This window comes from Ceratotherium simum, chromosome 16 (assembly GCF_057802395.1).
Source record: "Ceratotherium simum simum isolate JZ-2026a chromosome 16, ASM5780239v1, whole genome shotgun sequence".
Taxonomy (NCBI): domain Eukaryota; kingdom Metazoa; phylum Chordata; class Mammalia; order Perissodactyla; family Rhinocerotidae; genus Ceratotherium; species Ceratotherium simum.
This window is the reverse complement of record NC_141915.1, coordinates 3,526,402-3,670,580: the sequence shown is the minus strand read 5'-3', so window position 1 is coordinate 3,670,580 and position 144,179 is coordinate 3,526,402. Positions and strand designations below refer to the sequence as shown.

At 42.1% G+C, this 144,179-nt stretch overlaps 2 protein-coding genes and 1 pseudogene across 2 annotated transcripts; all 3 read left to right on the top strand.

Moving 5' to 3' along the window:
• The first annotated feature begins 17,438 nt into the window (after nt 1–17,438).
• Nucleotides 17,439–52,436, top strand: LOC101405956 (multidrug and toxin extrusion protein 1). Its single transcript, XM_014789485.2, has 17 exons — nt 17,439–17,567; nt 23,744–23,845; nt 25,981–26,049; nt 27,019–27,167; nt 28,043–28,085; nt 29,425–29,469; nt 32,655–32,752; nt 33,043–33,140; nt 33,247–33,360; nt 33,446–33,513; nt 36,405–36,513; nt 36,619–36,694; nt 39,230–39,299; nt 39,546–39,678; nt 49,285–49,379; nt 49,867–49,945; nt 51,842–52,436. The coding sequence occupies exons 1-17, from the start codon at nt 17,439–17,441 to the stop codon at nt 52,066–52,068; spliced, it is 1,704 nt and encodes a 567-aa protein (XP_014644971.2). The 3' UTR covers nt 52,069–52,436.
• Nucleotides 52,437–53,712: 1,276 nt separating this feature from the next.
• Nucleotides 53,713–122,690, top strand: LOC106800029 (multidrug and toxin extrusion protein 2-like). Its single transcript, XM_087440395.1, has 17 exons — nt 53,713–53,807; nt 54,577–54,678; nt 60,510–60,578; nt 63,802–63,950; nt 64,717–64,759; nt 65,564–65,608; nt 67,598–67,695; nt 69,411–69,508; nt 84,130–84,243; nt 85,172–85,239; nt 103,103–103,211; nt 103,982–104,057; nt 112,159–112,228; nt 113,198–113,330; nt 119,434–119,528; nt 120,581–120,635; nt 120,932–122,690. Exons 2-17 carry the CDS (start codon nt 54,592–54,594, stop codon nt 121,168–121,170), a joined length of 1,548 nt encoding a protein of 515 aa, XP_087296521.1. The 5' UTR covers nt 53,713–53,807; nt 54,577–54,591; the 3' UTR covers nt 121,171–122,690.
• Nucleotides 122,691–132,446: 9,756 nt separating this feature from the next.
• Nucleotides 132,447–132,758, top strand: LOC101401600 (alpha-ketoglutarate dehydrogenase component 4 pseudogene; annotated as a pseudogene).
• The last annotated feature ends 11,421 nt before the right edge of the window (nt 132,759–144,179 follow it).

Sequence of the window (144,179 nt, the reverse complement as noted above, 5' to 3'; positions counted from 1 at the left end):
CACTAGTAGTGATTATCTCTGGGTGCCGAGGTGACAGAATTTTTTTTTTTTAATTTTTTTGCCTGCATTTTCTCATTTTTCTGCAGTGAACAGTCAAGAATAGTGGTAAGTGTGCCAGCTTGGAGTGGGAGGGCCTGAATCCAAATCCTGCTCCTGCTGTGATCAGTTGTGTGGCCTTGGACAATTCCTTTCACCTCTCAGTGCCCAGTGTCCTTCTCTGTGAAGCGGGAACCAACTCTTCATAGGGCCAATGCGAGAGCTCAGAGAGCGAGCTACGGCGAGTGCTCATACAGCGCCTGGCACACTGCAGACACTGGTGGTGTGATTACTATGACCTTGCTAAAATTATCACTATTTCCAAGGCTAGAAACTCCCGGTTAGACCAATCAGCAAAGGAGGATTGTGTAAGGTCTACACACAATCTCTTGGAGTAGAGAGTGTTCTGCTGCCTCTGACCAGGCGATTCCGTGCTCTGTGTGTTGTGAGTGGATCATTCAAATCCGTGGCAGTTTCAGCAACTGAGGCAACCACAGGCAACCTGGCTTCTGTCAGTGCCCTCCCCACTGCGCCCCGCCCGCCCCGCCCTGCCCCCCGCCAAGCGGGATTTGGGCCACAGCTGGGAATGCAGAGAACCAAGAGACAGTGTTGCCTCCTTAGAAGCAGAAACACAGCTCACCTGCAGAGGGCGCACGTGGCAAACCCAGGAGAAAGGGGACCGTTAACGTGGAACACATTTTTCCTCTAACAGAGAGTGAGCGCTAAACTTTGTTTTGAGTCCTCTTAAAAGAAAATGATGTAACCTTTGCACATGTTCAAGTGGGCATCTAACACTTTTACTATAATTTGAAATCGTTGCAAGGGCTGGCAGATTGTAAATAGTGACAGGTTAAAATGAAATGGTTACATCATTCGTTTAAATATATCCCATGAAGTATAAACACCACCATGATTTGATACTATGATGCATTTAAAAAATACAGAACAGGCTCTTCTTTCACAGTCGGAAATTTTTCACGTTTCCTTTTTCTCCTTGTATTTCCATTCCTCCCCCCCCCAATGAGTTTATGATAACATGATATACTTTTGTGCTGAAAGTCTTTTATTTACCACCCTATCACACTTCCCTCCACAAAAATACAAACATAAATTGTAAATATAAATTTAACAAAATTAAAATGTCTTATTTCTTGAGACCTTAAAGGTCTAAAGTGTTAACAATTTTTCTTTGGGATCGAATTATCACCATAATTAATATTAGTACAGCTTCGATACAAACAACACAAACCTATTAAGAGTTTTGATAATAAAGTTTGAAATTGTCAAATTGCATCTTTATTTGGCACTTGAGAAGTTGTTACAGCCTGGGCAATGCACTCCAGCGAGAACAGAGTGGGGGAGAAGGTGGCTTTTTTGATGACATACTGTGCGAAGAGAAAGGGGAAGGAGAAAAACCAAAAGGAAGACACCCCGCAGGCGCTGTCTCGGGCAGGCAGTTTAACAAGGAAGTTGAGGGACTGGGAAATCAGTTCCTTAAAACTATCCTTGTCACAAGGTCCCTTGGTCAGTCTTCCCACGTTCTGGGGTATGCCTTCTCCAGTTTGAAGACGCTGTCAAAACCAAATGTGGTGGAGAGAGGGGAGAAGCTGAACAAGCCCATTGGCCACAGGACTGGGGGCCCCTGTGGTGACCCCGCAGAGTGAAGCAAGTAGTTAATTCGGAAGGTGGGGGCGGAGCGCGCCCTCAAGGTCCTCTCATTAATGTGCCTGGCCCAGGAGGGCTGGGCTGGAAATCGCTGATCAAAGACAAGCCAAAGGAGGCTTCAAGATGGAGTCACAGATGGCATCTCTGCAGAGATGAAAAGAAATTTTTAAAAAAGATAGAAAATTGCAATTTTCCCAAATGACTTCATTGTTTTACAACTAGGAAAAACAGAGCACAGTGAGCAGGTGCTGTTTCTGTCTTAAGTGTTTTATATTATTTTTAAGCGGTTATATTACATATTATAAGTATTACATATGTCGATATTCTATTTAATTGCCTTACTTCCCTCAGTGAAATAATTTACAGCTGTTTAAACTCCATTTTTAGCAAGACACATAATAGAATTTAAATGTGAGAAAATTAAAATATTTGAAAATCATAATTATTTTTAATTTTGAAAAATAGGGATAGTTTGTAATTGAATACGGCTTGAGTCTCCTGCTTTTTGAAGATCATACATGCTGTCTGGTCTTAGATGTTTTGAAATAGGATGCAATGTGTATATCCTGAAGTTAAATATATTTACATTCAAAGCCTGCTTTGGTCAGTTGCTTTTATGTAAGCTTCAGTTTTCTTATCTGTAAATAATAATAGCAAGGAATAATAATACCTATATTGCTTTTTTTTTTTTGGTAGGAATCAAATGGGATAATGGCACTTGGAGATGTTAAAAAATGGTGGCCGTTCTTGGGGGCAGGCCCCGTGGCATAGCGGTTAAGTGCGCACGCTCCTCTGCTGGCAGCCTGGGTTCGGATCCCGATGTGCACACCAACACACCGCTTGTCAGGCCATGCTATGATGGCATCCCATATAAAGTAGAGGAAGATGGGCACAGACATTAGCCCAGGGCCAGTCTTCCTCAGCAGAAAGAGGAGGATTGGCATGGATGTTAGCTCAGGGCTGATCTTCCTCACAAAAAAAAAAATGGTGGTCATTCTTCTGGTGATGTTGGACGGTGTTGTTTTTATATTATGATTGGTCTGAGGGTCCAACTCTTTCCCTAAATTCCCGTATGACCTTGAACAAGTCCCTTCACCCTAGGCCTAGTTACCCAACGTGCCAAGTGCCAGGATTATACTGGATTCTCTTTACAGCCCATCCAGCATTGAAACTCTCAAATCCTAACTCTCTCCAATCTTGCTGCTCAGAACGTGGTTCTCAGACGCACAGCAGAGGCAGGGAGTAGAAAGCAGACTCAGCCCCCAGCCCAGTCCCGCTAGCTCCTAACCTGCATTTCAAAAGAGCTCCAGGTGATCCGCTGGGCATCTGCTCTACTGTTCTAGATTAAATAAATTCGAGGCACCTTAGAGAAAGAACCAAGCAACCAGAATGATTATAAATATAGAAATTTCATAGACTCTAGGGGCTAGGCTGCTCCTGACAATGTAGAGACGATGGTCTTCATTTCTGACCTCTCACATCTGAGAACATGGGATTTGTACGTTTTTAATATTTTGTGCCCGAGGCCAGCAGGCACTGACGATGCATTTGCTGGGTGACTGGTGAGCAAATGGGCAGAGCTGGATGTTCCTGTCTCTTAAATATCTATATTAAATTATGACCTTTCGTTCCCCGTGCTATCTCTGGAGTCAGGCAGAAGTAATTTCCAGTCACCTCTCTGCCACTTATTAATTGCTTAGCCTTGGGCAAGTTATTTTAGCCATTTGAACCTAAACTATCCCGTCTGAAGAAAGAAACTCAGAACCCCCTCTAGGATTGTTGCAAGGACTATGAGATGATGGATGGGAGCACTTAGCATAGCCCTGGAATATGCCAGCAATTAATGATATTACAAAAAGGAAATGTTATTATATAAAATCACAGGTAAAGATATGACATTTTTTTGGGTCGCTGGCTTGGTGGTATGGTGGTTAAGTTCACATGCTTTGCTTTGGCGACCTGGGGTTCACAGGCTCAGATCCTGGGTGTGGACATTCGCACCGTTTATCAGGCCATGCTGCACCCGGCGTCCCACGTATAAAGTGGAGGAAGATGGGCACGGGTGTTAGCCCAGGGCCAATCTTCCTCAGCAAAAAGAGGAGGATTGAAGCAGATGATAGCTCAGGGCTAATCTTCCTTACACACACACACAAAAAGATATGACATTTTTATGGTTGTTGTATTAGGCAGCTTGGGCTTCCATAACAAAATACCTTAGACTGTGTGTCTTAAACAACAGAAATTTCTTTTCTTACAGTTCCAGAGGCTGGAAGTCCCAGATCAAGGTGCGGGCCAACTAAATTCCTAGTGAGTGCCCTCTTCATGCCTTGTAGATGGCCACCATCTTGCTGTGTCCTCACATGGATTTTCCTCTGATGCATATGGAGAGAGAGATCTCTCTCCTCCTCTTCCTATAGGGCCACCAGTCCTATTAGATTGGGACCCTATCCTTATGATGTCATTTAACCTTAATCATCTCCTAAAAGTCCTACCTCCAAATATGGTCACAGTGGGGGTTAGAGCTTCAACATATGAATTTGGGGGGGGGGGGGAGGTGAGTGTGATATTGTGAGTTATAATAAGAAATATATATTTGATCTTCATCCATTTCTAGCACAGAGCTTCTAAAACTCTTGGAATTTCCTAAGTGAGGAGAATGATCAAGGTGTCTTTTGTTATATTAATGAGGTGACTTTTGGACCCCACTTAAGGATGGGGTCTGATTGCCAAGGGAACCAACTACGTGATTAGAAAGTTGGAACTCTCAGTCCCACCCCTCTGACCTCCAGGGAGGGGAGAGGAACTGCAGGTTGAATCAGTCATTGATGGCCCATGATTAAACAGTCATGCTTATAAAATGGAGCCTCCATAAAAATCCAAAAGGATGGAGTTCAAAGAGCTTCCAGCTTGGTGAACACATGGAGATGTGGGGAGAGTGGCGCGCCCAGAGAGCATGGAAGCTCTGCGCCCCTTTCCCCATACCTTGCCCTATGTATCTCTCCCATGTAGCTGTGCCTAAGTTATATCCTTTTATAATGAACTGGTAATCTGGTAAGTAAAATGTTTCTCTGAGTTCTGTGAGCCACTCTAGCAAGTTAATTGAACACCAGGAGGAGGTTGTTGGAACTTTCAGTCTATAGCGAGTCAGTCAGAAGCACAGGTAACAACTTGCAGGACTGAGCCCTTAACCTATGGGATCTGACTCTACCTCTGGGTAGATAGTGTCAGAACGAGCTGAATTGTAGGACATCCAGCTGGTGTTGGAGAATTGTTTATTGGTGGGGAAAACCCACTCCCACCCTCACATTGAAATTGGGATTAGAATCTTAGGTGGGGATACAAGTCAGTCCATTAGCCGTTGTCATTGTTATTAATATTCCTGGGGACAGATTCAAATGGAGCTACTGGACTAAAAATGCTTCCAGGTACTCTCTCTCAGTGATTAAATAATACCCAGATCCCTAAAAGGTTCCTGTCCCCTGGTCTCTGATATTATTTCTGGTCTGGTGTAACCCTGCGTCCATACTAACACCTCACAGGTACAGACAAGCAAACACTCTTCTCCAAAGACGCCTTAAAATTTGAAGGTCTTTGTGATTCTTACAAACACAGTCCCTTAGGTGACTCCAAGCTGCCATTCTTATCTGCACAGAACTTTCTGGACTGGAGGGATGGAAGACAGGATGTTCACCTATCTTTGATGGTTGACGCCATGTTTTAATTCTCTTTCAATCTTCTCCTGAGCCAGTGCAAAAGCCTGCTGCCCTTGGTTCTCTTTAACCAAGGGCTAAAAATCCAAAGGGTGTGGAATTGTATGTTATATGGGAAAGTATCATCTTCCTTCTTTTGCAGAATTTTAGTTCCCTTAAGCTATGAATTCTTGGCCTTTTAAGTCATAAATTCACTGAAGGAAATTAAGAGAGCAAGAAGCAACTCAGAGAAGAGTAGTACTTGCTCATAATACGTATATTCCACAAACGATTCATATTCAAAATATATAAGGACCTCCTACAATCCATGGGAAAAATGGGCAACATTTAGCAGATCTAATAGAAAAATGCACAAAAGACTTGCATATACACTTCAGAAAGAAGATATTAAAATAGCCAAAAAATATATGAAAAGATGACCAACCTTATTAGTCCTCAGGGAAATGCAAATTAAAAGCACGTTACCATGCTGCTATACACAGACCAGGTTGGATAAAATGAGAAATTCCAAACATTGATGAGGAAGTGGAGAGAATGGAGATTTCCTGCTGTGCTGGCGGGCATATTCATGCAGTGGATTACTGTACAGCCATGAGAATTAACAGACTACAACTGCGCGTGTCTACGTGGGTGACTCTCACAGCTGAGGTAATGTTGGGTGAAAGAAGTCAGACACAAAATATGTGTCCTGCATAATTCCGTTTACGTACGTAGAAAACACCATAATGAATCTATGCTTATATTAGTTTCCTAGTGCTGCCAAAACAAATTACCACAAACTTGATGGCTTTAAACAAAAGAAATTTATTCTCTCACAGTTTATTCTCTCATAGTCTGGAAGCCAGAAATCCAAAATCAAGGTGCTGGTAGGGGGGCTCCTTCCAAAGACTCTAGGGAAGAATCTATCATCGCCTGCTCCAGCTTCTGGGGGCTCCAGGCGTTCCTTGGCTTGTGGCCACATCACTCCAGTCTCTGCCTCTGTCTTCACATGGCATTCTCCTCTGTGTCTGTGTCTTCTCCTCTAAGGACCCTTGTCATTGGATTTAGGACCCACCCAGGTAATCCAGGATGATCTCATCTCAAGATGCTTAACTTAATTACATCTGCAAAGATCTTGTTTCCAAATGAGCTTACATCCACAGGTTCTAGAGATTAGGACATGGACGTATCTTTTGGGGGCCATGATTCAACCGACTACAATGCAGCTAAAAGCCAAGAAAGTGGTTTCTTTTGGGGAGATTAGTGACTAGAAGGCCACAAGGAGGCTTTTAGGGGGATGCTAATGTTCTGGTTTTTAATCTGGGTACTGGTTACATAGGTGTGTTCACTCTGTGAAAATTAATCAAACTGTACACCTATGATACACTTTTATTTACGGATATCAAGATACAACGATTTTTTTCTTTTTTAAGAATTCATCAAAAGGATTGGTAAAAATTGCCCACATTTTGCCATCTTCCCACCCTCCTAATGAAGGGAGTTTTGGGTTCTGTGACCAGACTACACGCAGGGAAACATCATTGGTTCTGGACACTTTAACTTTTGCAGGATGTGGGGGCTTCGGTATACAAGGGGTCATTGACGGATTGGACACCTCAGAAGAAGCTCCAGAAATTTCTCTTTGGACAAAAAAGGTAGGAGAGAAAGAGCATACCTGCCTCAGGTCATTCTAGAGCCATCACCTGGGAAACAGAAAAGACATATTACATGTGACTTCTGAAAGCAGAACTAGGACCAGCAGGTGGGGATGTCATATTATGCCTCAGCATTACGAAGAGCTTCCTGCCTTCACAGCTGCGTAGGATTGGTGTGAAGGAGTATGTGAAGCCCCCAAAGATGTCCACGCCTTAATCCCTGGATCCTGTGACTGTGCTACGTTACAGGGAAAGGGGAATTGAGGACGCAGATGGCATTAAGCTGCTAATCAGTAGACAGGAAGATTATACTAGATCATGTGGCTGGGCCTGATGTAAACACAAGGCAGCTTAAAAGTGGAAGAGGGAGGCAGAAGAGGAAAGAGATGGAGAGATGCGATAGAGAAGGACTGGACTTGTGTTGCTGGCTTTGAAGATGCGGGAAGGGGCCAGAAGCCAGGGAACGTGGGCAGCCTCTAGAAGCTGGAAAGGATGAGGAAGTGGATTCTCCCCTAGAACCTCCAGAAGGAATGCAGCCTTGCTGACACCTTGATTTTAGGTCCGCTTTGGACCTCTGACCTCCAGCACTGCAAGATAATACATTTGTATTGTTTAAGCTGCTAAGTTTACGGCAATTTGTTACAGCAGCCACAGAAAACTCATACAAATAGTGAGGTCCCCATCACTGAAGACGTTGGAGGAGAGAGAGGACAATCCGCCGCGAGAGTTGTAAAGGGTGCACTGAGCAATCTAGATCACGCTAAGATCCCTTATAACTTGCAGAGGCTGATGATGCTAATGATGATGGCTTGTATTTGCATCCCTCACTAGAGCTCACAGTGCACTTTCACACACATTTTACCCTTTGATCCTCCCAATAAGTTTAGGGAAGTAGACCAGATAGGAATTATTATCATCATTTTGTGGCAAGAACATTAAAATTCAGGGTGAGGTGCCCAGTCATGGTTACACAGCCAGGAAATGGCAGAGGCAGGGCTGGAACCCAGGTCTCCTGATTTACTGGTCAGTGGCTCTTTCCACCCCGTGACACTGCCTCCTTCAGAGCCAAGGGGTCTCTTCTGGTGGGGAACTGAATTAGCTCAGTTTAGGATGCCCCTTTAAGGACCTGGAGGATGTCCTTTTAGCCTCCAAATCCAGCTCCCATCTGGCTCTGCCCTGCACCCCATGGCAGGCCTGTATCAATTAGGCTCCTGGCCAATTCAGAGCTTGAGTTCCTTCCTGACTGAGCAAGGCCAAGCCCTAGGAGTGATCAACACCCTCAGCTCTCGGCTGCTCCACCCGTCCTGCGCTCAGCTGTGGCAGCAGTTTGCCCAGGCATTAACATCTGGCCTTTCTTGGAGGCTGCTGGTCTCAGTCAGAGCAGATTGTGGCCCCACATTTGTGCGATGCCCAACGGGGCCTCAATTCTCAGGGTCCTGCATCGGGTCATGGCTAGGAGTGAGCTGGGTAGGGCAGGAAGGCATTCTCAGTCTAGGTGTAGGTGGGTGCACCTGAGCGGGCAGCGCTCCAAGCCCACGGGGACTAGAGAACAGATCTCCCACGTCTTGGGCAAGGACATGGACTTCTGCTGAGCGCATGTGTCAGACACTCACTGCTAGTTGCCTGCTCTGCACCCACTCTCTCCCATTCTGTGCTAACAGAACCACAACGCTTTTTATGGATTCATTCCCCACCCTCTTCCCCTGCCACAGCTTGTCCTCCTCCCGTTCAAGGGGTGGATCTTGGTTAGCCTAAATCAATCGCCAAACCCTGTTCTCCACCTGCCCCACCGACCTTTTTGGGGACATTGGGAAGGATGTTGGCTTTCCCACTGTAGGGGAGGTGGGGTTCAATCATTTTAATTTTAATTTTATGATTATAGGGTGATCTCAGCAGGTTGGACAATTTGAGGATGTCCAGGTTGCTAGGGTTCATGTACACATGAAATCTAACATTGTGTTATTGTATATTGTGTTATACATGGACTGGAATTATCTTGATTTTGCCATTTTGCAGAGTTTATGCTTCCCTTGGGAGGCAACCGTGTGTTCAGGAATGTTTTTCATGTGCTTATTAAGCTCCAAAGAGAAAGAATGAGCTAAGACTAAAATCCACCTTCCCTTCTTCTGAAGCCCTAACGCATAAGAGCACGACGATGGCATGAAACACATTCCATAAAGCCACTTCAATGCATCATGGATGCTTTAAATTCAGTTTATTCAAATTACAAAAGAGCACCCAAATTAGCTAAAGAGTTTTTTCACCTTTACAAAGCCCAAGGGAAGTTCTTACTGTGATATTGTGAAAAATATAGGAGATGTGGATTCAGAGGCACCAGAGTTTGTGAGAACTTTGGGCAAGTTAGTAACTGTATCGGTGGTTGTGTCCTGGTCAGTGAAGACAGAATTGCTGAGCTGAGGCGGCACATGAATCTCCAGATAAAGGGCCCAGCAGAGTCAGGGGAGACTGAAGGCAGGCCTACTCTCAGACAAATCCAGGGAAATATCTAAATTCCAAGGACTAAGAGAAAATCAATTATATACCCACGAAGAAGAAGATAAAAGATTTTGTATCATGATCAGTTAGGACGCTTTCCTCAGCTAACGATAGGGCTCTGTAATTCAAACTGGACCAGAGAGAGTAAGAAGCCCAGAGGGAAGGAGGGCTCGAGGTGTGACCTGTCAGGGCTTATGGCTTCACGTTCTTTTGGAGAAGCAAAATTGACACTTTGGACAGCTACCACGGTGAGTAAGTGTGCACATCGCATCCTACAGGCAGGAGAAAATTACAAACCAAACACTTTGGACCCTGAGCTAAACCAAACCAAACACTCTGTGGAGTCCTGGTACCCAAATCAATGCAACTTGAGTCTTTCCTGTAAGTTGTTGACTTCCTGACCTAAAAGCCTTCTCATGACTTGTAGTGCCGACATCTGAAGATGTGTCATGACCTTTATGGGTATGAGTTTCATGTGAAAATTTTGCTGGTTGTTTTTTGCATCACGAGCAGACTGACTTGGTCACCTTGATAATCTTGATTTTTTTTTTCCTTCGAATACCTGTGTGTTTCCTTATTTGGCAATTCATTCTCTGAAGTCTGACCTTGGGACTGTTTTGCAAGTAATGTTCTTATTTCGTCTAAGATGCATTTGCCTCTGGGTTTTCCTTCCACACTGAAAGGTCCACCGGACAGCCTGGAAGCACGTACCCACCAGAGCCAAGAACCTGCACTTCAAGAGCGGTTTGCTCCGCACCAGCACGAATTTCATGAAGCAATAAAGCTTGACTCTCACTGACCCTGTGTTTTCTGGCTCTGGTTCTGTTCTGCATTGTGTCTGGTTGTGGTTCTGACTCGTCCCCGTGGAGGTGGTTTATGGTCTGAGCATTTGGTGAGCGCTATCAGGCGGCAGACAACAGGAATTCTGGTTGGTAGCTTATGTCTTCGTTTCTCTTGGGACTTCTGAGATCTCTTGGGATGCCCAGTTTTATTTTCGTGGTTTGTAGACCGGTACGAGCTCAAAGCATGTACTAGGAGAAGTGGTTTTCCTCTCGCTGGAATGGACAGCAGCCTTTGATAGCCGCAGCTCAGCCAACTTGTTAGTTTTGAGTTCTGTGTTTTACTTGTTGACCTGTGGGTGAAGTGAATAAAACTGAAGCAGTTAGTTCTCTTTCTGTGTGTGTAAATTTATAAGAAGCGTTCTTCATCTAATTCCAACGTGTGTGTGTGTGTGTTTGGGTGGTTCCTCACATTACCAAACAATTCCTGGACACCAGCAGCAGCCCTTACCATTCAACTCAATTCTAACACTATCTACCCAGAGATAGCATCAGACCCCATAAGCTAGGGGTTTAGTCTTATAAGACTGTTCCCCTCTGCCTTCCCTTCAGATGCCAGTTGCAAGTTCAGGTTGTCCCTTGTGCTTCTGATTGATCAGCTATAGATTGGAGGTTCCCATGACCCCTTTCTTGGGTTCAATTAATTTGCTAGAGCAGCTCACAGAACTCAGGGAAACATTTTACTTACTAGATTACCAGTTTATTATAAAAGAATATAACTCAGGAAGAGCCACATGGAAGAGGTACACAGGGAAAAGTATGCGGAAAGGGCGACGAGCTTGCACGCCCTCTCTAAGTGCTCCACTCTCCCCAAATCTCCCTCTGCTCACCAACCTTGAAGCTCTCTGAACCCGGCCCTTTTGAGTTTTTGTGGAGGCTTCATTACATAGGCACAGTTGATTAGATCATTGGTCACTGGTGATCTATTCAACATCTAGCCCCTCTCCCCTTCCTAGAGGTAAGGAAGTGGGACTGAAAATTCCAACCCTCTAATCATCCTTAGGTTACCTAGGAGCTTTCCAAAAGTCACACCTTAATCACTCACCACTTGGGAAATTCCAAGGGTTTTAGGAGCTCTGTGCCAGAAACAGGACAAAGACCAAATATATATGTCTTATTATGTCACAATATCCCTGTATTTTTTTTTTAGTATTTTTTTTTTTTTTTGGTGTGGAAGATTAGCCCTGAGCTAACGTCCATTGCCAATCCTCTTTCCTGCTGAAGAAGACTGGCCCTGAGCTAACATCTGTGCCCATCTTCCTCTAATTTATATGTGGGATGCCTGCCACAGCATGGCTTGATAAGAGGTACACAGATCCATGCCCGGGATCTGAACCTGTGAACCCCAGGCCACCAAAGCAGAGCACACAAACTTAACCACTACACTACTGGGCTGGCCCCACAACATCCCACTCTTTTTTTTTTTATAATTTTTATTTATTTATTTTTTCCCCCAAAGCCCCAGTAGATAGTTGTATGTCATAGCTGCACATCCTTCTAGTTGCTGTATGTGGGACGCAGCCTCAGCATGGCCGGAGAAGCGGTACAGCGGTGCGCGCCTGGGATCCGAACCCGGGCCGCCAGCAGCAGAGCGCGCGCACTTAACCGCCAAGCCACGGGGCCAGCCCAGCATCCCACTCTTAAAAAAGCTTTTCCCTTTCTTGTAAACAATAGTGATTTGCCTTTTACAATGGTCTATTTATCCTCTCTCTGCAGGTCCCTCTCTCTGAGTCTTCCTTTCATATCTGTGATTCTCTCTGCTTTGCCCTTTTCTGGTATTGGCATCCTCCTTAGGCTGTACGAGAGCTGGACTTCTAGGCATCACATCTAGACACAGTAACATCTGAAGGGGAAAATAAAGGCCTTTTCCTTCTATGACTCTTTCTTAAAAACAAAGATATCTTTCCTAGAAAGTCCATCAGACTTTCTCTCATATTTCATGGCTAGAATTGGGGCACATGTGTCCATTCCTACACAGAGCCCTGACAAGAAAAATGTGATGATCATGACTGGCTAAGACGAATCATTTAGGGTGAAGAGAATATTAGGAAATTAACCCCAGTGACCACCATAGTTCCCTACAATAAAAAGAATCAGAGCAGCACTGGACTTTTCACTGGTAACACTTAATGCCAGAAGCAACGGAGTATCGCTAAAGTGAGAACAAAAGAAAAATATGATGACACGCAAGGATTCATAAAGTATACACTGCATATCCTTTCCGAAAACTGGCTACTTGAGAAAATACTCACTATACAATGAAAAATTAGTCAGAATAAAGAATACAGGAAAGCCAGAGACATGTTGAGAACATGGTGAGTGTGGTATACCAAATAATGGCCCCCCAAAGACATAAAGTTCACAAGTGTTCTTATAAAAGGAGGGCAAGGGGGTCAGCATCAGAAAAAGGAGATGAGATGACAGAGCAGAGGTGGAGTGACAAACCCTGAAGGTGGAGGAAGGGGCCACGAGCCAAGGATTGCAGGCGACCTCTAGAAGCTGGAAAAGGCAAGGAAACAGATTCTTCCCCAGAGCCTCCAGAAGGAGTGCAGCCTGTTGACACCTTGATTTTAGCCCCGTAAAACTCATTTCAGACTCCTGACCTCTGTAAGATAATAATTTTGCATTGTTTTAAGCCTCTAAGTTTGTGGTCATTTGTTACAGCTGCAGTCTACAAACATTTATCCTGACTAGCCAAAATCAATTCAAGAAGAGCTAGAAAATCTGAAGAGGCCACAACCTCAGAAGAAATAGAAACCTTTTTCTCTTTTCTTTTTTTCTTATTTTTAAACAAAATATACCACCTGAAAAAAGGCATCGGATGGTCTTCTAGGTGACTGCCTTTAAACTTTCAAGGAACAGATAATTCTTATGCTATTTGAAAAATTATAGAGCATAAAAATAGACAGAAATCTTCAGAGCTGGTTCTACAAGGTTGTGAACGACCTTGATAACCTAAGTTAGACATAGATACCTACATCTATGCTTATAGGTAAGACTCTTTTTTATATGTCTTCACTTAGTACTGAAAAAAATCTGAGAAAATTCAACTTCAATACATGAATTTTAAAAATCTCTTAGCAAGTTAAGAGCCACACAGGAACATAAAAATGACTATTTATCAAACATCATCAGCAAAGTCAATCAATTACTCATCTAGGAGAACTGGAAACTGATTGGACTAGGGGTATGATTAAACTAAAAGGCTCAGTATTTTAATGAGGTGCATTCTTTATGAATAAATCTGCAGATATAATGCAATGTCAATCAAAATCCCAACACTTTCCAAGTCAAGCAGGTTTTTTCACAACCACTGGTAAAGTATTCCTTTCCTTCTCCATCAGTTCCCATGGCCCTTCACATATGTAACATTCTAATGTCAGACAAGGCCTATGGACGAGGTCTATTTTTCCCTTGACCTAGTGGTCTAGTCTTGTGCTGTGTATTGTTTTAAAAACTATTTATCAGCTAACAGAGCTATGTCTCTCCCCATTACTTTCCTTTTTTCAGAAAAAATTTTTTCTTATGTTACCTCTTTATACTCTCAAATGCTTTTAGACTCACTATTAAATTTTAAAAGTATGAAATGTATTGGAGTAGACTGAAACCTGATATATTAATTGAAAAAGACGGGTATTCTTCAAGAACATTCTTCTAACTAATTTAAATCTGTTCTAAAATTAATAAATGTCACATATATTTCATATTAAAATTATTCTTAGGCATTGTTTTGAGGATCTGCCACAGCACAGAAGTTTAGCTTTGATTCTTTTAATCCCAATTGGATGAATATTGGAAAACACCAAAACATAGAGACAGGTCAGTTTCATATGCATGTTGTTCCTTATTAAACGTAGCCTCTAGATGACACTTGAAAGCTACAAGTGTTGTTTTCAGTTCTCTCTGCAAGTGGACAGCTTCAAAGTGTTCCCCAAATCCCCAATTCCATGTTGGTTTTTCCTGCCGTCAAGAGTTGAATCTCTGCACGGAATTTTCTAGCTATTTGCTCCAGCAATCGGAAGAGACGCTCTGGTTCTATTTAAACAATAACTTTCAGGAGCTGAATTGATATTGATACATTATTACTAACTAAAGTCCATACCTTATTCAGAGTTCCTTAGTTCTTACCTAATATCATTTTTCTGTTCCAGGATTCCATCCAAGATACCACCTTACATTTCATTGTCATATCTCCTTTGGCTCCTCTTGGCTGTAACAGTTTTTCAGAATGTCCTTGTTTCTACTGGCCTTGGCAGTCTTGAGGAGTGCTGGTCAGGTATTTTGTAAAATGTCCCTCAGTTGGGATTTGTCTGATGTTTTTCTAATTATTAGACTGGTGAGTTACGGGTTTTCTGGAGGAGGTAAAGTGTCATTTTCATTACATCATATCAAGGGTATGATATTCTGTTGAACAGTGTCCCCTCCCCGCCCCCCCCCCAATTCATCTCTACCCGGAACCTCAGAATGTGATGTTATTTGGAAATAGTCTTTGTACATGTGATGAAGTTAAGGTGAAGTCATATGGATTAGGGTGGGCCCTGATTCAATGACTGGTGTTCTTTTAATTTTATTTATTTATTTATTTTTTCCCCCAAAGCCCCAGTAGTTAGTTGTATGTCATAGCTGCACATCCTTCTAGTTGCTGTATGTGGGACGCGGCCTCGGCATGGCCGGAGAAGTGGTGCATCGGTGCGCGCCCGGGATCCGAACCCCGGCCGCCAACAGCGGAGCGCGCGCTCTTAACCGCTAAGCCACGGGGCCGGCCCAATGACTGGTGTTCTTATGAGAAGACAAAACAGAGACACAGAGGCAGACACACAGGGAGAATGCCATGTGACGGCAGAGGCAGAGATTGAAATTATGCCACCAACCAAGGAATGTCAAGGTTTGCAGGCAACTCCCAGAAGCTGGGAGAGAAGCCTGGAGCAGATTCTTCCTCTGAGCCCGCAAGAGGGAACTAACCCTGCCAACTACTGGATTTCAGACTTCTGGCCTCCAGAGCTGTGAGAGAATAAGCTTCTGTTGTTTTAAACCATCAAGTTTGTGGTAATTTGTTATGGTAGCCCTAGGAAACTAAGTCAGATATATACTATTGGCATGACTTACCACCATTGATGTTAACCTTGATCATCTGGTGGAGATATTGTTTGCCAGGTTTCTCCACTGTAAAGTTACTATATTTCCCCCTTTCCATACTGTCCTCTTTGGAAGGAAGTCATTGTACACAGCCCACTTTTAAGGGGTGGGTGTTGTGCTCCACATCACAAGTGTCTATTTATGGCTATTGTGAAAGAAATTTCTTCTTCCAATGTTTTCATATATGTTATCACCAATATAAAAGACTGACATTATCTGTCGAAGAGCTTGTATGTACCAACTTTATTAAACCCCTTTATTAATTCTATTAGCTTTTTTTTCCAACTTGATTTCTTTGAATTGTCTGGAATTATAAGTGCAAGTAATGCTTTTGTCTCTTCTTTCCCAATGTTTATATATTATTTTTCTGTTTCATGTCTTATTACATTGGTCAGGATTCCAGAAGACTATTAAAGAATAGCAGTGATTGATGATCTAGTGTATGTCCCAGGATTTTTGTCTGGTGGGACCCCCATTTATCTTGGGAAACTCCTCCTCCTCCACTCCCTACATGTAATTCTGGTGGGACTATTGCCAGTCACAGATAGCACCTAACCCTTTTGGTACAGAGCTGAGCACATAGTCCAGGTCCAGCCAAACATAAGACCCTATTTTCCTGGCCAGGGTGATTGTTCTAAAGGTGGGCAAGAAACTGATGCAGGGCCAACCAATTTCTCCGTTGTTTGTTTGTTTGTTTGGAGCTAGAAGAGAAGGAGATAGGTCTTATTTTCCAGCTTACAGGGTGGGAAAGGGAGGAATGAGGATTGTTGTAGGCTCCCCTCCCCTGCCCAGAAAAAGAGAGGTTGTTTGCAGAAAAAGAATGAAACCAAAGACAGAATCAAAAACAGTGGGAGAAGAGGGAGGGGAAGAGAGATGGAGAGAGGAATAATAATGATCTTAAATTTTAAAATTCCTAAATCCCATCTTCCTGGTTATATGAGCCCCAAATTTCCGTTTTCCGTTTTCTTTGCTTAAATTGGGTCACTTACAACAGAAGGAACTTTGACTACTACAGAAATCATCCCGGTCCCGGTAACTAACATTTGTTAGGCAATTATTGTGTACCAGGCTGAGAGCATGTGGTCCATCTGTACAATCTCATTTATTCCTCACAACAACCGGCAATGTGGATATTATTTCGAGTTTACAGATGAGGAAACAGGCTCTAGGAGGCAAGCAAGTTGCCCATGCTCTCCCAGGTAGAACTCGGCAGGTGTCTCTTGAATCCACGTTTGCTGACGCTCACAGCCTCTTGTTCCCAACCGGCGGAAGGATAAATATCCAAGAAGACAAGGGAACATGAACTGTCCTACTTGGAAAATGTGGTCTTATTGCCCTATCCTAGTGGATTCTAAGTTCTTTAATGGAACTTAGTGGTGAGAGAAAAGCAGTATGCAAAATCCAAACCCGGTCTCAAAGCACGTGCTGAGTGCAATCTGTTGAGCGAGTACCATAAAGCCAGGAGGGACGTGTCCGCGATGCAGGCGTGCGCCCAACCCGCGCCCCTGGCTGGCCGCTACCCAGGTCACGGAGCGAGAACGCTAGCTTCTTCCACGCCACACATTTTAGACCCTGAGACCCCCAGAGGAGGCGCAGAGCCGGGTGAGACGCGCAGAGTTCGAGGTTCGGAGGACCCGGCGCCCGCAACGCTTTCCGTCTGTTTCTAGGGCTCTTCCAAACTTTGCTTTTCAAGTCCAGGAGTTCGTGGGCCTTTGCAAGAACTGCGGGCGTCCATAGCGGTGCAGAGGTGCACGGGGCGCGCCCAAGGTCGCAGACTGGCAGGCGGCGCGCTCAGCCGGGTCCGGGACTGCGGGCGGCTCCGGGCGCGCGGCGGGCGGCCCGGGGCGGGGACTGGAGTGGGGCCGGCCCTGCGCCCTCGCGGCGGCCACCCGCGCGCTCCCCCGCCGCACGGCGCCAGGCGCATGGAGGCTCCCGAGGAGCCCGGGCCCGGCGGCCGGGGGCCCACCGCCGAGCGCCACGGGCCGCGCTGCCTGCCGCTGTCCGGCTTCCGAGAGGAGCTGCGGGCGCTCCTGGTCCTGGCGGGCCCTGCGGTGAGTAAGGTGGCCTCAGTCGGAGACCGGTCCCGGAGGGTTGGGAGCCCGGTGACCGAGTCGCCCCGCGAGACTTGGGAGGGGGTGAAGCCTAGGAGCTGGTGGCGGGCGGGCTGGCGGGCGCCGGGGGACACAGTGCCCAGAGCCCGGCGCGCGCGTCCTCCTGCCTCCGCGTGCGTCCCAGCCCTCTCTGCACCGCCCCGCGGGGGACCGCCCGCACAGCTGGCGCAGCTGGCCAGCACTGAGGAGCGGGGACCTGCTCACCTAAAGGGGCTCGACGCGGGGGCCTTCTCTGGGTGCAGATTCCAGCGAAGCAAGCAAAAGTTACCAGAACTGCAGAACACTCCGGAACTTGGTTTGTTTGAAAACTAGGAGTAGAGTCCGGAAGCTCAAGTTTCTAAACAATAATCTTTAAGCGGAGGAGGAGGGTGAATTGTCTGTCTTGGATTTAAATGTCCAAAACCACGTCTTCGGAATGATCTAATGTCAACCTCTGCACGAGGAAACCAGAGGCGTCCTGTCCCACACTGTCCTCCCCCCCCGTTATTGTGTTCAAAAGTTTTTAATGTGGTTCTCTTTTGGGTTGTGGTTTTTTCCTTATCTTTATTTCTAGGGCTCTTTCTGCATTGTCTATTTAAAAGTAATGTGGGTTTTAAAAACCACAAGAACCACAGACAATGTAATCCCATCCATGTTCTTCTACCAGTTTGGGTGGTTTTCAAGCCAACGAGGTAGGAGAGCCATTTCATGGGTCAAGAAGAACCCAGTGTGTTTTTAAGGCAGAAGTGAGCCTTTGGCATGGTGTAGACATTTTGCACCTGCAAGGCTAAGGCGGGCAGCTGTGATCTCCGGGCATGGTGACACAGTTGTTTGTGGAATCTTGTGATACCTGCTGTGGGGTGCACCGTGGCAAGAATAATGCCAGGGACAAAGCTGTGAAAGGACAATGCACGTAGTGGGAAGGAGTTTGTAAAGCTCTCTCGCAGAACAAAGAGCACGCAGTATGGAATGTCAATACCTAGGGCTCAGTTCCCTGCTTTGATCTAGGAAGGCGGGTTAGGAAACAGCCATGTGAACTCCAGTAGTCTTGTCGCCCCTTGCAGCCTCTGCTTATTCACCCGTGAAATGAAGATAATCTGTGCTTTGCCCCAACACTCCCTCGCAGAGTTGCTGTGAGAAAGGTCTCTGTAAGGCTGTTATGGCTCTAACAGTATAAAAAATAGACAAGGCAGCCTTCTGGGACCTTGCCCCTCTCGGCCACAGGTCCTTTGTCTCTGCTGGCCCCCTCAGTGATCTGGTCCCCTTGACATAGGGGACCTTCCCGGGCTCCAGGGATGAGCACTAGACTGACATGCCGGGCCCCTCGCCCTTTCTGTTTGTGTGTACACTGTGTATACACGTATATGACTGTGTTATTACAAATGTAATGCAGATTCCTTGTAGAAAAAATAGAAAAGCAAAACAAACAAAAGAAGAAAAACCTCTGAAATCTTGCCACCGAGAGAGAATTTGGGGATTTCCCTTCCAGTAGTCTGTGTCTATGTGACTGCTTTACCCGGTGAGGTCACATAGTTCTGGCACCTCTTTAGTCTCTCAGGAATTGTACATGGAGCCCCTCTTGGTCTCTCTCCATCTCTGTTCCCATCTGCTCTGAGTTTTCTATTTCCCGAGGGGCATGGGTGGGGGAGGACATCACCCCTTCTTTTACCTGCTCAGTGTCCAATACTCCACTCTTCTCTCCAGGCTCCCTCATAAAATAGGTAGGATGCCTGACCTGGCTCTGCTCTCTGTGATGTTCTCCCTCCCATTCACCGTCTCTCTTCCAGGCCTCTCGTATTAACCCTGACCTGTGAGGATCCAAGATAGGATTCAGGCTAAGGTGTTAGAACTTACCACTCTCCCGCTGAGCTTGAAGTGAGGCCTGTAAGAGAGAATAACGCAGAACACAAAGGAAAGAGTGTGAGATGGATACTGCACATCTGAAAAGATGCTCTCGTTACAGTGTCCGTTTGTCCTGCAGGAAGCTTTAGAAAAACATGCATTTGTGAGGGAGGGAAGGCAGTAGTTGAATCTTGGGCATTTGAACCATGCTTTCTTTTTGTCATTAGCATCTCATTGCCGGGCCGAATTATCAGAGTCCTGAAAAATAATCCCAGTGAGGGATTGCCTGCTCCCCACGGGCATGGGCTGTGCACAGCATGTAAAAGAGCTGGCATAGCCTGGGCCCAAACTGAGGGAGCTTGTTTCCATCTGTGTGGAGAGAGGAATCCCTGGGAGAGAGCTAGAGAACCTTCTAGGGCTGCAGGGCAGAAAGACCAGGGAAGGCCCCACAGGGGTGAGGGGCATCTGGAGAGACTGGTTGACTGCAGTCAGAGGCACACAAAACGTGCAGGCTCACAGTTGACTTTGCTCCTGTAGGCTCTGGGGAAACAATTAGCAGGGAATGTTTAGTGACAGATGTAAGATTCGGCAGGAGCAAGTTGGTAGAGTCAGGAGATAAGCTAGGCTAAGGTGATGAAGGCCTAAAAGGGGAAGACTGTCAATCTGGGAGACATTTCAAAGGGTGATATGGGTGGGTGGGCAGAGGAAACCTCAGAGTGGCCTGGGACCCTCCTCTCTCTTCCCCATCCTAACCAAGGCCCAACTGTCTCTCAGCTGGATCCACGCCTTCAGCTCTCCATCAAGCCTGGACCGCTGCAGCCTCCAACTTGTTTCTCCCTCTTCAGCTCATGCTGCCCCAAATGCTCCACATGGAGCCACCTAACTCCTCTTGAAATGCACCTCTGAGCTTGTCACCCCCTTTCCTTGGTCTTGTAAGGTCCTCCGGGGTTTGGCCCCCTGCCAAGCCCGCCAACCTTTATCTTGTTTTGCTGTCTCCCTCTTGCCCTCCACCCAGCCTCCTTTCAGTACCCCAGCCATGTCTCAGACCCCACACTCGCCTGCTACTCTCTGTTCCCTCTGCCTGGAATGTTCTCCCGGAACAGAGAGGCCAACTTCACCTGCCTATTTACCATTCAGGTTTCAGCTGAACTTCATTTCCTCCAGAACCTTCCCTGACACCTATGCTGTGCTCTCATAGCCCCTGTCTTCTTCGTAGTGCACGTCACACCTGCGATTAGCTGTGTTATTCCGTGTTGAACATCTTTCCCTGCTATACTGTCGGTTCCATGGAGTAGGAATGGAGCAGTGGTGTTCATCTTACTCATTTCCACACCCCTAGTGCTTGGCATGTATTTTGTGCTCCAAAGATATTGACCCGAGCTGACCATCTGTGAGTCAGGTGACTCGGGTCCTGGTTGCCCCTCTGCTACTAGCTAGTTGTGTGACCTGGTGCTGGTTGCTCAGCCTGCCTGCCTGTGCTTCCTCATGTGTCAAAGAAGAGGCTGCACCCGCTGGCCTCGCAGGCTCCTTCCAAGTGCAGCTCAGAGTGAACTTCTGGGCGTCCGTGGGAGAGGGGTAAGAATGGGGCCCTTCCTGAAGTGTGCTGGCATAGCACGCTGGGCGGGTTTATGCCTGTGCTCCTCTGGCATCTGGCCGTGGAGAGCGCCCTTCCGAAGCTGCCAGGTGGTAAGAGTTTTGTTTATTGCTGCCTGGCGAAAGCTGAGCAGGGTCTCTGTGACAAGAAGGAGAGACAGGCACAATCAGTCTGGCCTTGTCTGTTGTCTGTTTGGCTACATCTGAGCCACTGCCGGTTCAGGCTGGGGTTGCGACGGCAGTCCTCAAGACGCCTGGGGGAGCAAGCCTGTGTCCAGGTTGGCTAATTCCCCAGCATGGTAACATGCCCTGTGATGGGACAGTTCTGAAGGATCTGGTCCTTGACCACCACATCTTGAATTAGGTGTGTATAGGGTGGGGGATATATTGAAAGGCAGATCCCTCAGCCCCACGGACGTCTGGGATTGGTCTCTTGAGATGGGGCTGGGCATTGGCATTCTGAACAACATCCACAGGTAATCCTTAGGTACATGCATCACACGCTGTGGCCAAGAGCTCACGCAAAGGGCTTGAAACCAGGATCTGAGAACCAGTACGAGGTTAGCAAAGGTGAACTCTGGAGCCAGATCCTCCTGGGACTGAAGCTCAGGAGGGGCTGCTGTGTTGGGCAACCTCAGCGCCATGTGACTGCCATGACCCTGGCAAGGCTGCGGTGGCCCCAACAAAGAAACAGCTGTAGCATCTCACGTGGATGAGCTTAACTCAGCTAGAGTTCCTGGCCTTGCATCTAAGAGACTTCACTATTCCACCCTTGGACTGGGCACTCACCCTGAGAAAATGCCCGTCCCCACCCAAGTGAAAAGAGGTTCCATGCAGTACCATTTGTGATAGCAAAGTCTGGGCAGTGGCCCAAAGGCCTGACCATAGAGGAGATTGAACATGTTTTCATGTGAAGCCATGAAAAACAGCTTATGTGTGGCCTGTGGGGAGACAGGGCGCTGTATGGTGGAAATACATTTCATGGAAAAGAGGACAATAGGTTCTGTGACACAACCGTTTGCAATAGTTTATGCACATAAAGGCTTGTAGGACAATGACCTGAAAAGATTTGAAAGTGATGCTGAGTTTATCAAAAAAAGGACCTCATGACCTTTAAAGTCATAAATGTAAATTCACAAAGAGACACCAAGCTCCACTGAATGAACCCGCAGAGAATGTCTGTGAGGGTGGAGACAAGGCCTAAACCATGGTTCATCCTCTGGTGCAGGCCTACGGGGGTCCCCTGGCTCTAGCTTTAGGCTCTACAGGATTGGGTTTTTCATACTAACCTTTTTGATTTACACTCCTGCCCCGCGGCTTTTTGCTGCCCCCTGTCTTCTGTATTATTTGGCTTACTTTTGCAATACATTCTGAAAGCATCCCTTCTGCTGTGTAGCAGAAGGCCCTGTTGGAGATGAAAGTCACACTTGTTTTCTGTGGTGGTGAGAGAGGTACCTGGTCATGGTTGGAAGTTGATACAGGAAGGGTATGTGTGCCCCCCCCCCCCCCCCCCCCGCCCATGGCCAGGAGCAGGCCTGTCTTGTTTTGAAGATCTGGGCCCATCAGCGGAGTTGGAAGCTGTCTCCTCCCCAGATGTGGATTCTGGGAAGAAAAGAGGGCATCATCTGAACTGTCATAGGTGGGGCCTGGTCAGGTGCCCACGTGGCTGCAGTGTTGGCAGACAGACTGTATGTGGGCCGATGGAGGTGATGACAGGAAGCTGTGTCCTGGGGAGCCTAAAGAGACAAGACTTGTCTGAGCTCGGAACAGAGGAGTCTGTTTCCCTTGAAGGACTGTGAGAGGCGGCTTTGCCGACTGGACCAACACAAGCATCTCCATTTCCTGGGGCATCAGCTTTGAAAGGGGCACGTGGGACAGGCGGGCAGCAGCGGCAGTGAATCTTTAGGCACCTGTTCTCTCTCCTGGGCAGTGGGAGTCAGATGAATCCCCCTTTTGGACCACATAAGCCTCAGGAGAGAGGGCCTTTCCCAAGAGGTACTGGACCGCCTGGGTCTGGCAGGTGGGGGATGGGAGGTGGTTTTAAATCAACCTAAGGAAATAAGGTAAGTGTCCAGTCCTGCAGCTAAAGCATTGTGGAGCAATTCATAGTAGGTCCTGGAATCGTAAGGAAGAATGGCTCCATGTTTCAGAAGCTGAATTTGTTCTCAGATCTGAGGCTTCATAGAATTCAACAATTAAAGGTGCTTGGCAGACTGGTAGCATTTCACCCCAACATTCCAGATCCCACTGGCCTTCCGGTTGGATGGTCTCATTTCTGCCTCATGTGCTCCTGTCTGGAATTTCTTGCTGGCTGTTGAAGGCTGTATTCTCTCCAGTCCTCACTAGGAATCTGGGATAAGAAGGGGGTTATCCCAGAGGGCAGCCTCTGAAAATTTCAGAGAAAATATACACATGATCTATGGCCTGAGCAGCTAAAGCAAAAAATAAATTTAAAAAGCTGGGAAGTTCTCAAAAAAGTGATTCTGATGGCAGTTGCAAATGAACTTTAATATTTTTCAAGAAGCCCACCAGAAATCGCACATTTGCCTGTGCAAGCTGGCAGAGCTCACCACAAGCCATGTTTCTTTACTTCTGACTGGAGTTGATTACGGGGTGGGGGCGCCCCCAGGAACTGCACTCTTCTCCTTCAACTGTGATGACTGACACTCGTCTGCAACTGCTCGTTTTCTGTCTCTTCCCAGTTCTTGGCCCAGCTGATGGTGTTTCTGATCAGCTTCATCAGCTCGGTGTTCTGCGGCCACCTGGGGAAGCTGGAACTGGATGCTGTCACACTCGCAATCGCAGTATGTATGGGACACTCTACACGGATCGATGAAAACCGTCTGTATTAGGTTCCTCTTGCTGCTCTTATGAATTACCACAATTTAGTGGCTTAAAACAACACAAATGTATTATCTGACTGTGCTGGAGGTCAGAAGTCTGAAATGGGTCTCATTGGGCTAAAGTCAAGGTGTAGGCAGGGCTGCAACCTTATTTCCATCTGCAACTTTAATTCTCCCTTGCCTTGTAACCTCACATGTTCCCTTGTGTTCTTCAAGTGTAACCTCACAGGTCCCCTCCTGTTCCTCACGCGTAACCTCACAGGTCCCCTCGTGTTCCTCACGCGTAACCTCACAGGTCCCCTCCTGTTCCTCACGCGTAACCTCACAGGTCCCCTCGTGTTCCTCACGCGTAACCTCACAGGTCCCCTCGTGTTCCTCACGCGTAACCTCACAGGTCCCCTCGTGTTCCTCACGCGTAACCTCACAGGTCCCCTCGTGTTCCTCACGCGTAACCTCACAGGTCCCCTCGTGTTCCTCACGCGTAACCTCACAGGTCCCCTCGTGTTCCTCACGCGTAACCTCACAGGTCCCCTCCTGTTCCTCACGCGTAACCTCACAGGTCCCCTCGTGTTCCTCACGCGTAACCTCACAGGTCCCCTCCTGTTCCTCATGCGTAACCTCACAGGTCCCCTCGTGTTCCTCACGCCTAACCTCACAGGTCCCCTTCTGTTCCTCACGTGTAACCTGACAGGTTCCCTCATGTTCCTCACATGTAACCTTATAGATTCTGGGGGTTAGGATGGGACATCTTTGGAGGGCCATTATTCTGTCTTCCACATCAGCTAATTTGTAACCCATGGAGCTCTAGCTCCTGCTCTTGGTTCCACATCTGGGAGAAGGAATTGTAAAAGGAGAGTTGAAGTCTGCCTTCGTTGGGAGAAACTGTAACCCCCCCTCGCCCCCCATGATTTGTCTGCCTTACTGAGACTCCTAATCTGGAAATAGAACTGGAAGATGAAATCCTGGATCCTGAAACCTGAAATCGAGAGGAACCCCACATCCTCTCTGTATCCTAGATGTGAACCCCCAAAACCAAAAAGAGGTCTCATTGACCTCTGCCAGGGGCTAATGGGCTATGCATGGCTGAAGGGCCCTGCCAACTTGTTTGGTTCGGCCAGCTGGGTGCTTCTAGGAAAATGGACTCAAGGGCCTTCAGCAGGTGTGTGTCCCAGTCCTCCTCAGCCTCCTCGATTCCCCTTTGCTCCGGCCCTGCCGGGGCGCACATTCACCTGAGCTGCCTGCTCCCTGCGGGCATTTGAGTCTGCCGTCTCTGAACCGTGCAAGACCACTCTGAACTAGTCCCCAGGTCTACATGGATAGTTTTCCTTTCAGAGGCAACATGGACAATCCCAAGCTTAATTATCCTTTTTTAACTTTAATGTTTGGAAATTTGGGGGAAGACAGAAATGCACTCAGCAAGCCTCCAGCAGCTTCTCTTTGGTCAAGGAAGCGTACGAAAGCTGTTGCTTGTAGGCTGGGCCCAGTTTCGGCCGTCGTCTCTGGGTACCTCCCTGCAGACTCAGGTGGAGGTGGCAGGTTCCAGAGAGGGAGAGCATCAGACATCCTGTGATGCCACTCCTTGGTTTTGGGGGTGCTACCTTGGGTTCCCCAAAGCTATGGGGACCCCAGAGTTTTGTTGATAACGCTGGTCAAGACAAATCCACCTGGAAGGCCCCTAGCACTCGCCTTGACTTGAGAGACTTGCTTCTGTGCTCCCAGAGTCCTTCGGAATATTGCAACAGGCCGTGCTTGGTTGAGCAAGTGGACTTATCCAAAACTGCCACTGTGCCGTGCTGCATTCACCTTCAGAAGGATCCACATTCCTCTGAGACTGGAGAGCAAAACGCCTAAGACTTAAAAAAGAAAAAGGCTGGGTAATAACCTCTGGCTTAGATTTTTCTTCCCTCTCTAAACTTGTGCGGGTCCTTTAATTTAGCTGGCCCAACGGATTTGGGCAGGGGCTCCAGGCAAATAACAGAGTGGATTCACTTGACTTGCTGGGTTGACAGGTGCTCTGCAGGCTCTGATCAGTGCAGACAGAATGTGCCTTCCCGTCTTCCTTTAACTCTGCATGGCCTTCTTGCATTTATTTCCAGGTTATCAATGTCACTGGTGTCTCGGTGGGATTTGGCTTATCTTCTGCTTGCGACACCCTTATCTCCCAGGTAAATGGAAGCCCGAGGTCAGTCTCACGGTGACCCTGGACATCTTCTCATGAGTGTAGCTGGTAGAACCCCAGCGGCACAAAGAGAGAGTCGTGCGCACAGAGGGAGGAGATCCTGGGCAGCACTTTGTCAGCCATCAGCCGGTCCTCCGTGCCTGCTTTCTTTGAAAAATGTGGCTGGGTGTCTCTCAGGCTTGTGAAGTAGTATTGATCTGCACGACTGCCTTACATTACATTTTGACCACTAGGGGACATTTTGTGAAAGTCCCTTTTATCACTTTCCTCGTTGTTGAGTTTGGTATAGTCCTGTGGTTCTCAAACTTCACTGTGCACCAGGGGCATCTGGGGGGGCTTGATAAAACACAGGTTGCTGGGCCCGCCCAGTGGTGTGCTGGCAGATGTTGAAGAACCGGGTCTCGAGTGGGGGAGGGAAACGTTCTGACGATGCTGTTTGCAATTCCAGTGTGTCAGTAACTCCCTCGCTGGCCAACTTCAGGCCACTATCTGTGACAGATGTCACTGACACAGAGCTGGGGAGAGACATGCACAGTCTGGCTTCTGTGAGCCCACAGGAGCTGCTTCTGCATGTCACCGGCCTCCTCCCAGGGTTCTGCTTTAGTAGGTCTGGGGTGGCACCCAAGATACTGATTTCTAACAGGTTTCCAGGAGATGCAACCCTGACTGTCCATTAGAATCACACGGGGAGCTTTTAAAAATTATTGCTACCTGGGTCCTGCCCTGGACCAGTTAAATCTGACTATCTTTAGTGAGACCCTGGCATCAGTGTTTTAAAAATGTTTCCCAGGTGATTCTAATGGGCAGCCAAGTTGGAGAGCCACTAATACCCAAAGAGTGGGGCAAAGTCTCTAGGGCCATCTGTCTCTTTATGAGGCATGATTGAAGGCCTTTGGGGGGACAATGGGGCTGCCATTTCTGTGCTAATGGGTTCATTTTGGCTGTGTGCACCCAGACATATGGGAGCCGGAACTTGAAGCACGTGGGGGTCATCCTGCAGAGGGGCATGCTGGTGCTGCTTCTCTGCTGCTTCCCCTGCTGGGCGCTCTTCCTCAACACCCAGCAGATCCTGCTGCTCTTCAGGCAGGACCCGGATGTGTCCAGGTAAGATGGGCCATGCCATGGCAGGATTGGGGTCCATCCAGGCAGAAGGATGGTCCAATCCAAGGTCAGCCTCTGGGAATTATGAAGGCAAGGATCAAGGCCACACACTAGCTGGCTTCTACCAGGCCTTAGTGCTTTCCACACCTGGCACCTAAGATCTAGACCCCTCATCGTCTGGCTGACTTCTAGGGTCAATAGTTTTGAGTGAAATAAGATCTGCAAACATCCTCCATGTAGGATGGTAGTTTGTGGTGTTTTGTGTGTGTGTGTGTGGTTTTGTGATTCTTGACCCTGCTTGATATTAAAATTACCTGGGTGCTTTTAAAACCCACCCATACCTGGTCCCCCTCCCCTCCCAGCATTCTGTTTCAATTTATCCAGGGTGCAGCCTGGGTATCCATGTCTTTCGAACCTCTAATGAGCTGCCAAGTTTGAGACCCACTGGTTTAGTTGATAAAGACCTTTAAAAGTCCTTGTTCAGGCCAGTGGCTCTGACCCCAGGGGATGTTTGGCAATGTCAGGAGACATTTCTGGTTGTCAGATCTGGTATTGGGTGTTGCTACTGGTAGAAGCCAAGGATGCTTTAAAACAGCCTACAATGCACAGGACAGCTCCTTGTAGCAGAGAATTATCTGGCTGTAGTGCCAAGGTGGAAAAACCCTGTCCTAGACCTAAAGACTTGGAGGAACCAAGAGAGGTAATTTGGGTTTAAGATGACAAGTTCTGTGTGTAAATTCTCACATTTGCTCCAGCATCCTAGGCCCACTGATTCAGAAAGAGCCAGAATACAATAGGCATCTCAGTTGGTGTGTTCTGCTTGCCTTTCCCTTGACGTGGAGACCTCCATCACCTTTTTCTTCCCTTTCATTCTATAGGCTTACCCAGACCTATGTCATGATCTTCATTCCGGCTCTACCTGTAAGTTTTCAAGGGCCAAGAGGCTCCCTTCCTGAGGTAAAAAGAAGCTGAGATAGCCCTGAGCTCAATGAATCAGCTCAATCTTATCCGATGCTCACATGTGGTGTTGGGCCTTCAAGGAAGTGCAGTTTTAATTATGCCCGTGAGAGTCACGAACATTTGTCCCTCGAGGAACACCAGGGTCAAGGCGACTCCAGTAGGCAACTGTCCTGAACTCCTAGAGCTGGAGGGACCTCGAGATCATCCGGGGAGGGGAATTCTGACCTTTTTTTGAAGAGGGGTAAATTCTTCCCCATCTCAGAACCCTGAAGGCCTCACTCTGAACTTTCAGACCTTTTTTGCTTGCTGAGTATGATCACACGGAACCCTGTGTGTGTTAATGTTTGACACAGTCGTGTGTGGTCAGCGGACAATCAGAGCTCGTTTACTGCGTTGGATAGTGTAGCTGTGTGCGTCTGCTCAGGCTGCCACAACGAAACACCACAGACTGGGTGGCTTAAACGACAGAGATTTATGTTCTCACAGTTCTAGAAGCTGGCAAGTCTGAGATCAAGGTGTCACAGAGTTGGGTTCCTCTGAGGCCTCTCTCCTGGGCTTGTAGATGGCCTTCTTCTTGCTGCCTCTTCACGTGGTACCCTCCCCTGTGCGAGTGCACCCCTGGTGTCTCTTGTCTTCTTCTAAGGACACCAGTCCCATTGGATTAGGGCCACACCCTAATGGCTCCATTTTAACTTAGTCACCTCTTTAAAGACCTCTCCAGTCACATTTGGGGGTCAAGGCTGCAACATATAAATTTTAGGGGACACAGTTCAGCCCTTAACAATAGCCGTCTACAGAAATAGAAGTATAATGATGTATACCTGAAATTTATACAGTGTTATAAACCCATGTTACTGCAATAAACAAAAAATTATAAAAAAACAGCAGCAAAAGCAATAGCCATCTGCCCTCATACTTGGCATTGTGATCTTAATTTATCCTGCAACCTTTTAAATTTAATATTTTTTAGTTATTCCACCAAATAGAGTTATAGCCTTGTCTACAAGGGAGGTGCCCCCTAGAGTTTGCCCAGGGGCCTGCCTTTCAGCCCAGAAGACTCCTTGCCGTGCTCCCAAGGAAACTGTACTTCCAGACCCCGAGGTCGCTTGGATCATGTTCGTCCGTAAAAGAGATGATTGGAACACCTCGGCCCTAGACACCTGGCTCCCACCACCTGTCCCCTGAGGGTGGCACGCCTCTGGGCTCACACAGGAGCACGGGGCAGCCAAGCCGATGCTCCCAACTCATGGCTGATGGCAAGGCCAAAACATTAATGCTCACCTCTCTTGTTCTCTTCTAGGCAACCTTTCTTTATGCATTACAAGTTAAATATTTGCTCAACCAGGTAAAGCAGACTCTCTTTTTTTGGGGGGGGTGCTAATGGGAGTTCACAGCTTTCTGGGATTGGAGCCCCTAAAAATACTCCGGGAGACCAGGGTGGAGGAGCTCGCCTGCTGGGAGCCCTGAAATGCACCTCCCCGTGTTGTGCACGCAGGACTTAGTGTGGAGAGATTTGTTAAGTGATATCAAGGAAAGGACAGATTGTTCTTGGCTCTGGAAAATTCTTATTCGATTTCTCTTGGAAATATTACCCTTGGCAGGATAGGGTTAGAGCCATAGCGTTCTTTGGCTCTGTGCCGTCACCCGGCGCCCAGGAAGTCAGGGTGCATCCTGTCTGCTCCCCAGAGAGGGGAAGCAGAAGAAGGAAGAAGTTTTCCACCTATTTAATGTTCTTAAAATTAAGAACCGTCAGCTCTGGGGAGCCAACCGCTGTGCTCAGGTCTGTCTTCCTCAGTGAGGATGTGAAAGCCCAAATTGTAACAATCCCTCACGTCCCTCAGAACTCTTCATACGTGACTAACAGCAATGGCCAGAGGCCCAGGATGGCTGCCCTGGTTCAGTGGGTATGGATTCATGATGCAAGTGTATGTGGGACCATCGACTTCCTTCCAGATCAATCCAGGTGAATGAGAGTACCAGGCCACCGGTCATGGCCACACAGGCAGGCTCTCCAGGGCATATGTGATAGAGGGGGCAAGGGGTGGAGAGAAGGGAAGAAGTTTTTCACCTATTTAATGTTCTTAAAGTTAAGAAATTATTAACAAAACAATATTTCAAATCTTTATTGGTATCAGAATTATATACTTGAAATGTCTGTAAAGAGGCAGAAATCAGCATGTCTGAGCTCTGGGCTGCCCCCTCACAGTCTGTAACCTCGTTTGAAGCCTTAGCACGCTGCGGGGCCTTCTCCCCATGAGTATCCCAACAAGTGTGGGGGCTCCTAACCGCGGGTTGTCTCTTAATCTACCGAGAAGACTGGATGTGAAAACCCTCTATCTAATACCCTGAGGCAGAAGGAAAGACCTAGAAGTAGGAGCCCTGAGCTCAGAGGGGTCGGGAAATGTGAACTGGGTTATGGAGGACACAGAGGGTTCCCAAGGCTGGAAGGAGGATTTTTAACTGTCAGGAGAAGAGATGAGAGTGATGGACATGATCCAAACAAAAATGATGGAGGTCTATGACAAAGAAAGAATTGCCCTGTGGGAGCAACGGGAGACCTGACGATAGGGCGGATCTGGTAGAATGAAATGACCTGTTGGCTCTCGGGACCACAGGAGAGGAAGGAGTTGCATTTAACCCAGTTTCCATCTTGGGGGCCTAGCCCATTTGTGAGTGTGGGACAAAAGAGAAGGAGCTGGTTTGGGGAGAAAGTTCATACACTTGAAGAGGGTACAGGGTTGAAGAGAACCAGATGAAACCCGGGCGAATGCTTAGACTTTTAGGGGGAGAGTGAGAGGACTTTGCAAAAGAAGGTGACCCCGTTGGCCTCTTCTTCCCTTACTCTGAGGGGAGCAGTCTCCTTGCGTGTTCTTGGTTTCCATCTGTATGCCCACGTCTCCCACACTGGTATCTCTAACCTCCACACGTTCTTTCCTGCTGCCTGTAGGGCCCATGCGTGTTTCACACTTGACCTCCTCGTCTTCCCCCACAAGCCCGCTCCTCCGCTTTCCTTCATTTTTTTTCAATTAGTGGCCTCGAACATTTTCTCTCCCGGTAACCTGTCCTTCATACATCCTATCATCTGTGACTCCGTCTTTTCCTTCACTTCCACATCTGATCAGTCACTGGGTCCTGTACATCCCCCTGCTCCTCTCCATCCTCCGTGCCACTGCCTTAACTCGTCTCTCGTGCTTTCTCTTCTGAACCACTTCAGTGGGGTCTTACTTGCTGCCAGGGTTTCCCTGGGTCAAGCCCACACCACACTACTTCTTTTACCTTCTACCTGAAATGCAAATCTGATCACCTGACTCCCTCGCTAAAAGCTAACCAGGGTCTCCTATAAATAGGTGACCCACATAAGTGGCTAGCTGAGATCCTTGTCCTGGCCCCTGAGCTCAAAACCACCACGACCACTGGAGACACACTGCAGTTCGGCAGAGTCGGGTCTATCGACCTGCAGCATTGAGAGATCAGAGGCGCTGTGGGTTCTCGCCAGACAGGGGCAGCATTACCCTGAGATTTGGAAGGATGGAGGTCAGGGGAAATCTAACTGAAGCCGTGTCTGGTAGGCTTGGAGCAAAGCAAGCTGTGAGGAAAGGGATCAACGCCGGGTCTGTGCTGCAGAGTGGACCCAAGGCCTCTCTCCTTGGGAACTGCAAAGCTTAGAGAGAGGTGGAAGATGGATAGATGTAGATTGCTGTGTCCAGACGTTCATGGGAAGCTCTGCCCCTGGGTTGGAAATCGAGGCTGCTTTTTTTGTGAAAGTGAAGTTAATCCCCCAGGCAAGAGTGAGATGCTTTATTTTTATGGATGTGATTTCAAACTGCAAAATTTCACCCAGTCTGTGATTTTAGAGCACCAGGTTTCTCAGAGAGTAAGAAAGCAATAGTCATTCAAAGAAGGGGTGAGGCGACCTTTACCCTGGTTAAGAGGGGAAGTGGTGTTTCCTGTTAACTGCACAGCTGGCTTTGTCCGTGTCAGTTATCCTTTCCTGAAGCATGGCAGGGCAGATTTTTACTTCCTTAGTCCCATGTCATTTTACTGTCACGCCTCAGGTCTTAATTTGAGATGCCAAATAGACTAGACTTTTCTGCCCCAGAGCCAGATATGATGGAGTCCATTCCACACTCCAGTTTCATAAGCTCTCCTTAGGCCAATTTTCTGAACTTCCATTTTGGTCGAGAAAGTGTTGTACCTTCACCCACTGTCCAGTGTGGAAGGTGACTTGTTTATCCTTTTTAATCCCTGCTGGTCCTTGCACTCTTATAGATGAGCCATTTCTCTTCTTCCCTCTCTGCTGCCTTCTCACCTCCTGCCCGTGACTCTCTGTGGCCAGAACTATGCACTTCATGCCTCAGAGAGAGGAGGAGGAAGGTGGGGTGTGGGAAGGCAGGAGCAGCAAGGACAGGGCATCCACAGTCAGGTCCTTCTGCTACACCTGTGACAGCCTGCCACGCAGCCACTTAGAGCCTCCTGCGTGTTTGAGTTCCGTGGATCTCCAGCACAGTGTGTGGTCTCTCCTTGTTGCAGGGCATCGTCCTGCCCCAGATCGTCACTGGAGTTGCAGCCAACCTTGTCAATGCCCTCACCAACTATCTGTTTCTTCATCAGTTGCATCTTGGGGTGATGTAAGTCCAACTGATTCTTGGGACGGGGGAAGGAATGACCTGCATGTGGCTTTTCCAGGCAGTGGGGAGAGTAGGACTTTGACCTGGTCATTGTGTCCCCATGTGGTCTCCTCCTTGGGCTACTCTGGAAAACACTGTCGGGGCTGGAGAGTAATGCTGCTCTGGAAAGAAGATGATCTCGGGGCTGGCGCAGTCATCTCGGCAAGGGATGGGTGCTCACCTTGGCACCGAGCGAGGCGGAGAGAGGATGGAGGACAGGCACCTCCCCTCACTGGGACCGTTCTTCCCAGGGGCTCAGCACTGGCAAACATGATTTCCCAGTTCACCTTGGCTCTGCTCCTCTTTCTCTACATCCTCGGGAGGAAACTGCATCAAGCTACCTGGGGAGGTAAAGACTGCCTTTTGTCTTCCAACTTGGATGTGGGTTTTGTCTCGGGTTGAGCTCCAGCCCCAAGGCAAGATGTGTTGGAAGTGTGTCTGTGTCCCACCTGCAGGATGGTCCCTTGAGTGTCTGCAGGACTGGGGCTCCTTTTTCCGCCTGGCCATCCCCAGCATGCTCATGCTCTGCATTGAGTGGTGGGCCTACGAGATCGGGAGCTTCCTCAGCGGTCAGTGTGGGGACAGAGGGTGACGACTGGTGGAGATGCAGGGGCCCTGTCTGGAAGCACAGCGTCAGCTGTCTCTCTCCACCAGGTATCCTGGGCATGGTGGAGTTGGGAGCCCAGTCCGTCGTGTATGAACTGGCCATGATCGTGTACATGGTGAGTGTCTGAGAGCTGGTGTGGAGGTGCTAGGTGTTTCCCTTGAAAGAGTCCTAAGAATGAGCGTAGGTCTTCATACCACGAAGTGATAGTTTATGAAGTGATTCACGAAAGTAAAATTCCATCCTAGAGCCAGGGAGGGTCCTTTTGGTGTGGTAAGCTCTTCCCTGTGAGGGAAGGGAGTTGAAGGGGGTTGGTGAGAAACTCCAGATGACTTGTTCATTGTGGTTCTCCGTCTCCTAACACAGTTCATATCTGAAAGATGGGATTTGATTGCCATGCTTGCCAAACATGAAGACTCTTTTTCAGTTGTCACAACACAAAGGCCTTGGGGCAGGTGGGGGCATAAAGGGTGATGGTGCTGGCTGTAGGGCAGTAAGGGCCATGCTCCTGCCGAGCTCTGCTCCTGCCTGGGTCTGATGCTCTTAAAACTCAGTGGGACCACTCCTGCATCAGACCCAAAAGAATCTAAAGCAGGGTCTCGAGCAGGTATTTGTCTACTTATGTTCACAGCAGCATTACTCACAATTGCCAAAAGGTGGAAGCAACCCAAGTCTCCACTGAGGGAAGAATAGATATACAAAATGTGGTCTATCCATACAATGGACTATTATTCAGCTGTGAAAAGGAAGGATATTTTGATATGCTAGAGAAGAACCCCAGTCATTAGAGGCTTTCCTTTGACTTGTTTTACTGAAAACATCAACTAGAAATTTTGAAGGGCTTTCTTCTCTAGCAAGTGTCACTTTAGACGTAGATTGAAAGATGGGGACAGAAAGGGAGCGTGTACTATGGAAAAGGACTAAAGCCAGAACATGTGCTTTGGTTATTTGTACTGCGAACACTTAGATTCCGCCCCCGCAAGATTGGTTATATTTAAAAAGTACATGGAAAACATTTCCTGTTCTCTTTAAGAATCATTTTCTGAGGACTTATGGTTTTTGTTTTCGCTTTTTTCTATCCTCAGCAGAATTTTTTAGCTGAAATTTGTCACTTCAACACTTTTTAAATTTTATATATATTTTGTATTTAAGTAAGTTCAGTAACTACATCTAAATCAAGTGGTTAATGGTACATAGTATTCCACCATATGTAGTGTAATTTTTAAACCAATCTCCTGCTGTTGAATATTTAGTTTATTTCCAATGTTTCAATGTTATTAACAACACTGCAATGAACATCTTAGGACAAATATCTTTGTATGAGCTAAATTTCTAAAAGTGAAACTTATTTACAGTTTTGTCTTTTGCATATATTGCCATATGCTTTCCAACAGTCTTATAAGAATTTACATTTATATTTTTCCCTAATCAAAAGAAGGATTTATACCCTTTACTTGTATTCACTAATTATTTACATTTTGCTCCATTTGTTGACTCACTCTATCCATCTATCTATCTATCTATCTATCTATCCATCCATCCATCCATCCATCCATCCATCCATCCATCCATCTATCCATATATCTATCTATCTACTTATCTGTCTGTCTGTCTATCTAATCTCCACAGCCCATATTGGAATACCACTCATTGTTTTGATGATGTCCTTCGTAACTATTTTTCTCCCAAGTTAAGGTGTCATGCCTCTTTAGTGTCCTTTAATCAGAACAGATCCTCAGCCTTTGTCTTTCTCGACTTTGACATTTTTGAAGAATAGAGACTACTCTATATACAGACTTTCCCTCAATTTGTTGTAGATGGTACTTCCTCATGAACAGATTCTGATCTGCACTTTTGGTGGGAATACTACAGAAGTGATGCTATGTCCTTCTTGTGCATGGTATCAGGAGGCACATGATGTGGATTTGTCCCATTATTGGTGATATTAACTGATTGCTTGGTTAAGATGCTGTCTGCCAGTTTCTCCACCATCAAGTTACTCTCTTTCCCTTTATAATTTATAACTAATTTCTGGGGAGATCTATATGTTTTCTCCTACTAGTGAGTTTCTGGTCAGGGACTGTCTTCCAGTTCTTTTATGTTCCTCAGTCTGTGTGTCAGACCTTCTTTGGTCCTGTTCTTAGTCATCCTGATCATAAGGCAAAATTCATGTTTAAACAAGTGTTAAATCTTTTTTTCTTTATTAATGCTAATTTCTCAAGTGGTAAATTTTTAGATAATAGAAATGGCTGATCTTTATTGAACAATTACTACATGTGAGGCACTCTTCTAAGCAGTTAGCATGTTTGTAATCATTAAATCCCTACAATAACCCTACAAGGTAGGTTCTGTTACAAGATCCCTTTTATAGATAAAACAGCTGAGGTCTAGAGAGGGTAAGTGACGTGCTCAGGGTCACACAGCTGATGGTGGCTGAGCCAGGACTTGGACGCAGGCAGTCTGGCTTCAGCATTCCCATTCTTAACCACACACTGTGCTGCTTCTCTGTCTCCTTTGGCACCACCCTCCCCTCACAAAAAGGGTAGCATTGCTGTCAGCATTGTATGTGTCTTTCTGTTTTCTTAAGTTCTTTTTATCCAACATTTTTTGGGGAAAAAAAGTCACTATTTTATGTCTTCTAACCTTGATACCTGGATGGGCTTTCAGCATAGACCTAGCTTGGCTCCTGGCAGCCCATCCTCCACACCCGGGGGGACTGTGACTGTGCATCCCTCCCATTGCACAGGTTGGAAGCTCTGCAGAAAAGCCCAGTGTGATGTGGGTACAGCCTGGGGTTCCAGGTTCCACGGTAGCCTGCAGACTCCAGGGGATGCTGCAAATTAGTCTTCTCAGAACTCTTAGGACCACGTGTTACCAATGAGGTGTGAAGCACAGTCTACAGGTCCCTCTTCCCTGGGGAAGGCGCGTGGTTAGCTCAGAACTGAGCTGAGAGGCCAGGCTGCTCTCACTCTCCTAGTGTCATTATTGTGAGTTTCCTTTTCATTTCAGATACCTACAGGCTTCAGTGTGGCTGCCAGCGTCCGGGTAGGGAACGCACTGGGTGCCAGAAATATCGAGCAGGCCAAGAGGTCCTCAGCTGTCGCCCTGCTGATCACAGGTGCTTAGACCCTTAGTCAGTGACTTGCACATGCAGTCTGTGCCCGTGAGTCCCCTGCAGACCTCCTTTTTCACCTTGCCGTTTCTTCTGCCGTTTTACTTCCAGAAGTCTTTGCTGTCACCTTTTGTGTCCTGCTGTTAAGCTGTAAGGATCTTGTGGGGTACATTTTCACTACTGACCGGTGAGTGCTGAGATTTTCTTGAAATGTGGAATCTGTGGTCAAGAAATGGTTGGGTAAATGCTTTCACACTGGGATTGTTGCATCTTGGAGGTGCCTGAGTCATCTGCAAGATCAGAACTCGCTGGTGTTACCTGGGAAGAACTGATTAGAGACAGAAACTAATTTGTGATCTAGAATGCTGAGTTAGTGGGCATTGGTGGTGATCCATTCTTCCGGTGCTCACGATGCTCATGTATTTTAAAGAAGGAAACTCCTTTTTGGTACCATTGATTACATTTTCAGTTAATTATTTCACTCCCGATGACAACCATCTTGGTATCTCAGGATCTGCCCAAGTGACTGGTTTGTACTGGTCGCCTAATATATTTGTTAATCCAAATTGAAGTTAAAATCTCACTAATGAGCTGTCTCAAAAAAGCACATTATCGGCTTGATTACTGAAGAAGAATTCTTGTACAGGTTGGTTTGGTTGCTTTTGTCAATGAGGCTCGCTGGTCATCTGACCATGTAGATGCGTTGTGTGGATACCTCTTATATGGGATTCTTTTATCAGCAATTACAAAACGCAAATTGACGTTTCCTTCATGGATTCAAAAAGTGAGTGGAGTGGACAGAACTTGCACGGTCTAGTCTTCAGGTATTTGCCTTTTGATTTTGATATTGTTGTCTTTCAGCCTCAGCCACTTTGCTGGGGGGAGATAAGCAGTTTGAATGTCACTCACTTCAGACTGAGTGAGAGGGCAGCCAGAAATCATTCTCATTTTCTTCAAAGGGAATCAGAATTCACTTTATCAGAGGTACATGCTGCACTGATGGCTTCAGTAGGAATGTGGTGGGAGTTTGATTCTGAATCTGTCCACTTCTAGAAACCACACAGCACAGGAACAAGAAAGAAGAACAAAAGGCCCACAAACTAACTATATCTCTGATGAAATTAGGAGACATAGAAAACTCACAAAATCAAATTATTTGTAAGCTGGCCAGGATCAACCGAAACTGGCAGAATCAATGACATAGATTCTAATGATGACATAGATACCTAACCTAATGAGAGAGGAAAAAAGGAGAGAGCACCTCTATACAAACTAAGAAAGGGGAAAATTACTAAAAACAATTTTTTTAAAGTGTAAGAGACTAGTTTGCACAACTTTTGTAAGTAGATTAAAAAATCTGGAAGGATAATAAATAATTTTCTAGGACAATAATTTATCAAAACTTACATTAGAAAACATAGAAGTCTAAATAGACCGATTTCCTTAGAAGAAATAAGAAAAAATTATTTTAAAATTTCAAAAAGCACCAATCCCAGAGGGTTCCAAAGGAGAATTTTATAAAACCTTTAAAGTATAGATAATTCCATTGCTGTTTTAACTGTTCCAGGGCACAGGAAAACTCCCTCATTCTGTTTACGAAGCAAATATAATGTTGGTACCAAGATCTGACAAAGTTTGCACATAAAAAAGAAAGAAAGCCACAGACCAATCTCACTTATTAATATCCAAAATAAAATATTGTAGACAGAATTCAGCAGCACATTAAAAATAATACATTTCGATGGAATATAAAAGTGAATATAATATATTAAGTGGAAAAATCAAGGTGTATAACATCATATAGAGAATATTATAACATGAACTAATAGAGTCTAGAAGGGGAAAATAATAATATATATATGTATTTCCTTATGTTTTCATAAGCACTGGACAAATACAGACAGTCCTAAGAATTGTTACCTTATTGGGGGGGTGGTAATGGGAGGACTGGGAAAGGAGTGGAAGGAAGATTTTCTCCATATCCTTATCATATTGTTTGATTTCTTTTAACCATTTGCATATGTTACCTATTCAAAAAATAAAATAAAATTTGAATAAAAGCACTGTACTTCTGTCCTCTTTTTGGAGGGGGGAGGGAGTGACCATCCTGTTCTGTGCTGGATTTCTTATTTATTTATTCATTCAACAAATATTTATTGCCAGACAATGTTCTAGGTTTATTTGTTAATCACTCAAGGGTATTATGAATTTCTTGCCTCCCCACGTCAGTGGCCGCATTCAAGTTTAGTCATTAAAATCCGAGTCTCTAGCTTTAGAGATTAGGGCCTATTTCTAGGAACCAAGAATAATTCTGTAAACTGTATCTATGACTTTTATAACTTGCCAACCTTGGTTCCATAGAGGGAACCGTAGCTCTTATCTGTTGTGCTTCGTTCAGACACACGGACAGACACACGTGGAATCACGTTAAAAGAAGAATTGCACTGTAATCCAGATTTTATTTTGGGGGAGGCAGAGAGGAGTACAGAATCATTTGATTTACCCGTCTACATTGGTCAAGTGGACTATATATTTTTTCTAAAAGTCGTGAGTTACAGCGTACAGTTGGTTTCCTCTACAGGTTGTCCCTGGACAGGATGTTGGCTGGAATGCCTGAGCCTCACAGTTACACACAGAAGCGGAGCCATCACTGGGAACTGCCAAGTTCCACGCTTTCCACACGTTTGTCTCCTAATCACCATGTGCTTTATTTTCCTAACAGAGAAATCGTTGCTTTAGTGGCTCAGGTGGTTCCAATTTATGCTGTTTCCCATCTCTTCGAAGGTCTTGCTGTAAGTATTTTGCAGTGTTCCCTTAAGCGCTTTTATGATCTATGTGTTTCCTCTGATGATGGTAAATTTAAACGGAGAGGAGGGGCTCGGGGAAGTAGAATACTTCTATCATATTCACTTTACAAGAATACTGTCACATGAGCATGGATTTTAAGTGAGAGTCTCACACAATGGGAAGTGCTCGGGGATGGGAGTCTTTCAGAAGCATCAGCAATGTTCACACTGACGGGTGTTATCTGCCTACAGTGTACAAGTGGTGGCATTCTGAGGGGAAGTGGCAATCAGAAGGTTGGAGCCATCGTTAATGCTGTTGGGTATTATGTGGTTGGTCTCCCTATCGGGATTTCGCTGATGTTTGCAACCAGACTTGGAGTGATCGGTAAGCTTTACCTGTGGGCGGGCAGAGCGGAGTTATCGCGGTCCCAAGAAATGACTGTCAGAACATGCGGACTTTTTTGAGACTTGGCTCTGGAACTGTGGAGCTGTCCCACATTCATTCTGTACCCTGTCCAAGGTAGCAGGGTGGGGAAAGGAGGTAGCCAGGGGCCCAAGGCTGCATGATTGTACCCCTCTTGCCCAGGTGGGCCATCTTCCTCACTGTTGAGCAGAGCAAGATGCCCTTTCTACTCATCTCCCCATCCTGTGTTGTCAAGTTCTCACCTCTTCAAAGTTGGTGACAGCAGGGACTGCTGAAGAAGCATTCAGAAATGTACCTTTTGTGGCCTGAGGTCTGTCCTTTGGTGACAGCCCTGCTATGGGGAGACCTGAGAGTGAGTCCGCAGGACTGACTGAAGCCATCATAACTGGCTCCACTGAAGTGTTTGGGTTAAGGCAGGGAAGCCACGGTCAGCCTTGATGTGATTCTTACGGAATGTGTGGTAGCCTCCGTGGTGGCTGTATACATCCCAGAGCAACACCCGCTGTGTCTTAGCCCACTCAGCTGGCAGGATTCACGGAGGGCAATGCACAGGGACTGACCCCAGAGCTGTGCTCTTGATGTTGCCTTCATCACCATTCTACAGCCTCCACCTCCCGCCTGGTACAACCTTTTAAGCCATGTGTCTTGTGCGTCTCCCCACAAGGGCATGGGTGTGATGTGTGTGAACAGCACACAGGAAGGCAGGGGTGGAGGGGACCTCTTGATCACCTCACTACATTTGGATCCACAGGATCTTAAATTACCAGAGCTAATCTTTAAAAAAGTAGGGAAACAAATGACTGCCCAGCTTAGATTTCTAAAAAAATAAATTGGAATACATTGGCAGTTAAGAAATGATTATATTAAAACTCGAACACATTGTCTTTGGGTGACTTAAGCATGGTTCATTTTTATCCGTCAGTACTTGGCGGGCTCAGAGGCAAAGAGAATTCACCTGATACCTAGAGTGGACTTCCAGTTCAAGGTGTCCCATTGTGTTGCATATTTTTCTCAAGTTCAATAATATTTTAATGAAAAATACAGGAGATGTTCAAAAGAATGGAGTTGCCAATGCAAAGTTCACTGGGCTTACATCATGGTGTAGAAAATTATTTAGCTGTGTTTCTGGCATTATTCATATTTTGGATTTGCCAGTGGCATAGCTAAGGGAAATATTGGAGGAATCCACTTAAAAATACAGATCCATCTATGTCCCAAGTGCTGTACAAGGCCCACTCATTTATTTAAGCAAAGCATACCTACTATGTGCAAAGTAGAAGGAGTTAAGAATCACTTAAAAGAAATGTTGGAGTACAAACTTCCAGTTATAAAATAACAAAGTCCTGGGGATATAATGTGCAATGTAATGAATATAGTTAATAATACTATATTGTATATTTGAAAGTTACTAAGAGAGTAGATCTTAAAAGTTCTCATCATAAGAAAAAAAAATTTGTAACTATGTGTAGTGATGGATGTTAACTAGACTTAGTGTGGTGATCATTTCACAATGTATACAAATATCAAGTCATTATGTTGTACACTTGAAACTAATATAATATTATATGTCAGTTATATCTCAATAAAAAAATGTTGGGGACTCTGGGGAGGTGAGGGCTCTGTGAGAAGACTGCAGTCAATCCCTGCCACCTACCTCTTAGAAAAAAGCATAGTACTAACTGGATTTGAATGTTGTGTCACCTCTGGTAGGGGATGCAGTATACCTATACAAGGTGTCCAGAGGAGTGTCAGAATGCTACAGGTTCTCATGGGCGACTTCAGCAGATCATAATAGCCATCATCAGTCCTTGGCAGGCTTTTCAAATGCACAAGTTGCTGGGCCCAGCCCAGGGGATTCTGATAATCATCCTGTTTTAGGGTTTCTAGGTTGAGTCAAATAGAAATCTTTTAAAGGGTCTATAGTGAAATTCCTGGAAATCTGATTCATAACTTTCAAATTACAGCTGGAGATAGCTAGTTATATTCTGTTTAAGATGGTTAGGGTGAGCTCGTAGTTTCTATGGGTTGGGAACACTGGATTGAAAGAGGAAGCCTATGTAAATATACATATTTGCTTTTACTAGTCCATTATTTTAGGAATGGCAGGTAGTTACCAACTCTACTATTCTAAATATCAGGCTGATCACATCTGAAAAATGTGATATGAGGGTGATTGGTACCAAGGAGCAGAGTTGTAAATTGTACACCGAATCTGGCCACCTCAACCCAAGCCCATGAGCCCAGTGTAGCCACCTTACCCTTGCCCAGATCTAGACTGCTGCAGAAATAAATAAAGACTAACCAAATGGGAAACGCCAAGGCTCTTTATTCTGAGCTTGCTCTAGTGAGGGAGTCAGCCACCATTACTTACGTTTTGGCAGAGACTCAAAGGTGGGTGGAGGAGTGGGAATGATTTACAGAGGAACAAAGGGAAGGCTCACGTGTGCCCTGACGGAGGCTGTTGGTCTGGGGAAGCTGGAGATGGGCTGACTAGAAGCAGGGCATCCTGTGTGATTGGTCAGGGGCGCATGATTTGCTTTCTGTGGTTGGTCCTAAGTTGGAAGCAGGCCCCAAAATTAGGGAAGCTGTAAGTTATTAATCAAGGCCTGGCCATTTGGGGCCGATTATGGCAGAAGTTATTATTTAGCTTCCTGGATTGTCTGTAGAGATAGCAGTCTGGCTTCCTGAAAGTCTGACTTACAGCAGCTGGCTTCATGGGTTGTTTATTGTGAATAAGGGGTTGGTTTCCTGGGCAGGTTGTAGATCAACGTTCTTTTTTTATATGTGGTCTGGCCATTGTCCACTTGTATGTTTAGTCTCTCAGTCTCTCCTTCTGGTCATTCTCTCACTTGAAAGAGGTTGACCAATTCAGGGAAAACTAGAGACTTCACCATTTGGAGATCGTCCAGTCGTCTTCATAGTCAACTGTACTGCAAGATCTTCTTGGGCTTCTTGTTGCTGTATCATCATGGCAATCATCTGATGAGACAGTGGCTGCACAGAAGCATTTAAGACTCTGGATAAAATGCAATGAACCAGCACCATGACCACTGCTCGGGTCCCTTCCAACAAAGTTCAAGAGCAGTTCTTCTCTGATGTCTCTTCCAATAGATGAAATCTCTTGGTTGAAGATCATGAAGAGGCTGTTTAGGAAGATGTGGAAAGGTGGCCTTAACCTGTTGGTGGTGGGACCCTTGCAATATTTTGCCATGTCTGCATGCAGCAGGGCAGAGTCTAGAATTGGAGGTGAAATCCCTTGATACAATGGGCCTTCCAGTTACTGATTCATAGGGGGATAACCAATGTGTCCCCAAGGGAGTGGACCATAAGACTACAAAGACTAGAGAGCTCAAAGGTTTCTGAAAGTTTTGCTAATTTTAATGTAAGGATAACACTGGTCCTTTCAACTTTTCCAGAAGATTGTGGGTGGTAAGGACAGTGTAGTTTTTGAATAAGGGGTAACACTTTACAGAGTTCTTTCATATGGTTCCCTTAAAGTGTGTGCCTCAGGCACTTGATATAAAAGTTGAGGTGCCCCAGGTTGGAAACACAAAATCAAGCAACTTTACAGTGACTGTAACGGCTGCAGCTTTTCAGCAAGGAAATGCTTCAATCCATCCTGAAAACAGACATATGATAACTAAACTGTATGTAAATCCCATGGAGGGTGGAAACTGGACAAAACCCATCTGAAGGTATTCAAAGGGCCCTGGAAGCTTGGTTCCTGGCTATGTCCTACCTTCACAGTTTTTCCAGGATTATGTTGTTAACAGGTGACACATGATCCAAAAACTAACCTCAGCTATTTTTTTGAGGTTTCCCCACCAATGTTGATTTAAGATACTAAGCAACCTGTCTATTCCATGATGAGTAGTTTCATGGAGAAATTTAGCTAATATTAATTTGAAATCATCTCATGCTACCAAGTGGCCATCTTGATAGTGCCAGAGATTACCTGAGTGAAGGGTACAGCCAGATTTTTTCCATTCTTCCTTTTCAAAACCAGGGACTAAATGTTGATATTTTATAATGGCTTCTTTGAATCCCTCCAGAGATTTATTCTTTGTGAGTTTAGATAGGATCATAAACTAGTTAAAGAGGCTTGTTTGGCATAATGATCTGCTAGAGCATTTCCTTTAACTTCCATATTATCTTTTTTTACATGGGCCTCAACCTTTATAATAGCCAGCTCTCTAGGATGTAGGTGCGGATCTAAGAGTTCCTTAACTTGCTGTCCATTTTTGATGGGATTCCAGCAGAAGTGAGAAACCTTCTTTGTTTCCAAAGCATCCCAAAGTCATGTACTCCTCCAAGAGCATGTCTGCTCTCTGTATAGATGTATACTCCCCGGTCTTTGCCTGGTTGACATGCTCTAGGAAGCACAATAAGTTCTGCCAGGGGGGCTGATTTTACCTCAGATGGAGGACTGTATTCTAAAGCTTACACTCGAGATAGCATCTCTTGTTTGATAGCCTCCAGTTTCAGTGTTGAGATGTGATCCAGCAACAAATAATATTAGGTCAGAGTTCTCAAGAGGAGTCTCTAATTTACCTGAAGTGAGGTACAGAGAGTTCCCTAACCGAGAGCAATCACCAGGCTCCCCTTCCTTTGGGAGGAGCAAGAGAGCAGCAGGATTCCAGGTGTTGCAGTGGTGAATGGTAATGGAAGAGGAAGATACCAACAGAATCTCATAAGAGGTTAGTCGCTGGCTGAAGAGTGCTATGTATTGTCAGTAGCAATGTCTATGCTTCATGAGGAACCGTGAGGTCTATCGGGGAGCAGCTCGGCAGAAGCATCAACAGATTTTGCAGCATAGCAGCTATTGTCTGAAGGCAAGAGGGATCAGCCTTTGCAATGGGGTCAAGGGTAAGGCTATGGTACACAATGGGTTTTTGATGGTTCCCATAAAGTTGAGTTAAAATCCCAAGGGCTTGTCCAGATTGCTTATGCATGAACAGACAAAATGGCCTTCTGTAGTTAGGGATGCCTAGAAAGGGAGGCTGTTGAAGAGCTTTCTTCACGTTCCAGAAGGCCTGTTCCTATTTGGGTGCCCTGAGCAGACAGTCTCTCACTGAGGACTTAGTCACTTCATAAAGAGGTGTTGCAATCTCAGGAAACTTTGGCCCCACTGTCTGCAATATCCAGCTAAACCTAGACATCCTCCCAACTGTTGTTTTGTGAGAAGTCTAGGATCATTTCAGGTAGCTGTTGGCTATCAGGAGAGAGTGTTTTCCCTCGTTAGATAGGTCATGCACTAAACGAACTGTGTTCTGGCAAAATTGGAATATATCTTTTGAAACTATGTCCCTTTTCTGCTAAGGCTGAGAGCAAGAAAACGGAATTCTTTTTATAGGCTTCCTCATTCTCTGAACAAAGTGGGAGCTCATCTGCATAGTGTATCCGAACTGAATCACAGGGAAATGTAGATCTTTTACGTCTTGATGGAGGAAGTGAGACAAATGGGAGGGAGCCCCAGTGAAGCCCTGGGATGACTGGGCAGGTATCCTGCTGTCCTCCCCTGGTGGATCCTAAAAAGGTAGAGCCTAGATCAACGACAGTGGAGCAAGTGTCTTCAGGAGGAATTGACGGCAGGATGGTAGTTAGGTGCTACTGGGGACCAAGGGATAACAGTTTTGTTGATGGCCCTGAGGTCTTGAACAAATTGATATCCTCATCCATTTGGTTTCTTTACTAGCAGGACAGTAGTGTTACAAGGGCTAGTTCAGCGTATGAGAAGAACTCTGGATATGTCTTTCAACTATAGGTTTGATCCCTTCATTGCTTCTGCCTTCAAGGGATGCTGGGGAAGTTTAGGTAACCTTTGGTAGGAGCTATCTGAACTTTTATGGGTCCTACTCCAATTATTTGGTGATGTCAGCAGAATATTTAGCCCATGGAGTGTCAAGATCTTTGTCTGGGGTCTGCATCAAATAGAATGGAAGAGGCAAGGCATATCTAGAGCTTGACTATGAATAGCAGAGCCCCCTGGGACCTCGAGAAATAGTCCCTGTGTGTGCACTGAATATCATAATTCCATTTGCACAGTAAAGCTCTGTCTATTAAATTTGCAGGGGTAGTATCACAGAGCAGGAAGGAATGTTTTTTAGTCAAGGGGCCACGGGTTATAGTTAAGGACTGGGAGATTGGGAGAACCTGTGGGTTATTTGGAATACCTACCACCTGTGTGGTGTGTTTACTCTGAGGAAGAGATTGAGCAAAGGTGGTGGGGTTTAATGTAGAAAGAGGGGCACCGTATCCCCCAGAAATTGAGGAAGGTGACCATCTACATTTGTAGTTACTTCACCCTGAGTGTTTAAGGGTGTGGCAGGATGTTGGGTGCTTCTTCCTTCCTCAGAGCACCCTCATTGATCTGAGTTGAGAGATTTTTCTTTGTCTTGGTTTTTCTTTCGTAGTGTCCCTTCTGTTGACAATATCTACAAGCGTCCTTGTCCGTAACTGGTTGGTTGGGGAGTGGGCCACCCAGCTGTTCCATTTGCAGGGCCCCGCGTTTACTTTGGGTCTTGCCTCATTTTTGTTTTAAAGCCCTTTCAAAATGTTCTGCCAGGTGTTGGAGTTCAGCCAAAAGGGCTATTTCCCATCCTAATTTCTGCTTTCAAATTAGGTCTCCGATTTCTTTTTCTCGTTGATGAGATGCAAGGGCTGCTGTTCCATCAGCACCTTCTTTAACTCCGGAATGTTGTGGGAAGGTATTTTCTGTTCTATCTTGAAAATCTCCTATTGTTTCATCTTTTTATTTGTTTGTTGGCATGATTTTTGTTTGAATTATGGCCCAATCAATTTTTTTTGGAAAGGTTTCAGGTATGGATTTTAAGAGACTTTGACTTACTTTTTTGGCCTTTTTATTGGACCCTCGAGTTTGCCATGGAGAGAGGGTCCCTTTCCAGTCAGTCCAATCAGCTTCTGCCATCCAGGTCTGGGGTTCTAACCAACATGTATACAAGCTGATAAAGGTCAGGTAACTCTGGGTTACATGCACCCAAAAGAATTCTAAATTCTTCCATGAATATTTGTTGATCTTATTTGGGTTTAGGGAACTCTTTATAGCTCTTAATTCAGTTCAGGTCTGAGGTTTAAATTCTACAGTTGCCTGCATACCTGGCTTACGGGAGGGATGGATCCTTAGAGGCAACTGGCATTTTGGGGTTTTGGGGAGAGATGTGGGGTACAGGTAGAGAATTTGGACAAGGGGAAGAGAAGGGAGATGCGGAAGGAGTGAGATCAGAAGGACGAGACGGAAAGGGGAGCTGGATATATGGAGGCAACTGGAGGACAAGGAGGGCAGAATTTCTAGAGAAATGAGTCTAGTTTGTTCTTGCTTAATTTTTCAAATTGCTCATTAACTTTGGCCAAAGAATCTTTTTTTTGGAGGCAATTTTTTATTCAGAATTTCATTTGGAGTCCTCTGCATACCAATCAAAAAATGCTGCCCATTGGGCTTGTGAAAGTTTATTCACTTTCTTTCTTAAGGCACCTCTCAAATGAACAATTTTGTTTAAATCAAATGTTTCCCAGAGTGGCCACTGAAGGCCGAAATCATCCTTGGTGAAGTTAAGCCATTTAGAAAGATACGCACAGGAATTCGGATTGTGAAGAGAGTACCTATAAGAAGCAGGAGTTTTTGCAGGCAGAGGAGAGGATGTAGGCCTGGGCGACCATGAGAGGTGGTAACAGTCAGTAGGAATCCAATGCTTGGGCCCCAAACCTGACAGTTGGCCACCTCCAAATGCAGACCTGCCAATCTGCACCCCCTGGCAGGCAGAAAACCAGAGGGAATGCTCTCTGGATCAAAGCTGAGCTCTCAGGACATAAAATTGAGAAAGAAGGAGAACTCCATCTGGTTTTAGTGATAACCCATGGCAGTTTGTCCAAATGGATGCCAGTCAGGTGAGAACCACAAATTCATGGGTCTGTGAGATCAGCTCCCACAACAGGTTTCTAGGGCCTATGTCTGTATTCTGCCCTCTAATTCTCCCTCTTATGACAAACAACACTTTTACACAGCACAACACAAAACAAAACAAAAGGGATGAAAAGGAATGGCCTGATTCCACCAAGGTTATGCCAAACAAATAGGAACTAATGACGAAACCCAGGTACCAAACCAAAGAAGAAAGAGCTGAGGAACTTAGTGCAAAGAGATTGGGATGCAGACCTGATCCTGACTTACCATGTCGTCATGGACCAGACAGGCCACAAACAGGAAAGCACAAGGGGCCTCTGTGGGTACCACACCTGGTCGAAGGCTAGGGTGTTCGGTGACAGGTAGTGCAGACCAGGTCTCACAGAGCCTCCATGGTTAACTATAGAAATAAGTGGAGATCAACCAGATGAGAAAAGCAAAGGCCATTTATTCTGAGCTTGCTCTAGGGAGGGAGTCAGTCAACTATCACTTGAGTTTTGGCAGAGACACAAAGCCGGCTGGAGGAGCAGGAAGGATTTACAGAGGAACAAAGGGAAGGCTCAGGTGTGCCCTGACGAGGCTGTTGGCCTGGGGCAGCTAGAGGCGGCTGACTAGAAGTGAGGCGTCCTGTGCGATTGGTCTGGGGCGCACGTCTGGTGTTCTCTGGGTGATCCTAAGTTGGAAGCAGGGACAAAAATTAGGGAAGCTGTCAGTTATTGATCAAGGCCTGGCCATTTGGGGTCAGTTATTTCAGAAGTTATTATTTAGCTTCCTGGATTGTCCCTAGAGATAGCAATCTGGCCTTCTGCAAGTCTGACGAATGGAGGCTGCCTTCCTTGTTGGTTTATAGTAGATAAATGGTTAGTTTTCTAGGCGGGTTGCTTTAGGTTGTGGGTCAAAGTTCTATATGTGGTCTGGCCACTGTCCATTGGTATATTCAATCTTTCATGGCTATTAGAATTTCTGGTTCTGCCATTAGTTCACTGTTGACAAAAAAAAAAAAAAAAACCCTCATCACTTTGGGTCTCCCAGTGTGTCCCATGTGGGTTCATTAAGCAGAGTTTACATGGTACTCGGAGATCTACAAGGCTTTTCCCAACCACTGTTCCCACTCAGCCTCTCCTGTTGTGTAACCATCTCTTTGCGGATAACCCTGCCCTGGGAGCTCCTGAAGTCTGTGCCAGAGCAAGTAAGGTCCTGCAAGAAGCTCTGAGGGAGGGAGCATTAGTACTTTAGATGGTGGGTGATTTCTGCATTTTTAAAACGTTAGTCACCTTTTTTGAAGAAAATAAGGCATAGTAGTTTGGAAGTACTATTAGAAATAAGAAGTAGTTTGCCCTGGAAATTTTATTTCCTTATAACTGGCACTTTTCTTAATAGCCAAGCATCATGATCGCAAAGGCCAAAAACAACCATGAATGGTTGTTCTGAGCTCCAGAACCCCCGGGAGGTGGCCTCAGGGAGCACTGGGCCTCCCAGAACCTTCTGGTAACCAAAAGAGAGAGCAGGATAGAACTCTCTGGCCCACCGTAGGCCCCACCTCAGCCATGAAAGCAGATTCTCAGAAGTGAGATATGAGAAACATACTTCCCAGGGGCGGCTGGTTTTCCACTGAATTAACCTCTATTAAATATTTCCACTTTTAGGTCTGTGGTCAGGGATCATCATCTGTGCGGTCTCTCAAGCTGTGTGTTTTCTAGCCTTTATTGCTCGGCTAAATTGGGAAAAAGCCTGTCAACAGGTAACTAATGTTCATTGCTGTCCCATTAAAGTTTCCTCTCCTAGAAAACAAACGGTATCAGCTTTGGCTCTCTCTCTCTCATTTTGGAAGGCTCTTTTCTCTTTTATCATGAATGCTACTTTTTTGTTGTTGTTCTAACTGGATTTAATTCAGATGTGTGCATCTTTTTCTCCGACTTTCTAGGGTCAGTGTGGAGTCTGAAAATAGATGAGAGATAAAAGAGCTGAAGGCAAAAGAAAGGAGAATTCTAAATGACCTCGGTCCCTGTCTTCTCCCTCATCTTGTGCTTTTTCCGTCCAACCTTACCCCATCCACTGACCCCATGTCAATCTTTATGAAAGATGATTCCAGGCTTGTGAACTAGAGAAGCTCCAATGTTACATGTCAATTAAAGAAAATGGATTGGCCTTTCCTAAACTGGGTAGTCAAGTGTTTTATTAACACTGGGGTAAAGGCTTGTGGATTTACTTTGAGTTTCATCTTCTAGGCTCAGATACATGCCAATCTGAAACTAAATATGGCCCAGGATGAGACTTCTGCTTTCTCTCAGGACCCACTCGACCCAGGTATGAAAGAACAGCCTCTGCTCTTGGAACAGGCCTGTCTAGGTGGTCCTGGAGGGGCCATTTGTGGAACACAATGAGATTTGCTGCTGAGAGCTCCCATTGAAAGAGGGCAATAATGTTTCAGAAACAAATGATAGTCAAGTAACACCCAATTCGAGGTAAACACACTTAGACTGCTATAGATGATGAAAGGCTACAGGTAGCCAATTCCTTGGCTAATTGACGATACTTACGCAAGCATTCTACAGACATTTCTAATGCCTGGTAATCCGTGCTTTGACCATATCTGACATTTGCATATTTGTTTCAGTTGGGTCCCTGCTGTTCATCAGGCAAACATATGTGGTTTTAAACGGGTCCTTGTTTTGACCACTGGTTCTGGTGAACATCATGCAATGTGTTGATCTTTTTCCTTCTGTCAATCTAGTAATCCCCCCACATTCCCAAGTCCTTAGGCTCTTAGTCATCCACTCACACTAGTTACTTGCTCCTCAAAACTGAAACCCTTTTGAGTTCATGGATTGGCTGAACTGCAGCCCGTGGTCAATTCTGTTGTTTCTGCCAGTTCTCATTCATGTTTTCTAGTCTCCTGTGTGTCTGGTTATCTTTGTATTCCAGACTTTGTATTTGAAAATTGTGGGTAGAACTAATTTGAGGCCTAAGATGACATTGTCTGTCTTCAGAGAGGATCTTCCTTTGCTTCTGTCAAACACTTAGGGTTACCAGCAGTCTAGGGCGATTTCAGAAATCAAGGTTTCTCGACCACCCAGCTGACCCAAAGGCGATCAGCGTGAGGGCTGGTTTACTTCTGGTTTAATTCTTGAGGCAGCCCCTCAGAGTTCCAGCCTGAAGTACAGAAGGGTTTACTTTGGTAGATACTGGACTCCCAAAAGCACTGCTCAGCTTCTTCCTGCCTGGTCCAGAAGGAGAACTCTCAGGGCAAAAGCTGCCCCAAAGGCCCACACACTCCTCTAGGTTTCCGGCTTCCCCTAAATCTTGCCCTGATGACTTTTCATTATATTGTTAGCTCTCTGACCGCTTCAAGATGATATTTTTCATTTGTTTCATCCAGCTTTTATAATTATCTTCAGAGGAAGGGTTGATCCAAGTTTCCTACCATCTACCATTTGAAAAACCGGGATAGTAATAGTACTTACCTCACACTGCTGTTGCCCGAGTTAAGTGAGCTCACAGGAGTAAGTGCTGAAAACTGTGCCTGACGTGGGATGTCCGTGTGAGCTGGTATTATTCTGTTCAAAATTATTTTCTCTCAGAACTCCGAGGGCTTTGTATCATTCCTAATCTTCGCTTATGCTTATTAAGAAGTCGAATGCCAATCTTATGCTTGTTCCATTAGGTAATCTTCCCCTATTTCTCTCTTGGGAAGCCTTCAGGCTGTTTCCTTATTCTTACTATTCTGAAGTGTCGTGAGACTAACCTAAGTCTGAGTCACCATCCTGCCTGGTACTTTGTAGGCCCTTTGATGTGAAGATTCACATCTCTCTTCAGTTCTCTGAATGGCCTTGAATTATTTCTTCAGTTATTTTTCTCCTCCATTGGCCCTGTTCTCTTTCTGAAATGCTAATTAGATGGGTGGTGGCCCCTTAAAAATTTCCCCTATGAATCATAACTTAGGGAGCTACTGTATTTCTCTAGTTCTTGCCCTGGGGCAGAGCTCCCTGGAGGACCCAGGCCAACAGTAGGATCCAGTCAGTGCTTGTGAAAGAGCAAATGCAGAGGCACTCCAGATAGGCTTTCTTTATCCACTGTAGCAACTGCTTCCTGAATTAACTTCATCCTAGCTAGTAGCACATATACGCATCACCTTGTATACATCTTTTATACAGATGAAAAGAATCCTTTTAAGCTGCTAACCAAGTTCCTTTTTCCTCCCAGTGGGCCCTGAAAACCGTGGAGGCATTTTAACAAGAGATGTTGAAAAAACAGATGAGACTCAGCTGGATCAGCAGATGCACCAAGAAGAATGTCCTCGGGTCCATCCAAGGGACACAACTAAGTTGTCCGGGAGACAGCTGCTGCTGCGGCGAGGGCTCCTGCTTCTGGGGGTCGTCTCAGTCCTGCTGGTGGGGATCTTAGTGAGAGTTTATGTCAGAATTCAGTGATGTGGCGAGAGAGAGGCAGGTCAAGAGAGACTTTTGAACTTACAAATAAATAATTCAGAGGCCCAACGGTGGCAGCTCATTTCAGTTAACGTGATTCACCTGTGCCCATGGATTCCAAGACTTGAGAGTTCGGATATATTTTCTAATGAAGAAGAGGAACTAAGGTAAAAACTATGTTCTAGTCCGAGACAAATGTCTGAAAGATTACATCCACCACTGTCTCAACCAAGGACCACCATGTACTGACTGCATCCATCTATATAGCTTTGATATTTCTTTTGCTTACTGTTTTTTTAGACACGAATCCATGTACCGCGTGCTTAAGGATTCTTACTATCTGAATTATTTAAAATATATTTTACAATATATCTTTCCTTGTGCCTTAGATTATTATTCAATGGGAAATGGCATTTGTTAATATTCATTTGGGGTCCAGATCTCAGGCACCATGGGCACTGGAGATGCGTAGCAAGGTAAAAGGGGAGAAGACAGATTATTAAGAAAGGAGTCAGATGGCCTGAATTAGTGTAAGGACCTGTCTTACTATCTGTTTGGACTGACATGGATGGGCAGAGGCAAGGAGAGATGAAGCGGTAGGCTAAGGCCCCACTGGGAACCAGCACTTCATTTTTCTAGAGTGGTGGGCATCCCAAAGAGAGAAATAAAGGGTTTGAAGAGCTAATCCAGGCAAACTGGAGGAAGAAGTCAGACCCTTTCCTATTTTGATAGAAGGAAGGGGTGATAAAAGTTGGAAGGCCAGCCCCATGGTGTGGCGGTTGGGTGCGTTAGCTCCGCTGCTGGCAGCCTGGGTTCAGATCCCTGGTGCGCACCAACGCACTGCTTGTCGGGCCATGTTGTGGCAGCGTCCCACGTAGAGTGGAGGAAGATGGGCGCGGATGTTGGCTCAGGGCCTGTCTTCCTCAGTGAAGGGAGAAGGACTGGCGTGGATGTTGGCTCAGGGCTGATCTTCCTCACAAAAATAAAATAAAATAAAGTTGGAAGGCAGCAGAAATGAAAAGAAGTTGCTAGGGGAGGGGAGGCTGGGGTCCTGGGCAGGTCCTATTTATCTTCTGTTTGGGTCTGTCTTGGTCTTTGCAAAGGCGTGGGCTTTTGGTGGCTTACATGGTATATATCCAGGAGGTTTTATATGGTTGTGTCTCACAGAGAGGAGGTTTTAATGAATGCTCCTTTCTCCCCGGCCTCAGAAAATAGTTGGGAAACTCTCTGGAGCTGTGAAAATCCAAACGGCCATTGCCAGTTCCTCCCAGGGAGGTCAGAGGATAACGTTTCAGTAGCGGCCTTGAGTTAAGTACTAACGGAGCTTGGATTCAGCCTCTCCGCCGCTAGGCCCAGGCAGTTAACTCGGCAAGCTCAGTACAAGTAGTACGCAGGGTGCTGGGATGGATACAAAGAGCTGGACATGGCCTGTGCCCCGAGAGAACAGATAATGGACCAAATCAGAAAAGATAGCTGCTGTGAGTAAAAAACACCCAGGGGCAGCACTTGGCAGGGGCACCCTCAGTGCTTCATTCTTCTTGGGTCCATGTAAATGCAAGGTCGTTTTCCAGGGACCAAGATAAAGGCTTGCACTTACGTGGCCCTCATCACGGTTGGGCGCCAGCAAAGCTCCTTCTCCCAGCTCTCCGTTAGGAAGCCAGAACACTCCCTCTGCATTCCCTCCCCATAGGACACCGAGCCTTCTAGAGGTTTCTCACACTGCCTGCCCTTTCCACCGCCAGGTAGGCTCATCCAGCACCTGCAAATTGCTGCTGGCAAGGAGCTCGTTCCCCGGGGAGTAAATTCTTTATCACAGCCATAAAGCGAGGCAGAGGAAGTGTCACCTGAAACGCCAGCAATGTGCGCTGGGGGGCCGCCCTCTCTCCCCACCCTCAGCACATTTTACTTCTCCGACCTATGGTCTCTGTCATCACAGAGCGCCCCTCACCGGCTCCCCCTCCACAGGGACCCCCTCTCCCCCGATGTCGCCCTTGCCCCTGCCGCCAGGGTCCCCTTCCCCGGGGGCTCCACCGGCGGCGACGGTTGGCCGGGGCGCCCCCCCCCCCCCCCCGGCCGCGTCCACCCGGGGGGCGGGCGGTCCGCGGCCGGGCAGGGCAGTGCGGGGCCGCCCCCGCCCCGCCGCCTGCCGCGCACTTGTCGCGTGGGCGCGCCCGCCACCGAGCCGCTCCCGCGCGGGCATGAAGATCGCGCCGGCCGACGCCGAGACCCCGCGGCCGCCCCGGACAGCCCCGCGCGCCCGGGCGCCCCCGCTGGCGCGGCTGCCTGCGGGCCTGCGGGGCGCGCTGCCGCCCGACGTGCGGCGGGAGGCGGCCGAGCTGGCGGCGCTCGCGGGCCCCGCGGTGAGTGCGGCCCCGCGGCGCCCCCCGGCCGGCCCGGGATGCGGGGTTTTACCAAGCGCCGGCCCGCGCTGTCCCACTTTGCTCCGAGAAGCATCCCCGGGGCGGGCGGGGCTGGAGTAAGCTCGTCCTTTCCTTCCTCTTCCCTTGGCAGTTCCTTGGACAGCTGATGATCTTTCTTAATAGCATCGTCAGTTCCATATTCTGTGGACATCTGGGGAAGGTCGAGCTGGATGGTGTCACGCTCGCAGTATCGGTAGGTTTTTAAATTTTTATCTTTTTATTTGGGCAGACAACATCGTAAGGCCTCGGAATTTGAATTGTATTATGTCTGACACGTCTTCCTTTACAGGGTCGGAGCTTGACCAAGGGGTACCATTACCTTATCTTTAGATTTGAGAGGAGATCGTGTCAACTCCGTAGCAAAAGTGTTTTCAGTACTCTTAAACCATGAAGTGTGGCCGACCTCCAATTACAGAGGGACCAGGTATTGCAAGGAATTTGTAGCAATTAGATAAATTGTGCTGGTAAAACTAAAAGAACTGCATTTTTTTCCTATTCTAAAATTAAACCAAAGAACTTTTAGGTAACTTAGGTTGTCTGCCATTTGAATTACACAGTTCATGAAGGTCACACTATTTAACCCTTGTAATAAAGTGTCTTCCTTAGGCCACGGATTGAAATTACAGCTCCTTTCGTCTTCTGTCCCTGGGCTTTTGTTAGTGATGTAGTGGAAAGTTGCCTCTTGTATTTCATCCAGGTTTTCAAATAAGGTGAAAAATACTCCTCCTGCTGGTGTTGGCCCCCGGGAGGTGGGGAGGGTTCCAGTCTCAGAGAATGTTCCTTCTGAGGTGGGTATACGCTCTAAGATTATGGCAGGTCCACAGAAGTTACTCTTTCAGCTTAATGGTTGACATGACCTTGGTGTGTAGAATCAGAGATTTTAGTTGCAGGTGTGTTACTGGGTGAAGTAATTGGGGTTTAGGGATATTTCTGCTTCCTATGAAAGTTTAGATTGGGTCTCCAGAAAGAGTCAAGAAAGAAGAGAAGCTTTATATACAGGCCATTAACCGTGTCCCCTCTAAGAAGGTTGAGCTTGACCCCTCCACCGCATCGGGCAACGTGGCCCTGGCACACCTGGTACTCCTGGTCACCCTGTTGAGTGTGAACAGACGTTAATAGTGGGTGATTCTCTCAAACTTGAAGGGACACTTTCTCCAGATGGCCCAAGATTGGGCTCCACCTTTTCCTATCACTGCTTCCAAACCGTTACCCCACAGCCCCCATTTAAAAACATTTTTTTTAATTAATTAACTTTTTGTTGAGATATAATTGACATATAACGTTATGTTAGTTTCAGGTGTACAACATAATGATTTGACATTTGCATATATTGAGAAATGATCCCCACAATAGGTCTAGTTAACATCTGTCACCATACACAATTAGAAAATTTTTTTCTTGTTATGAGAACTTTTAAGATTTACTCTCTTAGCAACTTTCAAATACTATGCAATACAGTATTGTTAACTATAGTCACCATGCTGTACATCACATCCCCAGGCTTTATTTATTTTATAACTTGGATTTGCACCTTTTGACCCCCTTCACTCATCTTGCCCACCACCCATCTCTGGCAACCACCAATCTGTTCTCTGTATTTATGCGTATTTTGTTTTTGTTTTTAGATTCCACGTTTAAGTGAGATCATACAGTATTTGTCTTTCTCTATTGGACTTATTTCACTAAGCATAATGCCCTCAAAGTCTATCCATGTTGTCTTAAATGGCAAGATTTCCTTCTTTTTTATGGCTGAATAAATTCCGTTGTGTGAAATAAATTCCATTCCAGGTCTTACGTTCAAGTCTTTAATCCATTTTGAGTAGATTATTGTGTATAGTGGAAGACAGAGGTCCCATTTCATTCTTTTGCATGTGGCTGTCCAGTTTTCCCAACACCATTTATTGAGTAGATCGTTCTTTTGCAGTGCCCATTTTTGGACAATCCATCCAGGAATACCATCCTGTACTTTTCCCTGTTGATGATATCTAATTACCACTATGTGGCCTCTTCCTTGTTCACTGAAGACCTCAGCGCCTGAGTGCTCATCTTCTTGGGTGTGTGAACTCCACCTCCCTCCATCTCGCTGGCTTCCAGGACCCCCCAGATCCACTGCAGGCCCCACACCCTACACTTTTCACCCCTCAGGATGGACCCACAGTAGAAGTTTTAAACTTTACTTTTCCACTGGCTACCTTTTGTCTCTGGAGCTCTGTCAAGTCCCCACCCCATCCTACCTGCCCTTTGACCTCATGGGGTCATGACTCCCATGCTGTGATCCCTACATCTTCTCTCACTCTGCAGCCCTGGCCTGGCCCCCCTTCCAGAATCCTGGGCCAAACAGTCAGTGCCTGACCTCCCCTCACCTACCCTTCAACACGCCACCCAGACCTCCATCACTCCGCTCTTCAGGACCAGCCTTCTGCCTGTGCTCCAGAACCGTTCTTCCTCCTCCAGCCCCTATCCCTTTAACTGGCCCCACTGTGCTATGGTAAACACATTCAGTTGTAAAAACATCTCCATCACCTGTCTCCTCCTTGCCCAGCCAGCTCTCTGGCCTCTATCCACTTATGCTCTTTGCCAAAAAGTCTACCTTTGTTTCCTTTTCCCCCCGTTGCAAGCTGGCGTCTGTTTCCCCACCACTCCATTTAACCTACTCTGAGGAAAGTTGTCAGTAACCCCCTGCCCCATCTCCAGAGGAAGTCGCCCTTGCCTGGCCTCTCTGCTGTCTGTGCTTCCCTCGCTAGTCCTCTTTCGTTCTCCTTCCACCCTTCTGAGAGTTATACTTCTCTTTCTCTCCCCTCTCCCTCCCCCTTCTGTTTGTTGGTGCCTCCCAAATTTGTGTCTCCATCCTTGACCTGGGCTCCCCTCAGGTGTCTAACTGCTCATGTGTATAACTGGATATATCGGCTTGAATACGCCAGGAACTCCTCACACTCAGAATATCTGAAGCTATAGTGACCATCACCCCCCCGCCCCCGGAGCACCCCAGACACTCCCCTCTATTTCTACACCCCACATCTCCGTCAGTCCACAAGCCCTGCTAACTTTATTTCCACATTTCTTAAAATTACTCCTTTTCTTCTGTTTCCTGCTTTCGCTCTCTCCATCCAGCCTTCATCTTTCATGCCTGCCCTGCAGCCTTGGTGCCAAACTGGCCTCCCCTCCTCCAGCCCTGACTCCGTCCTCCCCTTCTCCATTCTGGAGCCAGAGTCTCCAGTCCTCCCCGGCTTAACATCCTTCAATGCTCCCCTGTCACTTGACGATGAAGTCCAGACACCTTGGCTCCTGCTGTGGGTGCCCACTCGCTGTGTTCTGTTACTTTCGTGTGAGGTTCCAGCATATCCTAGACACAGCTTGGGGGCATCTGCAGAAAGCTTTCCCTGAAGACCCTGGCGAGACCCGGAGCCCTTCCTCTGTGCCCCCAGCGGCCTGTGCCAGCCTCTGTCTTGGTGGCTCCTGTGCTGGGCCCACATTCTGCGTCTCTGCATGCTCTCTTGCTGATCGGCCAGCTCATGTTAATTTTTGCCGGGCCTGGTACCTGGTACAGATCTGGCCCAAGTAGATATTTCAGAGAAATACATAGCTCAGGAGAACCATCTGTGAGCCAGCTCTCTCCTAGATGTCTCCTGAACTTGTCTTTTTCTTCTCAACCCCACTCCCTTAACGCTTTTCCATCCTCCAATATGGGGAGGGTTTAAAATGTTACAATTATATATGTGTGTGGAGTCCCATGACTCCTGTTCTTTCATTTATTTCATCAAAACTATTTTAAACGTATCTTGGGGGGAAGAAAGCTAAATTAAGATTTTATATGTGGTGTGTGGTGATTTCTTTCCCTCTTTTTCTCTGTTTTTTTCCCCAAATCACCCGATGATAAGAGGGTAAAAAAAGAGTTCCTAGTTTTCAAAGTAAAAATAATAGGAATGGAGTAACAAATGTAAAATTATATAGATAGGCCTGAGCAGGGTATGTGGGAAGGTTGGTATGTTCCAAAGACAAGGATTTCTGTAGAGAAGGCCTCAGATAAGAGAGTCTGTGCCTGCCCTCCCTCGGGCAATGGGTGGCGATACTTTCGCTTTTAATCAGCTATTAAACTGTAACTAATAGTGAGGCAGATAATAGGTTCAATTTCAAGAAAACTATTTATGAAAGCCAAAAAATGTTTACCTTATGAAAAATTCTATATATAGTATGAGAAGATTTCTGTATATAGTATGAGAAGATTTTACAAAAGTGTTTTTTAAATAAAAGAACATTTATTTATACCCAACCTTGTTCCACAAAGAATTTGAGTTTGTTTATAAAAATACTTTCAGTACAGAAGGATAAGTCACTGGCTAGTAGGATGGGTCAAAGAAACATGGATGGAAAAAGACTGAAGCTGGGGTGAGTAGCACCAGAGAGGCCGCAATCCCACCCAAAGGCCCAGCCCATGATTCCTAGTGCCTGAGAGGTTTCCAGGCCATCGACTCAGGGGAAGGAGGGCCTTTTTTTGTGTGTGAGGAGATCAGCCCTGAGCTAACATCTGCCAATCCTCCTTTTTTTGCTGAGGAAGACTGGTCCTGAGCTAACATCTGTGCCCATCTTCCTCTACTTTATATGGGACGCTGCCACAGCATGGCTTGACAAGCGGTGCGTCGGTGTGCGCCCGGGATCCGAGCCAGCAAACCGTGGGCCGCCGCAGCAGAGCTCGCGCACTTAACCGCCTGCGCCACCGGGCTGAGGAGGGCCTTTCTTGATACTGAGTCCTAGAGGAATTTCTCTTGTAGAGTCTCATAAAGTGGGCACTCTGATGTGGAAGACGGTGTCCTGGCAATTAGCTACAAGAGATACAGAAGCAATTTTGTGCCGTCTTGAGTTACATAGTCGACCATTGTAAGGGAAGGTATGACGTCAGAGCTCAGCTTGGTAAAAACTCATTGACTTTAACCAAAGCAGTCTCTAACAGACTTGACTAGGGGATAGACTTTAAACTGTAGAGAAGGAATAACATCCTAAGCCAACCAGTCGTCAGTTTACCAGAAAAAGTCTCATGTGTGACTTTTTTTTCAAATATAAACTTTTCAGTAATTGACATGCGCATCTTTGTATTTTCCTGGAAGGCTGAGGAGTTTTTGGAGCTGTGGCCCTGACACTGCCCTGGGTGGAATTCAGAGCAGAATTGTGTTTTGCTGTGGGCGCCTCCTACTGCTCACAGGACCAGGGCCCCAGGGCTCACTCACTCTGTGTGGGGCCTGTCACTGACTCTTGGGGGCTAGAGTGTGTGGTCTTGGTCAGCCAAGAAGCTAACTCCCCTGCTCACCTGGGGTTGACATCTCTGCTAAATGTGAGACCTAGGATGAAAATGAAGGTCTTCAGCCTCCCCCACCACTCCTTGCCCCCACCGCCCTGACCCTCACCTACAGGTTACCATCTGGGCCCTTGCTTGTCAGGGGCACTGGGTGAGGTCTGATGAAGAGAGTGACACAAAACTAGTCCCATTCCTCACTAGAGGACTAAAGCCTGGGGCCAGATTCCCAGCTTCAGGTCACAGTCTGAATGACCAACACTTTCTGTGCCTCGCTCAGGTGACCCATAAGGTGAGAGTAGTGGTCATAACACTACATATGTGAAGGGCTTGGGACAGTGCCTGCACGTGGCACATGCTCAGTACACATTTGCTGTCATTGTTATTAAATGCACGTCGCAGATGGGGCATCGCTTTCAGATGTTAACCACAACTTTTAAATATAGAAATTGTAACGCGCTGTGTTGTTTAAGAAAAACTAGGTTGTAAGCTCCCCTGGTTGACACAGTCTGATTGTGACCCTTTAGTTAGAGGGTACATTTTTGTTTGATAATCGAGAAGGGTAGATGTAGACACCCATTTGATCTGAAGTATAGAGCCTTAAGTGTATAATTACGGGTTGCCGGTTGGAGATAAGCTGTCGTGGTTCCTTGGTTTAAGGGGAGCTGTTTGACAGCGACTCTGCTCTCGCTTAGTCCCCTGGCTGCTTGCCACACCTGGTCTGTCGTTCCTTGCAGATTGTGAATGTCACTGGGATTTCAGTTGGAACTGGCTTGGCTTCCGCTTGTGACACGCTAATGTCTCAGGTGAGGACCACCCTCCCCCACATACCTTTTTGTGTCAATTACCATTCATGTTAGAGACGATCCAGGGACTGTCCACTCTGGTTTTGTTGCCTTTTATTTCTCAAATACTGTGCTGCTGATGGCTGTAAATGCAAGTAGAGTTGGCTCTACTAATTCTGTCCTCTGGGCCTATCTACTCAGAAGCTGTGTTTTCCTTTTTCTTTCCTGTCTGATATCTCCCGCCCTAAAACTGCCCTCCCTCACCCAGCACTCCACCTCCGTCTCTCTCTCTCTCCTCTCCTTTAAGCCAAGCTTCTTGAAAGTGTTCTTTGTGCTCCCTGTCTTGACCCCCGCTCTCGACTCAGCGCCCGTCAATGCCTTTCCATTCCTGTGCATCCCACCGAGCCTGGTCTCCTCCACGTCTGTTGTGACTGAATCATGGTGAACACTTCGCCATCCTTAACCCGCTCGGCCATTCCCTGTTCTCCACAACACTCGGTTGGCTGCCACCATTGTGGGCCCTCCCGACGTTCTTGCTGCCTCTCTGGCTGCTCCTTCTCAGTCTGTGGTGTATGTTCTTCTTCTGTTTCTGAGATATCCCTGCCCCTCAGAGGCCCCACGCCCTCACCTTCTAGCAGAGTACTTCCTCTCCCTAGCTTCTGTCTCCACCCTGATGTTGAAAACTCACATCTCCGTCTCCTGCCCCACTTCTCCTGAGGGCCAGACTTGAATGTGGATTATGTACAAGACATCTCAAGCTCAGCTCAACCAGAACTAAGTTTATCAGTCTTTCCCACTCTGAACTGTTTCTCCTCTAGGATTTCCTCTCACAGGAATACACTACCCTCTACTCAAGCCAGAATCCTTCTTCATCTCCCATCTCCGTATGTTAACAGAACTATTGATTGCTGTTGACTTTGACTCCTAAACGTTTCTTGAAGCTGCTCATTCGTCCTTATTACCTGTCATGAGATCGGGATCTCTGGGTTGGCATGCTAGCATAATCAGAGGAGAGGCAGATTCTGGTCTAGGTCTTTTACTTCTCGCTGTGTCTTCCCGTCTCACCCACCTGAGTCATAGTGGTTTCCCTACTAGACTCTGAGCTCCTTAGGGAGAAAGACTATATCCCTTTTAGTCTTTGAATCCTTATTGTTCGGAATTGTGCTTGCTATTTTGTGGGTACCCTAGAAATTTGTTGAATGAGTGAGAGGGAGGGAGAGAACAAAGCAGGGATGAGTGGATGTATGGTTGGATAGATGGATGATGGATGGATGGATGGATGGATGGATGATGGATGGATGGATGGATGGATGGATGGATAGATGGGTGGATGGATGGATGGATGGTGGATGGTTGGATAGATGGGTGGGTGGGTGGTGGATGGATGGACGGGTGTGGGTGGGTGTATGATAGATGAGTCCTGCCTTCAAACCCAAAGCCTGGAAGAGTGAGGACAGGGTTACATGCATGGGAAGGAACAGCACTGAGCATGTGTAGTGTCTCTTGAACTGTTGCACTCAGCTGCTCAGCAGTTTGTGCATGAGATGCACAAACTGTGAAAGAGTTTTTACAGGCTAAGCTGAACATGGCTCTAAAGGACTTAATGTAATTTAGGCTAAAATTACCTCCGGATTAGCATGGTATAGGATATGAAATTTTATTTTAAAACAGTTTTTTTGTCCCTTTTTTGCACCATTTAAGTCATTTTTATTCATACAGTTTTTTTAAACAAAAAAGACTATATCTTTAACTTTTTTCCCCATCTATCAATATGTAATGGACATCTTTCTGTAATGTTAAATATATTTCTGTAATAGCACGTTGTTTCCCAAATTTTAAACAGTTTTTTAAAAAGATCGCAAAGGTCTAACACATATAGAAATTTTAGGTTATCTAGAAAAGTTTTTTAAAAAATGAAAAAAATCACTAAAATTTAGCTCCTCCCCCTAAAGTTACCTCTGCTTTTGGTGAATATCCTCCAAATATTTCAATCTATGTACGTTTACACACTCACAATTCTAAAATCTACATATGGTATTATTACTTTTTCCTCCAATTAATGTGTTTTGGAGAACACAGTGAATGAAGTAGGCGTACACATTCCCTTTTAATATTTGCATAATATTCTATAATATGTCATTTATATTTCCATTATTTTATTATTATTTAATTTGTTTCCATTCTTTTTTAATGTGCTTTAAGTTTGACTCTTTTTTGGTTGTAATAAAGAGACAATCATTCATGTTACTTGAAGAAAAAGGTGCCTGGAAAAGGATACACAAGGCCTAGATTTGGCCAGGGCCAATGTGGGGACTAGCCCCTTCACCTCCGTCGGGTCTGCTTCTCTCTGGTGCAGCCCTGTCCCTCCATCGCCCGCTCTCTGATCTCTGTTTTGGCCTCCCGGCTGCTCACTTGTGGCTTCTGTCCCCTCCTCACTCTTAAACATCGGTCAGATTCTGTCATCCCTCTGCTTAGAATGCTCCAGTGACCCCGTTTCACTGTGGAGACTGCTGGGCCTGCTGCCCTCCCCCGCTCTGGTTCCAGCCACGCTGGCCGCCCTCCTGTGCCTCTCCCAGATGTCCACCCAGCTCACTCTCTCAGCTCGCAGGGGGCTTTGCCCGATATCATCTTCTCAGTGAGGCCTCCCCAACCCCCGTTTAAAAATTGCACTCCCCTTCCAACACTCTGTCCCTCTTCCCTTTTCTCCACAGCACTTACCGCCACATCCTAGACAGTGTACTCTAGGTCTTGGTTATTTCTCCTGTTTACTGTTTGTCTCCCTTTCCCCCTAGAAAGTCAGCTCCATGAGAGCAGGGACTTCTGCCTGCTTTGTTCACTGCTGGGTTAGTTCCTGGGGCCTCAGATATGTCTGGCACACGTTAGGAGTTCAAGGAATATTTGCTGAATAAATGTGAAGGCTCTAACATGGGCCCAGTTCTTCCCATACCTTCTAAGCTCTGGTCTCTGCTGCCAGTGCCCTCCATGTCTAACTGTCCCTGTTCCCAGGACAGGGGACTCATCATCCCAGGGTGTGTTTAAAATGCCACTGGCACCAACTGTCTCACTGGCTGCCCTTGGCTTAGATGCTGGAGTGGGGAGCTGATGGCAGGAAACGTGGCTGCCTGGCGGCAGGGGTGGCGGGCAGGGCACTTCCCCTTGGGGGGCTGTTTGTAGTGCAGGTGGTCCAGGCCTTGGCTTGCCTAGTCCAGCTGGCATTCTTTATCATTGTGTTTGTTTTCTCAAGTCCTTTGGAGGCAAGAACCTAAAACGTGTGGGGATCATACTTCAAAGAGGAATCCTCATCTTGATGCTGTGTTGCTTTCCTTGCTGGGCCGTCTTCATCAATACCGAGCATATCCTCCTGCTCTTAAAACAAGACCCCGAAGTCTCCAGGTCAGCAGCGTCTCTAATGTCAGAATCCCAGGTTCAGAGTAAGTGACTGTCTGGTCATGTTACCTATGTTGACATTTACCTGGACTTGAACCCTATGGAAAGTGGAAGCTGTGACTGTGGACCACAGAATCCCAGGGCTGGGAGGGACCACCTGACGCAGACTGACACAGTGACCTGACACCCTGCCCAGGGTGAAAAGACACAGGATGAGAATATAATACACTTGGCCCCAGTCGACCTTTCATGGAGTTCCTCCATTTTGGTGTTTTGCAAATGCACAGAATATTTTTCTCCTGAGAAAAGTAGAATAGCAACACAGTTGCCTTCACTTTTGTTTTTAGAGTTGGGTTTTTTTAACCTACAGTTCCATGCTTTCTGATATTGTCACCGGGGTACGTGAGATGCAAGGAGGGTCTCTCATTTCTAGATGACTACTGTTGGGCTTGCTTCGCTGACTCTCTTGAAACATTTTCTGAATTTTGCCCAACTTTTAGTGCGTTTTGCTGTGTTCATTCCCCCTTTTCTGTTAAGAATGAGCTAAAAATTGTAAAGTCAGACTTCCCCTTAGAAAGCAGACATTTAGCAGGCCTAGCGTAATGTTGATTTAGATTGTAGAGAACAATCACTTAAAATTGTTATTAAATTTTCCCATATAAATTATTTTTAGTTTTAATTTTTAGAATATAGTCTAGGGATTCAATTTGCAGACAGTATTACCAGCAATTGTTTTAATATTAACTAAAGACTATTTTGTTGTTTATTTCAGGATAGCCCAGATTTATGTGATGGCTTTTATTCCTGCTCTTCCCGTAAGTGTCAAGGATTTTCTTGTGTTTCGGTACATGAAGCAGCTCATGAATGTTGTCAGGCACGTGTCTCTGCCCTCTTTTTGTTTGTTTGTTTGTTTTATCATAGTTCTATTCAGGCAAAAGTTCGACATGTATTTCTTGGGCCTGTCATCCCCACCTTACTGATTCTCAGAGCTTGTGCCACTATGATGGCCAACAGCTTAAATACAGACACCGACGAGGGGAAGAAATTTCCTACCTTAGTCTGTGGTTACTTTTTTTTTTTTTTTTCAATTTCTTTTTCCCCAAAGCCCCAGTAGATAGTTGTATGTCATAGCTGCACATCCTTCTAGTTGCTGTATGTGGGACGTGGCCTCAGCATGGCCGGAGGAGCGGTGCGTCAGTGCACGCCCGGGATCCGAACCCGGGCCGCCAGCAGCAGAGCGCACGCACTTAACCGCTAAGCCACGGGGCCGGCCCCTGTGGTTACTTTTGATTGCAAATTAATCAGAATGTTTCCCGGGCTCCTGTGGGATTTTGGGAAGAACCACCAGCAGGCACTCTCGGAGCCACTGAGATGTCAGGGCAGCGAGCGACTTCTGCTTCTGCCGGTTAGGGTTTGCCCTTGTCAGCTCTTCAGGGGGTCCACTCCGGAAAATTCCAAAGAGTTGGCATCCTAGCATTTGATTAGTGTGGGTCTGGTTCTCTCAATTTGAGGTCACATATCGAGAGGAAATATCTTATTAAAAACCAGAACTGCCATAAACTCTTGACTTATACTTTTATATTAATGAGATGTGTTTGTTTTTCTATTTTACCTTATAGGTAGTATTCCTGTTCCAGCTGCAGACAAGATATTTACAAAATCAGGTACAGATTGTTTTAATATTTTTACTCCATAATACTGGAAATGTACAGTAAATATTCTTAGGAAATTTTCCGTAAAAGTCATTCACCATTTTTTTCCTGAAATTCTACCCAGAGCTCTTTGTTCGGGAGACGTGGAGTCTTGCAGGTGGATTTTGTCCAGCCCGGGAGAGAAGCCCGTATCAATCTGTCAGATTACTGCGGGTCACCTCTTGTTTCCCTCTGCAGCCCCCACACCCCACCCCTTACCTCTTCTGTGGGCTGGCTGCTTGCTTTGCATCTGGCCTCAGGCCTGGTTCTGGTGCTTCCCTTTTAGAGGAAGAGGACCCAGTTCCTACGGCCACATTCCCAGAAGTGCACAGGGATCACTGTGCCCTCAGTCCACCAGAGGGAGAAGGGGAGCAGAGGAGAAGGCGGAGGGCAAGAGTGAGTGTGGGCAGAGGTGAGGGGCCCGAGCTCTGCCTCACTGTGGCTCCTCCCCAGTCCCTCTAACTGCCTTCCTGTTACCTTTTGTCCATGGAAGCCATTCTGCTTTGACAGCAACTCTGTAAATGCAGGGGAAAAAGTGTAGAAGTCTTACTTAAAGAAAATGTTCATCTGAGTACTAGTGTAGAGTAGGCAAGAGATACAAAAGAAGTGAGTGACTGTGGCGCTGTAAAATAAAGGGGTGAACGTTGACTGCACACCTGCTACGAGGGAGGCATTGCTGGGTGTTTTGTGTAAGACAACTGATGAACCCACACCACAGTCCCACAAATGGTCTTTCCTTTACACCTCATGCCAGGACCCAATTTGCTCTTCATGTGATTATTCCCTCTCTTTTCTCTTTGTTACTGTGATGGAAACTATGACCTACCAGGTCGTTCAGACGTGTTTACAAACTTCTGGCTGGTTTGGCTGGAAGCTGCACCAGTGGAGGAGATGCGTCCAGTGGTTTTGACTCCTGGCTGTTTCCATAGGGTGTCTTGTGTAACTTTGCTGTCGTTTAAAATTGTTGCCTATTTACCTCCGAATGTTCAGTTGACCACCTGTTTAGGAAAAACACAGTCTTCCTCCTGCGTTTCTCCTTTCCTCTCACACCACTATCATACTCACAACACTCTGACATCAGATGTGTGGAGTTTTTTCCCACAGCAAGCAATTCAGCTGGGTGTCCCAACCCAATTCTGACACTATCTACCTGGAGGTGGTGTGAGATCCCACAGGTAAAGGGTTCAGTCCCACAACACTGCCCCCACTTCAGATGCCAATCGCAAGTCTAGGTTGTCACCTGTGCTTCTGACTGATCAGAGGTTCCCATGACCCACTCCTGGGGGTTTAGTTAATTTGCTAGAATGACTCACAGAACTCAGGAAAACAGTTTACTTACAGTTTACCAGTTTATTATAAAAGGATGTGACAAAGAATACAGATGAATATCCAGATGGAAGAGATGCGTGGCAGGAGCTGTGTGGGAAGGGGCGCGGAGCTTCCATGCCCTCTCAGGACATGCCGTTTGCCCAGCATGTCCACATGTTCACCAACCTGCAAGGTCTCCAAACCCTGTACTTTTGGGGTTTTTGTGGAGGCTTCCTCATGTGGGCATGATCAATCATTAACTCCATTTCCAGCCCCTCTCCTCTCTCTGGAGAATAGGGGGTGGGGCTGAAAATTCCAATCTCCTCATCATGGCTTGGCCTTTCTGGTGACCAGCCCCCATCCAGGAGCCATCCAGGAGTCCCCCCAGAGTCACCTCATTAGAACGAAAGACACTGCTATCACTCAGGAAATCCCAAGGGATTTAGGAACTCTGTGTCAAGAACCAGGGTCCAAGACCAAATACCAGACAAAAGATGCACCTAGTGCTCTTATCACTCAGGAAATTGCAAGGGTTTTAGGAGCTCTGGGTTGGGAACCGGGGGCAGAGACCAATACATATGTTTTCTATTATTTCACACCACCTAAATAATTAGCTTTTGAAAATGCTAATGTTTTCATATCTGGGGATTTCAGGGCGTCGTCATGCCTCAGGTTATTACTGGGATTGCAGCGAATGTCGTCAACGTGGGCATGAATGCTCTCCTGCTGTATGCCCTGGACCTCGGAGTGGTGTAAGTCGTGACCCGTTCATTCATCAAATACTGTGTGTCCACTGGGTGCTGGCTCCAGGCCTAGGGGCTGGGATATAGGGGAGTGAAGCCGCCTGGCAGGAAATACCCAGAGGTATTCAGGTGCTCCGTGTGACAGGGTGAGAGCTGGTGCGGTGAACACCCACGAGGGGCAGCCAGCCCAGGCTGTGGGAAGGGAGGAGAGGCTGGGCTTCATCTGGGGAGACGGGAGAGTGTTGTGGAAGGAGCAGTGTGTGCGCCGACACCCGCGTGTGGAAGAGGAGTTAGCCCGGAGGAGGCCATTGCTGCAGCCTGTGAAAACTGAGATGGGCGCCGGAGCAAAGGCCAGAGCGGGGCAGATGCCTGTGGGGATTCTCCCATTGTCTCTGCATTGTAAGAAATGGGGCCAAATTCCATCTTCACGAAGCTCGAGAAGGCAAGGGTCACACAGAGAAGGCAGTGTCCATTTAAACTTCCCTCGGTAGGCACCGTGCTGTTGGTCCATCCCTCACTTGACGACCCCTGTGGTGCGCCGGCCCAGAGCCAGCCTTCTTCGAGTGTGGCTGGCGTGGTCAGGCCAGCACTCGTAGACCCAGCCTCAGCAGTTTTTAGGTGCTTTGGGGCAGTGTGTTTCTTTATAAATGAGAACCAGTTTAGTGGGTCGTGACTAGCACTTTAAAAAATATATTATGAATGAAATAAAATACATTAAATAGAATAGAAAATATAAGGTGGTATGGGGGTGTTTTTCATGAGACTTTTGTTTCTGTAGGATGTGTGTGTACATATATTAATGTGGGTACTGGATAGGGATGGAAAATTTATTTCTTACTGTCCATTGCAGTAAAAAATATATACAAAAGCCATTAATTAAAGGATAGTGGAGAGTTGGAACACAAGAGCAATCAATGAAAAAACATTTATAACATCTTCCTATGCCAGAAAACTGAGAGAGGCTTTGGCCCTGGGGGACGTAAGAGTCAGCAGGCAGGTTTGAGAACTGGTGACGTTGACCCACAGAAACACCTGGGTGGGCATCCAGGTTCTCCTCTGCAGATGTACCTCAGAGACTGTCTCTTAGAAGTTTCTTGAACAGATGTACAAAGGACAGTTTGGGGATAGCTGGGTAAGAGGAGAACATATAGGAATGAATTAATAAGTGATAAAATGTGAGGATTGGTCCGGAGAGCAAAATGAAAAAATAGAAGGGAAAGCAAAGTTCTGGCTCTCTGTGGAACGGGACATCATTTTATTTGTGGTGATACAGTGTCATCTATTGAAGATGATCTAAGGTTGTTTTCTAATAGAAAACAAATTTATTATAATCCTGGGAAATAAAACTGCTGTGACCTTAGACCAGTATTTTGAACACAGTAGCTGTTTGCTAGATCCCTTTTAACTAATTATGTGTGAGAATTTATTTGATGGGCTATTTAAAGTTGTTAAGACAAGGAATGGTGACAAATATTTATGTCTTTTTGTTTTTCCATTAATGAATAGTAACATTCGTTCTTCTACAATATTCAATGTTGGTGGAAAGGAAACAAGTCTACTGTAAGTGGATATGGTGTATAAAATATTAAAAGGAAACAGTCCAGGAGTTCTGGATTCCTCTAAGAACTGATTCTTACTCAGAGCCAAAGCTTGTCAGGGGTGGTGTGTTTATTAGTACTTGGGGGGAATATACTCCCAGGTAATGATTACTTTTTCTCCTTCAGAGGATCTGCCTGGGCAAACACCACGTCCCAGTTCTTCCTGTCTGGCCTTCTTTTCCTGTACATATGGTGGAAAAAAATCCACATCGACACTTGGGGAGGTATGAGGACATTGATTTCTTACATTATGTTATTTGTTATTCAGAAAGATATAATTCTGATGTCTGGATTTTTTTTTCCAGAGAGTCTTTTTGTTTTTTTCTTTGTGAAAATTTAAAAATTATATATATTATATAAATTTTTTTTAATTTAAAAATATTTAAATTACTGAAAATCTAAAAGTTGCAGGTCAATACGAGATATTTTTTTTTTATGTCTATGAAGGCAGCTTTTGTTCATAGAAAGTTGTTTGCAGCTACTGGGTTGTAAGAATTAATATTTAATGAATTAAAATTGCAAATACAAAATCTTAGTTTTTCCTTACAAATCATCCTGCTCTATTAAAGTGAAGTTTGATCAATGTCTTATCAACACAAGTGAAGAGAATGAACTCTCTTAAACAATCAGTACCACTTACAGCTTAGCTAAATTCTCTTAAATATTTTAACATCCATTTGTAAATTTAGTAAAATAGATTTGTTTTTGTTTTTTTCTACTTTTTAAAATTGTAGTAAAATATATATAATGTAAAATTTGCCATTTTAACAATTTAAGTATACAATTGAGTGCCTTTAAGTACATTCACAATGTTGTGCATCCATCACCACCATCTGTTTCTAAAACATTTTCATCACCCCAAACAGGAACTCTGCACCCATTAAGCAATAACTCCCCATTTTCCCTCCCCCAAGGTGCCTGGTAACCTCTAATCTACTTTCTGTCGATCTTGTACCCTGACATTTTGCTGATGTCATTTATGAGCTCTAGCAGCTTTCTGGTGGATTCTTTGGGTGTTTATATATATAGGATCACGCCATGTGTGAATAGAGATAATTGTATTTCTTCCTTTCCAGTTTTGATGCCTTTTATTTATTTATTTCTGAGGAAGACCAGCCCTGAGCCAACATCTATTGCCAATCCTCCTCCTTTTTTTTCCCCCCCCCAAAGCCCCAGTAGATAGTTGTATGTCATAGTTGCACATCCTTCTAGTTGCTGTATGTGGGACTCGGCCTCAGCATGGTGGGAGAAGCGGTGCGTCGGTGCGCACCCGGGATCCAAAGCCGGGCCGCCAGTAGCAGAGCACGCGCACTTAACTGCTAAGCCACGGGGCCGGCCCTTTTATTTATTTATTTATTTATTTTTAGTTATTTTATTGAGGTCATATAGGCTTATAAAATTGTGTAAATTTAAAGTGTACATTATTATATATCACTTTCTGTATAGACTGCATCGTGTTCACCACCAATAGCCTAGTTTTTATCTGTCACCAGTATATATGTACCATTTTACCCCTTTTGCCAACCCCCCTTCCCCTCTGGTAACCACTAATCTGTTCTCCTTATCCATGTGTTTGTCTTCCACATATGAGTGAAATCGTTCAATGTTTGTCTTTCTCTGTCTGGTGTATTTTGCTTAACATAATACCCTCAAGGTCCATCCATGTTGTCGCAAATGGCAAGATTTCATCACTTTTTGTGGCTGAGTAGTATTCCGTTGTGTAGATATACCACATCTTCTTTATCCATTTGTCCCTTGATGGGCATTTAGGTTTCCAAGTCTTGGCTATTGTGAATAATGCTGCAGTGAACATAGGGGTGCATATATCTTTACACATTCATGTTTTCATGTACTTTGGAGAAATACCCAGCAGTGGAATAGCTGGATCATATGGTAGTTCTATTCTTAATTTTTTGAGGACTCTCCACACTGTTTTCCATAGTGGCTGCACCATTTTGCATTCCCACCAGCAGTGTGTGAGGGTTCTCTTTTCTCCACATCCTCTCCAACGCTTGTTATTTCTTGTCTTGTTAATTATAGTCATTCTTACGGGTGTGAGGTGATATTTCATTGTAATTTTGATTTACATTGCCCTGGTAATTGGTGATGTTGAACATCTTTTCATGTGCCTCTTGCCCATCTGTATATCTTCTTTGGAAAAATGTCCATATCCTCTGCCCATTTTTATTTTATAGCTTTAATAGTTTTTTTTTAATTGATGTCATAATAGTTTGTAACATGGTGAAATTTTAGTTGTACATTATTGTTTGTCAGTCACCATATAATTGTATCCCTTCACCCCTTTTGCCAACACCCCAACCTGCTACTCCCTGGGAACCACCAAACTGTTCTCTCTGTCCATGTGTTAGTTTATCTTCCACATATGAGTGAAATCATTGCTGTGTTTGTCTTTCTCTGTCTGGCTTATTTCGCTTAACATAATACCCTCCAGGTCCATCCATGTTATTGCAAATGGGACTGTTTTGTCTTTTGTTATGGCTGAGTAGTATTCCATTGTATATATACCACATCTTCTTTATCCACTCATTAGTCGAGGGACACTTGGGTTGCTTCCACTTCTTGGCTATAGTGAATAATGCTGCAATGAACATAGGGGTGCATAAGCCTCTTTGGATTGTTGATTTCAGGATCTTTGGATAAATACCCAGTAGTGGGATAGCTGGATCATAGAGTATTTCTATTTTCAATTTTTTGAGGAATCTCTATACTGTTTTCCATAGAGGCTGCACCAGTTTGCACTCCCACCAGCAGTGAATTAGGGTTCCTGTTTCTCCACATCCTCACCAACGTGTTATTTTTTGTCTTGGTGAGTGTAGCCATTCTAATGGGTGTAGGTGATATCTTAGTGTAGTTTTGATTTGCATTTCCCTGATGATGAGTGATGAACATCTTTTCATGTGCCTATTGGCCATCTGTATATCTTCCTTGGAAAAATATCTGTTCATACCCTCCACCCATTTTTTTTTTTTTGGTGAGGAAGATTAGCCCTGAGCTAACATCCAATGCCAATCCTCCTCTTTTTTCTGAGGAAGATTGGCCCTGTTCTAACATCCGTGCCCATCTTCCTCTACTTTGTATGCTACGCCACCACAGCATGGCTTGACAAGCAGTGCATCGGTGCGCGCCCAGGATCTGAACCTGCAAACCCCCCGGCCACCAAAGTGGAGCACGTGCACTTAACCACTACACCACCAGGCCAGCCCCCCCTGTCCATTTTTTGATCAGGTTGTTTGTTTTTTTTGTTGTTCAGTTGTGTGAGTTCTTTATATATTACGGAGATAACCCCTTGTCAGATATATGATTTGCAAATATTTTCTCCCCGCTGGTGGGTTGACTTTTCATTTTGATCCTGGTTTCATTTGCCTTGCAGAAGCTCTTTAGTCTGATGAAGTCCCACTTGTTTATTTTTTCATTGGTTCCCTTGTCTGAGTAGACATGGAATTTGAAAACATCCCTCTATGACCGATGTCAAAGAGTATACTGCCTATGTTTTCTTCCAGGAGTTTTATAGTTTCAGGTCTTACCTTCAGGTCTTTGATCCATTTTGAGTTAATTTTTGTGCATGGTGAAAGAAAATAGTCTACTTTCATTCTTTTGCGTGGGGCTCTGCAGTTTTCCCAGCACCATTTATTGAAGAGACTTTCGTTTCTCCATTGTATGCTCTTAGCTCCTTTGTCAAAGATTAGCTGTCCATATATGTGTGGTTTTATTTCTGGGCTTTCAATTCTGTTCCATTGATCTGTGTGTCTGTTTTTGTACCAGTACCATGCTGTTTTAATTACTATCGCTTTGTAGTATATTTTGCAGTCAGGGATTGTGATGCTTCCAGCTTTGTTCTTTTTTCTCAAGATTGCTTTAGCTATTCAGGGTCTTTTGTTGCCCCGTATGAATTTTAGTATTCTTTGTTCTACTTCCATGAAGAATGTCCTTGGGATTCTGATTGGGATTGCATTGAATCTGTAGATTGCTTTAGGTAGTATGGACATTTTAACTATGTTTATTCTTCCAGTCCATATGCATGGGATATCTTTCCATTTCTTTATGTCATCCTTGATTTCTTTCAATAATGTCTTACAGTTTTCATTGTATAGGTCTTTCACCTCCTTGGTTAAATTTATTCCTAGATATTTTATTCTTTTGTTGCAATTGTAAATGGGATTGTCTTCTTGAGTTCTCTTTCTGTTAGTTCATCATTATAGAAATGCAACTGATTTTTGTAAGTTGATTTTGTACCCTGCAACTTTGCTTAGTTGTTGATTATTTCTAATAATTTTGCAATGTATTCTTTAGGGTTTTCTATATATAAAATGTCATCTGCAAACAGCAAGAGTTTCATTTCTTTCTTTTTGGATTCCTTTTATTCCTTTTTCTTGCCTAATTGCTCTGGCGAAAACCTCCAATAATAGGTTGAATAAGAGTGGTGAGAGTGGGCACCCTTGTCTTGTTCCTGTTCTCAGAGGGATGGCTTTCGGTTTTTCCCCACTGAGTATGATATTGGCTGTGGGTTTGTCATATATGACAAATATGGCATATGACATATATGACAAATATGGCTGTGAGTATGTCATATATGACTTTATTATGTTGAGGTACTTTGCTTCTATACCCATTTTATTAAGAGTTTTTATCATAAATGGATGTTGGATCTTGTCAAATACTTTCTCTGCATCTATTGAGATGATCATGTGGTTTTTATTCCTCATTGTTAATGTGGCATATCACATTGATTTATTTGTGGATGTTGAACCATCCCTGTGTCCCTGGTATAAATCCCACTTGATCATGGTGTATGATCTTTTTAATGTATTGCTGTATGCGGTTTGCCAATATTTTGTTGAGGATTTTTGCATATATGTTCATCAGTGATATTGGACTGTAATTTTCCTTCTTTGCATTGTCCTTGTCTGGCTTTGGTATCAGGGTGATGTTGGCCTCATAGAATGTGTTAGGAAGTGTTCCATCTTCCTCTGTTTTTTGGAACAGTTTGAGAAGGATAGGTATTAAATCTTCTTTGAATGTTTGGTAAAATTCTCCAGAGAAACCATCTGGTCCTGGACTTTTATTTTTTGGGAGGTTTTTGATTGCTGTTTCAATCTCTTTACCTGTGGTTGGTCTATTCAGATTCTTTGTTTCTTCTTGGTTCAGTTTTGGGAGGTTGTATGAGTCTAAGAATTTATCCATTTCTTCTAGATTGTCCAATTTGTTGGCATATAGTTTTTCATAATATTCTCTTATAATCCTTTGTATTTCTGTGGTATCTGTTGTAATTTCTCCTCTTTCACTTCTAATTTTATTTATTTGAGCCTTCTCTCTTTTTTTCTTGGTGAGTCTGGCTAAGGGTTTGTCAATTTTGTTTATCTTCTCAAAGAACCAGCTCTTTGTTTCATTGATCCTTTCTACTGTTTTTTTAAATTTCAGTTTCATTTATTTCTGCTCTAATTTTTATTATTTCACTCTTTCTGCTGACTTTGAGTTTTGTTTGTTCTTCTTTTTCTAATTCTGTTAGGTGTAGTTTAAGGTTGCTTATTTGGGATTTTTCTTGTTTGTTAAGGTGGGCCTGTATTGCTATGAGTTTCCCTCTCAGGACTGCTTTTGCTGCATCCCATATGAGTTAGTACGGTGTATTTTCATTTTCATTTGTCTCCAGATATGCTTTGAATTCTCCTTTAATTTCATCAATGATCCATTGGTGGTTTAGTAGCATGTTGTTGAGTCTCCACAGCTTTGTCACTTTCCTGGTTTTTTCCTTGTAGTTGATTTCTAACTTCACGGCATTATGGTCTGAAAAGATGCTTGTTATGATTTCAATCTTCTTAAGTTTATATAAGCATACCTTGTTTCCCAACATATGGTCTATTCTTGAGAATGTTCCATGTGTGCTTGAGAAGAATGTGTATCTGCTGTGTTTGGATGGAGTGCTCTGTATATGTCTATTAAGTCCACCTAATCTAGTTTTTCATTTAGGTCCATTATTTCCTTATTTATTTTCTGTCGGGATTATCTGTCCATTGATGAGAGTGGGGTGTTAAGATCCCCTACTATTATTGTGTTGTTGTTACTATCTCCTTTTAGGTTTGTTAATAGTTGCTTTATGTACCTTGGTGCTCCTGTATTGGGTGCATATATATTTAAAAGTGATATGTCTTCTTGGTGGAGTGTCCCATTTATCATTATATAATGCCCCTCTTTGTCTTTCATTACCTGTTTTATCTTGAAGTCAACTTTGTCTAGTATAAGTATGGCAACACCTGCTTTCTTTTGTTTGCCATTATCTTGGAGTATTGTCTTCCATCCTTTCACTCTGAGCCTGTGTTTGTCTTTAGAGCTGAGATGTGTTTCCTGGAGGCAGCATATTGTTGGGTCTTGTTTTTTAATCCATCCCACCACTCTGTGTCTTTTGATTGGAGAGTTCAGTCCATTTACATTTAGGGTGGTTATTGATACATGGGGGCTTGTTGTTGTTATTTTATCACTCTTTTTCTGGTTTTTTTGCATTTCTTTTGTTTCTCATTCCATGTGTTTCGGACTACCAAAGCAGTTTGGTAGTTCTGTATGGGGATTCTCTTAGTTTTCTCTTTCTTTATCATGTGTGGTTCTGTTCTGATTATTTGGTTAGTGGTTACCATGAGGTTTGTGTAAAAAATCTCGTGGATGTGATAGTCCACTTTTTGATGACTTTGAATCGAAGTCGATTCGATCTCTTTCCTCTTCCCCTTCTATGTTATTGTTGTCACATCTTATTCCTTCTTGTGTTATGAGTTCGTGTTTAACATAATGAGGTTATATTTATGCTTGGTGCTTACCTTCCCTTGATCTTTGGTTTTATAATTAAGTGTTTGCTAATCTATTTTGATAGAGGACTGCAGTTTTTCTGGTTTTCTCAACCTATTTTCCTCCTTGTTCAAAACTTTGAATCCTCTTTCTCTTTTTTTCCTCAGGGATGAGGGTCTTTTTGAGCATTTCTTGTAGTGGGGGTCTTGTGGCAATGAACTCCCTTAGCTTGTGTTTATCTGGGATAGTTATTATTTCTCCATCATAGCTGAAGGATATTTTTGCTGGGTAGAGTATTCTTGGCTGAAAGTTTTTGTCCTTCAGAATTTTGAATACATCGTTCCACTGTCTCCTAGCCTGTAAAGTTTCTGTTGAGAAATCAGCTGAGAGCCTGATAGGAAATCCTTTGTATGTTATTTTTTTTTGTCTAGCTGCCCTTAATATTTTTTCTTTATCATTGACTTTTGCCAGCTTTACTACTATATGCCTTGGAGAGGGTCTTATTGTGTTGATATATTTAGGAGATCTCTTGATTTCATTCACTGGTATTTCCAGCTCCTTCCCCAGGTTTGGGAAGTTCTTAGATATTATTTCTTTGAACAAGTTCTCTGCTCCTTTTTCCCTCTCTTCTCCCTCTGGAATACCTACAATCCTTATGTTGGATTTCCTAATTGAGTCGGATATTTCTCAGAGAGTTTCTTCATTTGTTTTTAGTCTTAGTTCTCCTTCCTCCTCCATCTGGATCACTTCCGCATTGCTGTCCTCAGTATTGCTAATTCTTTCCTCCATATTGTCCGCTCTGCTGCTTAAGGCTTCCAGATTTGTCTTTATCTCCTCTATTGTGTTTTTCATCTCTAAGATTTCTGATTGGTTTTTTTTATACTTTCAATCTCTTTTGTGAAGAATATCCTGATTTCACTGAATTGTCTGTCTGTGTTTTCTTGTATTTCATTAAGCTTTTTTATGATGGCTATTTTGAATTCTCTGTCATTAAGGTTATACACATCTGTGCTTTCTGGGCTGACTTCTGGGTGCTTGTCATTTTCCTTTTGGTCTAGAGATTTAATATATTTTTGCATGGTGCCTGTTGGTGTTGGCTTACCTTTCCTCATAGTGAAAATATGTGGTTGCAGTTTCTTCTTGCTGCCACTGGGTGGGGGTCAAGGGCCGTGTATTCTGGCCTGCCTCAATCCATGGGCACTCTTGTCGGCCCCTGGCTGATTTGTGGTGTGGCTGAGTGGAGGCTGCTGGGGTCAAGCGTGGAAACAGCTGGAGCTGGAATGCAGATAGGCCAAAGCAGCTGGGGCTCAGGTGCGGGTGTGTTGAAGAGGAAGAGCTGGACTGCTGCTGAGCCAAAGAAGCTGGAACTGGAGTGCGCTGGGCTAAAAAAGCTGGAACTGGAGTGTAGTTGGCCGAAGTTGCTGGCGCCAAGTCAGCTGGAGCCTTCTTACACTTACTCTGGAGATTCCAGCACCTCAGTCCTCGGGTGTACAGCTGCCTGGGTGCCTCAGATATCCCCTGTGTTGTGTGAATAGCTTCTGTTGGAATATGAACGTCCTTTTTGTTGTGTCTTAGAGGGGGAGAGTTCAATGGGAGAAGCTCACTCCGCCCTGATGCTAACGTCACCCCACCAATTCTGATTTTATCCCGTTGGCCAATACTTAGCCACGTGGTCATACCAAGTTGCAAGAAATGTACAAGTGGCCTCTAAACTCTGGTGAGTTTATTTCCGTGAACAATAGGGAAATGAATTTTGCTAGACAAATTGTGGTGTCTGCCACAATTGAGAAGTATCAAGTACTCAGGCAATGTTAACGGCTATGGTTCATTCAGTTCTCACACGTTACCCTGGATATTCATTTATCTTGCCAGATATCATGCATGCTCCTGCTTGACAAAGAAGTTTCCTGAAAAAGTTGTTTATCATTTTACTAATGGAAATAAATACTTCTCCCTTAAGTAAACTCTGAAATAGTGGATTGCTAATTTTAACCCAATTGGCTCCCAGTATATTTGTACAAATGCTATAGACTCGAGATCAGAGTTTGCCTGCAATAAAAAAAAATTTCATACACACATTTTAAAACAAAGTTAATCCATTAAACGTGATAAAATAAGAACAAGCTTAGGCCTTTAAACCTTACCTGTTTTTTTATAATCAGCCTTCTTTAGTTTGTTTTCTTTTTGCTTTTAAAAGCAGGAATTGATAGATGAGAGCTCAGAGAATTCTCAGCTTCATTCTGCCCAGCCTCCCTGTGTAAATAGAAACCACATTCAGTCATTTCCTCGTCAGCTCACAATTCATAATCATTTCAGATTCTTTGCGTCTCGAAGGCGAAATAAGGAAAACAATCTCAGTTATTTTTAGCAACTTTACTGATGTATAATTTACATGCTATAAAATCCAGTTTTAGAACATTTCCATCACCCAAAGAAGATTCCTGATGACTCTTTGCGGTCAGTGAACCTGTTCCCCTGAGCCCCAGGCAAACACTAAATCTCTATAAATTTGCCTTTTCTGGACCATGACAAATATTTAATGTTGTAAGTAAACCATCCCTTTCTGAGACACGGTAATGGCTTCTTCAGAGGTGACTAATTACCAATGATTAATAAACAAAGTAAGGAAAAAGCACTTACATCTACTGTGTAAAGTGATTTTTATCTCTTTGCTCAATTTTTGTCTTTATCTTCTCCCACCCCTTACTTTTAGTGCTTGAGGAAAAGAGCCGTATCTGAATAGTTTTTTATAAACACAAATGCATATTTTAGACCTTCTGCAAATCCAATTTATTACACAGGTTGATAGATTCTTTAATGTTTGGGGGTTGGGGCTTTTGGTGTGGATTTATTCACAGTCAAGCACCACATAATGACATTTTGGTCAATGATGGACTACATGTACAATGGTGGTCCCATAATATTAGTACCATAGAGCCCAGGTGTGTAGTAGGCTATACCATCTAGGTTTGTGTAAGTACACTCTATGATGTTTGCACAATGACAAAATCACCTAATGGCGCATTTCTCAGAATGTATCCCCATCATTAAGCAATGCATGACTAAATTTGTTGTGAATTTATTAATGATTTAACATTCTTTAAATAATCAACATTCCTCTAAATATTCACGGAGTACTTACACAACTAAAAACCAAAAATTTAAGAATTAACAATTTAGATTTCCCAAACATTTAAACATTGATTGCAAACTTATCACTTTTAAACATTTAATTAAAGTCTTGTCTAATATATCAGTCTCATAAATTCTTTAAACAACCTTAAAAACAGTTTTAAAAATATATACCAGGGGCCAGCCTGGTGGCATAGCAGTTAAGTTTGCGTGCTCCACTTCAGTGACCCAGGGTTCACTGGTTCGAATCCTGGGCGCAGACCGACACACTGCTTGTCAGGCTGTGCTGTGGCGACATCCCATATAAAGTAGAGGAAGATGGGCACGGATGTTAGCCCAGGGCCAATCTTCCTCAGCAAAAAGAGGAGGATTGGCAACAGATGTTAGCTCAGGGCTCATCTTCCTTACACACACACACACACACACTATATATATATATATACATACACACACACACACCAAATGTATAATGATTATATACTATACTTTCTTTCTTTTCTCTACTATCCTCTACTCTTACTGTAACTCCTCTTCATCTGGGAGGTGGTAGGGCAAAGTTGTTAAACACGTTGACTCTGGAGCCAGACTGCATAGGCTCAGGTCCCACTTCTTAGTAGGAAAAATTACCTAACTTCTGTGCCTCGGTTTCCTCATTTGTAAAGTAGTAATGATAATAGGACCTTTATCATTTAATTGTTGTGAGGATTAACTGAGTTAATCCATGTGAAGTGTTTAGAACAAAGACTATAACATAAAGTGCATTCAACAAATGTTAGCTGCTATTTTTTTTACTAGCCTTAAATACTTTTAATTGTTTTCAAGTCTCAAGCACTTTTTCATTTTTGCCTCCGACTTTTTATTTTTGAAATGTTCAAGCCCACTGATAAGTAGAAGGAATGGTTTAATGATCATTCCATTATGCTTTATCTAGATTTGCCAACTGTTAACATTTTGCCCTATTTGTTTCTCTCTTTCAACATATGTATCCATTGTTTTGCTGTCCAGCAAATTGAAGACGTCATGATGCCTCACCGCTAATTATTTCAGCATGCATCTCTTAAATAACATTCTTCTAAATAGCCACAATATTACCATATTGAAGAAAATAGAAAAACATTATTGAATATGATATTCAATAATATCATGTGATGTATATTCTATATTCAAATTTCCATAGTTGTCCCCAACCCATCGTATATTTAAACCTGTTTTTGAGATCCAGGATCCAGTCAAGGTTCATGCGTTGCATTTGGTTGTTGTTTCTTTATCTTCTTTTTATTTAAAACAATCCCTTTATCTTTTTTATTCTTGTGACACTGATTTTTCAAAGAGCCAGTTGTCTTGTAGAATGTCCTACACTCTGGATTTGTCTCCTCATGTTTGTGTCCTCAGCAGTAGATTCAGGTTACAGCATTTGGGCAAGAAAACCCCATGGGGAATGGTGTGTACTTACTACACTGCATCTGGAGGCAAATAATTTCAGGTGATGCTGGGTTTGATCATTTGGTTAAGGTAGTGACTGCTAGATTTCTCCTTTGGAAATATAATTTTCTCCTTTGTAATTAGCAAGTAATCTGTAGGGTGATGGAGATCATTTGACTCTCTGGTTCTCCAATAATCTTTCATCCAATGGTTTCAGCACCCACTGATGATTCTCACTTGGATCACCTATTATATTGGGGGTTTCAAATATTCTTAAATTTTTAATATGCATACTTGCATCAGTTAGGATGCATTCAGCTGTAAGTTAAAAACAAAAAAACCAGTTCACTCTACCTTAACCATTAAAGATTAAAAGGTTAAACTGGCTCATGTAACTGGAAGTCCAAGTGTAGGTGTTTCAGTATTGGTGTGCAAGGGGACTGTGGACACCTGAATGAGAGATAGGAGTTTCCAAGAGGAGGAGGAATGGTGGTTGGACAGGCAACTATAATGCTCATTGTAATATTCTGAAATACATGTTTTTTCTTATCTCTGTCCTCTTCCCAAATAAGATAGCACATCTTAATTTTCTCTCTCCGTAGTCTTACCTTCTGTTTTTATTGTCAATTATAAGTTTAGTTCCAGATTTTTAAAAATTCTAATAAAATATTATTTTCTTATATTTAGATTTATCAACATGTTTTAGAAATTAATTTCTGGGCCAGCCCCATGGCTTAGCAGTTAAGTGCGCACGCTCCACTACTGGCGGCCCAGGTTCGGATCCCGGGCACGCACCGACACACTGCTTGTCCGGCCATGCTGAGGCCGCGTCCCACATACAGCAACTGGAAGGATGTGTAACTATGACCTACAACTATCTACTGGGGCTTTGGGGGGAAAAAAAAGGAGGATGATTGGCAATAGATGTTAGCTCAGAGCTGGTCTTCCTCAGCAAAAAGAGGAGGATTAGCATGGATGTTAGTTCAGGGCTGATCTTCCTCACAAAAAAAAAAAAAAAGAAGTTAATTTCTTCACTGTTGCTTCTTGAATCTCATTCCTTCCTCCTGGATTTACTTTTATTCTTGCCGAAATACATCTTTCAGTAGTTCTTTCAGCAAGGATCTGTAAAGAGTAAACTCTTACCTTTTAAATGTTTTTTAAAAAATCATCTTATTCTCATTCTTGAATATTGCTGGGTATAAAAATCTAAGTCGATAGTAATTTTGCATGGCTGATATTACACTTTTTCCTTCTTATTCTTAGTGATAAGTCCACCATAAACCTGATTGTCTTTTCTTTGTAAACAATCAAGTATTTTCTCTCACAGTTTTAAAGATTTTCTCTTTCTCCTTTTTTATACCACAGCATGGTCACATGAGGATTTTTAAAAAATTATCTTGTAGGCATTTGGTAAACTTTCTTAATCTGAGGACCTCTATTAAATTCTGGAAAAATTTTAGCCTTTTCCTCTATGACTTGTCTCCATTTCTAGCTGTTCTTTCCTTTGCACTCAGATATCTTACATATCTGCTCGTTTCTCTTTCCCGTGTTCTCTCTCTGTAACTATGCTGTACTTTGAGAGATTTTCTCTTTTCTCTTGCTTTGCTACGGCACAGTTGAATAGCGGCAACAGAGACCTTTTGGCCTGCAAAGCTGAAAATATTTGCTATCTGGCCCTTTACAGAAAAAGTTCGTGGACCTCTGACTTAGCACAGTGTTCTGTTGTTGTTTTTTAAATTGTAGTAAAATACACATAACATAAAATTTACCATCTTAACCATTTTTAAGTATGCAGTTGTGTTAAGCACATTCACGTTGTCATGCAGCCATCACCACCATGCATCTCCAGAACTTTTCCATCTTGCAAAACCGAAACTCTGTACCCATTAAACAGTTCCCCATTCCCTCTCCCCTCATCCCTGGTAACCCCCGTTCTACTTTCTGTCTTTAGGAATTTCACTACTCTTGATACCTCATATAAGTGAAATTGTATAGTATTTGTTTTTTTGTGACTGGCTTATTTCACTAAGCATAATGTCCTCAAAGTTCATCCACTTTATAGCATTTGTTAGAATTTCCTTCCTTTTTAAAGTTGAATAATATTCCATTGTATGTATATACTGCATTTTGTTTATCCATTCATCTGTCAATCGATATTTGGTTGCTTCCACCTTTTGGCTATTGTGAATAATGCTGCTATGAACATGGGTGTACAAATATCTCTTCAAGATCCTGCTTTCAATTTTTTTGTATATATACCCAGAAGTGGTATTGCTGGATCATATGGTAATTCTACTTTTAATTTTTTTAATTAGCCCTGAGCTAACATCTGCCAATCCTCCTCTTTTTGGTGAGGAATATTGGCCCTGAGCTAACATCCATGCCCATCTTCCTCCACTTTATATGGGACGCCACCACAGCATGGCTTGATAACAGTGCGTAGGTCCACACCCAGGATCCGAACGTGTGAACCCTGGGCCGCTGAAGCTGAGCACGCAAACTTAACCACTACTCTGCCGGGCCGGTCCTGTCTACTTTCAATTTTTTGAGGAACCACCATGCTGTTTTTCCATAGTGGCTGCACCATTTTACATTCCTAACAACAGTGCACAAGGATTCCAAGTTATCTGCATCCTTGCTAACGCTTGTTATTTTCTGTTTGTTTTTTTTTTAAAGCAGCCATTCTAATGGGTGTGAGATGACATCTTACTGTGGTTTTGATTTGCATTTTCCTAATGATTAGTGATGTTGAGCATTTTTTCATGTGCTTTTTGGCTATTTGTATATCTTCTTTGGAGAAATGTCTGTTCAAGTCCTTTGCCCATTTTTTAATTGGGTTTTTTATTGTTGTTGTTGAATTCTATGGGTCCTTTATATATTCTGGATATTATGATATCCAGATATCCTTATCAGGTACATGATTTACAAATATTTTCTCCCATTCTGTGGGCTGCCTTTTCACTCTGTTGATTGTGTCCTTTGACACATGGAAGTTTTAAATTTTGATGTAGTCCAATTTATCTGTTTTTACTTTTGTTGCCTGTTGGCATAATGTATTTTTAGATCTAACTACAATGCCATTTGTACATCCAGTGTTCTGATTTGACTATAATATGCATCCATCATATTTTACTTCTCTAGTTCCCTAGTGATGGTCCCCCTGATGGCCCCAATATCCCACAACCACAACCTGCCACAGTGAATATCCTGCATGTTTTCTTTTGGAGCTCTATGAAAGTTTCTCTGTCATTTATACCAGGAGAGAAATGTGTGGGTGATAGGGCATATACATAACTTCAGTTTCACCAAGTATTGCCAGCTGTGTTCCTGCCATCTCAAACTCTGGTCTTGGTTGACATCTTTAAAGTCAGTTATTTTTCTAGAGAACTGCAGTTGTTCCTAGTCTCTGGCCATTTGGAAGAGGCAGGTATGTGAAATAAAATTGTTAGTATCAGAGACTGTTGAAAAGTAAGTGCCTGTTTTCTTGCCCGTCCTCCAGGTTGGACTAGAGACTGTTTCCAGGAGTGGGACTCCTACATCCAGCTGGCTATTCCCAGTGTGTTCATGCTGTGCATTGAGTGGTGGACCTTCGAGATCGGAACCTTCCTTGCAGGTTTGTCAGCAGTTCAGTAGAAATGTAAAAACAGCCTGCTAGTCATGTCTCCAGGGCTGTTGAAGAAGTGTAAGTTTTACTTCTCCTTCCTCTTCTTTACATCAGGCTCTCATGGAAGTTTTCAACTTAGGTTTAAATCCTTCTCCAACCATAAGCATGTTCAGGTCGGGTGGGCTTTAGCTTTACCTCACTGCCCTTCATTTTGTAGGTTTGGAAAGGAAGGCCGCTGTGAAGATTTTGCGAGGGTCACGGAGCGGGAGAACAAAACCCTGAATCTAGGTCTCCTGACTCTCACAGACCATCTTCTGCTTCAGTTGGTTTTTGCTAGACGTGATGCCAAGTTTTTAAGACATTTATAAACACACAGTGACTGATTTGGCTCTGTCTTAGACATGATCTGTGTTTCTATGAGAACTGTAACAATTTTGGTCATAGCTCTTCACCTTAGCCATCTTATTGCTAGTAAAGTAATAGAGAAAATAAAAGAGACAGAGGATGATAATAATTGGTGTTAAAGTTTCTGTGGACACTTGAATACGGCAATAGTCCCATCAGCTCTATATAGAGTTCCACTGCCTTCCATCCCTTCTCTCCCACATTCCCTCCCCATACATCTCCCTGAGGACTGACCTGTAAATCTAGGAGCCTCATTGTTTTCTACTTTACACCTGATGTTTTCTTCCCTGGTGGAGTAGGGGCTTGTAGAGTGAAGCTGTATCACGTCTTAGCTGCCTGAGTTCTTGGCAGCTTCTTGGGAATGGGCTGGGGTTCCTCTCTGCACAGATGGTGAATTCTTCCACTGGGTTATGCTTCTGGGGGCAGTCTTCGCTTCTCTTAAATTAAGATATGTACTAGTTTCATAAGGAAAATGTTTGCTTTAATCCACTTTTTGAAATGTGTTTTGTGTGTGCCTTTGCCAACGTTTCAGGACTGATTAACGTGACAGAACTTGGAGCCCAGGCCATCATTTATGAACTGGTCTCTGCAGCCTACTTGGTAAGAACCTCCAGGGTGAAACTTAGCACTTTCTGTGCATAAACTCTGCTAGGCTATTGTCATTGCATTCACTTAGCCGATGTGTTGAATGCCCACCATGCCATGCACCGAGGAGAGGGGAATCAGACAGCAGGAAGAGAGCATGGCATAGTGGACAGAGCATGGGTCTTGGAGCCAGACACACTGGGTTTGAGTCCTGGCCTGCTGCTCCCCAACTGTGTGACCATGGGCTCATTACTTAATCTTTCTGAGCTTCAGTTTCCTTATGGACAAAATGGGAAAAAATACCTACTTTGCAGATGAAAATTGGATAAGATGACACAAGTAAAACACGTAGCACAATGCCTGGCATGTTTATTCAGCGAATGTGGAGTTGGTGCTAGAACATAGTAGAGAGTGTGATGGAGACAGTCCCTGCCCTCTAGGCACTTGTGCTCTGCTGGGGAGACAGAGATAAACAAGTAAACAGATGAATAAGACCATTACCAATATATATATAACAATGTACCAATAAAGAAGCAAAAAAAGTCTGAGATGCATAAAAACAGAGACTGATACCTTATTAGATAGGGTAGTCAGGAATGGTCCTTCTGAGTTGCTATTTAAACTGAGACTTGAAAGGTGAAAGGGAGCCAGCTTGGGAAGCCCAAGGGTGAGAGCTGAGTGGGTAGCCTGACCAAAGGCTCCAAGAATAAAAAGACCACTTGACGTGTTCAGGGACCTGAAATGGGAACCTAGCTGAGGGGGCTGGTGAGGAAAGAAGGATGTGACATGCTTCTTGCTGCTGTGTGGAAGCTGGCTTAGAGGAGAACAGGTGTGGGAGTGGGTACCACTGGAAGGAGGCTGTTGGAATCATCCACGGGAGCAAGTAGGAGGCTGCTGGTGGTGGAGGAGAAAAGCAGATGAGTTAGTTATGTGGTAGAAGCAGAAGTGGCTGGACATGACCAGCGTCTGGATGTGGAAGCCAAGGCGATGGATGGGAAGAATCACAAATGACTCCAGAGGTTCTGGCTTAAACAACCGTGTGGGGATAATGCCTTTTATCTTTTGATGCTTTTTGAATATTCCAACCCTGTACAAATATTCCATTTGTTTTGTTTGTTTCTTGCTTGTTTTTGTTTTTGTTTAAGATCAACAGAGGCCATCTGGGCAGAGGGATTATGAGCCATTTTTGTTTCCAAGTATTTTTTTTTTTAATCTTACAAATGAAAAACAAATTTTAGTGGGAATGGATGTGGTCATCTAGGAATGAAAAGGAAGAGTGTCTAGGAGCAAGCCCCAACATGTAGAGGTCGAGAATAGAATGAAAACCCAGTCAAGAGATAGGACAGGCCAGTGTGGAAGGAAGAAAATCAAGAGAACCTGTGGAGGAAGCAGCTAAGAAGACTGATTCACAGAGGGAATGACGACTGGGTGGAGGCTGCTGAGAGGTGTCAGAAGATAGGATTGGAAAGTGTCCCTTGGGTTTAGAGTCATTAGAGACCTTATGGAGTGATGAGGAGTGAGAGCCAGATTCGAATGCATTGACTTTCAAGGTAGGCAAAGGAGCAGAGACTGCTGAGGCAGACAGTTCTGTCTAGAGTTTGGTTGTTGAGGGTGAGAAATGTGTGTTCAAGGAAGGGTTTCAGTTTTGCTTCTGTTTTTAAATGATGATATTAGAGCTTGTTTATAGGTGTGTGATAAACAGTACCTATCTACTAATTCTATCTTATCTTCAGATTTTCTGTTTTTCTACCTGGTCTGTCACAGGTCTCCTTTTTTATTTTTAATTCTGACAAAATACACATACCATAAAATTTACCGTCTTAACCAGTTTTAACTATATGGTTAAGTAGTGGTAAGTACATTCACATTGTTGTGCAACCAATCTCCAGAACTTTTTCATTTTGCAAAACTGAAACTCTGTACCCATTAAACAGCAACTCCCCATTCCTCCTGCCCTCAGCTCCTGGCAACCACCATTCTACTTTATGCTTCTTGCCACAGGCTTCCTTTTGTTAGAGACACTGAGGCAATAATTCTTCATTATTCCTATGGAAAAAACAAGCCCCCATAGTGGTGAGCTTATAATAAAAATTATAAAATACAAAGAAATATTCCATCATGAGCAAGAGTTCACAGATACAACAAACAGGAAAATTAAATTTCCAATCTGAGATGATGGTATAATAATCAGAAAGAGAAAAGTATTATGTTTAAAATCATTAAATGTAAAAGAAGGAATTGAAACCAAAAGAACAATATTTGGAAAAGAACCAAGTAGAATTTTCAAAACTAGAATATATAGCCATAGAAATGTAATACTTAATAGACATGATAAACAGAAGGTGAGTTAAAGCTGAAAAAACAAACAATAAACTTGAGGATAGATCTGTGGAAATTCCTAGAATAAAACTAAAACATGTAAATAGATAGAATTAGATATATAGACCAATGAAATAGAATAGGGAGCCCAGAAATAAACCCTTGTATATATGATCAAATTATTTTTGACAAAGATGCCGAGACTATCCAGTGGGGAAAGGACAGTCTTTTCAACAAATGGTGCTGGGATGACTGAATGTCCACATGCAAAAGAATGAAGTTGGACCCTTACCTCACACCATATACAAAAATTAACTGAAAAGGAATCAAACACCTAAACATAAGACCTAAAACAATAAAACTCTTAGAAGAAAACATAAGGCAAAAGCTTCACAACATTGGATTTGGCAATGATTTCTTGGATATGACTCCAAAGGTACAAGCAACAAAAGAAAAAATAGAGAAATTGGACTTCATGAAAATTTGAAAAATTTGTGTTTCAAAAGACAATATCCAGAGAGTAAAAAGGCAACCTAACAGAATGGGAGAAAATACTTGCAAATCCTCTATGTGATAAGGGATTAATATCCAGAATATATAGGGAACTCCTAAAACTCAATAACAAAAAAACAACCCTATTCAAAAGTGGGCAAAGGATTTGAATAAATATTTCTCTAAGGAAAATATACAGTGGCCAAATAAGCACATGAAAAGATGTCAACATCACTTACTATTAGGAAATGATTACAATAAACTACATTGAGATACCACCTCACATCCATTAGTATGGCTACTATAAAAAAAAAAACACACACACAGAAAATAACAAGTGTTGGTGAGGATGTGGAAAAATTGGAACCCTTGTGCAATGTTTGGAATGAATGTAAAATAATGCTGCCACTGTGTCAAAAAGTATGGTGGTTCCTCAAAAAATTAAAAGTAGAATTACCATATGACCCAGTAATTCCACATCTGAGTAAATACCCAAAAGAATTGAAAGCAGGATCTGGAAGAAATATTTTCACACTCATGTTCATAGCAGCATTATTCACAATAGACAAAAGGTGGAAGCAACCCAAATGTCCACCCACACATGAATGAAGGAATATATGTGATATATACATACACTGGAATATCATTCAGCCTTAAAAAGGAAGGAAATTCTGACACATGCTACAACATGAATGAACCTTGAGGACATTATGCTAAGTCAAATAAGCCAGTCAGAAAAAGCTAAATACTGTATGATTCCACTGATATGAGGTACTTAAAATAGTCAAAAATCATAGAGACAGAAAGTAGAATGGTGGTTGCCAGGGGCTGGGGGGAGGTGGGAGGGAAGTTATTGTTTAATGTGTATAGAGTTTCAGTCTCACAAGGTGAAAAGAGTTATGGAGATGGATGGTAGTGATGGTTGCACAACATTATGAATGTATTTAATACCACTGAACTGTATCCTTAAAAATAATTAAGATTGTAAAAAAATATATATACTATATATAATTACTCAAGTCAGAAGGAAAAAATGGTTAAATGGTAAATTTTATGTTATGTGTATTTTACCACAATAAATAAAAATGGGAAAAAGTAGAAATGGAATATATGAAAGATATAGGTCCATTATATATCTAGTAGGAATTCCACAAGGAGAGAATAGAGACACAGGTGGGGATGCAATATTCAGAGACATTTGACAAGAGACAGAGACAGACAAAGACATGATTCTGAATATTCAGAAATCATAATGAACATTGTATTGGAGATTCTAACCTGGGCAATTAGGCAAGAAAAGGAAATAAAAGGCATCCAGATTGGAAGGATGAAATAAAACTATCTGTACTTGCAAATGACATGATTTCATATATAGAAAACTCTAAGAAATCCACATGTACATGCAAAAAAAAAACCTAAAACTACTAGAGCTAATAAATGAATTCTGCAGGCTTACAGGATTCAATATCAGTACACAAAAATCAGTTATATGTCTATAACACTAGCAATGAACAACTGAAAATGAAATTAAGAAAGCAGTTCCATTCGCCACAGCATCAAAAAAAAAAAAAATACTTATGGGTAAATTCAACCAAAGAAGAACAAGACTTGTATACTGAAAACTACAAAACATTGTTGAAAGAAATTAAAGAAGACCTAAATAGATGGAAAGATTTCCCATGTTCATGGATTGGAAGACTCAGTATTGTTACAGTGGCAATACCTGCAAGTTGACCTACAGATTCAGTGCAATCTCTATCAAAATTCGAACTTCAATTTTTTGCAGATTGGACAAACTGATCCTAAAATTAATTTGGAGATGCAAGGGACCCCAAATAGTCAAAACAATCTTGGAAAAGAACAAAGTTGGAGGCCTCACACCTCAACAACAGCAATAAATACCAGAAGACCGTGAAATAATATCAAAGCACTGAGAGAATAATTTCAGTCCTTACCTAGCTAAGCTATCGCTCAAGAAAGAGGATAAATTAAAAGACATTTTCCAGCAAAGGCTGAGAGACACCACCATTCACAGACCTTCATGGAAAAAACACTGATGTCAAAATAATGGTGAGCAGAGAAAGTGGTAAATATGGGTAAATCTAAGCTAGCATTGATCGCAGAAAAAATGAGATCAATTTTCACAGTACAAAAATAAGGTAGAAATAAAATATAGTATAGCAATAAGAGGTGAGATTGGGAGAGGGTTTTCTCATTTAGAGCAATCTAGATGTTACCAGGGAAGAGGGTAGGAGATAGTGATTAACTTAATTTTTTTAAGTCAGTATGCATGTTGACATTTTAAGGGAATAACCAAGAAAGAGGAAATAGAATATATTTCTAAACCAGGAGCAGAGATAAAATGGGAATTAAGAAAATATGATTAATCCAACAGAAGGCAGTGAAAATAAAGAAGATAAAGTAGCAAAAAGAAAGCATTATAAATAATACAAAATAAAATGGTAGAATTAAATGCAAATAGTGTATAATCATACTAAAGGAAAACATTCCAAACTTACCAGTTAAAAACAGACTCTCAAGTTAGATTGCTCTCCCTTCATATCTTTTTGCTCTGCTTATTTTTTCCACAGTTGTGTGCTTTTTTCACTTAAGCATTTTTTTTTCATGTTTTTAAAGGCTTTTCCTAAAAATGGTTAAAAATCTGATTTGCCTGTGTATAATCAGCACCTGAATATAGTACTGTTCACTTAGTCACTTCACCATACCTGGACTTTTCATTTGTTTCCAATTTTTCACTAGCACCAATATTGTTTCAGTCAATATCTTTACACATAGAACTTGACCCTTGAGGAGAGTGACGTCAGCATCATGGCAGAATGAGTTGTTCCCTTTGTCTCTCCTGTCTAAGTTACAACCAGCAGGACATCCACTGACCAACAAAGAACTCCCTGCACAGCACACCAGAACACCTGAGAGATCCCTGCACTTATATATCTTAAGGTGGGTGGACTGGACCTCCGGGAGGCAGTGGAACTAGGGGAGCAGCCCCGCCTCCGCCAGCAGCTGTGATCTGAAATGTGGATACCCCCAGCAGTGGCAGTCTTGCCCTGACCTAAGGTTTCAAAAAACACAACAGAGCTGGAGACCGGAGGCTGCAAGAGCAGCAGTAGTGCTCATGGCTCAGTCCCTACTCCTCCCCTAGCAGTGGCAGGTGGCACCTGTGACCTGAGGCTTCAGGAGCCACAGCAGAACCTGTGACCCAACCCCCTCTCTCTCTCCAGGCAGCAGTGACTCCATCTCCAGTCTTTCCAGCAGCAAAGGCTGCATCCAAAAAGCGGATACCCTAGAAGGGGTGGTGGTGCCCTGACCTGAGGTTTCAAAAACTGCACAGGTGCGTGCTGGCGACCAGAGGCTGCAGGAGCAGCAATGGCACTAGCGGCTTAGCCCCTGCCCCTCTCCTAGTGGTGGCAGGTGGCACCCACAACCTGACACTTCAGGAAACACAGCAGTGCCAGCAACACTGCCCCCTCCCCCTGCAACTCCAACACCGGTCTGTCCAGCAGCAAGGGCTGCATCCAAAACAGGATACGCCCAGCAAGGGTAGTGGCGCCCTGACCGGAGGCTTCAAAAATCACACCAGAAGGCCAGCCCCAGTGGCCTAATGGTTAAGTTCGGTACACTCTGCTTCACTGGCCCAGGTTCTGTTCCCTGGCGCGGACCTACACCACTCATCTGTCAGTGGCCATGCTGTGGTGGCGAGTCACATGCAAAAAGAGGAAGATTGGCAACAGATGTTAGCACAGGGTGAATCTTCCTCAGCAAGAAAAAAAAGTACACCAGAGCCAGAGACCAGAGGCTGCAAGAGCAGCAACAACACTCAAGGATCAGTCCCTATTCCTTACCCAGCAATGGCAGGCGGCACCTGTGACCTGAGGCTTCAGGAACCACAGCAGAACCTGTTACCCAGCCCCTAGTGGCAGCGCCCCTAACATAGGCTCTACCTGTGTCATAAAAGACCTTGGGCCCCTGGCAGTGTCAGTGACACCCATGAACCCAGCATCCCTGACAGTGGCGCTGCGAGCGCCCCCAGATAACCTAGGAGCATCTGTGCAGGTGGTGCACGTGGCAGCAGCATCTGAGCCCATGGAGAGCCTGTGGAGAGCCAGTGGGGGGACATGAGACCCAGGTGACCCCAGAAGCAGAAGAGGCACTCACAGCTTGGTGACCCCAGTGGTGACACCCAGGACTGCAGTGACATCATAAGCAGCAAGGCACAAGCACCTTCAGAGGCACAAGCAGCACAAGGAGAGCACTGACGATGCCTGTAGCAGAGGCAATGGAAAGTGCAGGCTCTCAAATACAACCAGAAGCAGCTCAGAATCAAAGTAAACAAAGCCTTACCCAAATAAGACAGGTATTTACTACCACAAATGCACCAGCAGAGGATCACCTCATCAAGTACCATGAAGAACTATAGTAACACAATAGAACAAAATACGGAAACCAAACTGGAAGTCACAGAAGATTGCTGTCTAACTGACAGAGAATTCAAAAATAGCTGTCATGAAGAAATTCAGCGAGTTACAAGAAATCTCAGAAAGACAGTTCAATGAGCTCAATAAAATTAATGAACAGAGGGAGTACTTCACCAAAGAGATTGAAACTCTTAAAAAAAATAAAACAAATTCTGGAGCTGAAGAACACAATTAATGAGATGAAAAATAAAGTAGAAAGCCTTGGATATAGAGCAGACCATATGGAAAAGAGAATTAGAGAGCTCAAAGATAGAAATCTAGAAATGATTCAGATGGAAGAACAAGGAGAAGTAAGATTTTTTAAAAATGAAGAAATTCTACAAGAAATACTGACTCAATCAGGAAAAGCAGCATAAGGATAATGGGTATCCCAGAAGGAGAAGAGAGGGAGAAAGGAGCAGAGAGCTTATTCAAAGAAATAATAGCTGAGAACTTCCCAAACCTGGGGAAGGAACTAGATATACAAGAATATGAAGCTAATAGAATGCTTGATTATCTCAACCCAAAAAGACCTCCAATGCACATTATATTAAAACTGTCAAAAGCTAATGACAAAGAAACAATATTAAAGGTGGCAAGAGAGAAGAAAATAACTTACAAAGGAACCCCCAACAGGCTATCAGCAAATTTCTCAGCAGAAACTCTATAGGCTAGGAGAGAGTGGGATGATATATTCAAAATATTTAAAGACAAAAACTATCAGTCAAGCAAATTACCTTTCAGATATGAAGGAGAAATAAAGGCTTTCCCAGACAAACAAAAGCTGAGGGAGTTTATCACCACTAGACCTGCCTTACAAGAAATGTTGGAAGGAGCCCTCCTACCTGAAATAAAAAGGCAAAGGTTTACAAAGCCTTGAGCAAGGTGATAAATGATTCTGTCTGACGGAATCAGATTACAACTCTACATCAGAATAGGTTAGTAAACAATTATAACATAAAGGCTAAAGGGAAAGAAAGCATCAAAAATAACTATAACCACTTTAATTTGGTAACAGACTCACAATGCAAAAAAGGATAATTTGTGACAACAAAAACAGAAGGGAAAGAGAAAAAGAGACAGAACCTGCATAGGCTAATGGAGATTAAGAAACTATCAGCAGAAGAAGGACTGAATCATCTATGAGATCTTTTATACAAACCTCATGGTAACCACAAAACAAAAAATCAAAGCAGAGTCACAAAACATAAATAAAGACAAAACTGAGAAAACATCACAGAAAACCATCAAACTGAAATGGCAGACAGAAATACAAAGAAAAAGAAACAATGGAAATATAGAACAACCAGAACACAAAAGATAAAATGGCAGTATTAAGCCCTCATATATCAATAATGACTCAATGTAAATGGATTGAATTCAGCAATCAAAAGACACAGAGTGGCTGGATGGATTAAAAAACAAGACCTAACAATATACTGCCTCCAGAAGACCCATTTCAACTCCAAAGAATAGGCTCAGAATGAAGGGATGGAAGATGATACTCCAAGCAAATGGCAACCAAAAGAAAGCAAGTGTTGCTATACTTACATCAAAGTAGACTTCAAGTCGAAAAAGATAACAAGAAACAAAGATGGACATTATATAATGATAAAATGGACATTTCACCAAGAAGACATAACACTTATTAATATATATGCACCTAGCATCAGAGCACCAAAGTGTATAAAGCAACTATTAACGGATCTAAAGGGAGAAATTGACAGCAACATCATAATACTAGGGGACTTTCACATCAATGGATATATCCTCCAGAGAGAAAGTCAACAAAGAAACATTGGCCTTATATGAAATACTAGACCAGATGGACTTAATAGATATATATAGAACATTCCATTGAAAAGCAGTGGAATACACATTCTTCTCAAGTGCACTTGGGACATTCTCAAAGAGACCATATGTTGGGAAATGAAACAAGCCAATTTAAGAATATTGAAATCATATCAAACATCTTTTCTGAGCACAATAGTATGAAACTAGAAATCAACTACAAGAAGAAAGCTAGAAAAGTCACAAATATGTGGAGACTAAACAACATGCTACTGAACAACTATTGGATCAATGAAGAAATCAAAGGAGAAATCAAAAAATACCTGGAGACAAATGAAAATGAAAACACAACATACCAAAATTTATGGGATGCAGCAAAAGCAGTACTAAGAAGGAAGTATATATATATAGGCCTACCTTAAGAAACTAGAAAAATCTCAATCTAACACTACACTTAAAAGAACTAGAAAAACAAGAACAAACAAAGCCCAAAGTCAGTATAAGGAAGGAAATAATAAAAATCAGAGTGGAAACAAATGAAATAGAGACTAAAAAGACAATAGAAAGGATCATTGAAATTAAGAGCTGGTTCTTTGAAAAGATAAACAAAATTGACAAACCCTTAGCTAGACTCACTAAGAAAAAAAGAGAGAAGGCTCAAGTAAATAAAATCAGAAATGAAAGAGGAGAAATTACAACAGATAGCACAGAAATACAAAAGATTATAAGACAATACTATGAAAAGCCATACACCAACAAATTGGATAAACTAGAAGAAATGGATAAATTCTTAGAATCATACAACCTCCCAAAACTGAATCAAAAAGAAATAGAGAATCTGAGTAGACCAATTACAAGTAAAGAGATTGAAACAGTAATCAAAAACCTCCCAAAAAACAAAAGTCCAGGGCGAGACAGATTCTCTGGTAAATTCTACCAAACATTCAAAGAAGATTTAATATCTATCCTTCTCAAACTCTTCTGAAAAGTTAAAGAGGATGGGATGCTTCCTAACTCATTTTACAATGCCAACATTACTGTGATACCAAAACCAGACAAGGACAACACAAAAAAGGAAAATGACAGGCCAATATTGCTGATGAACATAGATGCAAAAATCCTCAACACAATATTAGCAAATTGAATACAACAATACATTAAAAGGATCATACACCATGATCAAGTGGGATTTGTTCCAGAATGCAGGGATGGTTCAACATCTACAAATCAATCAATGTGATACACCACATTAACAAAATGAAGAATAAAAATCACATGTTCATCTCAATAGATGCAGAGAAAGCATTTGACAAGATCCAACATCCATTTATAATTAAAACTCTCAATAAAATGGGTGTAGAAGGAAAGTACTTCAACATAATAAAGCCCATAAATGACAATCCCACAGCCAACATCATACTCAATGGTGAAAAACTGAAAGCTATTTCTCTAAGAACAGGAACAAGATAAGGATGCCCACTCTTGCCACTCTCATTCAAAATAATACTGGAAGTCCTAGCCAGAGCAATTAGGCAAGAAAAAGAAATAAAACGAATCCAAATTGGAAAAGAAGTAAAACTTACTATTTGTGAATGACATGATTCTATATATAGAAAACCCTGAAGAATTCACAAAAAAACGATTAGAAATAATTAAGGAATACAGTCAAGTTGCAGGGTACAAAATCAACATATGAAAATCAGTTGCATTTCTATACACTAACAATGAACAGTGAAAGAGAAATCAAGAATACAATACCATTTACATTGTAACAAAAAGAATAAAATATGTAGGAATAAATTTAACCAAGGAGGTGAAAGACTTACACACTGAAAACTATAAGACATTATTGAAAGAAATTGAAGAAGACATAAAGAAATGGAAAGGTATTCCATGCTCATGGATTGGAAGAAAAAACATAGTTAAAATGTCCATATTACCTAAAGCAATCTACAGATTCAGTGCAATCCCAATCAGAATCCCAGTGACATTTCTTCATGGAAATAGGACAAAGAATCCTCAGATTTATATAGAACAACAAAAGACGCCAAATAGCCAAAGCAATCCTGAGAGAAAAGGACAAAGATGGGGGTATCACACTCCCTGATTTCAAGATATATAAAGCTATTGTAATCAAAACATACACGCGGATCAATGGAACAGAATTGAGAGCCCAGAAATTAACCCACACATGTATGGACAACGAATTTTTGACATACAAGCCAAGAACATACAAGGGAGAAAGGAAAATCTCTTCAAAAAATGGTGTGGGAAAATTAGACATCCACATGCAAAAGAATGAAACTAGACCACTATCTTACACCATACACAAAAATAAACTCAAAATGGATCAAAGACTTGAATGTAAGACCTGAAACCATAAAACTCCTAGAAGAAAACATAGGCAGTACACTCTTTGACATCAGTCTTAGCAGTATCTTTTTGAATATCATATCTCCTCAGGCAAGGGAAACAAAGGAAAAAATAAACAAATGAGACTACATCAAACTAAAAAGCTTCTGGACGGCAAAGAAAACCATCAACAAAACAAAAAGACAACCCACCAACTGGGAGAAAACAGTTGCAAATCATATATCCACTAAGCAGTTAATATCCAAAATATATAAAGAACTCATGCAACTCAACAACAAAAAAATGAACAATTTGATCAAAAAATGAGCATAGGATATGAACAGATATTTTTTGAAAGAAGATATACAGATGGGCAACAGGCACATGAAAAGATGTGCAATATCACTCATTATTATGGAAATGCAAATCAAAACTACAATGAGATATCATGTCACACCCATCAGAATGGCTATAATTAACAATACAAAAAATAACAAGTGTTGGAGATGATCTGTAGAAAAAGAGAACCCTCATACCCTGCTGGTGGAATGCAAACTGGTGCACCCACTATGGAAAACAGTATGGAGATTTCTTAAAAAATTAAAAATAGAAACACCATATGATCCACCTATCCCACTACTGGGTATTTATCTAAAGAACATGAAATCAACAATTCAAAGAAATTTATGCATCCCTGTGTTCATTGCAGCATTATTCACAATAGCAGTGACTTGGAAGCAACCTAAGTGTCCATCAGCGGATGAATGGATAAAGAAGGTGTGATATATATATATACAATGGAATACTACTCAGCCATAAAAAAAAAGACAAAATTGTGCCATCTGCGACAGCATGGATGGACCTTGAGGGTATTATGCTAAACAAAATAAGTCAGACAGAGAAAGACAATGACTGTATGACTTCACTCATAGGTGGAAGATAAACAAACACATAGATATGGAAAACCAATTGGTGGTTACTAGAGTGTGGGGTGATGGTGAAAGGGGTAAAGGGGCACACACATATGGTGAAGGATGGAAACTAGACTTTTGGTGGTGAACACAATGCAGTCTATACAGAAGTCAAAATATAATGATGTACATCTTAAATTTTTGTTATATTATAAACCAATGTGACCTCAATAAAATAAAATAAATATGGTGTTGGAAGAGAGCTCTGTGGATATCCTGGACTGCCAGAAAGTTGAACAAGTGGGTCTTAGGGAAAATTAAGCCTGAACTATTGCTGGAGGCAAAAATGATAAAACTGAGGCTGTTCTACTTTGGGCACATCATGAGAAGGCAGGATTCTTTGGAAAAGACAATAATGCTGGGAAAGGTGGAAGGCAGTAGGAAAAGAGGAAAACCAGATATGAGATGGATTGACTCCAAAAAGGAAGCCATATAGGCAGGAGTCTACAGGAGCTGAGTAGGGCTGTTGAAGACAGGACATTGTGGACATCACTCATTCATAGGGTCGCCAGGAGTTGGAGCCGACTTGGTGGCACATAACACACACAAGTTTCTTGTAGGTAACATATAGTTGGGTCTTGTTTTCCACTCTGATTGTCTCTGGTGTTTTTGTGTGTGTGTGAGGAAGACCAGCCCTGAGCTAACATCCGATGCCAATCCTCCTCTTTTTGCTGAGGAAGATTGGCCCTGGGCTAACATCTGTGTCCATCTTCCTCTACCTTATATGGGACGCCGCCAGAGCATGGCTTGACAAGCAGTGCATCGGTGCATGCCTGGGATCCAAACCTATGAACCCTGGGCCACTGAAGTGGAGCATGCGCACTTAACTGCTGCACCACCGGTCCAGCCCCTGTCTCTGTTTTTTAAATGATGTGTTTAGACCGTTCACATTTAAAGTGATTATTGATATAGTTGGATTACTATCTACCATATTTCCAACTTTTTCTATTCATTGCCCGTGTTCATTGTTCCCTTTTTTTCCTTCCACTCGTTTTCAACCTTCTCTGGTTTTACTTGAGTATTTTACATGATTCTATTTTCTCTTCTCTCTTACCATATTATTATATTTCTTTAAAAAAATTTTTAGTGGCTGCCCTATAGTTTGCAATATACATTTACAACTAATCTAAGTCAACTTTCAAATGACACTATAATGCTTCACAGCTAGTATAGGTCCCTATACATACGAGTATTTTCTGTTATTCATTTAATTACTCCATAAGTTATAATCACCCAGTATATTGTTGCTGTATTATTATTCTGAACAAACTGTTATCTGTTAGATCAGTTAACAATAAGACAAATAAAAGATTTTTATTTTATCTTCAAAAAAAGAATTTTATCTTTGAGAATGTAATCCCAAATAAAGAAAATTTTGTCAGAAATGAATATTTTCAATAAAAACCTTTGCTAACTAGATATATGAAAAATGGGTGTTTTAATTTTTTTAGTTAGCAAGATTGACTATCTGTCTTCAACTAGTTGTTTTTCTCTTAATTACCTGTTTATATCCTTTGCCTGCTTATCAGTTTGGGGATTAGTGGGATTCTTTTTCTTATCAATTTATACAAGCTGTTTTTAACTAGAAAATTATTAGTTTTCTATCAGTTGTATTTGTGGCAAATTTTTCTATCTTTAAATTTTTATTGTATTCTTAAAAATGTTTTATTATAAAAGAAGTTCATACTAAGCAGCACATAATATCTTCACATAGTTCAGAAAGTTACAGAACTGGAAATAAATTTGCTCCCTCTTTTTAGTCTAGTTCCCCACTTTTGAACCTTTTCTGTTTTCAGTCCTTATAATTGTTGCCAGAGCTCTGTATCTACATTTCTTATCTTCTTTGACTCCCTGTCCGGAAGGATGAAGAATACAACTCACTTTCCACACCATCTCCCTCTGCCTTATTGTGGTTGTTATTTCTAGTTCTCTTAGTGGTTAATTTTATGACTTAACTTAGACCCCTATTTCTTGATCCATCAACTTTATAGATGGATCTTTATCACTGTAACCTGACCTCCTGAGTTGTAAATTGAGGAACGTTGTGTCCTTATATTTCTTTCCATCTCTCTTCTCATTTGCCTCCCACGTTTCATGAACTATTTAACCACCACCCACACACTGTGGGCCGTGGACTATGCTAAATGCTGTACAAAGTAACTCACAGAATCCTTGTTACAATGCCATACGAGGTATTTACTGTTGTTTCCCACATATTTATGGGTAAAGAAACGGGCCCAGAGAAGATAATTTGTCCAAATTCAAGGAAGTAATTGGCTAAGATTTGATCCCAGAGGCCTCCCTTCAGAGTTCATATTCTTAATCGCAATGTTATGCTGCCTCTCAGCTATATCATTGCTTTTATTTTATGAAGGTTATAACCTTTGAATTGGGTTCGATGATCATTATTATGTCTTTCATGTTTTAGAGCTTGTCTGAAAATCTGGAAACCAATAACCAACATTTATGATGTTATGATTTTTGTAAATATGTATTTACACACTTAAGTGACAGTCTTGCATCAGATGGGAAGGAAGTGTAATCCCAATAGTCACTAAAACTCTCCCACTGGAAAGAGACTTTTAAAAGTAAAAGATGAAATGGATTATTTTTTCTTGCTGTCGTCAGTTGGTCAAAATCATATCACACTTGAGTTTGCTCCATATTAAGGCCATGACTTTTCTTACACAGCTTTTTCTTTTTTTGAGGGGCATTTTTCATAGCCTTTATATCTTGTTGACAGAAGTAGCGTGTCCCCTCACCCTGCTACTGAGGTTACCCGCTAGTCAAACAGACTGTTCAATATGATCCCCTTTTCTTCTTGAACACCTCAGGATTCTTTGATTCCTTGTTTTCATTTGTATCTACTGATTTCTAGACTTTTTTCTAACATGCTACACAGCTGTCATATCAAAAATTTTTAAACTGTCCTCATGAATTAAGTCTACAGTTTCTTTGACCCTATTTCTTCTACTTTCTTATTAGATTCCTTTAAAAATTTTTTTGAAGTATTTAGTCAAAGAACTTTTTCCTAAGATTATATAGAAGGTAAACCGTGAGCCATGCAAATTTGAAACAGTCTTTATTTTCCCCTTACACTACTTTAATAACTTTACTGAGTATAGAATTCTAGGTTCAAAATATTTTTCCCTCAGAATTTTTAAGGCGTTACTCTATGTTCTTCTGGCATTCGGAGTTACTAATGTGAAGTCTGATCTTAATCTGGTTCTTGTTCCTTTGTAAAAACATAATTTTTTCTCTTTGAAAGTTTCAGCATTTATTTCTTTATCCACGTAGTTCTGAAATTTCACAAGGGTGTATTTCTTTGTGGATGCTTTTTTTTATTTATCCTGCTTATTAGCACTTGGTATACCCTTTCAGTCTGAAGACTTGTTTTTCTCAACTCTGAGAAATTTTTAAAATATTATTCTTTCTCCCTTTTCTGTACTTTTTTTCTATTCTCTCTTTTTAAATTTCCTAATAGGTGAAGGTTGACCTTCTGGATTGATCTTGTTTTTAACCTTCTCTTCCATTTAAAAAATCTGTCTTTTTGCTATTAAATTTTTTTTAGTTTCATTTTTCATTTCCAAGAACTCTTTCTTTCTGTCTCATAATCCCTTCTTCAGAGGAACTTGTTCTTGTTTTATGCTGCATTATCTTTTAAACATCTTAGGATACTAAGTCGAACCTTCAAACACTCTCTTCTGTTCCTTGAGTCATCTCTTTGTTTCCTCTGAGGTCAGTTGGTCTTGATTTATCTTGATCTTTTTTGTAAGAATGTTCTTTGGTTTTCCTCAAAGATCTGGTGATCCTTATTAGTCCCTTTGTACTTATGAATGAATGAATACATTGATTTATAAGATAAATGGCTGGCGTGGCTTTCCTGTCCTGTTATTTGGGGATTTTTCTCCAACAGACCTCTCCTCTGTATGGGAAGAACCAGTAGGGAGCCGAGTACAAACGTGGTATCTATCAAATGACATCTTCATTTTAGGGTTTATGGATGAGGAGCAGGGAGCAGGCAGCCCCACCCCACCTCCCATGTCCCGTCCATCCATCCCCCAAGACAAAGCAAGAAGAGCTTGGTTCTGAGGTTCTCGCACCACTCAGGGAGCTCTCCCACTTTGCTTTTCTATTTTAGCCCAGTCTTTCTGTGTGTGGTGAGTCTGAGAGGAGGTCTAGGTCGGTGATGGCTGTGCTGTTTGTAGTCCTCTAGTGAATCTTTCTGAGTACTGCTCATCACTGCCCTGATGGACTTGAAGCTTCGAGCTTCCTGGGGCTCCAGTGGGAAGAACTAGCAGGAAGAACTGCATCCTGTTTGTATGCAGGACTTTGGCTTCCTGAGGTTCTACCCCAGGATCATTGCACCTGCTTTCTGTCTTCCAGAAACTGGTCTGCTCTCTTATTCTCAGTGTTTTTAATGTATTTCTTTTCTGTTAAGCATTTTTAACTGATATTTTAATGGTATTTTGGGGGAGAAGGGAATTAAGCATGTGAGCTAGCTATTCATCTTGAACTGGAAGCCAATGATGTATACTTTGGGCACACAAGTCTTGTAGATTTTTGTATAGTCAAGTCCATTGTTTTTCAAGTTCTTAATCTTAACAATTTAATATATATTTATTATCAACTCAACTTAGGCTAGTTCTCAAAACAGTAACAAATTAGAAGGTTCTTGGGAGGATGCTGCATCTAGTTGGAAGAGAAGTTAAAGCTGGCATATAAATTATTAAAAGCAGACATGAGAGCTAAAACCACAGTTTTCTATACAACCTATGTTACCCAAACAGCCCTGAGGGCAGCACTATATCACAGAATAACAATAGGAGTCAAAAGGATGATCCTGAAGGTTGAATAATGGTCTATTTAAGAAGCAGCCAAGATTATAGCTTCAGATTTCCATGATCCGTGATTAAAGTAAAGCTTTGGCATCCGAAGAGACCTATTTCAATTTACTGGCTAATTAGACATACAGAATGTTGGACACATAATGTATTGTTAGGGAGTCAGATTTCATCAATGTGTATTGAATTCCTACAGTGTGCCAGGCTTTGTTCTAAGCGCTTTTCCATAGGGTTCATTTAATTTTTACAAGTGATTTATAGATTTATATTTATAATTCATTGTATTATAGCTAGATTGTAGAATGTAGCTAGGTTGAATTAAGTCTTGATAGTACGTGTTTAGCCAATAAAGGAGATGCTTCGCCCTCAAATCCCGTGTCATTAAGAGGTTCCACTCTGATACCTTTGATACAGGTAGCAGCCAGGGCAGCCGTTACACTTCTTTAGCAACGAAGAAGTCACGTGTCAGTGAGGCTGAGCAATTTGTTTACAGTCACACAGCTAGGATGTAGTAGAACCAGTTCCAGAATCCAGATTTCTGACTCTGTCTGGGGTTTCCAGACTCTGGTGCACTAATAGTCTAATTTTCAGGCCCTCTGATTTCTCCTTGTGATTTGTGATTGTTCATTCTCAGGTGCCCCTTGGCTTTGGTGTGGCAGCCAGTGTTCGAGTGGGCAATGCTCTGGGGGCAGGGGATGCTGAGCAGGCTCGGCACTCCTGCGTCACTGTTCTCCTGTGTGCCGGTGAGTGAAGCAGTTCTGCTCTCTGGCATCCATGCTGACTCTCATCTGATAAGTTAAAATATATATACCAGAATTTCTCTAGGAATTGACTTACCTATATAAACTCAACTAAAATCTTTATTCTTGATGCTCTTTCCAGTTTACTCAGTTAAATAAAGCTTCTAATTATGATTTTCTGTTATTAGGGACCAACTAAATAATGTTATGCTTGGTACTATTGAAATCATTTCAAAGGCAATTGTTATCTTATGCAGGCATATTTTCTGACCAAAGTCTGTGTGACCAGTTCTCCATGTTCCTGGACCACTGCCCGCTCTGGCAGTATTTTTTTTCCCCCTCCCCAAAGCCCCAGAACATAGTTGTATATTCCAGTTGTAAGTCCTTCTGGTTCTTCTATGTGAGCAACCGCCAGCGCATGGCTACTGACAGACGAGTGGTGTGGTTCTGCACCTGGGAACCGAACCCAGGCCGCCGAAGCAGAGCATGCTGAACTTTAACTACTAGGCCATCACGGCTGGCTCCCTCTGGCAGTTTTAATGTTCTGGAATCTGAGCAGTTAGAGAAGATTCTGATTGTATTGACACCTTATTGAACATCTTTTCTAAGTCTGCCTTAGAAAAAGGAGTCAGAATCATCTGACCTTAGTTGCTCTTTTCATAATTATTACATTTCTTAAATCATCGACACAAGTATCACGTGAGAAGCCAGTACGAGGATTTATCACCCTCTGGAGAATTTTCCCTTCCTGTTGCTTCTTCTGTATTTTCCAGGTGTTGGTGCACTTGTAGTGGGGGTTTCACTTGCAGCTTTGAAGGATGTGGTTGCCTACATATTTACCAGTGACGAGTATGTATCACGTTCTAGAAAAATGATTTTGGTTTTATGCTTGCTTTCTTTATGACACTTTTCTTATTCCGACAGGTGAGTAATATTTTACTTCACGGGAAAGTCTGTAGTGCAGCCAGGAATGAGAACCACAGTACTAAATGAGAATGAATTTGAATGACGGAAGCCCATGGACATCATCCCCCCTCCTCCAATACCCAGTTCATTTATTTATCAAACCTGAGTGGGATTTCTCTCATGCGCAATGCTGGGTTTGCTCAGAGATACACAGAAAAAGCACATGGAACATATTCATCCCTGGAAAGGCACCTCCTAGTCCAGGGCACACTGAGAGCACATACACTTGAATCAAATGGGCAGAATTTGCATAAATCAGTGACCCAATCTTAGGCTGAATTTTATTGCATTTTCTGTAATTATGTGTTTGCATAATTATTTAGATACAATAAAGTGTCTTTTGATTAAACTAAGTCCTCTTTATGAAAAAGCTCCAATAATTTGTACCAGTTGCCTCAGATTACTCTTACGAAGAAATTCAGTTTTATTACTTTCAAGTATGCTCTCCTAGTTTCATCTGACCTCATTGGTTTTAGACCAATGCTTAAACATATTCTAAAATCTTAGGACTAAGGAAATGGTCAGATAGAGTAATAGGGACTGGATTTACCCTCCTGCATTAAACAACTAAAAAACTGTACAAAATCTATATATTTTTTTTCTGAAAAAACTTTTCTTTATTGGTCACATTGGTTTATAACATTATATAAATTTCAGGTGTACATCGTTATATTTCAACTTCTGTATAGACTGTCTTGTGTTCACCACCAAAAGTCTAGTTTCCATCCATCACCGTACATATGCGCCCCTTTACCCCTTTCAACCTCCCCCGATCCCCTTCCTCTCTGGTAACCACCAGTCTGTTCTCTGTATCTGTGTCTTTGTTTGTTTATCTTCCACATATGAGTGAAGTCATACAGTAATTGTCTTTCTCCATCTGACTTGTTTTGCTTAGCATAATCCTCTCACAGTCCATCCATGTTGTCACAGATAGCATGATTTCCTTTTTTTTTTTTGGCAGGGAAAGATTTGCCCTAAGCTAACATCTGTTGCCAATCTTTCTCTTTCTCTTTTTTCTTCTTTTTTTTTCCTCCCCAAAGCCCCAGTGCATGGTTGTATATCCTAGTTGTAAGTCCTTCTAGTTCTTCTATGTGAGCCTACACCACAGCATGGCAAGTGACACACAGGTGGTGTGGTTCCGCGACCAGGAAATGAACCCGGGCTGCCGAAGTGGTGAAAGCGCCAAACTTTAACCACTAGGCCATCAGGGCTGGCTCATGATTTCTTCTATTTTATGGCTGAATAGTATTCCATTGTATATATATATATATAACACATCTTCTTTATCCATTCATCCATTCATGGGCACTTAGGTTGCTTCCAAGTCCTGGCTATTGTGAATAATGCTGCAATGAACATAGGGGTGCATATATCTTTTCAAATTAGTGCAAAGTCTGTATTTTTTAAAATAGTTTTCAAACGTTGGACAACAGGCAGCACAGAATAGTAATCCCTGAGAGGGGAAACAAATGAAGAGAACCCTGTGATTGCCCCAGCTTACTGGGAGGTATTTTCCAGGCCACAGCACAGAGGGGTCCCCGGCAAACCCCATCCATCTCCCTGGATTGAGGAAATGGAGTTGGGAATTCTAAGAGGCTGTGTGGATAGAGTTCATAAGTCAGAGTACCAGATGGGAGGGATCTCCCCAAGAGAGAGCTTTGGAGATCTGCAGAGGGTCTCCCTCAAGTCTTCAGCTGACTGTTAAGCTATGCCTGCATGTGAGGATGCCCCTTGAGGTTGGGGAGGGAGGGAACACCTGAAAGGAGCAGACAGAACAATCCCTGAAGCTCACAAAGGGCTGGTAAGAGTTTGTGTTCCTACCAGCCAGAATGAACAAAACCTCATAATGCATGGGACAGCTAATGGAGTTTTCAGAAGGATCTTACCTCGATAGTGGAGGAAAATTAGCCCTAGAATGAAGGCTGTTCTGGTCCTGCCTAACAAAGCTTAAAAGCAAACCTCAAAAGAATCAGACTGTTTCCAAGAAACTTAACTGCATCACAGCTCAAGAGTATTTAAAATACAAGAATATGTAGTACCCAACAAAGTAAAATTCACAATGTCTGCATCCAATTAAAAATTACATACAAAGGCATACAAAGAAGCAAGAAACTAAAATCTATAATGAGGAGAAACATCAATCAATTGAAACTGACCCAGAAATGAAACAGATAATAGAATTAGTACACAGGGATACTAAAAGTTTTTATAACTATGTTTCATATTTTCAAGAAAGTAGAGGAAAACATGAGCATGTTAAAGTAAGACATCAAAGATTTGGGAGAAAAACAACAACAAATTGAACTTATAGAGCTGAAGAAAATGAGATGAAAATATATTGGATGAGATCATCGGCAGATTAGACACTATAGAAGAAAAGATTAGTGAACTTGAAGATATAACAATAGTACATATCCTAAATGAAATGCAGAGAGAAAAAAGACTGCAAAAATATGAAAAGAGAATCAGAGAGCTGTAATTGGCCTGGAAAGCATGTAATGAGAGTTCTCAAAGCAGAGAAGAGAGAAGAGGAGACAGAAAAAAATTTTTTGAAGAAATAATGGCAAAAACTTTCCAAATTTGATAAAATCTTAGGATTAAAAGGATCTAAAAGGCTATTTGATGTAATCATCCATCTTACATTGGGATTCTTCCAAAACATCCTTGCCAGGTTGTCTAATTTATACTTTCATAACCTCAGTGATGAGAAACTTGCTACCTCCCAAGGCAGCTTTGATTCTCAGGACACCTTCCTTGTTTTGAGCTGAAATCTACCCTTCCTAACCCATAATTTTCACCCACTTCTTCCAGTTCTTGTGCTTGTGAGAGTATAAATTCATTTCTGAGTTACAGCCCTACAGATGTTTGAAGATGACTCTCATTCTCTTCAGGGTCTCTCCTCTCCATGGTAAACATCTGTAATTCCTTCAGCCATTTCTTGTGGAAGGTGATTTTGGGTCTCTACCATCTTGAATTCATACAAACCTGAAGGCAATACTCTTAGTCAGCACCATTTAGAGCAGAACTATTTCCATTCTACCTCATTCTGACTGATAGACTTCTAGTGAAGTATTAAGTTTTTGGTGGTTATACCACACTGTCACTTGAGCTGATTGCCGGTGTGCCACTGATCATCCCTGACATCCCTCCCCTTCCTCATGTGGTGGTCTTCTTGAACCCAAGTGCAAAATCCTACATTTGTACCCATTAACCTTTATTTTTTTTATTTTTTGACTCATCTTGACATTTTTGCTTTCTAATTCCATCAGTGACAGTATTTCCTATCGTTTCCAGCTTCTGGCATCTGTAAATGTGATATTTGCTTTTATATCTCCATTTCCACCTCTTTTGCCTAAAACTTTGGCATTTTCATTATAGTCTTCTTCTCTACCCCCAAGTTCTACCAGCATCCTCAGTGAACTCAGCATCCATGGATGAGCCATCCATTGTCCCAGCCCCTCACTCCAGTGCCCTAGTCCTAACCCCAGTAATCTCTGCCCTACCTCAGGCACACTCTCCCATGGTCATACTTTGGGCTTTGTCATCACATATAAATGTTCCATCTCCAGTCCTTCACTTGGCCACAACTTCAATGCTTCCAACATGCTTTTACAGCTACATGTACTTAAGAGAATTCTTCAACCACTTGGACCCTCCAGTCTGTTGACACCTCTGGCCTTGCAGTCTTTCTCAATCCATCATGACATTCCTGCCTTTACTTCTCTCATTATGTAACTTAGATGCCATGGCCCATCATTTTAGTAACTCTTCATGCTAGTAACCTGAATTCCTTTGACCCTCCTATATGGCAGAACCCCACCCTGGAAGAACCCACTTGCACATTGTCTGTGCCAATGGCTGATCATTTTTGGAAAAGTCACAGAAGAAAGCATATTGGTTCCACTAGAAACTTATGACAACCAACCACAATTAGACCCTCAGCATTGCTTATCTTGCCTTTATGTGGCCATCTCACAGTCTGTCACTGAAATCCATATTATACCTTTTCCACTCTCCTCAAACCACTGACCCCTCCCTACCATCCTCAGTCAACACTCTCAGCAAATGACTTTGCCTTCTCCTTGAGTTTATCCTGCTTGGTGTTTGTTGAGTTTCATGGATGTGTAGATTCATGTCTCTCATCAAATTTGGGAAGTTTTCAGCCATTCTTTCTTCAACTATTTTTTCTTTCCCCTCTCTCTCTCTCCTCACCTTCTGGGAGCCCCATATGTGTATGTTGGTCTACTAGATAGTGTTCCAACAGGTCTCTGCATCTCTGTTCATTTTTCTTCATTCATTTTTCTTTCTGCTCCTCAGACTGAATAACCTCAATTGTCCCATCTTCAAGTTCGCTAATTATTTCTTCTGCCAGCTCAAATCTACCATTGAGGCCCTTTAGTGAATTTTTCATGTCATTTTTTGGACTTTTCAACTTCACAGTTTTTATGTATTTGTTTTTTTAGAATTTTTATCTCTTTATTGATAGTATCTATTTGGTGAGACATCATTCTCATACTTTCCTTCAGTTCTTTAGACATGGTTTTCTTGAACTCTTTGAATATATTTAAAATAGATGATTTAAAGCCTTTTTTTAGTGAGTCCAAAGTCTGGGCTTCCTCAGAGATCATTTTTATTTATTGCTTTTTTTCCCCCTGTGTATGGGCAACACTTTCTTGTTTCTTTACATGACTCATAATTTTTTGTTGAAAACTGGACATTTTTTGTATTATAATGTGGCAATTCTGGAAATCATATTCTCACCCTCCCAAGGTCTTTTTGTTGTTGATGCTTGTTTGCTTAGTGACTTTTATGAACTAATTCAGTAAAGTCTGTATTCTTTGTTGGGTGTGGCCGCTGAAATGTCTGTTGCATTAGCTTAGTGGTCAGCTAATTATTGGACAGAGATTTTCTTATTTATTTTTTGAGGTAACATTGGTTGATAACGTTATATAAATTTCAGGTGTGCATCATTATATTTTGATTTATATGTAGACTACATCATGATCACCACCCAAAGACTAATTACCATCCATCACTGTACACATGTGCCCTGTCACCTCTTTCACCCTCCCTCCCACCTTCCCCTCTGGTAACCACCAATCTAATCTTGGACAGGGATTTTCTTAAATTCTTGCATCCCAAACATCTCCCAGTCTTTGCTGAGGGGCTTTCTCTACAGGCATCAGGGCATGCCTTTAACACTCAGCCAGGCAGTTTACAACTTGGCCTTAACCTTCATTTCCTGCTTGTGCAGAGCCTCAAGTTCAGCCAGAGGTGAGAGCTTAGGCCTTCTCTGGTCTTTCTTGAGCATGTGCACAGTGCTATGCATGGAGGTGGCCTTCTAGATTCCCAGAAATATGTCAGAGCTTTCAAAGCCCCTAAAGATATCTCATTGCCCAGCCTTTCCTACCAAGCTCGTTGGTTAATATGTTGTTTGCCCCAACAATTATCTATTGCCTCAGGCAGCAGCAACTAAAACATTTGCCTGTAAATGTTTTCAACAAATATCTCCCAGAGGTCAATTTGAACACTGGGCAAGTTTGAGTCAAGTGAAATAAAAACAGCCTTTCAAGTGGGGTCTTCTAAGGAAAGACCAGACAGGTGGGTCTTTCTGTGAAATAACTATTCTTTGGGAATGAAGTTTTGAAACAGTTCAACTCATTATTCCTCCTCCAGTCTTGGAAATATGGACTGTTATTTTTCAAAGTTACCACTGAGCTGGGAGCAAAGGATGATACTAGAGTAAGTTAAGAACACCACAAAGCAGTTATTACTAAGATTCAGCCCCTTTTCCTGAATAAGTGCTCCCCAGGTCACTGCAAGCCTTTGGTTAAGATCCAGAGTTCTGAAAAAATTGATTCTGACAATATTTGCCAGTTTCTGACAATCTCTCCTCTTCCTGTGAATGGACCATACTTTCCTGTTTCTTTGTATGCTGTGTAAATTTTTGTTGAGAACTGGACATTTTGAAAATTGTAATGTGATAACTCTGGAAATCAGGTTCTTCTCCCTCCCCAGGCATTACTGTTCTTACTTGTTGTCATTGCTGTTCTGCAGTCATCCATTTGTTCAGTGACTTTTCCAAACCAGTTTTTACAAAGACTGTGTTCCTTGTCATGTGTGGTGGCTGGTATCTCCACAGTCAGCCAATGGCCTGACAGAGATTTCCTTAAATGCCTTGATCCAATAAGAAAAGAGTTCTTAAAAAAGGTTCTGTCTCTTTAAATTATGCAACAGGCACTGCCTGGGAAGGCGCTTCAACCCGAAGGGATTGAGACAGTGGCCAGCATCTGTGCCAGTCCCTTAGTCAACTGCCTGGTAGATCAAAACATATAACCCTGATTTTTGGAGGACAAGATCCTTATCGCCCAACCTGTCACCAATTAGCCACATCAGGAATGCAGGCAGTCAGCCCTTCAGCTACCTGCCATGGGACCTGGGGAATAGGAAATGTAGCTACTATGCAAAACACCAAAATTCACAGATATTTACCAGCCTCTTTCTTCATCAAGGGCTCCTTTTGTCACTGCAGGTTTTCAGTTCAACTCCAGAGCTCTGAAATAGTTGCTTCTGCCATTTCTTGCCAGTTCAATAGTTGTTTTGGTTAAAAGACTGATTCTTGGAGCTTCCTACTCCACCATCTCCCATGATGTCACCTGGATATAGATTTTTCATATTAATATGACTCTTATTCCTTTGTAGAAATTTTTTTTTCTGGAAATCTTTCAGATACTCTTTTTGTCCTTGGATGTACTTAGGTATAGGTGAATCTTTTTTCTTTTCTTCTGTGTGGCACTTTATAGACTTTCAATCTGAAGCATTGGATTTTTCTTTAGCTCTAGGAAATTTATATAAATGGTAGAATTTATGGATTAAGCTGACATGTCTCTTTTCTCTCATTTTCTCTCTGTGTTTTGGGATATTTCTTCAACTTTATCTTCCAAGCTGAAATTTAGTCTTTAGCCATGTCCATTTCATTATCCAGTCTTTAAATAGAATGTTTTATTTTAGTATTCATATTTTTCATTTCTAATCACTTTTCCCAATTGTTCCTTTTTCCTTAATTGCCTGTTTTTAGTTTATGAATATCTCTAAGAATAGTAATTATAATTTTTTTTTTAATTTCTCTGTTGTTCCTTGCATTCTTTTTGTTTGCTTCTGTGTCAGCTGTTCTTCGTGCTCACTTTGGTCTTTTCTGTTTTATTTGTGTTGTTGATTTTCTTCTGTGTCTGGTGAACATTGGTTTAATGTTTGTATATTTGAATGAAAGATCACATTGTCATTTTGATCAGTAGAGATAGTGCACACATTAGGTAACTTTGCAGTCCTGTGGCTCTATTCGAAAGAGGTCACTCCTCTGGGGAGAGGGTTGACTTCAGGCTCTGTCTAAATTGGTGGTATCTGTTGACCAGTATGCTTCCCCTTTAGGATGAATGGGAGGGAAGCAGGAAGACTTCCCTTGGGGAGAGTACGGTAGTCTGTTTCATGTATTGCATCCACATTGGCTCCATTGTGCAGGTCGTTAGTCACCTCCATCTCTGCTGTGTCTCTCTCCAGAGCCCCAGTACCCCCCACTAGGGGCCCTCCCCAGGCAGATCTTCCACCATGATTAGACAGAATGCAGGGGATCCACGAGGAGGCAAATATTTCCTATATGACCACTGGCCTCCAACTCCATTTTTGAGGAAGACTCCCATATGCAGAGGAAGAGTACCATACACAGGCTGAAACCTGCTTCTTTTTCTTCCCAACCTCTACATTTTTATACTTGTAAACAAAACTCTAAGAATTATCCTCGATAGTGGCAGCCTAGCCCATGTCCCTTTTAACCTAAATTCTAACTAATAAAATTTAAATTAGTGAGGTTTTATTGTGTACTCATGTTGTCAAGTAGAAAAGTAGTATTTTGACTGAATGGACTGATCAATTTGTTAGGTTTGTCAGATCAGTAGTTAAACGTGACTACTTTCTTTTCCTCCAACAGAGAGATTATTGCCCTTGTGAGCCAAGTGATGCCTATTTTTGTTCCATTTCATCTATTTGATGCACTTGCAGTGAGTACTAGAGTGATTTTACTGTCTAATATACATAGGAAAATTTGTGTCTCTAGCTTTTGAATTAAATGTCTGTGATTTCATTTTTGAAAAGAGAGAGCCCTTGCTTCAAGCAGTCTGAGCCACTTGTGGGAAAGAAGGGTTACTTAAGAATGTAGCATCTCAAGGTGGAAGAGACCTGAGTTATCCAGCCTCCTCTGGGGCCTATCCTACTCTATCTGGGGCCTGAATGCCCTGTGTGACATCCTAGCCAAGTGATGGAGTGATCTCTGCTGTATCCTCCAAGGCAGGCCATGCTACCTTTGAGTTAACTCTGGCCACTAAAAAGTCCTTCTCCAGGCTGGTCTTCTGTAGATTTACAAGTATTTGAAGACCCTTCTGCTATCCCCTGGCATTATCCCTTGAGGCTTATTCCCAGTTTCAGCAATTGGTCCTCATGACATGATTTCTAGATCAATTTTCCATCTTGCGTTTTTCCCCAAGGAATTTCTTGTATTTGTCAATATCACTCTAAAGACGTGGTCACCATGACTGAACACTGGCTGTGGTAAGAATAGAGTGGAAGAGAGCAAGATGATTGTCACCACGCTGGCTCTGAGTGTTTTTGAAGCCTGTGATTGCTTTAGTATTTTTCAGCCATGACATCAGACTAGTTTCTGCTGCGACTTCCATTAATGAAACCTCTACATATTTTTAAAACATATGCTGTTAAAAAATATTTTTAAATAGCCAAAGGTTTAAATAATGTTACCTGATGGGTTTCTGATGAAAGCTGCTATAGTTTGCTGTTGTTGGCATAACTTTAGAAGCAAAATGTTTTCCTGTAACTCTTACATAAAGTGCAATGCTTGTTTTGAGATAGAACTATTTGACCATATCCAAACTTGTGAAATATTAATGTAGTATTCTGAACTTGATATGATGATAGCTAAATGATTGCAATGTTGGTTTTGGTTTTCCTTTCTTTAGGGCACCTGTGGTGGAGTCCTGAGAGGTACAGGAAAACAAAAGATTGGTGCCATCTTGAATGCCATTGGTTATTATGGTCTTGGTTTTCCCATTGGAGTATCTCTGATATTTGCTGCTAAACTTGGGATAATAGGTATGTTTTTGATTCCTCAGTTACCCACCTAAAATCTCACTTGTCATATTAAGGTAAACTGCTTGAGATATAAAAAAAATTGACTGGAAAATGGCCTTGTGGAATTATTTTCTCCCCAAATAGTTATTCAGTGCCTCCTCTCTACAAAAACTCTGGAAATGGAGAGTTGAACAAAATAAACATGATCCCTGCCCTCAGGATGAGACCAAGATTAAATAATTAATTACACAATTATTCCATTTGGGTTAAGTACTGCAAAAGAGAAGAACTGGGTGCTGTGAGCACCTCTGATGGGTTGGAGGGAACATCTAAGCCCGACTGGCTTGCCAGCACAGCTCCCCAAGGTAGTAATGCGTTAGCTCAGACCTGAAACATGGCTGGAACTACCTAGAGAAGTGAACACCATCTGCTGAAAAACTATTCTTTCCTCTTGAACGGTCTTGGCACCCTTGTTGAAAATCACTTGGCCATAGATGTTTGGGTTTATTTCTGGACTCGCTTCTCCTCCATTGGTCTGTCTGTCTGGCTTATGCCCGTACCACAGTGTTTTGATTACTGTAGCTGTGTAGTAAGTTTTGAATTCAGGTAGTGTAAGTTCTCCAACTTTGTTCTTCTTTTTCAATTTTGTTTTGGCTATTTGGGGCCCCTTCCAATTACATATGAATGTGAGAATCAGCTTTTCCATTTTTGCCAACAAGGCTGCTACAATTTTTCTCGGGATTGCATTGAATCTGTAGATTGCTTTGGTGAGAATATTAGAGACTTGACAATATTAAGTCTTCCAGTCCATGAACACAAGCTGTCTTCCCATTGATTTAGCTCTTTAATTTCTTACAGCGATATTGTGTGGTTTTCAGTGTACAAGTCTTTCACTTCCATGTTTAACTTTATTTCTAGATATTTTGTTATTTTGGAAGCTACTGTAAATAGAATTATTTTCTTAATTTCCTTTTCAGATTGTTCATTGCTGGTGTACAAAAACACAGCTGATTTTTGTGTGTTGATCTTGTAAGTTCACCGAATTCATTTGTTAGCTCTAGTATTTTTGTCTCTGTGGATTCTTTAGGATTTTCTATATATAGGATCATGTCATATGTAAACAGAAATAGTTTCATTCCTTGTTTTCCAATTTTAATGCCTTTTACTTCTTTTTCTTGCTTTATTGTTCTGGCAAGAACTTCTACAATAGGATTTTAACATTTTTTCTATATTCTCCCCCAGGATTTTTATTTTAAATTTAAAAATAATAATGTAAAGCTAAAATTTATAGGATGTGAGATAATATTCCTAAAGAGCTTTTGTCAGAAATATGCTAACCTTTTATGTACGTTATCTCATTTAAATTTACGATGACTACATAAGATGTGATTTCCCGTTAGCTCCATTTTATACATGAAGAAGCTAAAATCTGAAGAGATTAAGTAATTTGTCCCACAGATAGTAAGTGCTGCGACAGGATTTGAGCCCAGATAGTTGCTTCCAGAGCTGCACTTGTTACTGCTATCTATTTATAGTGTCTCTCTCTAAGTTTCATAATTCCCTCATTCATTCAACAAACGTTCACCGAGGACCTGTACATGTCAGGGCCTCTGCTATGTTAGAATCTGGGGAATATAAACAAGCAAGATCCCTGTCTTTTGTGAGTTCATACCCCATGCTTTTGGTTTTTATTCCTCCCTTGTTCTTTGGCACCTTCTTATAATCTTGAAATGTAGGCCTTCACCAAGGACCGGGAGATGATCCTTTTGCTTTTCTTATTCTGCATTCTCCTTGAAAGTCCCAGGGCTTCAATCCTCCGTGCTAGTGGCTCTCAGATCTCCATCTCTGGACCTGACTTCATGCTTCAGAGTCTACTCTGTGTATTTCCAGCTGCCCCAGGTATTTACGGGCTGGTCTTCCGAACATCTCTGCTCCTGGTACCCTTTCTGGTTCGGTCACCCAGGCTCAAGAACTCTGTCCCAGTCATGCTGCTAAGTCTTACCACTTCTGTTTCATATCTTTGAGGGATTTGTCTCACTTTCCGAGGGGAAGAGTTGAGAGCTTATAGTGGCTATGGCATTTATCTTAGCATTTATTACCTCCAGTCAACGATGCATCTCACTCAAATATTTATTACTCTCAGTAGGTGTCACCATTCAGCACCTGTTTTCTTCAGAGGAAGAGGGGGAGGCACTTGAGGAAGCTTCTGTTTTTCAGACACCTCATCCTTCCTCAGGAAATTCTTCTCTCTTCGGTTTCATCTCAGGATAGTACCAGGTCTCTGTCTGTAGAGAATAAATGCACTATTGCCAAAAGATGAGGGAGCCAACACTGATGTCCACCTGCCGGTTGGTCCAAGACCTGGAGGCCATCTGTGTTTTCATGAAATGGGTGCTTCTCTGACACTCTCAGCTTTATGTTCAAATATCTGATGAACATTTTGGAAATGTTAGCTTTTGCTCAGGCATGCTTTTATCATTTTCATTATGAAGCTTTATTCCTTTCTTGTTAAGTTTATGCCTAGACATTTTATCCTCTTGTTGTCGATATAGGTGAGGCCTTCCCTTTCATTGTCAATTGTTTCTATGTAGGAGGGCTGTTAATTACTGTATGTGAATTTTATATCTTGTTACAATCCTGAATTCCTCTTATTTGCAATAGATTTCAGTTGATTCTCATAAGTATTCCAGGGGTACAATCAACAAATAATCTTAATTTTACATTCTCCCTTCCAAATTTTATACCACTGATTTCTTTTTTTTTTAATTTTATGTATTTATTTATTTTTGTGAGGAAGATCTGCCAATCCTCCTCTTTTTTTTTTTTTTTTTGCTGAGGAAGACTGGCCTGGGCTAACATCCATGCCCATCTTCCTCTACTTTATATGGGACGCAGCCACAGCATGGCTTGACAAGCGGTGCATGGGTGTATGCCCGGGATGCGGGCCGGCGAACCCCCGGGCCGCCCAGCAGAGCGCGCACACTTAACCACTTGCGCCACCGGGCCAGCCCTATACCACTGATTTCTTTTTCCTCCCTAATGCCTCTCGTAGTACAATAGATTGTTGTGGTATTAGTGGAAATGCTGTCTTGTTCAGGACTTTAGAGGTAAAGCTCCCAGGGTTTCTCTACTAAATAGCATGCTGGATTTGGGGCTGACATACACACACACACATATACGCATGCACACACAAACACACATATAAATAAGTTAGTGTGTGCATGTTTCTTTAAATCATGTTCAGGAAGTATCCATGGGGTCTATTTTATTGAATATTTCCAACAAGGATGGTTGAACATCTCGTCAAATGGCTTTTTAATGCCTGTAGAGATGATCCTGTAATTTTTGTCCTTAGATCTATTATAAAGATAAATAATATTAATTGGTTTCCTCATATTGAGCCATCTTGATTATGTGCTGTTCTTTTATTGAGCTGCTGGATTCTGTTATTATTTTGTTTAAGAATTTTGCAGTGATATTTATAAGATTGGTTTGTCTGTAGTTTTATTTTTTGTGTAATCTTTCTTAGGTTTTGATATTAATGATATTAATGTGACACTAACTTCATAGAGAGAATTAAAATGTTTTCCTTTTTGTATGCCCTGGAGCAATTTAAATAGGGTAGGAATGATCTGTTTTATAAAGGTTTGGTGGAATTCTTCTGTGAAACTGTTGTGACCTGGTGTTTTGGAGGAGTTTATCCTTCTTACACTTTCTCAATTTCTTTTCTGAAAATCAGTCTGTTTAGACTTTCTATCTTTTGTTGGGTCACTTTAGCAAATTATTATTTTTTTTTTAGAAAATTACCCATTTTATCAAGATTCTAAATGTACAGAATTGTACAAAATAATCTATTATGTGCTCTGGGGGTAACCTGTTATATGTCTGTTCTGCATATATATCCACATCTGCATTTTCTATAGATTTCTTTCACTAACAGTGATTTTTATTTTTTTTAGAAAGAAAATAGTCTAATTAGAAGACTGACTGAATGCTGTAGTGTGTATTCAAATAGCTCCTTTTGGTCTGTATCCAACCAGTACATTCTACCATGTAAAAACTCTTGCGTCTCTCCCCATTTCTCTGTGAAATTGTAATCTTGCAGCTGTCACAAGACCCTCCGTGTGTCCACACAAACAGAGGTGCTTAGTGTCTTATCTTGACTTTTTGGAAATACTGTCATTTGGTGGCTTAATGAGTAACTGTCTTCAACGTCATTTCTCTTTTTAACGAGCGTCACAGGCTGGGAGCCTATGGGGTATTTGATTAATGTCAGGCTGGACTTCGTCCTTCTCTATTTGGGACACAGAACTGCCAAGTATTTATCACTGTCTCATCTCTACCAAGCACTGTCCCAGACACCAGGGAAATTCCGTTTCACCCAATAGCAAGAGCCCATGTCCTCATGAGCTGCTGGGTTGTACACTTCCGCTTTACTTAAAAAAACAGAGATAAAAACCTCTCCCCTATTAGAGTCTAAGCTCTTTTAGAATAAGGACCTGTCAGATTTCCCTCTTTGTCCACAAAAGTGCTTCTTGTGATGGTACACAGTAGGTGCTCAGATTGGTTAAATAACACTTTTCAATTATTAAAGTTATACTTTAACAATATGGAAATTTGGGGAAATGCATAAAATACACAGAAGAAATTTCAGTACTTCTAATTTCACTTCTCAGATATAAAACCTGAGGCATTCAATGTATTTTATTCCAGTATTTTTAGATTATTTTTATTCCAGTATTTTTTCTGTTATTCACAAATGTGGGATTGTACTGAATATGTAATTTCCCCCATCCCATGTTAAAGACATGGTTTTTAGCATCTCTGTAATATTTCTTTGTATCATTTATTGAATGCCTCTCTAATAGTGGCCATTTAAATTGCTCCTCTTTATGAATCACACTGTGATGAGCATCTAGGTGTATGAATTATTAACGACATTCCTGAGTCTTTCCTGAGGATGGATTTCTGGGAATGGAATCCCTCCATCAAAGGGTATAAACTGTCAGTCCGTCTACTTCTCAGCTGGAGAGGTTATTCCAGCTTTGTTTAAGGCCAGGAGTCCATGGGAGGACCAGCCTCAGTGTGCCTTTGCCAGTGTGGGGCCCCAGACACGGAATGAATGAACAAGTGGACTGATTCTCAACTTATGCCATGTTCCATCTCTAACCAAAGCAGCTTGCTTTGTAGTGGAATTGTTGAGATGAGTGGATATTTTATATCCACTTTGATATATAATTAATATTTTCAGTGGTTTAAATAGTTTCGTCTCATAACTAGAGAGGCATTGTTTATATCCTTGTTTTTATGGAACCCTTTGTATTCTCAATAACCTTTTCCACACGGCCGTGGGGGAGAGCGTTTTCAAAGTGGACTTTTGAAAACACCAGGTCTCACGTGCATAAATGCCCACACCGGTCTGAAACCTTTCAGTGGGTTCCCGGGAGACTGAGAAGCAAAACTTGGATCTTCAGGCCTCGACCACCCTGCAAGTCCTGCTCTCTGACCTCCTTTCCCCGCCCCTTCCTAACCGGCCTTTCTGCTCCCAGGACCTGTGGGCTGGTTTCCTCTGGGCCTGGGCCTGCAGGCCCTTCCTGGAGCTGGCACAGCTGGCTCCTCACCGTCCTGCTGGCCCCCTCAGAGAGCCGCCTGAGCGTCTTACTGACTCCCAGCAGCAGGTCGTCATTGCCGCGCTCTGCCCCGTGTCTTTGACGGCACCTATTGCTCTTAAATGGTCACCTTTTGTTTCCTTGTTACTGCTTGTCTCCCCAGCAGAATATAAGCTCCGTGAGGGTACTGATCTTGTCAGCCTGTTCAATTCTGTGTTTCTAGCACTTAAAACAATACCTGGCACAAATCAAGCCGGTAAATATTTGTTAAATCAACATACAAAGCAGCAAACAGTTAGGGGGATTTTTAAAAATTGTTTTATTGATAGATTGCTTGCCATTGAAAGATCAATGATAAGCTTGAGTCTAATCCTGGTCCATAATTATCTAAATTTCAGGGAAGTTAAGTCAACTGTAGTTTACTCTGTGGGTACAGTAGTTAGGGAAGAATTTTAATCATGATGGGAACAGAACTGAAGAAAATCTAAACCGTCACATTCATTTTGCACCCTTAGGTCTCTGGTCTGGATTGACAGTTTGTGTCTTCCTTCAAGCCCTTTTCTACATGGTGTACATCTGGGGGATCAACTGGACTAGAGTTGCAGAGCAGGTAACAGACAGGTTGTCCTTTTAGAAATGTGGCTCAACTTGATCCCATGACACAGTAAGGAACCTTCTAGGGTCAAAAGGCTGAGAATGCCATTGACAGCATAACACACTTGGATTCATGAAATGCTTCTAATATGAGAGTTGGCAGCAGGAGAAAATCATATGTCAGCACATTTTCCTCTTAATATAGAGCTAATTTAGTATCTACTCACCAAGGACTCAACCTAAAAAAGAATTAGCTTAGAAAATATTTTGCTGGTTGGTGTAATAGTCTTAGAAAAATAGTATGTTTCTTATTTATTTTGATTTGCTGTCTGGTTTTAGGCCTCTTTTTAAAGAAATTTTTTTGGTCCATGCTTTCCTAAAAGCAGCATGCTAAGTGTCTGTGATCACTGGGAAGTACTTGGGGGCAGAACTATAACCTGTGGGTGGAGGATCGGGGTCCCGACCACATGGGCCTCTCTGTGTTCAACTGTGAGCCCTGTTTACTGTGTCGAGGCTGGAGATGAGATGGATGGGAGCTCTGCTTGGGGGAGGTGTTATTGATAAGGAGACGGGAGCATGAGTTTAGATGCACAAGCTGTCACTGCTAAGCTTTGACCCAGCCTCTAGGTTTCCAATCCCTGTTGATTTTCCTAATTGTGATGCATTCTGTCTTTCCTATTTTCAGTTTGATTTATGGAGGGAATAAGTGGACAAGACATTAAGTTGGACCATAAACTACCTATTAGATGATAACACCATTTATTTTAGACTTTGTGCCTTTCAGTGTTTGGGAACACTAAAGGACACTAGTGCAAAAAGTATGTCCCAGTTGCAGCTATGGCAACAAGTAGCTTTTTATATTATTATTGCGAGCTGAGTACTGGGGAGAACAGTGGCTGTCTAGTGTTTTGTTCTGTTGGTATTGGCATTTTCAGGACAGAAAACACTGTGCTAGATGTTGTTATCCTATAGCAATAGTTTCAGTAGTAGCTTAAATGAAGCTTTAACAAAAGAGTACTAGCCTAACTCGACTTATACTTCATCTACTTATGTGCCACTTGTTTTTAGGCGCAGGTTCGAGCTGGGCTGAAAGGAATTACAGAGACCGTGCCTACTCCGACAGGTAGCGGAGGACATTCTCCAGTGTACTCTATTTTTGTCTGAAGAGACTAAAACCTAGTGTAGCCAGAGCTGCTTAGTTTATGAGATCCTGTTCTCTTGCTTGATAAAACTTGTCTCTGGCCTAATAATTGGGAGATCAATTCTGGGTTCTCCTATGAAATATTTTTAATGTAATTTCACATATGCCAGTTAATGATTGATGGTCATTGTTTACAATGTATTCCTGTGTAACCTTCAGTAACATCCCTTTACGCAACCTAGTACATAAGTAAATACCCCACTGTTCTCTGTACACAGATCTGCCTACCTTGAAAAAGGAGGTAACCGATGGAGTGATTTTACCCGATGTCATCAGACCAGAGAGCCAGACCACCCAACTGATGAAAATGGAGGAAAACAACCAGTACACAGTGCCCACCATTGGAGATGTTTTGACAGTGAGCCAGTTGATTTTCTATCGAGGAATAGCTTTAGTTGTTGCTGTTGCTGTTCTTTTAGCAGGAATTTTAATAAGAGTTTTCAATGAGCGTGGCTAAAATAAAAGCATTGTCACCAATGCCATATATGAAGCATGCGAAGTGACCTTGTCATCTGGACAGTGGTTTTGCTCTCAACTGTGGGTGGAAAGGTTATCAGTGATGTTTCCTTAGTTATTCTGAGAATCTGCACTATCCTCTTGAAGATCAAGAAATGAGTTATAATTTTGAGTAAACTTTTCTCCCAAACGTTAACTTTATCATGGTTTTTGAATCTGTAAATTTGATTTTCCCTGCTCTAAGTGTTCTTTACTCTTTCTTATATTGAATATCTTTCTTCTTCCAGGAAAGCAATTTGTTGTCCTCTAAAATTAATTGCTGATCCAGTTTTGTTTTTATTTCTCTGTTAATGTATTTAACCTTGTCAGTGAGTGTATATTAAGTGCCTGTTCAAGTCCTATCTCGGTAGTGCCATATAAGCTTTTATAAAATTAACACCTTAAAATTTAAAATGTGTGCTGATAATATTTGGGGCTATAAAACCTATCTAAACAATGACTTTTAGTATTTTGTCATTTAGTAAATTTTTGTGACAACTTTCATATTAACTAATAAATAAATCTATGTTCTCTTCTGCTGCTCAGCTCCCAGAATGCTGGCCGTTATGCCTGCACCCTCCCAGCAGGAGATTTTTGAGAGCCTTTTATAGGAAATTTGACCAGCCCAAATAGAAAAATCCTTAAAAAAAATTACTAATTTGGGGGACTCCCCAACACAAGCCAACCAGATTACCTAGAGTGTAGCTCACAGTTCCAAGCCCACCAACGGACCAGTGTTCTCATTAGCTTTTCATTTCCCTCTCTGAAATGTGAACAAGCAGCCTAGGATTTTCAGACAGCTGTGAAAAACCAATTATACAAGAAAGCAACTGGAAAGAAACAGAGACTTTATAGGGAGAAGAAAACGTATATCCTCAAAGGGATAATAACAAATATTGCATCCATGATGTAGAAAAGAATGCTAGAGAATAAAACATTCAGAAAAAGTTCTGAGGTAAAATTTACATAACATAAAATTAACCATTTCAAGTGTACAGTCCAATGCCATTTAGTACACTTGTGATTTTCTCTTGTTTGTTTAAATTATTATACCATTTTAGTGGGTGTGAAGTGTCTCACTGTGGTTTTAATTTGCATCTATAATACAAATTACGAATGATGTTGAGCATCTTTTCATGGTTTCAAGTTTGTTAGCCATCTGTACATCTTTTTTTGAGAAATGTCTATTCAAGTCCTTTGCTCATTTTTAAATTGAGCTGTTTGTCTTTCTGTTGTTGAGTTATAAGCATTTTTTAATATACTGTGGATACTAGACCCTTATCAGATGTATGGTTTGCAAATGTTTTCTCTCATTCTGTAGGTTGTCTTTTCACTTTCTTGATAGTATCCTCTGTTGCACAAAAGTTTGAATTTTGATGAATCCCAATTTATCTATTTTTTCTTTTGTTGTTTCTGCTTTTGTTGTCATATCCAAGAATCCATTGCCAAATCGCCAGAGGAAAAATTTAAGTACTGTTGGAATCTAAAAATATTATAAAAAAACTAAAAACTAAATAGAAGACTTTGTGTTTCCAGTGTGACCAGCAAGGAGCTTGGAAGTCATCACCCCGTCCTCAAAACAAGAGTACTATGTTTTATTTCTACTCTAACACCTCTGACACCAAATGTGTGAGTTTTTTCCACACCATAAATTCTCCAAATCTCCCGACACCAACTGGATGTCCAATGACTCCATTCTATTCTGACACTAATTACCTGGAGTTAGTGTCAGACCCCACAGGTTACGGGCTCAGTCCCATAAGACTGCCCCCCACTTTAGAAGCCAGTTGTAAGTCCAGGCCAACCGTACTTCTCACTGGCCAGTGATAAACTGAGGGTTCTCATGACCCCTCTTTGGATTGGATAATTTGCTAGAATAGCTCACAGGACTCAGGAAAATGCTTTACGTATGATAACTGGTTTATCATAAAGGATAGAACTCAGGAACAGCCAAATGGAAGAGACGCATAGGGGAACGAATAGGGGTGATGGTACTCAAAGCTTCCATGCCCTCTCTGGGCACACTACCCTCCCAGCACCTCCATGTGTTCACCAACCCAGAAGTTCTATAAATCCTGTTGTTTAGAGGTTTTTATGGAGATCCCATTACATAGGTATAATTGATTAAATCATTGGCCATTGGTGATTGAACTCATCTCTAGCCCCTCTCCCCTCATTGGAGATTGGGGGCTGGGGCTGAAAGTTCCAACCCTCTAATCATATATTGGTCTTTGTGTTGACCAGTCCCCATCCTGAAGCTATCTAGGGCCCACAAAGGGTCACTTTATTAGCATGAACTTAGGTATGGCTGAAAGGGGCTCATCATGAGTAACAAAAGATGCTCCTCTCACCCTATCACTCAGGAAATTCTAAGGGATTTAGAAGCTCTTGTTTCAGGAACCGTGAACATGGATATCACAATATCACAAAGAGAAACACTGAACAAACTGAGTATCAACCACTCTTTTTAGATACACCAGAGAATTGAGGTCACAAGGCTAACTCCTGCCCCCCAAACTGGAGGGGCAGATAGGCAGATACAGCTTACCAGAGCAGAGGCAGCTGGAGCCAGCACCAGGATAGGAAAACTGCAACTGTAAGTGACAAATTGCTGGGGACTTAACGTGGGCAAGCTTCAGAGTTAAAAATTTCAAGGGGGTCTTGTCTTAGGTGGGCCCCACACTCCCATGAATTTTATCTTCAGGGGCTCCATCAGGTTCTCAGGGTGTAGATCAGAGAAAAATCCTTTCATGCTTCCATAGGAGGTGGGGAAATGGAACCATTTAAAAATAGTCCCAGAGCATTTTCTGTCTTTGTTTGAGTTGCTACAACAAAATATCACAGAGTGGGTAGCTTATAAACAATAGAAATTTATTGCTCACAGTTCTGGAGGCTGAAAGTCCAAACTCAATGGGCAAGCATGGTTGCATTGTTGAGGGCCTTCTTCCTGGTTCAGAGCCAGCACCTTCTCACTGTATCCTCACATGGTGGAAGGGACAAAGGATCCCTCTGCGGCCTCTTTTATAAGAACACTAATCCCATTCATGAGGGCTCTGCATCCATCCATGCACCACCTCTGAAGATTAGAATTAAACATAAGAATTTTTAGGGGACACAAACTTTCAGACCACAGCACTTCCCAAATGAAATGCAAAGCAAAAAGGAATGAAAACAATGGAACAGAATATCCAAGAATTGTGGGACTATTACAAAAGGTATAACATACAGATAATGGGGATACCACAAGGAGAAGAAAGAGAGAGAGGAACAGAAGACACAGTTGAAGTATTAATGACCAAGAATTTTCCTCAATAATGACCAACATCAAGCCACAGATCCAGGAAAGTTAAAGAACACCAAGAAACATAAATACCAAGAACTCTACACCTAAGTGTATATTGAAGCTGCAGAAAATCTAAGATAAGAGAAAATCTTGAAAGAAGCTAGAGGAAAATAACACATTACCTATAGAGAAGCAAGGGGAAAAATTACATCAGACTTCTCTTTAGAAACTCTGCAAACAAGAAGAGAGTGGAGTGAAATATTTAAAGTATTGAAAGAAAAAACTCATCAAGCTGGAAATCTGTATCTAGGGAAATTATCCTTCAAAAGTGAAAGAGAAATAAAGACTTTCATAGACAAATAAAAATTGAGGAAATCTGTCACTAGTAGACCTGCTTGCAATAAATGTTAGAAGAAGTCTTTAGAGAGGAGAAAAATGATATACATCAGAAATGTGGATATACATAAAGGAAGGAAGAACCTTAGAGAAGGAATGAAGGTAAAATAAAATATTGTTTTCTTGTTGTTAATTGATTTAATGGATAAAAGTTTGTTGAAAATAATAACAACAATATATTTGGTTATTATAGCTTATGGATAACTGAAATGACTGACAGCAATACTATGGGCTTTGAGAAGGAGGAATTGGGGATACTCTGTTATAAGGCACTTGCACTACCCAGAAAGCAGAATGGTGTTATTTGAAAATGGAATTAGATTAGTTGCAAAAGTATATTGCAAACTCTAGGGTACCCACTAAAAAAAGCAAAAACAAAAAAAGTATAATTAATATTCTATGGGAGGAGAGAAAATAGAATCATGTAAAATGATGCTCAGTTAAAACCAGAGAAGGCAGAAAGAGTAGGAGAGGAAAAAAAGAAAGAACAAGGGCAGCAAATAGAAAAAGTAACAAATGTGATAGATATTAATCCCACTATATCAGTATTCACGCCCTGCCTTGAAAAAAAAAATTTAATAAACTAGGAATAGAAGGGAACTTCCTCAACATTATAAAAGCCATATATGAAAATCCCACAGCTAACGTCATCCTCAATGGTGGAAGACGGAGGGCTTTCCCCCGAAGATCAGGGACAAGACAAGGATGCCCACTTTCACCACTTCTGTTCAACCCAGTACTGCAAGGTCTAGCCAGAGCATTAGGCAATAAAAAGAAATAAAAAGGCATTCAAACTGCAAAGGAAGAAGTAAAATTATCTTTGTTCACAGATGACATGATCTTATATGTAGAAAACCCCAAAGAGTCCACAAAACTGTCAGACCTAACAAAAAAATTCAGCAAAGTTGCAGGATACAAATCAACACAGAAAATCAGTTGCCTTTCTATACACTAGCAATAAACAATCCAAAAAGGAAATTAGGAAAACAATCTCATTTATGATAGCATCAAAAAGAATGAAATACTTAGGAGTAAATGTAACCGAGGAGGTGAAAAATTTGTATACTGAAAGCTATAAAACATTGCTGAAAGAAATTAAAGAAGACATAAATAAAGACACCCTGTATTCATTGATTGGAAGACTTAATGTTGTTAAGATGACACTATTACCCAAAGTGATCTACAGATACAATGCAATCCCTATCAAAATCCCAAGGACATTTTGCGGAAATAGAAAAACCCATCCTAAAATTTGTATCTCAAGGGACCTAAATAGCCAAAAATATCTTGATTAAGAACAAAATTGGAGGTCTCACATGTCCTGATTTCAAAACATGTTACAAAGCTACAGAAATCAAAATAGTATGGTACTGGCATAAAGATAGATATATAGACCAATGGACAGAATTGAGAGCCCAAAAATAAACCCTTATGTATATGGTCAAATGATTTTTGACAAGGCTGTTGAGACCATTCAATGGGCAAAGCACAGTCTTTTCAACAAATGGTGCTGGAAAAAATGGAAATCCACATGAAAAAGAATGAAGTAGAACCCTTATCTAACACTATAAACAAAAATTAACTGAAAATGGATAAAAATAAAACCCTTACTGTAAGAACTTTAGTTCTTACTGTTTTAACTGTAAAAGTTTTAGTAGAAAACAAAATCACAAGATTTTCACTTCATACCTATTATAATGGCTATTGTAAGAAGATAATGGAAAATAACAAGTGTTGGCAAGGATGTAGACAAATTGAAAATCTTGTGCATTGCTTATGGAGATATAAAATAGTGTAGCCACTGTGGAAGATAGTCTGTGAGGTCTTTAACAATTAAATATAGAATTACCATATGATGTGGCAATTTCACTTCTAGTTATATAACCAAAACAACGGAAATCAGGGGATCAAACGCATACTTGTACACCAATGTTCATAGCTGCATTATTCACAATAGCAGAAAGGTAGAAGTGACCCAGATGTCTATCAGTAGGTAAATGGATAAACAAAATGTAGTAAATACATACAATGGAATATTATTCAGCCTTACAAAGGAATGAAATTCTGATATATGCTACAACTTGGATGAATCTTCATAACATGATTCTAAGGGAAATAAGCCATAGGCAAAAAGACAAATACTGTCCGATTCCATTTATATGAGTCTAGGAAAAATTCCCCTATGTTTCTTCTTTACTCTCACACACAATACTTCTGACATCAGATGTGTGGGAATTTTTGTCACACCAACCAATTCTTTGACACCAGATGGATGTCTTACAATTAAATTCAGTTCTGATACCATCTATCTGTAGTTAGCATCAGATCCCACAAGTTAAGGGCTGTGTCCCACAAGACTGCCCCCACTTCCGATGCCAATCGCAAGTTTCAGGTTGTTACTTGTTCTTCTACCAACTGATTATAAATCTGGGTTTCTACAACCTCCTCCTTGGGTTCGATAATTTGCTAGAATGGCTCACAGAATTCAGGGAAACACTTGCTCCAGGCTTACCAGTTTATTAAAAAAGAATATGATAAAGGATACAGATGAACTTCCAGATGGAAGAGATGCATAGGGTAAGTATAGCAGAAGGGGCACAGAGCTTCCATACCCTCTCCAGGCGCACCACCCTCCTGGTACCTCCTTGTGTTCAGTAACCCAGAAGCTCTCCACACCTTGTACTTTTGAGATTTTTATGGAGGCTTCATCATGTAAGCATGATCGATCATTAACTCAATCTCCAGCCCCTCTCCCGTTCCCAGGGGATGAGAGGTGGGGCTGAAAGTTCCAAGCTTCTAATCATGACTTGGTCTTTCTCGTGACCAGCCCCCATTCTGAAGGTATCTAGGAGCTCACCAGTAGTTGCCCTATTAAAACAAAAGACACTCCTACCACCCAGGAAATTCTAAGGGACTTAGGAGTTCTGTGTCAGGAACTGGCGTCAAAGACCAAATATGAAAACAAAAGATGTTTCTACTCCCCACATTACTTAGGAAATTACAAGGGTTTTAAGAGCTCTGTGCCAGGAACTGGGGTCAGAGACCAATATATGTATTTTCTATTATTTCACAATGAGGTACCTAGAATAGTTAAATTCATAGAGAGTAGAATAGAGATTATCAAGGGTTTGGGGGAGGGGTAAGTGAGAGTTATTGTTTGATGGGTACAGAGTTTCTGTTTGGGATGATGAGAAAATTCTGAATAGTGGTGATGGTTACACAACATTTGGAATGTACTTAATGTCACTGAATTTTACACTTAAAAATGGTTAAAATGCAAGGCTGGCCCAGTGGTGTAGTGGTTAAGTTCGTGTGCTCGGCTTCGGTGGCCTGGGGTTCGCATGTTTGGATCCTGGGCATGGACCTACACACTACTTTATCAAGCCATGCTGTGGCAGTGTCCCACATGCAAAATAGAGGCAGATTGGCACAAATGTTAGCTCAGTGACAATCTTCGAGCAAAAAGAGGAAGATTGGAACAGATGTTAGCTCAGGGCCAATCTTCCTCACCAAAAAAAAAGTGGTTAAAATGGTAGACTTTTTGTTATGTATATTTTACCATAGTAAAAAAAAAACACACTCAGAAAACTAGGAATAGAGATGAACCTCCTCAATTTGATAAAGAAATCTACAAAAACTCTACAGCTAACATCACATTAATGGAGAGAAACTATATGCCTTCCTACTAATATTAGGGACAATGCAAGGATGTCCCCTCTCACCACTCCTATTCAACAATGTAATAGAACTTCTAGCTAATGCAATAAGACAAAGAAAGAAAATAAAAAGTATACCGATTGGGAAATAAGAAATAAAGCTGCCTTTGTCCACAGATGACCTGATTGTCTGTGTAGAAAATTCCAAAGAATCAACCAAAAAAATTCCTAGAACTAATAAGTGATTATACTAAGCTTTCAGGATGCAAGGTTATTATACAAAAGTCCATTGCTTCTCTGTATGCCAGCAATGAACACTTGGAATTTGAAATGAAAAACAATAATATTTACATTAGCACAAAAAAAAATTTAGGTATATTTCAAAACATGTACGAGAACTATATGAAGAAAACTACAAATTCTGATGTAAGAAATCAAAGATCTAAATAAATGAAGAAATATTCCACGTTCATGGATAGGAAGACTCAATATTGTCAAGATGTCAGTTCTTTCCAACTTGATCTATAGCTACAACACATTTCCAATCAAAATCCCAGCAAGCTATTTTGTGGATATTAGCAAACTGAGTCTAAAGTTTACATGGAAAGGCAAAACCCCAGAATAGTCAACACAATATTGAAAGAGGACAAAGTTGGAGGACTAACACTAACCACTTTCCACTCTCACTATAAAGCAATAGTAAACAAGATAGTAAGGTATTGGTGAAAGAATACACAAGTAGATCAATGGAACAAAACAGAAAGCCCAAAAGTAAACCCACACTAAATTAGTCAACTAATCTTTGACAAAGGAGCAAAAGCAATTTAATGGACTTTTTAGATACAAACCAAAAGCACAATCCATGAAAGAAAAAAATTAATAAGTGGAACTTAATTAAAATTAAACTCTTGCTCTGCAAAAAATACTCTTAATAGAATGAAAAGATAAAGGACTGGTCTCCAAAACAAAATGCTTAAAACTCAACAATATGAAAACAACCCAAATAAAAAATGGGCAAAAGATCTGAACATACAGATGGCAAATAAGGGAAAGATGATACAAGATGCTCAACATCATGTATCATCAGGGAATTGCAAATTAAAACAACAATGAGATACCACTACACACCTATGAGAATGGCTAAAATCCAAAACACAGACAACATCAAATGCTGGCATGGATGTGGAGTAAGGAACTCTCATACGTTGTTGGTAGGAACCCAAAATGGTATAGCCACTTTGGAAGAGCTTAGCAGTTTCTTACAAAGCTAAGCATAGACTTATCATAAGGTCCAATAATCACACTCCAGGTATATACCCAAATGAGCTGAAAACTTAGATCCACACAAAAAATCTGCACACGAATGTTAAGAGCAGCTTTATTTTTAATTGCCAAAACTTGGAAGCAACTAAGATGTCCTTCAATCAGTGAGTAGAAAAACAAACTGCTATAATCCATACAATGGAGTATTAGTAAATGATAAAAAGATATGAGCTATCAAGCCGTGAAAAAACATGGAGGAACTTCAAGTGCATATTGCTAAGTGAAAGAAGGCACTCTGAAAAGGCTACATATTCAATGATTCTAACTATGTGACATCCTGGAGACTGTCATAGAGACATAAAGATCAGTGGCTGCCAGGGACTTGGGGGTGGGGAGAGATGAATATGTGGAGCAAAGGGCATTTTTAGGAGAGTGAAGCTACTCTGTATGATACTATAATGGTGGATACGTGACATTATACATTTGTCAAAACCCACAGAACTGGACAACAAAAAGAGGGAATCCCATTGTAAACTATGGACTCTAGTTAATGTATCAATATTCGTTCATCAATTGTAACAAACTCATTACTCTAATGCGTGATTATTTTCATTATAGGACAAACTGTGTATGGGGATGTGAGAACAGCATTTATGGGAACTCTGTACTTTCTGTGAGATTTTTCTGTAAACCTAAAACTGCTCTAAAAAATAAAGTCTATTTCTAAAGTGGGCAAAGGAAATTCATCAGCATTTCTCCAAAGATGATATACAAATAGCCAATAAACACATGAAAAGATGCTCAATATCTTGGCCATCAGTCAAATGCAAAAGAAAACCACAAGGAGATACCACTACACAAGCACTAGGTGGCTATAATAAAAAACACAGATAATTACAAGCATTGGCATGGATGTGGAGAAGTTGAAACCCTCATAGATTACTGGTAGGAATATAAAATGGTGCAGCCACTGTGGAAAACAACTTCACAATTCTTCAAAAAGTTAAACATAGAGTTACCATAAGACCCAGAAATTGTACCCTTAGCTATATCCCCAAGAGAATTAAAAACATATATCCATGCAGAAACTTCTACATGAGTGTTCCTAGTAGCACTATTCAAAATAGCAAAAAACTTTAAGGAAATATCTGCCAAGTCACTAGGTGACCACTAAGATAACAGAACAGAAACTCAGCGGCCAAACACAATAAACAATACTGTCTTAAAAATAGCTTAGAAAAGTAACTAAAATGAAAAACTGCAATCCTTATCAAGCAGTAGCAACAAACCTTGGGGTTAGGGGAGAATCTGATTTCCAGGCTGTCTGAATTATAATATTCAAAATGCCCAGTTTTCAATACAAAATTACTATGTATGCAAAGAATCAAGAATGTATAACCATTAACAAGAAAAAAGATTAATAGAAACTTGTCCCTGAATATGCCCAGACAATAGACAAAGAACTAAAGGAAACCATAAGCATAATGTCTCAACAAACAGAGAATGTCAATAAATAAATAGAAAGCAGGAACCAAATAGAAATCCTGGAGCTGAATAATACAATAATTGAAATGAAAATTTCACTAGAGAGGTTTAGCATCAGATTGGAGCACGCAGAAGAGAGAATCAGTGAACTTGAAGATGGGACTGTTCAGGTACCAATTATCTGACACCAACTGGGTGTTTTATAGTTCAATTCAATTCTGACACCAACTAAGTGGAGTTAGCATCGGATCCCACAAGTTAAAGAACAAGATCCCCGACAAGACTGCACTTGCTTCAGATGCCAGCCACATGTGGGGTCCCCAGGCTACCCACAAATAGCCAATAAGGCCACAAACAGATGCTCCACATCACTAGTCATTCGGGAAATGCAGAAATTCAGCATTTATGGGAATTCTGTACTTTCTGTGAGATTTTTCTGTAAACCTAAAACCACAGTCACATACCACCTCACATCTATTATGATGGCTAGTATCAAAAAATAAAATTTTTTTAAATAAGTGTTGTGAGGATGTGGAGAAATTGGAACCCTGGTGCACTGCTGGTAACAATGCAAAATGGTGCAGCCACTGTGGAAAATGGATGGGCAGCTCCTCAAAAAGTTAAACATAGAAATATCATATCATCCAGCAATTCCACCACTAGGTTATACCCAAAAGAATTGAAAGCAGGGATTCAAACAGATACTTGTACACCAATGTGCATGGCAGCATTATTCATAATAGGTTGGATGGAAACAACCCAAGTGTCCATCAAGACAAATGGATTTTTAAAAAGTGGTAGATGCATATGAAGGAATATTATTTAGCTCTAAAAGAAATAAAATCTGATACATGCTACAACATGGATGAGTCTTGAGAACATTAAGTGAAATAAGCCAGATATAAAAGGAGAACTATTGTAGATTCCACTTTTATGAGGTACCTAGAATAGGAAAATTCATAGAGACAAAACGTGGAATAGAAGTTACCAGGGGATGAGGGGAGGAGGAAATGGGGTCATTGTTTAATGGGTACAGAGTTTCTGTTTGGGATGATGAAAAAGATTTGGAAATGGAAAGTGGTGATAAATGTGCAACATTTTGAATGTACTTAATGCCACTGAATTGTACACTTAAAAATGATTAAAATGGGGGTCATGATGCACAGCAAGATGGCGTCTGCCAGCAGGGTCATTCAGGTAGGCAAGCCATGTACTCCTTCAATAAAGATTCCCTGACAGAAGAGACAATCCTAAACCCAATGTATCAGAAGTTTTGAGATCAGCGGGACTACCGTCTCACTCTCCTTCAATTTCACAGCATTCTGAGGGAAGTAAATCACAGACTGGCTGATGCATCAGGCTCCACCAGACACTGCAGAAATAATAAAATCATTACCTCAGAAATACAGAAGAAAACTTGTGTCTCAAGAAGAAATGGAATTTATCCAACGTGGAGGTCCAGAATAATTGCGACAATGTGGCCGCTATTTGTCATCAGACAAAAGAATAGTCTTTACAATAAAGGACTTCCAAAATGACAAATGAGAAACTGTACGTTAAACAACTTTAATAAATATTCTGTAAAAAAAAATGAAATATAGAAAATTTAGATGGACACCGTATCTCCTAATTGATGTATCTTGGTCAGCTTCTCCACAAGCTTGCCAAATTTTTTATATACTTTATACTTATTAAAGTATACATTTTTAAATGTTAGCCTATTAATTTACTCTTGATCATCAAGTATTGCCAGTGTTGAACTATTATAAGCACACAATGTCTAATAAACTATCACAGGTTTCCCATAATTTCACTTTTCTTTCAGTTTCTGTTTAGACATGGAAAGAATTTATCAGGCAAAATTGCTGTTTTCAGGAAGTGCTTTCCCTGAAATTGGATGAGGATCAGTGAAATAATGACTCCACTATTTGCTCTTAATTCTTTTAACGTTTTCCATTCACAAAGTTCCTGGAGTATAACTGGCTTAATAAGCATATCCTACTCTAAATGATAAAAGTATAGGCAAAGTAAAACAAGTGATTTTGTGGTATTATGACTGGGGAGTTAACACAAAGATCATTTGTAACCTATATTCAGAAAAAAATGTCAATGTAAAATGGAAAATAAATTGAGAGCAAATGAATATAGCATAGGAATAGACGTTTGAGTAGAAATTGCAATTTATTATGTTTTGAAGGGTGTTAAGAACGTCGTCTTTGGTTTATTTTACTTTTTGATTGTGATCATGTATGCAAATCCTGATAACCATTAATTTTCTCAAACACTGTCTGAAAGCCTCATAAAATCAACCTAAATATGTACCTTCTTAAGGCAATTTATGAAACTTGAATAGAGTCTTCCCGTGCCAAGGGTATGTATTTACTGTGAAAGTAAAGCCTTATAAAGGTAAATAAATTCTCTTCCACACCTTAAAAAAAAAAAAAAAAAGAGGGGCCGGCCCGGTGGCATAGTGGTTATGTTCGTGCGCTCCATTTCGGCAGCCCAGGGTTCACAGGTTCGGATCTCGGGCACGGACCTACACACCACTTATCAAGCCATGCTGTGGCTGCGTCCCATATAAAGTAGAGGAAGATGGGCACGGATGTTAGTGCAGGGCCAATCTTCCTCAGCAAAAAGAGGAGGATTGGCATCGGATGTTAGCTCAGGGTTGATCTTCCTCACACACACACGAAAAGATTAAAATGGTAAATTTTATGCTATGTGTATTTTAATACAATAAAAAAAGATGAAAGAGGGAAAAAGTAATGCCAATGTATATACTGGTGTTCTTGGTAAAAGGAACAGAACAAATAGAAGAAAAAAGTTCAAACAATTAACAGCATGAAGTCTGACAATTGAATGGCTACTCTGTACCCCTAATCCCCCAAAAGAATCAATACTAAGATATAGCCTGGTGACATTTCTGTTCTCTGATGATAAATAATTTTCTAGACCTTTAGGTAGAAAGGGCAAATCATCTACAAAGGAGAAAAAAATGAGGTTGGTTGCAGAGTCCCTTCTCCATGGCTCCATTCATTTCCAGCAAACAATATAGCAATGTCCACAAAGCTGTGAGGCAGGACAAAATGAGACCCAAGGCCATTTGTCCTTCAGACACTGAATAAAGCCAACATATAAATATCCTCCCACATGCAACAACTCAGCAGACACAGCACCCCTGGCTATTTGTTTTTTTGAAAAACTACTTGCAAAAGAATCCAAGATGATTGAGAACGTGGATCAAAATAATTCAGGAATTGGACTCTTTGGTAAAAGAACTGGCAATATTGAAATAAGGCTTAAAAACAATGTGAATTGTGATTATAGAACATAATGTAAATGTAATTGAACCTTGACAATGTAAAAATAATGTTCTTTGAAAATCAGAGGTAGGGAAAGGGGAGGTGGGATGAAGGGGAGGTGTAAGTGCTCTAATTTCCCAAGGTGTCATATCAATAGATCCTGCGCAAGGTTGAAACCTGTGGTATAAACAAGCCTCCAACTTCTTTTTTACAATAACTTTTTTTTTTTACTTTAAGGGATTTTTAATTAAATAATATCTACTTTAAGGGATATTTTAATTAAATAGTATCTTGGGAAGAAATCTCACTTTAAATTCAGCAATTCACTTTCATTGAATTTAAGTAAAATTAAATGTAATTGCTTCTATAAAAAGAGTACCATAGATAATCCCATTTTTACAAATGTATCACTTTCTATTGTTATATGTATGTCAGAGAGACGTCTGGAATGATACCCACCAAATGTGAGCAATAAGCAGTTATTTCTGAGTTGAGGAATCTGGATTTTTTTTCTCCTTGCTTTGTACAATTCCATATTACTTAAAATTTTAAAAAATAATGACTATGTCATTTTTATAAAACAACAATAAAGTTATTTCTTTATAACAAATTAGCCCCTTCATGCACTAAGAGAATATGGTATAAGGCCATGAAGTATTCAAGACCTTGTCAAGGCAGCAGTTGTAATAGAAACATAGAGTTAGGCAAAGACAAAGACTGCACCAGCTACCTCTGTCTTCTGTTGACCCCCACAAAGGATTCATTCACAACTCGATGAAGGTTCCTTGATACTTTGAAAGCCAGAGTGTCACAATGTGATCTCAAATTTCTTTAAGTGTGTATGACTGAGGTTCCCAAACTTTCTTGGTTCACGGCTCCCTTTGTGTTTCAATAATTTTCCGTGGCACCCCTAGGCCAAAAGAAATCCCTAATAGTTCTGTTTATTAATTAGTTAGGTCTATGCGACTCAATAATTATTTATGGACTAACAACTTAGTAGCTGTTAAAAAAAATAATACACACAAATTTTTAAAAATAATATTTTTTGTTTCATTCTTTAATAACCACCATTACTTACTAATGGGATGTCTGCACCTGTTGGGCACTGTACAACTTCTCAAACGCTGAAATCAGGTTGGACACTGCCACCTTCATTACTTATGTCACATTGATTTTAACACAGTAACTCTTATCACAGCAACTGCTGAAAACCCAGTTTTGCAAAGATATGACATTATCAAAAAGAATATAATGCAATCAAATGTTGGCACTGTGAAGTACCTTCAGCTGGTAGCTTGCATGGTGTCTGACAAATGTCAAGCATGATTCTGTTTCCCTTGAAAATTTAAAATATCTTGAAACATGCCTGTGAATTCATTGCTATTCCCCATGGCACCTTGCCCAGAGTTTGGGAACCATGAGCGTATACAAAGAAAAAAGTCTGAAAGTGTACACCACATTAACAGTGGATACTTCTGAGTGATGGTATTACAGATAGTTTTTACTTCTTTTCTATACTTTTCTGTATTTACTGAAAAAAAATTATAGTGAATATGCATTACTTTTTTTTCCCCCTTTTTCTCCCCAAAGCCCCAGTAGATAGTCGTATGTCATAGTTGCACATCCTTCTAGTTGCTGTATGTGGGATGCCGCCTCAGCATGGCTGGACAAGTGGTGCACTGGTGCGCACCTGGGATCTGAACCCGGGCCGCCAGTAGCGGAGGGCGCACACTCAACTGCCAAGCCACAGGGCCTGCCCCATGCATTACTTTTACAATCAGGAAAAGCAAACAATTAGGCAGCCACTAGATTCCCAAAAATTAAAAATTAAAGCAATATCAAGTGTTGTGAAGGAACTCATACACTGCTAGCGAGAATGTTAACTTGTACAGCCACTTTGGAAAACAGTATGTGTTATCTAGTAAAATTGAGGATAAATAAAGCCTATGATTCATTAATTCCATTACCTGTTATAAACCCTAGAGAAAATTGTGCACATATGTGCCATGGTACATGTACAAGAGTATTCATTGCGGCATTGTTTTTAATAGTCCCAAGTGGAAATAACTCAAATGCTTGTTTATAGTAGAATAGATAATTGTGGTGTATGCATTCAATGGGATACTACACAGAAGGGAAAATGAATGAATTACAGCTACATGCAATAACATGGGTGAATGTTACAAACATAAAGCTAAGCTGAAGAAGGAACAAAAGAATACATAAGAATGCCTCCATCTAGAAAAAGAGTACACAACATGCAAAACCAAAATAGCTTGTTTATGGAAGCATTCATAGGGGACAAAACTAAAAAAAAAACCAAGAAAGTGTGAGGTGGGTTGATCCAGCCACACTTGCTATCACCTGAGGAAAAGGAGAAGTAATGGGTCGTAGTGAAACCGAGCATGAAGAGGTTAAAAAAATCTTCCCTGGGCTAGAAGAAGAGAGCAAAAACTTGGAGATAAGCTTTGCTAACTGCAGCTGTGCATACTCAGCATAATCAACTGTTGTTTAAAACTAACCAGGTCTTTCCGTCCCTCCTTAGCATGTGAGTGAGCTGTCTTTCCCAGGAAGTCGAGGTTTAGACGTCAACATTCAGCCTCACAAGGCCAAACGCAGGCTGAAGATGAAAACAAACCAGAAGAGTCCAGACAGTCAAGGGAAAGAAATTCAGTCTTCAAGGCCAAATGCAAGCTGGTGGGAAGGTGCCAGCCAGCACGTCCACATTCTCCCCTCCCTTACCTAAAACCCCAGCACTTGCTCTCCCTCTCAACCTTTAAAACCCCTTGCCTCCCATCTTTCGGGGAGACGGGACAAATTTGAGAGCTCTTGTCTCCCGGCTGATGTCACCCAAAATAAAAACTTTCCTTGCCACAAGCCTGGAGTTCTAGTTTTATTTGGCCCCTCTTGTGTGGCAGGTAAAGAACGTGGGTATGTATCCGGTAACAGTAGGATTCATCCGTCTTCAACTTTGCAAGGTAATGTGGTTGTGGGAATCTGCAGAAGCCGCCAGTTTTCTCAGAGAAGCAGGAAGCAAGGTCATCAGCTGAGAGTAAGATTAGGAAGGAAGGCTGGAGGAGGCTGGAGGAGAGAGGAGAAGCTGTGACACAGTGGCGTAGAGGATTACTAGATTGGGAAACAGACTGATTTCCAGGCAGCATTAAAGGCCCACTTGAGTTTGAAGTCATGAACTTTAAATGAAAACAATCAGCAGAGTTAGGTGTTTTTCTCCTGGACGCAGACAAACTGACTCATATAAACACTCACCACAGAAATACGGTTTTACATTCTGATTTTAAAAATCAACTCTATATGAAAGGTTAAACATAGATAAGTCAGGCTTCCACTCCTGTCACCAAACAGCACCCCTGCCCTCAACCTCAGTTACCCTTAGGAAACTCTTACTAGTTTCTTCTGTAGCTTTCCAGTTTTTCCTTAAGCAAAAACAAGGAAATATGAATATATTTTTATTTCTACCATTTCTTATACAAATGGTAGCATAGCATACATTATGCATCATCTTGCTTTTTTCATTTAACAATATATTCTAGAGATATTTCCATATTGATACAATGAAGGCTTTCCCCTTTTTCTTTTTTAAACTTGTATAGCCACATGGTATTCCATTGTGTGGCTGTACTATAGTTTATTTAACCAGTACCCTATAGATAGACACTGGGGTTATTTCCAACCTTTTGCTAGTATGAACAGTGCTGATATTATATATCTGTTTATTTGTTCATTGTTTGTCTCTCTCATTAAAATGGCCCTTGAGGGCAAGACATTTGTCTGTCTTAGTCAGTTACAACTCTAAGACCTAGAATAGCCTGACATATAGTAAGTGTATAATAAATATTTGTTGCATGAATGAACACACCCTCAAATACTCTACTCTCAGTGCCCTTGCACCACCGACTTTCCTGATTTTCTCCACTGCGTGTGATTTGAGTCATATTAGAAGGATTTAAGGGACTCCCCTTAATGAAGCAAGGAATAAGCAAGTCTAACAAACTTCTCTATTTCTCATGTATAAACAGTGCTACACACTTCATTTCATACGTGGTATTTCATATGTGGACAGATATATCTTTAGGATATAATTCTCATAAGAGGACTTCCTGGGTCAAACTGAATTAGTAATTTTGATAGATATTGCCAAATTACCCTTTTACACTCCATGAGCAATGTGTAAGAATCACTATATCACAATGTATAAGAATCCCCACAGCCTTGCCAAGAGAATATGCTGAGAAACTTTGGGATTTTGCCAAGTTGATAGGTAAGAAGTGGCATCTCAGTGTACTCTTAATTTGCATGAGTCTCATTAGCAGTGAGGTTGAGTATCATTTTATATGTGCAAAGGCCATTTGAATTTTTTTCTATAAACTGTTCACATCCTTTGCCCATTTATTTTTCTATTAGATTGTCTTTTCTTTTCTTGATTTTTAGAAGCTCTTAATGTGAGAAAAATTTTAATATACAGTGACTTTATCCACTAATAACTATGGCTTCCTCAGGGTCCTGGAATTCCACCCGTTTCAGATTAAGGACTGCTCCTTTGGGGAAGGAGGTGGAGGAGGAGCGGGAGATTCTGCTTCATCTGACATCTCAGCTATGTTCCGAAAACACAACAACGATATGCTGTTTTCAAGAAACAACTGAAATGAAGAAGAAAGCTTAAAAATTTAGAGGCAGGGAGATTAGATCAAAATGCAAACTGAACACCTACGTCACTCTTCCTCTTGCTCCAAATCCTATTGAAATGATAAGAAAAGACACCATTAGTGAACCAGACTTTGTGAGGAATTCCTAGATGAGAAAATGCTGATGATGGGACCAGACTGACAGAAAACTAGAGCAGGGGAAACCATAGCCCAAATCATAAATAGAACGTTACTATAATGGCAGTTTCCAACAAAATGCCAGAGAATCATCAAGCTTAGAGGTAAACGCAAGCACAGCAGGGGCCCTGGAGCGTCTTCGAGATAATTTAAGTACTCTGTTTGGAGGAGACGGGACAACCAGGCCCTTTTCTCTCCTCAGGACCCTGAGTTGCCGGTAGCAGCCACATTTGCACTAGGAAAAAGCCCTGAGAACTATTTTCTAAATACAGCAAACTGCACCAGAGGAGAGCTCGTAGAATAAGTGCCAGGACTGGAAATGGCAGCAGAACAGAGCTCATGGTAACTCTGGAAATACTAGGAAGCCTGCTAGCACTCCTAGTCCTCAATCTAGCCAGTGCAATAAGACAAGTAAAACGTGTGAGGGGTAAGTGTTGGAAGGAAATAGACAAGAATACCTTTATTTGCATGTGGTAAGATCAGCTACCAGAAAACAGAAAAGCTGAAAAGTTATTAGAACGAATTACAGGTTTCAGAAAACTTATAAGATACAAGGTCAACTTTCAAAAACCAATACCTTGGGGCCGGCCCTGTGGCTTAGCACGCGCTCCACTGCTGGCGGCCCGGGTTCGGATCCCGGGCACGCACTGATGCACGGCTTCTCCCGCCATGCTGAGGCCGCGTCCCACATACAGCAACTAGAAGGATGTGCAACTATGACACACAACTATCTACTGGGGCTTTGGGGGGAAAATAAATAAATAAATAAAATCTTTAAAAAAAAAAAAGAAGAAGAAAACCTTTCCGTTAAAAAAAAAAAAGCAACAGAAGCTGACAGGAGTTTCGGTCTCTCCTCAGGCGTCCTGGCTTGTGCTTGGAGCTTCCAGCCTGCCTTTGATCTGCCCTCTTTATATCTGTCTTCCCTTCCTGATGGCCTGCCCTGTGGACTTCAAGCCCCAGCACCAGGTGCAGTGACAACAACCTTACAAGGATTGCTTCACCAGCGTCGTGTCAGCCAGTTCCCTGTGACAAACAGATACGAATAAGTATGTGTACATCAGCTGCTGGTTCTGCTTCTCTGGTTGAACCCTAATTGATACAGTACATTTCACAGACCAAGCATCAAGTAAGACACCATGAGTTCTACTACATGGGCAGAAGTGTGCTCTTTAAGGAAATAGGTCATTGCTATTGGTAGAGCCAGAAATTTCTGAAAAATCACTGAAAATTTTCCCGTCTCAGTTAGTCTTAGCAACTGTCCCAGAATTATAAATGTCAGTATTCTAAATTTCATAGGCTATGTAAAATTACCTGAAATGTTAACTCAGCTTCCTTTCACCCGATTTCCTACTTTATCTCAGATAGTACAATCATTAAGTAAATAGTAGGTGTGGTTTACCATAGCACCCAGAATCAGGCACTCAAGCTCAGAATAAGATTCAAAATACTGACTCCATCAGTTACTAGCTCTGTGTCTTTAAACAACTTCCTTACTTTTCTCAGTTCACTCAACTGTAAAATGTGGACAATATATTACCTACCTCATAAAATTGTAGGGGGCCGGCCCTGTGGCTTGGTGGTTAAGTGCGCGCGCTGCGATGCTGGCGGCCCGGGTTCGGATCCCGGGTGCGCATCGAGGCACCACTTCTCCGTTCATCCTGAGGCCGAGTCCCACATACAGCAACTAGAAGGATGTGCAGCTACGACACACAACTATCCACTGGGGCTTTGGGGGGGAAAAAAAAAAAAAAAAAAAAAAATAAAAAAAAAAAAAAAAAAAAAAAAAAAAAAATTGTAGGGACTATTACATGACATGTCCATGTAAAGCTCTTTAGCAAAATGCTTACTACAAAGTAAAAATAAATGTTAGCAATTATTATTTTGGTCATTCTTATTTACTAAAAATGTATTTTAAAAATGGACAAATGTCTGAAGTCTGGACTATCTAACTATTTCTTTTTTTACACTTCCTATGTTTCTTTGGTTTTAAGAGAGAATATTTTCAGATCGCCAACTCCTTAATAATAATTATAGCTAACACTTATATAGTGCTTACTGTGTGCCAACAATGTTCTAAGCTCTTTCCATAGACTAAATAATGTAATCATCACAACCACCTCATACTTTAGAGTTGAAGTGACTGAGGCGTAGAGATGTTAAGTATCTTGACCAAGGTGCCCAGGCACCTCCAGACTTGTCGGCAAGCCCTTGGTCTGTCATTTGCCCCACTCTATACACCCTTCAGAGGCAAAGTCATTGAGGCTTACACAATATCTGCATATCAGGATTTAATTAATCTTTCCCTCACTCTAAATACTTGACAAATTCTATCAAATTCTTGATTCTCATCTGGCTACCTTCATAACACTATGCAATACATTTTAACTAATTGGTGAGAAACTGACCTAGGTGCCAGGCACACGGGGTCAATAGGAGGAAAGGGGGATGAGGTAAAAAGGTAAAAGATGGTAAAGAGATAAATTATGTTCTCTCTGCTCAAGTAGCTTATACTTATTGGCTTATATTCCATATGATTCATTTAATTTTTTTGTTTGCCTTAGCCTGTGCTTGAAGCATATGATTAGCATGAGCTCTGGGAAGGAATGCACAGTACTAATGGTAAACCAGAGTATCCTTGGGGTAGAATGGGCAAAACGCACATTCACACTCCCCAGAGTCTAGTCAGTATTTATGCACATGAGTAACCTGAACTCTTTCCAATTTTGCAGAAGAGCAAAGAGGAGACTCCCTGAGGGTGGGAGACACCATCAGTCTGCCCCGTCTGTGGCCTGTTGGCTCCCTCTCACACCCATCTGCATTCTACTCGTAGGTATTCACCCCAAAGAAATGAAAGAATATGTCCATAAAATGGCCTCTACATGAATGTTCATAGAAACTTTATTTGCCCTAACTGTAAACAATCCAAATGTCCATCGACAACTGAATGGATAAACAAATTGTGGTATATCCATACAACGCAATATTACTGAGCAATAAAAAGGAACGAACTATTGATGTATGAAACAACATAGATAAATCTCAAAATAATTATGCTGAGTAAAAGAAGCCAGATGAAAAAGACTATACACTACATAATTCCATTTAAATAAAGTTCCAGAAATGATAAACTAACGATAGGGATAGAAAGCAGCTCAATAATTGCATATGGGTGAGAGCAATGAAGGAAAAATTATAAAGGAGGACAAAGAAATGCTTAGGGTAATAGAAATGTTCATCACGATTGTGGTGATAGTTTCACGAATGTGTACCTACGTCAAAACTTATCAAATTGTACGCTTAACATACGTGCAGTTTGTTCTATGACAAGTATACCTCAATAAAGCTGTTAAAAATATCCAAGAGGAGAAAAAGACAAAATTTTTCTAATACAAATGAATATCTGAATATGGAAAGCCCATATTCCAGGTGGAGAGAGTCAATATTCTCAAAATGCCAGTTCTCCCACAAATTAATCTATACATTCAATGACATCATAATCAAAACCCCATAGGAGTTTTTACCCCCCCTTGACTAGTCACTTGTTAAGGTCATTTTGAAGTGAAAACATTGGAAATTAAAATGAAAATTTGGAAGTGAAAAGAATAAAAATGACAAGTTTGAAAAAGACTAAGGAGAGGAGGGCTCATTGTACGAGATATAAAAAAATGTTACAGAGTTGCGGGGGGTGGGGGGGACCTGTGATGCCAGTGAAAATGGCAGAGTAAGAGTCACCGAAAGTTTTCCCCTTCATAAATGCGATGAAAACCTGGCTTGTATTTTCAGATTCAACTTTTTCAGAACTCTAGAAATTAACCAATGGCTAGCAGCACCCCAGGGAGCGGTTAGTCAAGAAAAAAGGCGGAACCTCAGAACAGCAGGCTTTGTGCCGGTAAGTCACCCACTTCACACTCTCCAGCTCTGGGGAATCTTAAAAAATAACAGTCAAAAAAAGGATAGTTTTACCTCTTCCTTTCCAGTGTGGATGCCTTTTATTTCCTTTTCTTGCCCAACTGCTCTGGATATGTGACAGTTAATTTCATGTGTCAATTTAGCTAAGCTGTGCTACCCAGTTTTGGTCAAACACCAATTTAGATGTTACTGTGAAGGGATTTATTAGATGTGATTAACATTTAAATCAGCAGACTTTGAGAAAACAGATTACTCTCCATAATGTAGATGGGCCTCATTCAATCACTTACAAGAAAAGACTGAGGTCCCTGGAGGAAGGATGAATTCTGCCTCCAGACTACTTTCAGACTGGAGACTATAACGTCAACTCTTCCCTGGCTCTCCAGTCTGCCAATTCCTTAAATCTCTCAGTCTCTGTGTCTCTCTCTATTTCTCTCTTTCTGTCTAACTAATAAAGGCTATTATTTCCAGTACAACGTTAAATAGAAGTAGCAAAAGCAGGCATCCTTGTCTTATTTCTGATCTTAAGGTGAAAGCTTTTAGTCTTTCAACATTAAGTATGATGTTACCTTGGGTTTTTCATAGAAGCCCTTTATCAAGTTGAGCAAGTTCCCTTCTACTCCTAGTGTGTTGAGTGTTTTTATCATAAAAAAGGTATTGGATTTTGTCAGATGCATTTTCTGCATCAATTGAGATGATTGTGTGGGATTTTCCCCCTTCATTTTCTTAATGTGGTGTATTATACTGATTTTCATATGTTGCATTTCTGGGATAAATCTCACTTGATCATGGTGTATATGCTTTCAGTATGCTACTGGATTTAGTTTGCTAGTATT

What these genes read in the sequence shown, in the direction of transcription:
- LOC101405956 (XM_014789485.2), top strand. Translation starts at nt 17,439, where the DNA reads ATGGAGGCTCCCGAGGAGCCCGGGCCCGGCGGCCGGGGGCCCACCGCC. An exon ending in TTAAATATTTGCTCAACCAG is followed by an intron (nt 29,470 to 32,654) that starts GTAAAGCAGACT and finishes TCCTTGTTGCAG; the next exon opens with GGCATCGTCCTGCCCCAGAT. An exon ending in GGGAAAAAGCCTGTCAACAG is followed by an intron (nt 49,380 to 49,866) that starts GTAACTAATGTT and finishes TTCATCTTCTAG; the next exon opens with GCTCAGATACATGCCAATCT.
- LOC106800029 (XM_087440395.1), top strand. Translation starts at nt 54,592, where the DNA reads ATGATCTTTCTTAATAGCATCGTCAGTTCCATATTCTGTGGACATCTG. An exon ending in GCCCTGGACCTCGGAGTGGT is followed by an intron (nt 67,696 to 69,410) that starts GTAAGTCGTGAC and finishes TTTCTCCTTCAG; the next exon opens with AGGATCTGCCTGGGCAAACA. An exon ending in GGACTAGAGTTGCAGAGCAG is followed by an intron (nt 119,529 to 120,580) that starts GTAACAGACAGG and finishes ACTTGTTTTTAG; the next exon opens with GCGCAGGTTCGAGCTGGGCT.